This window comes from Hevea brasiliensis, chromosome 8 (genome assembly GCF_030052815.1).
Source record: "Hevea brasiliensis isolate MT/VB/25A 57/8 chromosome 8, ASM3005281v1, whole genome shotgun sequence".
Classification (NCBI taxonomy): Eukaryota; Viridiplantae; Streptophyta; class Magnoliopsida; order Malpighiales; family Euphorbiaceae; genus Hevea; species Hevea brasiliensis.
The window spans coordinates 20,093,833-20,238,011 of record NC_079500.1 but is presented as its reverse complement, the minus strand read 5'-3'; the positions used below and the strand labels follow the sequence as shown (position 1 = coordinate 20,238,011).

The window sequence follows — 144,179 nt, the reverse complement described above, 5'->3', positions numbered from 1 at the left end:
TATAATGATCACCCGTTCCCTATAAATACCTGCATGCAATACTGTAGAAGGAATGGGCAAAAAGGTGGTAGTGATTATAGTGGAAAGACTTTGAAATTTGATTCAGTCTTGCTACTTTGCCATTCTGAGCTTGTGAGAAACTTTAGAATTTTGTTTTTTTAAGTATCTTCATTGAAGGAGTTCTGGACCCTGAAATTCTTCGTTTTCAGTGTCTGTTTATTACACTGTGAGACCATTTTTCCTTTTTCGTCCATTTTCGTCTTCACCGCCCTAACATCAGTATATTACTCTCCAAGCTTAACTGTATTCTGATCCGGTTCCCGTCACTTCGACTAAACTGCATTCCGACCTGGTTCCTGTTACTCCGAATTAAGCATTAGTCTTTCAACCGACAGCTTTCAGCTTTGTAATACTTGAGGATTCTGGAGTCATTCCATCCGTCTCCTTAACTCCCCACAGGTTAGCATCTAAACTATCATTTTGTCGAATACCCTTGTTTATTTTCTCCAGCTTTCTTTTGAAATTTCTTCTATATCTAGTTGCATTAAAATCTCAAAATAGATTGTCCAGTCAAACAGTTATTTCCTGTGTCTTCGTTTATTTTTCATTTCCTTCAAGAGTAGACGTTCAATTCATAGGCAGCTTGTAAGTACTCAAAAGAACGTAAGCAGGAATGTTTCGATGTGAGAATTTTCAATCAAATAAAAAAATGACAAAAAGGATAGGTGTAACAATAGGTCGAATAGTAGGTCAAACAAATAAGTAATGAGGTCGGGCTACGAAACGAGCCCAGGAGATAACATAATAGAGCGGGAACCGAGATAGGATCGGGCCCCGGACTAGTAACTAAAAGAGATCGGATATTGCCAACCAAAGAGTTCTGATAAGGCGATCACATAGGAGATCGGTGAGAAGTTCGGTTTTGTATTCACCCTCTAGTTATAAGGCTCTGTGGGTTAGGAGAAGCTCTGCACCGGTTTCTTGTGCCCCCGCTCAGCCAGAATCTTTAGTTCAAAGTCCTTACGATATGCGATCCTAACGAATATTTTAAGAGATCGGGGGAGAGTTCTTACCTGATTCTCATTCCAAATTTAAATGTGTGGAGATCGGAGGAGAGTTCTTATCCGAGATCCTTCACTTAAAACTTCAAACCGAATACTTTAAGAGATCGGGGGAGAGTTCTTACCCGATTCTCAGTCAAAAATTTTAATAGGCGGAGATCGGAGGAGAGTTCTTATCCGAAATCTCCCACTTAAACTTTAAATCAAATACTCTAAGAGATCGGGGGAGAGTTCTTACCTGATTCTCAACCAAAATTTTTAACAAAATATGTGGAGATCGGAGGAGAGTTCTTATCCGAGATCCTTCGCTTAAATCATTAACAAACATACTTTAAGAGATCGGGGGAGAGTTCTTACCCGATTCTCAGCCAAATTTTAATAAAATGTGTAGAGATCGGGGGAGAGTTCTTACCTGATTCTCAACCAAAATTTTTAACAAAATATGTGGAGATCGGAGGAGAGTTTTTATCCGAGATCCTTCACTTAAATTTTTAACAAACATACTTTAAGAGATTGGGGGAGAGTTCTTACCCGATTCTCAGCCAAATTTTAATAAAATGTGTAGAGATCGGCAGAGAGTTCTTACCTGATTCTCAACCAAAATTTTAATAAAATATGTGGAGATCGGAGGAGAGTTCTTATCCAAAATCCTTCCCTTAAAAACTCTAAACGAAATACATTAAGAGATCAGGAGAAGGTCCTTACCCGAATTCTCTTAACTAAAGCCCAAATTAAGATATCATAATATACAAAGTAACCCTCAAACAAAGATCCGCTACCTGACGCCTACTCACTAGGGGTCATCTCATGCACTCATGTTCTTGGGTAGCCCTGAATAATGAAATATCAAACATTCCTTTTATCCATACAAAGGATTAACATTGTCATCCCAACCCCCTAATTATCAATTTTAATTTATAAATAGCATAATATTAAATTTGCTTACCCTCATTAAGGGACGAGGTGGGGTGCCTAACACCTTCCCCACCCGTATACAGACCTCGAACTTAGAATCTCTATTTTCGAAATGGTTTCCTTTTTAAATTTGTATTACAAATGGTTTTCTTTAATTTCCCTTAAAATTAAAGTGGCGACTCCTCACTTCCCACTTCGGTGAGTGTTCGTCCAGGCGACCGCAAAAACCCTTGCCACAGCTTGGCGACTCCACTGGGGACTGAACATTTTACCCTAACCCTAGTTTAGAGGTCCAAAAGCAAATTTAATTCTGTGCTCTTGTAAATTAAAATCGTGATTAGGGGGCTTAACGTACAAAATTTGAAAGTCTTCATATATTAATTGTTGTTATTCTAACCATTTTGCTTGTTTTGATTGTCTTATTTATCCCACAGTAATCTTCGTCCAAAAAAAACTCTCCCTCCCCATAAAGGGAAGAGGTAAATGTGTCCCTTCACACACTGAGTACTTACACAATGTCCTCACACACTTCAGCCCTATATCCGAGCTTTCTTACCCTTTTAGGAAATAGGAGGGAGTCATGTAGCGGTACCCATAGGTTTTACCCCATTAGTATCGGTGAAGGCTTTTGCTCAGATTGGAACTTGTTCCATTTACCGATACCCGTGGAATTCTCCAGTTAGTATCATGGTGGTGGAATGGGGCTCTACTGTTTTACAGTAGGGACGATTTGGGAACCTGTGGCTTTTAGAAAATTAGACCTTGAGCTAAACTATCACATTAGCTGAAAGCTGTAGCAAACTACCTCGTAAGATAGAACTATCCAATTAGATAGTACTTACCCGGTACTAGGACTCTCCCTATTTTAGGACAAAAGGGACATACTTACTTTTACCTTACTCTGTTTGTGTTTTTTTTTTTTTTTTTTAAACATAAGGGTAATTTTGAATCATACTGTAAGGATGATCTAAACATCTTCCTACTTTGATAGGTGTGTAGATATCACCATGCCAACAGTATAATCTAAAATTACCTGAATTTGTTATGCTGACAAATTTTCTCCACAGGCGTTAAAAATTAGGGTCTATAAGAGGATAAACAAAAACTTTAACATGGCATCCTCAAGTCAGTCAACAGAAGAAGTTCCTAGACAGGAACAGAACGCTAGACCATGGCCCAAACCACTTCATAGTTCAAAGTCCCCATAGAGTGATGCCACCGGGGCAGACACAGGCCTGTTACCTCTATTAGATCCAAGCAAGGTCGAAGTCAGAATGACCGGTCTAGAGGGTCTATCCAGCAGTTGGAAATTGCTTTCCAATCACGTCAAGGCAAAGTTCAAGGAAAAATATGGAAGGATTGCCAACTTGATATAGGTTAGAGTCCAAGTTCCGGCACTAAAAGCCATGCTGTCAATTTGGAATCCTAAGTATGGGGTGTTCTCCTTTAACGACGTTGATACAACCCCCACCATAGAGGAATATCAGGCGCTGCCAGAAATCCCTTATGAGGCACAAAATCGGATCTACTTACACCTCGAGCATAGGCAGACTTGGAAACGGTTCGCGCATATGTTGGGGGTCTCCATTGAGGAAGCAAAGGCAAGAGAAACTGTCAAAGGAAACACACATGGGTGGTATTGGACCTACCTCAAAAAGCAGTTGGATCTGTACATCCAAAACAGACAATGGGAACAAGCTTCGTTGGCATTGGCTCTGGGGATCTACCGCCTGATCTTATTCCCTGGACCTTTGGGAATTATAACTTGCAGTGTCACGGAAATGTTCTGGGCGGTAGAAAAGCAAAAGGTCAACCCAATACTGGCAATCCTTGTAGAGACCCTATTGACTCTTACTTATTGTCGACAACAAGGCAGGGGATCTATTAAGTGCTGTTCTAAATTGCTACACCTTTGGATCCTCAGTCACATGTGTCCTCTAGAGACTAAGGGGTTAACCTGGTATCCTGGCCAACCACTTATTGAGAAAATGGCTAGATTAACAATCAGTCCAAAGAACGAGCTGCAATGGCAAGAGCAGATTCTAAGCTTTAATAGTCACAACTACTGCGGGAGGAAATTATGGACGTTGGGTTAGCCTATTTTGTTCAATACAGGGAGTAATCATTCAGTATCTTTGATCGGAGTGACCGGATACACGAGTTACACTCCAGCTTTGGTAATGAGGCAGTTCAGTTCAACCCAATCCGCAATCAAGGCTGAAGAACTCCATCAAGCTCGTTTCTACCACCAGCCCGGCAGTGAAGAAGAATTGAAAGTATTCCGTAAATCCTGGGAGAGCGTCACTACAATTGAACGATAGCCTAAAGGGCTGAGCGCCATGGAAGATTACCTCAGATGGAGGGCCAGCAGGGATCAAGGATACCCAATTGCCGAACCAACAGAACCTGAAGGCAGCACCCCTTATCAGAAAATTCTTTCAGAAGAAGCTAATGCTCAATTGGTCAGCTCTCTGTAGAGATCGGATGCCGAGAACCAACGATTGCTAGAACGAATAAAGCAGTTGGAAGACCAACAATAAATCCTGAAAAAGGAGGTGAAAAGGCTCAGGGAAGAAGCGACGACAGAAAAAATAGAATTTGAGGAACAAAAGACCTCCTTCCAAGGTACAATAAGAGAGGCGAGAGTTCGGAATGGCAAGTTGCAAGAGAAAATGCAATACCAGGAGATACACATGGAAGAGTATAAACAAGAGGGCAAAAAGAAGAAGCTCGAACTAAAGGAGCAAGCACAGCTTATCAATGATATTCTGAAAGAGTGTGCTAAAGAAAGAAAAGAAAAAGAAAGGCAAGCAACCCTGCATCAAGAGCTGAGAGAAAATGTTGACCAGCTAGAAAGAATGATTGCGCAAGGAAAACAAGAGCTTCTGCCATTAATCTAACTTCTATTAGAATTCAGGCATGTGAATTGCACACTTAATAAAAGAGAGTTAATGTGAGTTTTTTAATAATAAAATAATGGTGTAGAGAGAAGGAGAAAAAAAAAATAAAGAGCTCAAACTTCTCAAAAATTCCAAGATTTTTGACATTCTGAAACGTGGGATTTTCAATTCTGATTCAGAATGGTGGAAGAGCCATAGAAAACTTGCTCAAGCTTTGTTTAACCATCGGCCGTTTAACCAGCTCTTGGTGAAGACTAGTAGAGACATGGTGGAGAAAGGGCTACTCCTTGACATGCAGCTGAACGAGGACTAGTTTTGGACATGCAAGATTTGTTCAAAGGTTCACATTTGATATAGCATGCATATTGGTTATAAATCCATATGGTAACATGCCATAGAAAACCACCTTGGACTTAATGCTGCACATGTAGTTCTGCAGGATGTTAAAAACCATTAACTTGAAGTATACAAAATTGAAGCTCTAAAGTTTCTCAGATTTATATTTCCTGTTATTTGAGTACTGCGTTTTGATGAACTATTTGGGGGAGACTCACCCCTCCAATCCTTAATTTGGATTCACTGCATCAACATTTTATTTGTCATCGATGGACAAATCATCTTAGCCAGCAATTTGCGCGTAAACGTGCATTGACATGGAAGAATATGTTCGTGGGCCATTTTCAGCTGCTCTGCAACTCTAATATTTAACTGTCTTGATCTATTTAGGAACAAATTATTGAAGATAATTAAATTAGTTATTTTGTTGAAAAAAAAAAACAACTATTTATACTGCTATTTTTAGCTTTTCATTTCCTTTTTCTTCCCGCCTCTGTTTTGCTCTGTTTTCTCCTACCATAACAAAGTGAGCTTGCAATTTTTTTTTTCTTTAACACTTGTCATGCCATGTAACTAATTTTCATCTAACTTATTGAGATAGAGAAGAATGCTCAAGTGATTGGTAAGCTCAACCTGCTGAAGCATCATGCTAAATATTCACGTAGAATAAGTGGTGGCGAAGTGGATAGTTTTAGCATCTGCAATAATTTGCTTGGCTTTGTCGCCCATGATTGCTCCAGGTATGCATTCTTCTCATTGTCAAGATAAAATGTCTCTGTTATCGCTTTAAATCCTACTAAATGCACTGTTATTCCAAATGTGAACCACTCTCATTGTGAAGGAAGGATTACTTAGAACACCTAATAAAGCCTCTTACTTTTGAGTAAACAAACTAATTTTTATAAAAATTAAAATTTAAATTACAAATATGAGTCCATTGGCTTCATAAAACTTATTTATATTTTCAATAAATTATAACAATTATCAATATATTATTTTATAAAATGATGATAAGAAAAATTAATATATTTATAATATTATAAAATACAATAATTAATATAAAAGAACTAAGTTTTAACCTAACCAAGTACGATAATGAGTTTGTAAATAAGTCAGCTCATGAGATGAGATGAGTGTTATTGAACATGGCTTTAACTTGTTTATTAAACAAGTTTAAAATTAGAATTAAACTCGACTTGTCAAGAAAAAAAGTCGAGTCGAGCCTCATGTAATTCATGAGCGATTGGCTTATTTACACCATAATATAGAATGTTTCTTTGAATAGCGACCGATTGAGTGAGATTCTCTAATTGTATATATATTAATCTAAAATTGATATATTATTATTATTATTATTATTATTATTATTATTATTTAACAATAAAATTAAATTTTAATAGTTCATCAAATAATAGTTATTATTAAGATAAGATATATTCTGAACAAATAAAAATAATAATATAATTAAATATCATTAAATTCATTAATACTTTTTTTTAATTGAATAATAAAATTCAATGAATTAAAAATAATTATATTTTTAATAAAATTTGCAACTTATAAAATAATCAATTAAAAATGATAAAGATGCAAATGCAAATAAAAATAAAATTTATTGATAAAATAAAAATCGAATTGAGAGACCACTTTATTGATAAAGATAAAATTTAAGTAAAGTAATTGTTTAAACTAAAAATAAAATTAAGATTATTTTGATTAGTTAATTTATAGTTGACAGTAATTCGAACTAAATTTAAATGGGAAGACCATTTTGTTGTTAAAATGAAATTTAAAAAATATAACTATCTTCAATTAAAATAGCATTGAATGATAATTTTTGACAAAAATAAAATTAATTTGTAATATATATATATATATATATATAATTTATCTCAATAAATACAATTATTGATGTTGTATAATATCAATGATTTTATGATAAAAAAAAATCATAATATAAAATAAATCTTTAAGTATGTTAGTATAATATCCTTTGCATATATATTTTGACATTATCTAAATTTTAAATTCTATTTTGATGTTGAATTTTTATTCCAGTGATTCCAATTCATCCTGAGCTTATGAATATCGACTGAGTTGAGTGATGTGATTCTCTTAGTAGGATTCGTTGTTTTCCGAGCACTTCTTGATACTCATAAATGACAATTGCGCAAAGTTGAGCTGCGGTCTAGAAAGGACAAAAAGTGGACCCAACCCACTACAGAGCCTGCGTGGCATTGAAGCTTCGTGTTAAAAAAAAATTATAATTTTAAATTTTATTGAAAAAATAACTTTAAAAAATAATTTGAAAAAAATTATTAAATTGCATTAGATTCAAGGATTTAAATTTAAAATATTAATGCAAGTCAAAAACAAAAAAAAAGGGAAAATAATAACAAGAGCACAAAGGATCATGTCATGGCTTGCGTCTTCAGTTATTGACTGACTCGTTTAGCTCCATTCTTTTCTACCTATCCCTATCGAAAATTCAATTATTTATTTTGATGGCCTATTGTGGTTTGATTTAATGAATTTTTCATATATAGATCAAATTTATTATAAATTTAATATATAAAATATTTATAAAATTTATTTATTAAATATATAAATTAAATAAATTTTATATATTTATATATTAATTTTATAATAAATTAAATTTAAAATAAAAATTTAAAATAACCTATTTCTTTGATGTTGGGTTTATTGGATTTATCTGAATTTCGTATGTTAACTACTGAATTGGATATATCTGAATCTGGTTTGTTAACTGAGGACTGTCATAGGCTTCTTCTGCAAGGAAATTCACTTTCCTTGAATTGGGTTCCAAGACAAGTTAACGCAGTGGCACATGGATAGACTAGCAAAGAGAAAAAAAACTGAAATAATTAAGGTAAACTGAGAAATAATTAAAGTTTCTTTAACTTGTTGGTTTTAAGAATAGGTTAAAAATTAATTTAGCTTTCTTTTATGTTGGGTTCAATATTAATTTAGTTTTCTTTAATGTTGATGCTAAAAATATTTTAATTTTACTGAGCTTATTCTTCAAGGGCCAATTAAATATTTTAAAAGAATAGATTCAATTTAGCTTTCTTTTATGTTGGGTTCAATATTAATTTAGTTTTCTTTAATGTTGATGCTAAAAATATTTTAATTTTACTGAGCTTATTTTTTAAGGGCCAATTAAATATTTTAAAAGAATAGATTCATGAAGGGATTAAAAAAATAATTTTGAGGAAGTCATTTAAACATAAAATAAATGTATATTGAGTAATTTTTCAAGACCACAAACGAGGTACCACCCTGATTTACAATTTTAAATAAAAACTCATAATTAAAATATCACAAATGAAGAACAATTCATTGAAACAGCATACCCATCATTGGGTCTCCGTAAAGACATTCTTTCCTTTAACAAAATTATATCATCAATATTTTTCAAATATTTCTTTTTATTTTTCCTTTCTCAATTCAAGTGTCGCAGGAAAGCTCAAAAATCATAATTCATATGCATATATTTTAATTCATACATAGAAAGCACTCTTTTATAAATTCTATATTCAATCACATTTGTTTCGAATTAAATTTTTTTCGTAATTAATTCACAACTTTTTTATTATTTTCAATTGGTAAAATTTTTAACAAAAAAATAAAATATTGTTTTTTAAAGGTTTTTAATAATAAATATTAATTTTCATATTTTTTGTCATGACCTAACCTATGGGCCAGACCGGCACTAGGACCTGGGCCACCTAAAGTCTGCGAGGCCCTTAGTACGCCTAACTATTATTCAACCCAACTCTAAGGCCCATTTGGGCCCAATTTCAAGAATTCAACCAGACAGAGTCCGACCATAAAATGCACCATTCAACAGGGAGTTTTTGACTCGACTGACCTGTAAACACAATATATAATAAAATTGGGGAGTTCAGCTCACTCTCTACATAATCAAAATGTCATAACTCAAATAGGAGCTCAGCTCCGTCATCTAATTCCATCATGCATATAGTTAATAATTTTACAGGTCTAACATAACTTTTATAATACAGGCCCAAAATAAAAATAAGTGCTTCTAACATATGCGGAGTCTAAAATTTAACTCAATTTTACAAAATATATTAAATACTATTAATAGACCTGCGAAGAAGAAGAACAGGTTAGCCACAACAAATAAGCTTCCTATAGCCTGAAAAAATAGATGAACAGAAGTGATCGTTCAACTCAGAGAGTAAAATACCAATTTTAATCATAATCTCTATAACTATCTAAAGCTAATGCACCATGTGGAGTGAAATGCAACATCGTCATAATTTTCATATCATAACAGCAAAAATACAATTTGGAGCACTCACACACCCAACACTGTCAAGCAATACATATATGGGAGCTGATCTCCTATACAGCCCTCTTAATTCAACCTCTGCCAGCGAGTGTCTCTCAAGCTGGACTTTCGCTTAATAAACTAAATGCGGGGGCCAGCGAGTGTCTCTCAAGCCGTGCCTATCCCAACTTATCCATAAAGGACCGGGTCCCAGCGAGTGTCTCTCAAGCCATGTCTACCCGTCCTATCAATATCCAATACCATACCACACGCACGCTACGCGCAGACACTGCTCCAAATTACCACAAACAACATTCATGGCACTTCAACAATTATGAATGTAATATAAAACGTGCCTAGTGTTTAACCACATAGATACATATTTATAAGTGATGCATGAGCATGTTTGAACATATAATAATATCGAAATTACAATTAAAATTAATATTTTACTCACAAACTTGAACCGAGGTCAATGCGGCGACTGGGCGGAGGGGGAAGGCTGTCCCGGCTCACCTAAAAATTTCATTGCAATTATTTAATATATTTGACTAAATACCAGTTTAGAAAAGACCAAAGACACCCTATGTTGTGCTAAAAATCCGGTAGAGTCTCCCCTATACCTATGACCTACCCAACCTGCAAAATAGTTCAAATAACACTTCTAAACTCAACTCATATCTCATCATCATTATATTTTAAGAGATTGAGAGAGAGTTCTTACTCGATTCTCATTCTAAATTTAAATGTGTGGAGATCGGAGGAGAGTTCTTATCCGAGATCCTTCACTTAAAACTTCAAACCGAATACTTTAAGAGATCGGGGGAGAATTCTTACCCGATTCTCAGTAAAAAATTTTCATAGGCGGAGATCGGAGGAGAGTTCTTATCCGAAATTTCCCACTTAAATTTTAAATCAAATACTCTAAGAGATCGGGGGAGAGTTCTTACCTGATTCTCAACCAAAATTTTTAACAAAATATGTGGAGATTGGAGGAGAGTTCTTATCCGAGATCCTTCGCTTAAATCATTAACAAACATACTTTAAGAGATCAGGAGAGAGTTCTTACCTGATTCTCAGGCAAATTTTAATAAAATGTGTAGAGATCGGGGGAGAGTTCTTACCTGATTCTCAACCAAAATTTTTAACAAAATATGTGGAGATCGGAGGAGAGTTCTTATCCGAGATCCTTCACTTAAATTTTTAACAAACATACTTTAAGAGATCGGGGGAGAGTTCTTACCCAATTCTCAACCAAAATTTAATAAAATGTGTAGAGATCGGGGAAGAGTTCTTACCTGATTCTCAACTAAAATTTTAATAAAATATGTGGAAATTGGAGGAGAGTTCTTATCCGAAATCATTCGCTTAAAAACTCTAAACGAAATACATTAAGAGATCGGGAGAAAGTCCTTACCCGAATTCTCTTAACTAAAGCCCAAATTAAGATATCATAATATACAAAGTAACCCTCAAACAAAGATCCGCTAACTGACGCCTACTCACTAAGGGTCATCTTATGCACTCATGTTCTTGGGCAGCCCTGAATAGTGAAATATCAAACATTCCTTTTATCCATACAAAGGATTAACATTGTCATCCCAACCCCCTAATTATCAATTTTAATTTATAAATAGCATAATATTAAATCTGCTTACCCTCATTAAGGGACGAGGTGGGGTGCCTAACACCTTCTCCACCCGTATACGGACCCCGAATTTAGAATATTTATTTTCGAAGTGGTTTCCTTTTAAAATTTTTATTACAAATGGTTTTCTTTAATTTCTCTCAAAATTAAAGTGGCGACTCTTCACTTTTCCCACTTCGGTGAGTGTTCGTGCAGGCGACTGCAAAAACCCTTGCCACAGCTTGGCGACTGCACTGGAGACTGAACATTTTACCCTAACCCCGATTTAGAGGTCCAAAAGCAGATTTAATTTTGTGTTCTTATAAATTAAAATCATGATTAGGGGGCTTAACGTACAAAATTCGAAAGTCTTCATATATTAATTGTTGCTATTCTAACCATTTTGCTTGTTTTGATTGTCTTATTTATCCCACAGCAATCTTTGTCTAAAAAAAAACTCTCCCCCCCATAAAAGGAAGAGGTAAATGTGTCCCTTCACACACTGAGTACTTACACAATGTCCTCACACACTTCAGCCCTATATCTGGGCTTTCTTACCCTTTTAGGAAATAGGAGGGAGTCATGTAGCGTTACCCGTGAGTTTTACCCTATTAGTATCTGTGAAGGCTTCTATTCAGATTGGAACTTGTTCCATTTACCGTGATACCCATGGAATTCTCCCTTTAGTATCATGGTGGTGGAATGGGGCTCTACTATTTATAGTAGGGACGATTTGGGAACCTGTGGCTTTTAGAAAATTAGACCTTGAGCTAAACTATCACATTAGCTGAAAGCTGTAGCAAACTACCTCGTAAGATAGAACTATCCAATTAGATAGTACTTACCCGGTACTAGGACTCTCCCTATTTTAGGACAAAAGGGACATACTTACTTTTACCTTACTCTATTTGTGTTTTTTTTTTTAATTTTTAAACATAAGGGTAATTTTGAATCATACTGTAAGGATGATCTAAACATCTTCCTACTTTGATAGGTGTATAGATATCACCATGCCAACAGTATAATCCAAAATTACCTGAATTTGTTCTGCTGACAAATTTTCTCTGCAGGCATTACAAATTAGGGTCTGTAAGAGGATAAACGGAAACTTTAACATGGCATCCTCGAGTCAGTCAATAAAAGAAGTTCCTAGACAGGAACAGAACGCTAGACCATAGACCAAATTGCTTCATAGTTCAGAGTCCCCACAGAGTGATGCCACCGGGGCAGACACGGGCCTGTTACCTCCGTTAGATCTAAGCAAGGTCAAAGTCAGAATGACCGGTCTGGAGGGTCTATCCAGCAGTTGGAAATTGCTTCCCGATCACGTCAAGGCAAAGTTCGAGGAAAAATATGGAAGGATTGCCACCTTGATACGGGTCAGAGTCCAAGTTCTGGCACTAAAAGCCATGCTGTCAATTTGGAATCCCAAGTACAGGGTGTTCTCCTTCAACGACGTTGATATGACCCCCACCATAGAGAAATATCAGGCGCTGCTAGAAATCCCTTATGAGGCACAGAATTGGATCTACTTATACCTCGAGCATAGGCAGACTTGTAAACAGTTCGCGCATATGTTGGGGGTCTCTACTGAGGAATCAAAGGCAAGAGAAACTGTCAAAGGAAACACACATGGGTAGTATTGGACCTACCTCAAAAAGCAGTTAGATCTGTACATCCAGAACAGACAATGGGAACAAGCTTTGTTGGCATTGGCTCTGGGGATCTACGGCCTGATCTTATTCCCCAGGCCTTTGGGAATTATAACTTGCAGTGTCACGGAAATGTTCTGGGCAGTAGAAAAGCAAAAGGTCAACCCAATACTGGCAATGCTTGCAGAGACCCTATTGACTCTTACTTATTGTCGACGATAAGGCAGGGGATCTATTAATTGCTGTTCTCCATTGCTACACCTTTGGATCCTCAGTCACATGTGTCCTCTGGAGACTAAGAGGTTTACCTGGTATCCTGACAAGCCGCTTATTGAGAAAATGGCTAGATTAACAATCAGTCCAAAGAACGAGCTGCAATGGCAAGAGCAGATTCTAAGCTTCAACTGTCATAACTACTGCTGTAGGAAATTATGGACGTTAGGTCAGCCTATTTTGTTCAGTACAGGGAGTAATCACTCAGTATCTTTGATCGGAGTGATTGGATACACGAGTTACACTCCAGCTTTGGTAATGAGGCAGTTCGGTTCAACCCAATCCGCGATCAAGGTTGAAGAACTCCACCAAGCTCGTTTCTACCACGAGCCCGGCAATGAAAAAGAATTGAAAGTATTTCGAAAATCCTGGGAGAGCGTCACTATAATTGAACGATCGCCTAAAGGGCTGAGCACCATGGAAGATTACCTCAGATGGAGGGCCAGTAGAGATCAGGGATACCCAATTGCCGAACCAACAGAACCTGAAGGCAGCACCCCTCATTAGAAAATTCTTTCAGAAGAAGCTAATGCTCAGTTGGTCAGCTCTCTACAGAGATCAGATGCCGAGAACCAACGATTGCTAGAATGGATAAGGCAGTTGGAAGACCAACAACAAATCCTGAAAAAGGAGGTGAAAAGGCTCAGGGAAGAAGCGACGATAGAAAAGGCAAAATTTGAGGAACAAAAAAAATGGTGGGAAAATAAAAAGACCTCGTTCCAAGGTACAATAAGAGAGGCGGGAGTTTGGAATGGCAAGTTGCAAGAGAAAATGGAATACCAGGAGATACTCATGGAAGAGTATAAATAAGAGGGCAAAAAGAAGAAGCTCGAACTAAAGGAGCAAGCACAGCTTATCAATGATATTCTGAAAGAGTGTGCTAAAGAAAGAAAAGAAAAAGAAAGGCAAGTAACCCCGCATCAAGAGTTGAGAGAAAATGTTGACCGGCTAGAAAGAATGATTGCGCAAGGAAAACAAGAGCTCCTGCCATTAATCTAACTTCTATTAGAATTCAGGCATGTGAATTGCACGCTTAATAAAAGAGAGTTAATGTGAGTTTTTTAATAATAAAATAATGGTGCAGAGAGAAGGAGACAAAAAAATAATGAGCTCAAACTTCTCAAAAATTCCAAGATTTTTGACATTCTGAAACGTGGGATTTTCAATTCTGATTCAGAATGGTGGAAGAGCCATAGAAAACTTGCTCAAGCATTGTTTAACCATCGGCCGTTTAACCAGCTCTTGGTGAAGACTAGTAGAGACATGGTGGAGAAAGGGCTACTCCTTGACATGCAGCTGAACGAGGACTAGTGCTGGACATGCAAGATTTATTCAAAGGTTCACATTTGATATAGCATGCACATTGGTTATAAAACCATATGGTAACATGCCATAGAAAACCACCTTGGACTTAATGCTGCACATGTAGTTCTGCAGGATGTTAAAAACCATTAACTTGAAGTATACAAAATTGAAGCTCTAAAGTTTCTCAAATTTATATTTCATGTTATTTGAGTGCTGCGTTTTGATGAACTATTTGGGGGAGACTCACCCCTCCAATCCTTAATTTGGATTCATTGCATCAACATTTTATTTGTCATCGATGGACAAATCATCTTAGTCAGCAATTTGCGAGTAAACGTGCATTGACATGGAAGAATATGTTCGTGGGCCATTTTCAGCTGCTCTACAACTCTAATATTTAACTGTCTTGATCTAATTAGGGACAAATTATTGAAGATAATTAAATTAGTTATTTTGTTGTGAAAAAAAAAATTATTTATACTCCTATTTTTAGCTTTTCATTTCCTTTTTCTTCTCGCCTCTGTTTTGCTCTGTTTTCTCCTACCATAACAAAGTGAGCTTGCAATTTTTTTTTTCTTTAACACTTGTCATGCCATGTAACTAATTTTCATCTAACTTATTGAGATAGAGAAGAATGCTCAAGTGATTGGTAAGCCCAACCTGCTGAAGTATGATGCTAAATATTCACGTAGAATAAGTGGTGGCGAAGTGGATAGTTTTAGCATCTGCAATAATTTGCTTGGCTTTGTCGCCCATGATTGCTCCAGGTATGCATTCTTCTCATTGTCAAGATAAAATGTCTCTGTTATCGCTTTAAATCCTACTAAATGCACTGTTATTCCAAATGTGAACCAATCTCATTGTGAAGGAAGGATTACTTAAAACACCTAATAAAACCTCTTACTTTTGAGTAAACAAACTAATTTTTATAAAAATTAAAATTTAAATTACAAATATGAGTCCATTGGCTTCATAAAACTTATTTATATTTTCAATAAATTATAACAATTATCAATATATTATTTTATAAAATGATGATAAGAAAAATTAATATATTTATAATATTATAAAATACAATAATTAATATAAAAGAACTAAGTTTTAACCTAACCAAGTACGATAATGAGTTTGTAAATAAGTCAGCTCATGAGATGAGATGAGTGTTATTGAACATGGCTTTAACTTGTTTATTAAACAAGTTTAAAATTAGAATTAAACTCGACTTGTCAAGAAAAAAAGTCGAGTCGAGCCTCATGTAATTCATGAGCGATTGGCTTATTTACACCATAATATAGAATGTTTCTTTGAATAGCGACAGATTGAGTGAGATTCTCTAATTGTATATATATTAATCTAAAATTGATATATTATTATTATTATTATTATTATTATTATTATTATTTAACAATAAAATTAAATTTTAATAGTTCATCAAATAATAGTTATTATTAAGATAAGATATATTCTGAACAAATAAAAATAATAATATAATTAAATATCATTAAATTCATTAATACTTTTTTTTAATTGAATAATAAAATTCAATGAATTAAAAATAATTATATTTTTAATAAAATTTGCAACTTATAAAATAATCAATTAAAAATGATAAAGATGCAAATGCAAATAAAAATAAAATTTATTGATAAAATAAAAATCGAATTGAGAGACCACTTTATTGATAAAGATAAAATTTAAGTAAAGTAATTGTTTAAACTAAAAATAAAATTAAGATTATTTTGATTAGTTAATTTATAGTTGACAGTAATTCGAACTAAATTTAAATGGGAAGACCATTTTGTTGTTAAAATGAAATTTAAAAAATATAACTATCTTCAATTAAAATAGCATTGAATGATAATTTTTGACAAAAATAAAATTAATTTGTAATATATATATATATATATATATATATATATATATATAATTTATCTCAATAAATACAATTATTGATGTTGTATAATATCAATGATTTTATGATAAAAAAAAATCATAATATAAAATAAATCTTTAAGTATGTTAGTATAATATCCTTTGCATATATATTTTGACATTATCTAAATTTTAAATTCTATTTTGATGTTGAATTTTTATTCCAGTGATTCCAATTCATCCTGAGCTTATGAATATCGACTGAGTTGAGTGATGTGATTCTCTTAGTAGGATTCGTTGTTTTCCGAGCACTTCTTGATACTCATAAATGACAATTGCGCAAAGTTGAGCTGCGGTCTAGAAAGGACAAAAAGTGGACCCAACCCACTACAGAGCCTGCGTGGCATTGAAGCTTCGTGTTAAAAAAAAATTATAATTTTAAATTTTATTGAAAAAATAACTTTAAAAAATAATTTGAAAAAAATTATTAAATTGCATTAGATTCAAGGATTTAAATTTAAAATATCAATGCAAGTCAAAAAAAAAAAAAAAAAAAAGACAAAAGGATTATGTCATGGCTTGCGTCTTCAATTATTGACTGACTCGTTTAGCTCCATTCTTTCCTACCTACGGAAGATTCAATTATTTATTTTGATGGTCTATTGTGATTTGATTTAATCGATTTTTTCTATATAGATCGAATTTATTATATATTTAATATATAAAATATTTATAAAATTTATTTATTAAATATATAAATTAAATAAATTTTATATATTTATATATTAATTTTATAATAAATTAAATTTAAAATAAAAATTTAAAATAACCTATTTCTTTGATGTTGGGTTTATTGGATTTATCTGAATTTCGTATGTTAACTACTGAATTGGATATATCTGAATCTGGTTTGTTAACTGAGGACTGTCATAGGCTTCTTCTGCAAGGAAATTCACTTTCCTTGAATTGGGTTCCAAGACAAGTTAACGCGGTGGCACATGGATTGACTAGCAAAGAGAAAAAAAACTGAAATAATTAAGGTAAACTGAGAAATAATTAAAGTTTCTTTAACTTGTTGGTTTTAAGGATAGGTTAAAAATTAATTTAGCTTTCTTTTATGTTGGGTTCAATATTAATTTAGTTTTCTTTAATGTTGATGCTAAAAATATTTTAATTTTACTGAGCTTATTCTTTAAGGGCCAATTAAATATTTTAAAAGAATAGATTCAATTTAGCTTTCTTTTATGTTGGGTTCAATATTAATTTAGTTTTCTTTAATGTTGATGCTAAAAATATTTTAATTTTACTAAGCTTATTTTTTAAGGACCAATTAAATATTTTAAAAGAATAGATGAACAGGAGTGATCGTTCAACTCAGAGAGTAAAATACCAATTTTAATCATAATCTCTATAATTATCTACAGCTAATGCACCCTGTGGAGTGAAATGTAACATCGTCATAATTTTCATATCATAACAGCAATCATAACAGCAAAAAGGCAATTTGGAGCACTCACACACCCAACACTGTCAAGCAATACATATATGAGAGCTGATCCCCTATACAGCCCTCTTAATTCAACCTCTGTCAGCGGGTGTCTCTCAAGCCAGATTTTCGCTTAATAAACCAAATGCGGGGGCTAGCGAGTGTCTCTCAAGCCGTGCCTACCCCAACTTATCCATAAAGGACCGGGTCCCAGCGAATGTCTCTCAAGCCATGTCTACCCGTCCTATCAATATCCAATACCATACCACACGCATGCCACGCACACACACTGTTCCAAATTACCACAAACAACATCCATGACACTTCAACAATTATGAATGCAATATAAAACGAGCCTAGTGTTTAACCACATAGATACATATTTATAAGTAACGCATGGGCATGCTTGAACATATAATAATATCAAAATTACAATTAAAATTAATATTTTACTCACAAACTTGAACCGAGGTCAATGCGGCGACTGGGCGGAGGAGGAAGGCTGTCCCGTCTCACCTGAAAATTTCATCGAAATTGTTTAATATATTTGACTCAATACAAGTTTAGAAAAGACCAAAGACACCATAAGTTGTGCTGAAAATCCGACAAAGTCTGCCCTATACCTATGACCTACCCAATCTACAAAATAGTTCAAATAATACTTCTAAACTCAACTCATATCTCATCATCATTATATGGCCTCCCCTGAGCCCTCCAAATCAAGCAATAATCACAATATCAAACAACTCAATTATAAGACTTTAAAACTAATATTTTCAAAAACTATCCAAACTAACTTTAAAAATTCTATAAACTTGTCCCACGGTCCTTAACAATATTATAAGGCTATTGCAATAGAAATTGTAATTTTCTTATCATCCACGAATATTTTATAAATTTTATTCTAACCCAGTACAAGGCAAAAATTGAGTAATGTAGAGTTCGAGTTTACTTATGCCAAATCTGACAACTGGAACGCATCCAGAACGTCTGAAAACGGTGGGGTAGCCTATAATCTTAATCCGGTTCTGAAATGGTTCCAGCAGCTTATCTGCTCAGCCTGAAATTACAGATCCGGGCGACGATTAAATTTCCATAAAATGAAAATACATACGCGAAGTCCACAATACCAGGGTTAGAATTTAATATATATATATATATATATATATATATATATATATATATATATATATATAAAATAATTATTTCAAAATTAGAAATGTTACATTCTTCCCCCCCTTATAGAAAATTCATTCTGGAATTTTACACAAGGCAGAACAATAACACATAATTACATATCAAACTTATGAGTACTTGCTGCGCATATCTCGCTTTAACTTCCAAGTGCATTCCTCCATAGATTGACTCCTCCACAGGACTAACCATAGGGATTTGCCTTGATCAAAGTTGTCTCATCTGATAGTCTACTATGGCTACTAGTTTCTCCTCAAATATCAAATTCTCATTTAACTCCATTGTGTCTGGTCGCAGCACGTGAGAAGGATCGGGAACTTACTTTCTAAGCATGAAAATGTGAAATACTGTGTGGACATGAGAAAGGTTTGGTGACAACTCTAACTGATAGGCAACTGCTCCCACTCTATCCATGATCTTAAAAGGTCCTATATAATGGAGTGCCAATTTACCTTTTCTTTCCGAATCTCATAACTCTTTCATAGGAGAAACCTTTACTTGTCATATGACCTCAATGGTCAATACCTATAAATCTTCTCACTCCCATGATACTTCAAATTTTCAATCTCTTCTGTGTCATTACTAAGGTCCTTAGACCAGCTCCTGTCCATCTTATGTAACTAGTTATGTAGAGCTCCATCCAAGTGTCAAGCGTACCCTACACCACTTATCAATATTGGAAAGTGAACTGGGTCTCTTCTCTTATAGGACAAATGTATTTGTATTCCTTGACAACTCAGTTAATGCAACTTTATCGTTTCCCACTCCTTCTCTGAAATGGAAATATCTAGACTTCTTCCTAAAGCTTCTTAGTATGTGGCCTACTTCTGACACATTGGCACTTAGATCGAGACTCTATTACTCTTTTAATCTATCATCTCATAATAACTTGTTTCAAATATCTCTTAGTGTGTTCCTAACATACCTATTCCTTCTTATCCTCATCATTATAACTAGCTCTACAGAGCTTTCTTCCTGTCCTTTGGATCTTATCCACTTTCTTTTCCTATTTCTGCTATCGTTGATATCTTTTCAACATGCTGTACTTATTCCTTAATCTTAGTCCTATCTCACCCTTACACCTTTTCCTTCAAGATGTCTATCCCATCATTAACTTTAACTTTTTTTTTTATTTTTTAGTCTTATCTTGATTACTAGTTCCATTACTTCGAGAATTCTAACTTTACGATTAACTCCTACCAGCACATTCTTCACATTATGTAATACTTATAATTAACCATAAAAAATTCTTTTTGTATCCCCTTTCTCAACTTACCTATCAGAACATTATCATTCCCTACCAGCCTTAGTAAGAAATTGCTCATCCTAGATGGATAGGAGCCTCAGAAATTATAAGTTTCATTTGAACTAACACGGCTGTGGGAAATATGTGCCATGCCTTAATTCTGAACAAGATACTTCACGTGTTCATTCTCCTTAATATAATCACATATACTGCCCATCGTTTTCCAAACTTCAGCCTCAACTTTTCCCATTAGCAATAATTTCATTCGCTGTAACTCATTAGCAAATAGCACTTCCTCCAGCTTATAGTTCAAAAGGGTTATAAGCCCTAGTAACTAGCTCGATTTTACTCTTGTCACCTCTCTTATCATTCTTTCATACTTAACATTAGGTACACCATTATCATCATTTTTGCCTCAATAGATTGGATATGTACTAACGCCATTAAATTTTCAATTAATTGGGTCACTTTGACACGACCTCTCTTCTTAACGTAATCTCCTAGAATCGAAACACGAGCCAATTTGAAAAAGAAAGAGAAATGTTCTCCCACCATTTATAGTATACCATTGTTTGATAAACAAGATTTAGCTTATACCCCTTAGTCTCCCTTTTTAGTTTCATTATTTCTTTGTAATTATTGTGCGTTATTATAAGATATCAGTTGTATCTACCATTTGTTATACTGTTGTTCTGCCTGACATATCATCTTAGAATTTACTATTTCCTTTTTACTCTCCATTTATCTTCCATATTTATAATTATTTGTCCGATGCTCCTTATACTTAGTTATATTCTAGAAGATAAAAGTACTCATAGATTCTTTCAGATCTACTCCAATCTTACCAACAATCACTCCTCTAATCCATGTACTTCTCAATATCTTATAATTACACCTATACCTATCTTGTCCTATTCTGACCGTTATTAGCGTTCTGCTACATATTATCATACTATTATTTATTTATTTATTTATTATTACTCTTTTTTTTTACATAATTATTCTATTAATCACACTAAAAATATATGTCTAACTCCAAATTTTGACTCTAGGTCTCACCACTCTAAATTTTAATATCAAGCCTCTGTGACATTATCCCTCATCTTGCATATTTATATCCCTTATGTTGACTTTTATCCAACTTACTACTACTGATCTTGCTTCTTTATCTGATAATAAAATTCAAGTTACCACAGCACGCTCAACAGTTACTACCTACTTTGATCGCACACCTCACCTAATTTCCATTATATTGTCAACAACCAAAAGGGTTCTTATGTCATTATCCCATTATCCTACCTTGGGGGTAGAAAATAGATAAGGTCTAATCCATATCCTGTAACTCTAAGCTCTAGGCTTAGGCTCCTAACACTATATCAATTATGACCTGCTCTAAGTCTTGTACTTCTGGGTTCTATAACTTAACAATGTTCTTCCTAATGCCATCCTTTTCTACACTCTCTATCCCTTTTTTTTTTTTTTTTTTATCTCGTTTACCCTTCCTAGAACCACATTCACCTCCTCAGTATTTTGGCTCTATTCTTCCTAATCTTATCCTAATTTGTTTTTCCACTTTATTCTTTAGCCAACTTTTTTTATCTTACCTAAATCCTAACTTTCACTCTTCCATCCTTTAGCTTTATTTTCTTTTTGAACCTGATTGTCATATCAGAAACTTATACCTTTCCACTATCCCTACCAAGTCATCTATACCTCAATGTTACTCTGAATTGATCCTCTAACTACCCTAGCTAGACTTCTACTAGCATTTAGGCTATCTCTCCTACTGCATTTGAACCGCATTCCATCTATATATATATACACATATTCTATGATTTATCGATGCTAACTTTTGTCCCTTTTTTTTTGACTTTATTTGGAGTATACTTTAGTCTTAAGCATTAAGAAGCTAAGGATGAACTTAGGGAATAGCAGTCATACTTCTCCTGCGTGATCTCTATTCTTACCCTTTTGGACTACATACTACCCCCTACTACCTTAGGGAGGGGATCTGTAGCAACTCTAATTTTTCATATCCATTTAATTAGCTAAAACTTAAAATACTAGGTATCTAAACACGTCATTCAATTTAAAGGCTTACATACATCTTGATCTTACATCTTATAATTCTTACATGGAACTTGTACCCTCTCCAGAACACCTGAGCTAACAACTCTCTATCTCACGCTATAATCCCATCTGGGACACTAATCCATAAGTCATCATTATCAGTAATAACCTTCGATCCCTTCTAAAAAGATAGGACTATACCCTAACTTACTGCAACAAAGGTATTACATTTACCACCTTGCCAAAACCATGTCAAATTAATGACTCTCTTATCATATCATAGCTCTGTAAATCATCAATTCATAATTCTGACCTTCTCTAAGTAGTAAGGTTGTACTTTACACCTTGTTGATACACACAAGGTATACTATTCTCATTAAGCTCTAAGCAAAACGTCTGTCGTACTGTAAAAACCATCCAAAATTCCATACCGAATACCAGATGGTCTCACTCCATAGATGTCACCTTTCCTTTGCAAATAATCTGCAACCTCTGCTCTGATGGCAACTCTTGATGTAACTCGAGCTCATGCTAGGGTAACTGAGTTACTGACTCTAGTTACCACCCAACTATGACCTTTCGATATTCTAGCTCTAGATCTATAACCAGAAGTTCCCAACTCCTCTGTAGATATAGAACTCTATTCTGGCATATTTGTATCAAAACAGAGGCCATCCGCAAACACCCTCATTATGGAGCACCACGGGGATGCACGCAGCTCTACATAATAATCTCATGTCTGCATCAGATGTCTGCGACAGAGCAGACATCGAGAACATTGTATAGTTACTACGATACGTCCTGACATACTAAGTCTCCTAATCTCTTATCTCTCTTGAATATACTATTATCATAAACTTACTCTGACTGGGTCATCCACTGACGACTGCCAGCAGTGGTATCCTCACCCTTATCTAGTGCAATTATACTATCAAAACTCACATTTATGTACTTGTGCCTAGCACCAGATATGCACAACACTTAGACCCATACTGATAGAAATATAGTATTTCTTGGAGAACGTATTTCCATGGCAGACCTCAACATGTCTGCTAACTCTATTTCACACTTTTATGTACTTCACAAAACTAAGGTGCTAAACTGAAGCACTCTTATATTAACTGAGAAATAACGCAGAATCTAAAAACGAAGAATTACAGAAAAAAAAAATGAAACAGAATCCTATACTCCGCATGTGACAACTCTAGGTACACACTTTCCCATGAATCTAAAGCCTAAACTCTAATACCACTTTTGTCACGACCCAACCTATGGGCCGGATCGGCACTAGGACCTAGGCTAGCTTAAAGCCCCCGAGGTCCGTAGTAAGCCTAACTATTCCTCAACCCAACTCTAAGGCCCATTTGGGCCCAATTTCAAGAATTCAACTGGACAGAGTCTGACCATAAAATGCACTATTCAACGGGGAGTTTTTGACTTGCCCGACCTATAAACACAATATATAATAAATTGGGGAGCTCAGCTCACCCTCCACATAATCAAAATGCCATAACTCAAATAGGAGCTCAGCTCCCTCATCCAATCCCATCATGCATACAGTTAATAATTTTACAAGTCCAATATAACTTTTATAAAATAGGCCCAAAATAAAAATAAGTGCTTCTAACACATGCGGAGTCTAAAATTTAACTCAATTATACAAAATACATTAAATACTATTAATGGACCTGCGAAGAAGAAAAGCAGGTTAGCCACAATAAATAATCCTTCTGTAGCCTAGAAAAATAGATGAACAGGAGTGAGCGTTCAACTCAGAGAGTAAAATACCAATTTTAATTATAATCTCTATAACTATCTAAAGCTAATGCACCATGTGGAGTGAAATGCAACATCTTCATAATTTTCATATCATAACAGAAAAAAGGCAATTTGATATATTTAACAACTTTAGATCATTAAAATTCATTAATATATTAATTATTTTAAATTAGGGGATTGTTGGAAAAGCCACATAGAAAATATATGAAATGAAAGGGTAAAATATATATAATTAGATTACAATATTAAATTAATTAATCATTTAATATGTAAAATAATTAAATTATTTATGTAAATTTATATTAAAATAAATTAATATTTAATTTATTCTGTACTCTTTCCAAATTTAACAATTAGTTAAAGATGTGTCGATCAAACTTATGTTGTTATCATAAACCATTTTATGCTTTTAATTCCTACATCATGCACTTGAAAATTTCTCATCTACGTCAAGGTATACAGAAACCTCACTAATAAAAAAATATATTTATATATTTTTAAATGTGTTCTACTGAATTAAAATTTATATCTAAATAGATATCATAAAGAAGTCTATGGGTATTATTTTTATTAATAATAATAATAATAATAATAATAATAATAATAATAATAATAATAATAATAATAATTTCAACCAAATTTTATTATTTTAGAGTAGTTTTTGTAGTAATGAAAAAAGCACAAGAAATATTGCTAAAACAGATCACTAATTTATTGTTATTATACTTTCATTGTAATGAGATAATATTTTTATATTTCATTAATAAAATATTGGTGTATAAAGTAAAATACATTTTATCCTAAAATACAGCCTTCTTAAAAGATAATTAATTAATTTAAAAATTAAAATATATAAATAGAAATTTAAAAATTCAATTAATAAAATAAGATAAAAGTATTTTTTTTAATTCAGAAAATCAACAAATTAAAAAGGAAAAAATATAATATATCATGTAAAGTTTAAAAAGTCTTCTTTTAATTATAAAATAAAACATTTTTAACTGTCTATTGAAAAAAAGGAATCATCCCATTAGTAAAATGATTATATATATATATATATATATATATAGAGAGAGAGAGAGAGAGAGAGAGAGAGAGAGAGAGAGAGAGAGAGAGAGTTTAAAATAAAATGGAAGAAGAAAAGAGGAAAAGAGAGAGAATAGTAGAAAGGACTGCAAAAGAATTAGTATATATATTGAAGCTCCTTATAAATATTTATTATTATTATTATTATTATTATCATTATTACGGCAAGAAGGCATATTCTTATGCATGTACGCAACGAATTGTAATATTAAAAAAAAAGAAACTTTTGCAGTCCCAATATGAAATGCCACTCTTTTTTTTTTCGAAAATTATTCCGAAAATATTTATAATTTTTTTATTTTATTCTAAAATATTTTCATTATAAAATTTTAATTAATAATACAAATTTTAAATTATTATTTTAATAATATTAAAATTTTTTTCAAAAATAATTTTAAATTATTATTTTTTTAAAATCAAACCACAATCACTATTATCAAGTATTTAAAATAACTCCAAAATAATAAGGACGTGTAGTTTAAGTTTTAGTTTTAGTTCATTTCTTTATAAGACTATAAAGTTGGGTGGCGGTCTATAAAAGACAAAAAATAGAATCGTCTAAAGAAATTGGAAACAATCCACTCTACACAATTCTGGTTAAAATTAAATTAAGAAATAAAATTAAAATAGTTTTTTTTTTTAAATTAAAATAATTTTTTAAATTAAAGGAAAATGGGTAATTTATACAATAAATTAAAAATCGATTTAATTGGATTAAAAATTATAATCCTTTCCCTTTCCTTTGTCTTTTCATCACTCGTCAACTCCTACCTTACCTTCGCTTCACTCCCTTTACTCATCCATAGCCAGCGCTCATTCCTCTCTCTGTTTTCTTTATTTCTCTGTTAATTCTCTGTTTCCTGTCTTCATTCGACTCTCAAACTCTTTTGCGACTGTTTTTTTTTTTTTTCCGTGCCATTTGATTTCAGCGGTCCTTTGTTGTTGTTTTGGTTGACTCTCATTTCTTGTTCTAGTTTGCTTTTGATCTGAGATTTCAGGTTGAAAAAGGAAAAATAGAAAAAAAAAATGGTTCTAAATATCTTTGTTTCCATGGTCACACAGCTAATTAAAGAACCCATCAATGAATATATTGTTGGTCCAATCATACGGCATATGAGTCATCCTTTCACCTGCAAGAGCAAGTTTGAGACACTTCATCATGAGGCTGAGCAGTTGAGGAACAAAAGACTCAAGTTGCAGCAATCCGCTGATGAGGCTAAAAGAAAAGGGGAAGAGATATACGAAAGTGTCGACAAGTGGCTGATCGAAGCGGGCAAAGCTATTGAAGAAGCTGATGAATTTATCCAAGGCGAAGAACAAGCGAAAAAGAGGTGTTTCGTTGGATTATGTCCTGATTTGAAGACGCGCTACCTTCTTAGCAAGAAAGCAGAGAAGAAAGCGTTGGCAATTGATAAGCTTGTGAATGAAGGCGACCATGATCCGATTTCCTTTCGTCCCCGTATACTGCAGATAGTTGCCTCATCAGTATATCATCGTGAGGCCTTGAATTCAAGAGTTTTGTTCTTGAAGCAAGTTATGGATGCTCTGAGAGATCCTAATCTTAACAAGATTGGAGTTCATGGAATGGGAGGTGTGGGGAAGACCACCCTAGCAAAAGAGGTCCACAGGCAAGCTATAGAAGAGAAGCTATTCGACGAGGTGGTTATGGTTGCAGTGAATCAAATACCAGAACTCCGAAGAATTCAATCGGAGGTAGCTGATGTCCTGGGCCTGACATTTGATGTGGAGGGAATACCTGGAAGAGCTAATCGACTATATGAGAGGTTGAAGAAAGAGAAGAAGGTACTTATAATTCTAGATGATATTTGGAAACAACTTGATTTAAAAGCAGTAGGAATTCCCATCGGGGATGACTGCAAAGGATGCAAAATACTGCTAACCTCAAGGGACAAACATGTACTGTCCCAGATGGGCACACAAGTTGTTTTCCACCTTGACGTTCTACAGGACGAAGAGGCGTGGAGTCTGTTTGAAATGACTCTGGCAGATGCTGAAGATTCAGAATTGCCTCCCATAGCCAGGGAAGTTGCTAAAAAATGTGCAGGATTGCCTCTTCTATTACTCACAGTGGCGACAGACTTGCGAAATAGAGAGTCATACGCATGGAATGATAAGCTGAAGCAGCTATCTGTGTTTGACAATGAAGAAATATATGCAAAAGTACACTCAGTTCTGGAGTCAAGCTACAATGATTTGCCTGGTAATGAAGTCAAGTCGTTTTTCTTACTTTGTGGTCTGTTAGGACTATCTAATATTCCAATCCGGTCCTTGCTGAAATACGTCATGGGTCTAAGTTTATTCAAGCACATTTCTACTGTTAAAGAAGCAAGAAACAAAGTTTATACTTTGATTGATACCCTCAAAGCAAAATGCTTATTGATAGACGCTGATAAGTATGGATTTGTGAAAATGCATGATGTTGTTCGAGACACTGCTTTATTGATTGCATCTAGAGAGCAACATGCGTTTATAGGTACAAGAAGCGGCAGTGAGTTGATGAAATGGCCAAACAAGGATTCCGCCAGAATTTCTCTGCCTTATTGTGATATTGAAGATCTCCCTGAAGGGTGGGAGTGCCCAAAAGCAGAGCTACTATTACTTTTCACTGAAGTTCTTTCTTTGGGAATCCCAGACCTATTTTTCAAGGGGATTAGAAACCTCGAAGTAGTGGATTTTACTGGGATGCGTTTTGTGTCCCTTCCTTCTTCACTTGCTTTCCTATCCAACCTTCATACCCTTTGCTTGCATCGATGCCAACTGGATGACATAGCTATCATCGGAGACTTGAAGCAACTACGAGTCCTTAGTTTTGCAAACTCCTACATTGTTGAGTTGCCCAGACAAATAGAGGAACTGACTCGACTAAAATTGTTAGATGTGAGCGATTGTTCCAAACTCAAAATGATTCCTGCAAGTGCCTTATCAAAGCTGTCCCTGCTAGAAGCACTGTATATGAGTAACAGCTTTGATCAGTGGGAGGCCGATGGGATTAGAAATCAAGGCAATGCAAGCCTTGCTGAGTTGGAATACTTGTCTCACTTGATGACTTTGGAAGTACAGATACTGGATGCCAAGATATTACCAAAACGCCTATTTTCTAATGGGTTGCAAAGCTATAGAATACTCATAGGGTATGGATGGGACTGGAATGGGAATTATAAAACCTCCAGAATGCTGAAACTTAAGCTCAAGACAAGCATTCATTCAGAGTATGGGGTCAAAGTGTTGTTGAGGGAGACTGAAGATTTATATTTAGATGAAGTGAGAGGGGCTGAGAATGTGTTGTATGATATTGATGGGGACGGCTTTCCGCAATTGAAGCGTCTCCATGTCCAGAACAATACTGTCATTCAACATATCATCAATTCGACAAAGTGCGCTGCATGTGATGCCTTTCCCATTCTAGAGTCCTTAATTTTGAAAAATTTAATGAATCTGGAGAAGATTTGTCATGGTCAACTCGCTGCAGGATCTTTTAATAAATTAGGAATTTTAGAAGTATGGAATTGCAACAGATTGACGAATCTCTTCTCATTATCTACTGCCAGATGTCTTTTGCAGCTACGAGTAATGGGAGTGCGGTCTTGTCCCAACATGGAAGCTATTGTTATAGATGAAGATCAAGACAGCAATGAAGAAGTGGTTGAGTTCAATCAGTTACGCTCCTTGAAGCTGGATGGTCTACCACATCTTAGAAGCTTTCGCAGCAACATGAAGAAGGTGCCTCCAGGAACTGAATCGAGACACAAGCAAATATTGACTGCAGATGAGACAGCATTTGAGGAATTTCTGTCAGAGGAATTATCACTTTTCAACAGAATGGTATGTCATGCACTAATCGTTTGACATTATCTGTATGCTTTTCTTATTATTTAATTTATTTTAATAGAAAATTATTAGAGCAGTGCTTGAAACAAAGGCTTTATCAGGTTTCTTTCCCCAACTTGGAGGATCTTCGACTAGACTCAGTTACTTGTGAAAAGATATGGCACGACCAACTTTCCGCAACTTATTCAAACTTAAAAAGCTTGACTGTGACGAGATGCGACAATTTGAAGTATTTATTTACAACTTCAATTGTTAAAAGTCTTTTGCATCTCAAAAGACTTCATATTGGTGAATGTCGTTCCATGAAAGAGATAATACTGACGGAGGAATCTATAGAAGAAGAAGATGAGAGGGTGAATAAGATAATCTTCCCTAAATTGGATGTGCTGAGGCTTCGGCATCTTCCAAACTTGATTAGATTCTGCAGTGGCTATCAAATTGAATTTCAATCTCTTAGAGACTTGAACATAGAGGGATGCGGTGCATTGATGTGTTTGGTCCCCAGTGTTCCACATACAGACATGATGGCAAAACAAGTTTACACAGAGAAGAACCACAATACTGAAATTCAATCTCTCTTCAATGAAATGGTGATTATTTTTACCACTCTCTCTCTCTCTCTCTCTCTCTCTCTCTACATAAATAAAAGTGTGAGTCTTCATTATTAAAGTTAACTGGTTATTGTACAGATAATTTATTATTTTATTTTAATAAAATAATTTAATATATATTTTTATATTTTATATTTTTGTAATCATATTATAAAATTTTCTTTATGAAAAAATTTTTAATTTATTATAATTTTATTTTAACTATTAGTAAATAAAATAAATTGATTAGTAAATAATTTTTTATTATTTTTTAAAATTAAATAACATATAAAAAAATATGAATAAACGTGACGCTTGTTGAAAAATTATTAATAAATTCTTAAATTTTAAATATATATATATATATATATATATATATATATAAGAAATATTTTAAAATTAAATTTGTAAATATTATAAATAATATTTTATTGAATAATTATTTATATATATATATATATTTATTAATATAATTTTCAAATAATAATTCATCCTTTTTAATATAACCTAAAATTTAATTAAAAATTTAATTTTTAGAGATACAAAATATGATGAGCAAAATTTCATAATATATAAAATTTTAAACTTAAGATAGATAATTATTATTTGTTTATGAAATAAGATTTTAATCATTAAAATTGAAAATATTTAAATAAGCTTTGTCATATAATAAATTTTTTAAGTAATATTATTAAATCATTTTTAAGACAGGTGTGTGTCTGCTCCAAAAACTCTTACATTTTCATATTTTATTTTCAAGTTTTCATTTCATCCTAATTAATTAATTTGTCATGAGGATAATTGTATAGGGATTTTGCAAATCCTTCCCTTTTGTCCATCTCTGTTACACAATTCATGTATAATCTTTTATCTAAATATTTTTGTCATTTATTTACGAAAATTTAATTTTAAATGTTATTTTTAATGAAGAGGAAGAGATTGAATAAATCAACTTTCAACAGGCCTCCACTCCACATCACCTGGATTGATTACATTTTTGTCTCACTTTTAATTAGCTTATGATTACGTTAAGTGTCTTTAATTTTGCATTTCAGGTTGCTTTCTCTAACTTGGAGAATTTGAATCTCCGGGAAATGAATGAAATGAAAAGTGTATGGCACAGCCAACTTGCGGCTAATTCCTTCTGTAAACTAAAATCATTGGGTATTTCTCATTGCTCGAAATTAAGGACTGTTTTCCCGTCAAATGTCTTAGAAAGATTCCAAAGATTAGAGGAGTTGAATGTACGATTTTGTAAGTCTTTGCAAGAGATATATCAACTTGAAGGGTTCAATGTTGTTGAAGCATTTGAGCTGAGAAAATTATATATACAGAGTCTGCCATCGTTGAAGCATGTGTGGAGGAAGGATCCACAAGGAGTTTTCACTTTTCAAAATTTGAAATCAGTTGAAGTTTCATATTGTGGTGTTCTAAAAAATCTCTTTCCAGCCTCCATAGCCGAGAGTCTTTTGCAACTTGAAAATCTTACAATAATTAAATGTGGGGTTGAGGAGATTGTTGCAAAGCCAGAAGATGTGGAACCAGCCCCTTATTACTGTTTTAAGTTCCCTCAATTAACCTCCCTTAAACTTATTGAACTATTAGAACTGAGGAGTTTCTATCCAGGGACACATATTTCTGAGTGGCAAAAATTGAAATGTTTGGAAGTTCGTAATTGTCGCAAAGCAAGGAAATTTGGTCTGGAAGAAGGACATGAAGAGGGCCAACACAGCATTCCAATTCAACAGCCCCTTCTATTGTTGGAAAAGGTAAGATCCTTTCCTCCTCTTTCTTTGTAACTCATTACTTGAATTTTTTCTTTTTCCCCTCAAAATTCTCTTTTTCATTTCTATAATATAAATTTCAGAAATTGCTCCTACTTTTTAATTACATTCACATTAGGAGAAATATTTTATTAATATTTAATAGGAAATTGCTCCGCATTAATATTTAATTTAAAAATCAAAATGAAATCTAACTAATAATATTTTATCAAAATGTTAATTTATTACCATTCTATTTTCATTTTTATTTAAATAATATGTTTATAAAAAGAGTTTTAATCAATCCTAATTTAATTTGACTTAAATTATATACTAATTTTATTTTAATATATATTTAAATTATGTGTTTATAAAATAGTTTTTATCTTAATTTATATCATTTATTATTATTATCTTTAAATAATCATTTATAATAGAAATGAAGATAAACCTACGAAATAATCAAAATATCTTTAATATTTTGATATTACTAAAAAAACATTAACTAATATAATCAATAAAATTATCATAAAAGTTTCGGAACTAAAGAGAGCTATAAATGACAATTAGTTATATGTTCATTATTTTTTAAAACCGAATTAGTTATTCCTTGATAATTTAATAATAGAGAACGCACTCCATTTTGTAGATGACACTTTTCTATATAGAAAAAACAAGAAAGGTATTTTGTTGTTCAAGTAGAAGAAAAAGACATTTTTTGCCTTCTTTCAAGTATGCATAAATTTTTAGAAGAAAATTTCTTGGAAAATTTTTATTCTGTGATAAATGCTTTTTTTTGGTTTACGAAAAAAAATTGAAATATTTTGTCTTGGAAAAAATTTGCTTGGTAAATAAATTTTGAATTTTTTTTTAAATTTCTTGTAAAAGGATTTTTTCTAGGAAAATATAATTATCTTAAATTTTTTTGTCAATGAAGGATACTTTTATCATTTCACATGTATTTAGACATTTCATCATTATTTTAATTATTGACTACTTAATTATTTTTTTTTTTATTAAGTTTCAATTAGAGTTGGAATTTAAGATTTATGGTTTTTAAAGCAACTCAAGTATATATCAGTAAACCAAAATTCATTGGTTTAACAATCTATTTCTTCTCCTCAGATGAGTCCCAACTTGGAGGAATTGACTTTGGAGCACAAGGACTTGATCGCGATACAGCATCGTCAATTGTCATTTCAGCACTTTTTTAAACTCAAAGTTCTTACTTTGAGCAACTTGCAGAATAGATCACAACTTTTTCTTATTGGTTTCCTTAAAACATTATATTATGTGGATACAATTGTTGTAGAATCTGGTAATTTAGAAGAGCTGTTCTTATGTGAAGGATTTACATTGGTGAAAAATTTAAAGCTATCCACTGTTGATAATTTGAAGCAGATATGGGACGTAGACTCCAGACTGAAACCAGTTCTTCAGCATCTTGAGACTCTGAGTGTAAACCATTGTAACAGTTTGATCAACACTGTACCATCGTCATCATCTTTCTTAAATCTAGCAACTCTTGAAGTGAGTTCCTGTGAAGGATTGGTAAACTTGATAACAGTGTCTACTGCCAAGACTATGGTGCAACTAACCAAAATGAGAGTAAGTTGTTGCAATAAGATGACAGAAATAGTGACAAGCGATGGAGATGATCATAGAGAGGATGAGATTATTTTCAGCAAATTGCAAATTTTGGAACTTACTCATCTATCTAGTCTTATCAGCTTTTGCTCAGGGAATCACGCCTTCAATTTCCCATCTTTAGAAAATGTTAAAGTTAATAAATGCTTACAGATGAAGATTTTCTCTTTTGGAGTTCTAAACACACCAAAGCTACGAGGAATACGACTGCAAAATCAACAGCACTGGGAGGGAAACCTTAATGCAAGCATAGCAGCCAACCAATTGGTACGAATATGAATATTTATTGTTCTACCTTTTTTTTTCCTGTAGATAAATTATATTCCTCGCATAACATGCTTGTATGTTTATTAGAAGTCAGTTCATTTGTTTTCCCCTTTGCCCTATTTACATTTCATGTTTGTGAATAATATTATCTTGTGGAATTAGAAGGTTCACCCATATTTTCAAGTATCTCAATTCCCTGCGCTCTGGCATGGTGGAATCCAAGGGAGACTCTTCCACAATGTACAATCGCTTACAGTGGATAAATGTGCAATTTCTGATATACCTGTACCAGCCAATCTACTACAGTTCTTAAACAAGTTGAAAAGCCTTCAAGTAGAATACTGTGATTCAGCAGAAATAGTATTTGATTTGGAAGGGCTATCTGTTGATGATGGGCACACTAAGCTACTTCCCCAACTAAGTATATTGCACTTAGCAAATCTGCCAATGTTGAGACATTTATGGAACAAGGATCCTCTGGGAATTTTAGAATTCCATAACCTAAGGTTGCTCCATGTTGAAAATTGTAACAGCTTGAAGAATATATTTACTTGGTCGACAGCGTTGTGCCTTATGCAACTTGAAGAGATTAAGTTAAGCAATTGTAACACAATTGAAGAAATTATAGAAAAGGAGGGACCAGAGGAAGCAACTTCTTCCGCTGATAAGATGATACTGCCTTCGTTGAAACTCGTAGACCTTGAATGTTTGCCTAAATTTTCAAGTTTCTATTCAGGATCGAGTAATTTGGAATGTCTATCATTGAAAAAGTTGAGCATATGTGAATGTCCAAGCATGAAGAATGTCTTTGGCACACTCCTGAGGTTACATAGACCCAAAACCAATGATGAAGGGAGAGAGCAAAGGCTAGACAATGAAGGGTTTGATACTCCCCTTACAACACCTTTTTATCATAAGGTTAGTTTTGCTTATTCATTTCTCAAATGTTACAAGGTTAAAAAAATGGTTTAATGTTCAATTTCATCCGGGTATTTATTGGGATTTTAATTGTTACCCATTTTAAATTATTTTTTGAAATTATTTAGAATTTTTAATTTAAACTCAATTTAATCTAAAAATTAAGAAAATCAAGAGCAACCTTCTTGATTTTTTTAGCTTAATCAAGAAATTTAGTCTAAAAATAAAGAAATTAAACTTTTTGATTTTTGGTCTAAATCAAAAAAATCTAACTTTTAAAGCTTAAAATTGTTAGGCTAAATTGAGTTTAAATTAAAACATCTAGATTAATTTTTACAAAAAGATAAAAATAGACTAAATTGAACATTTCCATAAGTATATAAATGGAATTAAATATTTATTTATTAAATAATTATCTAGCGTGTTTGAAAAGTTAAAAACACAATAATTCAATTTAATTTATTTTTATTTAATTATCTTTTACATTTAAAAAGTATATAACGTTAATTTTTCATTTCGATTTAAAGTAGGTTATTTTGAAAAAAAAAAAATTAAAACTTATTATTATAAAATATAGAAAAATTCATATATTAAGAATTTCATTTATTTACTAGATTTATTATTAAAAAATCAAAACACCCATAATTAAAATAAATTAATATCTTTCCCATAAAAAGTAAAATAAAAATTATATTTATTTAATTTTTAATTATTCTGCGATAATAAATTTTAGATAAATTTTATTGCATTCAAATTTAGTATACACACATGAATTTAATTGCATTTTATTAAATTAGTATTGTTGCAAATATATAAGAAACATTTTAATTAAGCATGTCACTCTTTTTTCACTTTTTCCATTTTTATTTTAACTTTTACACCAATTTGTAATTTTTTGGGTGTATAGTAATTCCTCCCTACTAAATTTCATCAATAATGTCCCCTTGAATTTACTAAAGGGTAAAGGCTTCGTTTTAAAAAAAAATAATAATTTGTAAAAAAAAATTTTAATTTAATCTTCACACAATTTTATTATTTTTAACATGATTTCTATATCTTTTAAAATAAATTTTTTAAGTCAAAAAATTTAAATTTTTTATTTATTAAATTTCTCACCATAATAATTGAAAAAAAAAACAAATATAAAATAAAAAAAGGATTTCAATTGATTTTTGAAATCTAATCTTGTCCCTGATTATTTCGATTTAACTTATTTACTATATTTCCCTTGAATTCTTTAAAAAAAAAAAAAAAGAAAAGGAAAACTGGCATTGGAGTTGGGAACTGCAATTCCCTTATTTTTCTTTCTTTTTTTTTCTTAAAAAAATTTAATTTAATAACAGCGATACAACATTATAGTAAAAAATAATTTAATAAAATTTAAAAATAATAAAAAAAATTATTCCCATGCTGCTAATAATACGCTAAGCCAATAATACTATTTCACATCATTCATATTCCAAAAAAAATTATAGAAAAATAACATGTTTATCCATAAATTGTATTAACATGATATAATATTATTGATTTACAAAGTAATAATTTTTTAAAAAAAGCCTAATCCAACTTGGTTTCGAATTTTTATTTATTGATGTGCAGATGTTTCCCATTTTGGAAGAGTTGTCATTAGACAAGAAGTCTGCCATAACCATACTGCAATCTCAATTTCCAACTGACTTCTTTTCCCAAGTGAAAGTTCTTCAATTGCGTTGCTTTCCAAACAAATCTCTTGTTCCTTTGTTTAGTTTACTTCCAGGATTTCCCAATCTGCAAAATCTTGTAGTCCTTGATTCTTCTCTCAAGCAGCTATTTCCATTTGAAGGATTCGTCGGTGACCAAGAAGATACCACTGCATTCCCACCGATAAGGGCTTTAAAGCTTAAAAATCTTGATGTTTTCCGAAGTCTGAAAACTCTGAAATTATGTAGATGCGACACATTGATAAATATTGTTACATCTCCTACATCCAAAAGTATGGTACAACTTGAGACATTGACTGTAAAATCCTGCAATATGTTGACCGAAATAGTAGGAGGCGATGAAGGGGTCGGAATTGGATCAACAGATGAGATTGTTTTCAGCAAAATGAAAACAATAGAACTTGAAGATTTACAGAGCCTCACAAGCTTCTGTTTGGGCAGTTACACTTTCAAATTCCCATCATTAGAACAATTAACTGTTCGTAAATGCCCCAAGTTGAGGATTTTCACTGCTGGAGTGTCAAGCACGCCAAAGTTACGCGGTGTATTGGCAGGCTGGTACGACGATCGAAAATGGCATTGCGAAGGCAATCTCAATGCCACCATTGAACAGCTTTACATGAAATATGTACGTATTTACCAAATCTTGCTTCTCTTCTTAATGAACTCACTGCTAATGTGTTTGGTTAAATGTACTTTTTTAAATATGCTTGTTTAGTGTTCTCCAATAATGGAATATTTTGATTTTGTAGGTTGGATTTGAATTTATACGTGAAGTGCAGCTCTCCAACTTTCCTATGCTGAAAGAAAAATGGCATGGCCAATTTCCATTCAAGAACTTGAAGCACTTACGAAAGTTAGTGGTGGACGATTGTGCTTTTTTCTCAAATGCCGTATCCTCAAATCTACTAAAGTACTTGTTCTTGTCAAAAATGAAAAATGAGCTGGTTGTAGAAAGATGCGATTCTGTAGAAGAGCTGTTTGATTTGGAAGGGCTAAATGCTGACGAAGGTGATGTTGGGTTATTGAAGTGTTTAAATGAATTGAGGTTAATTGATTTGCCTAGATTGAGGCATGTGTGGAACGATGATCCTCAAGGAATTTTGAGCTTTAAAAACCTAACGTTGTTGCAAGTTCAGAATTGTAGCAGCTTGACTAATATATTTACTCTGTCCATGGCTTCGGGTCTTGTAAATCTCCAACATATGGAATTAAAAAGATGTATTTTGGTGGAACATATAATCACAAAAGAAGCAGACGAGGAAGTAGTGAAAGATAAGATCATGTTTCCATCAATGAAGTCCATAAGTCTCGAGTGTTTGCCCAACTTGTCAAGTTTTTATTCTGCAAGGGATTTTCTGAAATGCCCATCCTTGAAAAGAATTGATATGGTTGGCTGTCCAAACATGGAATTATTAGCTTCAAAATTTTGTGAGGACCAAGATCTAAGCATGATTGCTGAGGGAAATGAAGAAGGAATTCACAATGGGGACTTTGTTTTTTCCATTGCAGCCTCTTCTGGCGGGAAGGTCAGTCTTTATTAATATCCTTGTTTATTGATCATCCTATATCCTTTTTTATTGATTATTATTTTTTTGAGTTATTAGGTTGCGATCCCAAGTTTAGAAGAATTGAGAGTGGAATATAACACCATGAAGGATATGTGGTCTCAAGCTGATTTCTTGTCTGGACTGAAAGGCATTGAGCTAACCTGTTTTTCCAATGACTCTACACTTTTGCCATCTTATTTCTTTCAAAGTTTACCCGATCTGGAGAAGCTTGTTCTGAGTGATGCTTCTTTCGAAGAAATCATTTTTCATGAAGAGATTATTAGCAAGGAAACGCGTGCTGGACTTGTAAAATTGAAAGAACTAAGGCTGTCTAAGCTGCCAAGGCTCAAGCATCTGATGGACGCTAAACTACTCACAGTTTTTCAATATCTGAAGACTTTAGAAGTACTGGAATGTGGCAGACTGGAAATTTTAGTGCCATCCTCAGTTTCTTTCCAAAATCTCAAAACACTGGAGGTATCAAATTGCCATGGTCTAGTAAATCTAATATCTTCCTCAACAGCGAGAAGTCTTGAACGACTTAGAAAAATGAAGATAGAGAAATGTGGACTGATCCAAGAAATTATAGTGACTGAAGCAGATAAAGATGAAGAAGAGAAGATTTGCTTCGGTCAACTAAAATGTTTGGAACTTCAACATCTACCAAGCCTCTCTAGCTTCTGCTCTGGTAATTCTACCTTCAGTTTCCCTTCTTTGGAAGAAGTGATCATTATAGAATGCCCCAATATGAAGATTTTTGCGCAAGAAGTCTTGAGCGCGCCAAAGCTATGGAGAGTTCAAACAGGAGAACCTAAATATAAATGGGAATGGGAATGGGATTGGGAACGGAAATACCACAACTTCTCAAAAAAAAAATATTTATGCGAATGGGAATGGGAAGGCAGCCTTAATAACACCATTCAATCATTATTTGTGGAAATGGTAAGCATTAATTGAAAAAAATATAATCAAATCACTTTATATATATTGTGTTCAAATCATTCAACCATTTTATGCATAGTTAATACTCATATTTTTTGTACCTAATGATTATAATATTGCTCATTCTTTCGCTGTCAAATTTCATTCCCAGAAAGCTAAAGAGACGGGGATAGGCCAGTGTTCGTATGCAAAAGCTTGAATAAGGCTGATGTTCTATGAGATTTGTGACACCGATTAACTAATATTTTTCCAGTTGAAGGTAGATGTCTGAATCTGTGCTTAACTTATTATACTCTCAATTTTGAATTTCTTGTATCATTATTCATGTTAGTTTGCTTTGTTTGAAGATTATACAATATATTAATGAACAAAAATTTCCATGGCAAATTGGCACTGTTGCTTGAACATTAGTTTCCGTGGCTATGGTCTCTGATTTAATCGTTACTGATACTCATTTAGCACACTCTGATCTCTTGGATTTTCTTTTAAAATTATTTCCTGCTTTAGGAAATTCCTTTTCCCTTTTGATTTTCTTGGGAAAATTAATCAACTGATTGACTCCATTGTGCTGCATATTCATTGTTTATAGTAGCTCAGGTAGAGGGAGAAATAGCCATTGCTATTTAGTGGGCAAAATTAATTCAAGTTAGAAGAGAGGGGGAAAGTGAACTGCGAAGGGATATCCTAAATCCTTTTCCTTTTTATCCATGACTATTTTGAGAAATTTCACAGTTACATGCTCAAATAGTAATTTGGTGACATTGCAAGAAATTTGAGTACTTTCAAGAATGTTACTAAATAAGAAGATAACTGGGGCACGCAAATGAGATTTTCAAAATTTTATCGTCTCTAATGAATCCTGTGATTGTAGCATGTATAATGATTGTTGTGCAGGTAGTACAATCAGAAACTCAAACAGCTGAGAGAACCACCACACAGCAATATTATGTAGAAGATACCCATCTAAGTCAAACTCATTTTCAGCTGGTAATACACCTACCTGCTGCTACAAAATTGAAGAAATTTTGACAAAAAATGCTTTGGCACTAGTGCTCAAGCCTTAAGGTAATGCAAAATTTCATTTTGGATTATGGCTCTTTAAATTTTTTTAGATGGGTTTATTTTTGCTTTCATTGGTCATTAGAATATCCAAGTAAAAGAGAATTCTGAAATTCAATTCGGTTTCAATGTGAATCATGGTTTGTATCTTTGTCATATTAACTTTGAATATTCATGAGTGTGTTTCTGATTGGATTTTCACCTAGGGGTTGTAACAAAATTGGAGGATGCTTATTTAGGACACGAGAGATGGATACCAGGTCCACCGAAAGTGGAGAAGCTTCAATCAGTGTATAATGCAGCAACTTTAGCAGGTATTGGTGAGAGATTACTGTATTAAATCAGCGCTCCAGTCTCCATTCTTAGACCTTAACTATTGCTATTGATTGTTCCAGATAAGAGAAGGTAGATTTCAACATTCGATCAATGCTTGGTCCGTGAATGTTGAATGTCCTTACAGGGAATATTCAAGCAGATCGCCACTGAATTTTTGTGAGGTATGCAACTACTTTATTCATTAGTCAATCGAACACTATCCTATGTTTTTATCACAATATTTTGTTTTTGTAATTCCTCAAGGTGTTTGTTAAGGATCGTGATCAATCTATGGGCTAGCAGGAAATGGATAAAACCTGGGTACAATGTGGGTTTATACTAAAAGAATTAGAAGAGCTGGTGGAAGGATGAAAGAAGATTACATAAACAGGATGGAAGGCTCTGGAGAAGGGACACTGGCAGCAGTAACAAAACAGGGGAAGAGCTGGAAATGGTTAGCATGTGTGTTACTCTGTTAGAGGGAATTAAGGAGGGAAGGCCACCTAGAGATGCTAACAGAAAAGGGGATCTAAATCCATCATATATAGGGACTGTTTCACTTTCAGCAGCTAAACGAGAGAAGATTTTTGTTATTTGGCAGCCGTCGGCTGGGGCTAACTTGGTTAGCAAGTGAATTAGTTCCTGAGGGATGCTTGACAACCATTTCTTTCTCTTTCGTTTCTTTATTTTTGAGTTGAATTGAAATAGCAGAAGTTTGTAATTGCTAAACTAGAACCATTCCTTCTTTTACCGAATAAATACAAGTTACATTAGTTTCATTACAATTTCCATCTATTGTTCAATATCTCTGTTCCTATCTCTATCAGTGTTTGTATATCTTTGGCCTGTTAAAATATCTTAAAATTATAGTTGATATGGTTGGCCTGGTAGAGTATTATCTTAGGCTAAATTAACATGAAATTGTGGCCAATACAAAATTAGTTGGAAAAAATACAATATTTGATCCACTTATGTATGATAAATGATAAAATATCCATTTTGTTGACGTCTGAATCTGTGTTTAACTTATTAATCTCACAACTTCAAATTTCTTTTATTACTTCTCCTAGCTTCAAGATTATACAATTACCGGTCATTTGCCTACACGTTGCGCAGGTTATTGAATTTTCTAAATTGTTATTGTACATTGTGGACAATCAGTTTATTACTTGATAATATTTTTAATTATTTATACTTATTGTTTCTAATTTTTTTTTTTTGTAATTATAATTAATAATGTGTATGTTTATTTTCATTAATTCAATATAAGCACAAAAGATGCATGTTATTTTCAATTCACTATGTAGAAAATTGATATGTAGAAGAACTGACCTGATAAATATTTTGCATAAGATATCCCCAAAATCCAGCTCTCAGCCTAATTGCCTCTTCTGCACAGTGGCTTTGCAGCTTTGATAGTTCCTTTCATTGCTTTTTCCTTGTAAGTTGTAGAGTTTGTAGTTCCGTTATCTTCCACATCTGTTCTAAAGAATCTACATTTTCATTGGGAATTGGCAATGATGACATCCAATACCCATATCCAGATCATGTGACAGTGGCAAACTGCATAAAGAAACAAATACATGTAAACTACTAAACTGCTTTATTAGGGAATTAAAATTGAAAAATGTGGTTTACATACTGCAAAATATACCATAACTAATGCAAATGTCCACCTGCAGATGAATCATTAAACCAAACTGAAAATTATAAGGCATCCAATTTTCAACTTAACTACAATTAGAAACACAATAAATTTCTGCTAATGTCTTCGATCACATGAACCCAGAATCAAGTTTAGGGACTGCAGTCTCACGGAATGCAGAAATTGAAGGCAAAAGCTCCGTCAATGGTCACAATCTCATGAAGCATCGAAGTCAAGCAAATAAAAGTGGAAACTCTATGGAAGAGAAGCCAAAGAGGATTAAGGCATGTGCTTCTAGTTTCCAAAAATCATTAGAGAACAATGGCTCTGTTGAGCCAGTGGTGATTAAATCGCACACAAGCACTTGCCATTGGACCCAAAGGCAATTTCTTCATCTTCTTTGAGATTAGACATCAAAGAGTGCTCAAGTGTACTGTGTTCTATGTTTTCCTTATTGGAGGAGGGGGAGTGGGGAACCATCACCAACCATGTCAAGTAGCTACGATGGTTCAGGTTGACTGTCAACTATTGGGTTTTGGTTAATTCATAATTTACTAATTTTTTCGTATCTGTTATAGTATTCTCATGTGCTTATCTATTAAGTTATCAATCTCTGTAAATTTGTCCCATTTTATAGGTTCCATAACTATAACAATGGAATTTATAAGTCCCTAATAATGAAAACATAATTTGTAACAGATGAAAGTTGAAAGGGTGGACTTTCAAGAAAGAGAACAGAAAGGTTCAAACTGCAGGAAAGCAAAGAGTAAAAGAGAACCATTATAAAACCGTAACAGATTTGTAACAGATGACAGTTGAAAGGTGGAAGACTTTATACTTAATTAAAGAACTGTTAAGAAAGAAGAGAAAAATTGAAGAAGGATAAAAAAAAAAAAAAAGAAAAGAGAATGATAATAAAAACAGCAGCAGATGAATGAGTCAAAATAGTTATGAAGAATCTGTTTTCTCCATATAAGATGCCATTTGGCCAAAAAATAGACTGCCAATTGGCAAAATAGTGTTAACCTTTTTTAAAGTTCAATTTTATAATATTTATATAGATAGATATAGATTACTTAATGTTGTGTTTAGAATCTCAGGATCATTTATCGCTTCTGCAGCTCTACTGGCTTTGAGGGCTTATCTTGGAGTTTCAAAAGCTCAAGTTTAGGGAGGGTTGTTGAAGAAATAAACTTGTTTTAATGAGTGTAGTTATGAGAGTTAGTAGTTAGGCTTTTGGAATTCTAAGTTAACACATGAGTTATTGTAAGTTAATGTATGCGAGAGTCATCATTCATGTATTTAAAGGAAGAATCTAAGGCCTTGTTTCGACAATATTGATTGTTATAATAGCCGTCAACTGTTTTAATAGTTATCAATTATTTTATTAGCTATTAGCCATTAACTATTAATTTTTAGTGGTTAGTTGTTTACTTAGTGATTTAAAGTAAAAGTATTCGATAAAAATATTTATTGAATTAGATTTAAAAATAGTGATATTATCTTGTTGATTTTAGTTAAGAATCTTCTTCAACCTCTAAAAGTTGGGAGGGTTAATTTTTCATGAATCACTCTCTTAATACTAGTATAAATGCTATGCCACGAACAATATAAATAAGAGATATAGTATTTTAATTAGGATCGAAATACTAAATGCTACTTTAAAAACTATTACTGAACAGACATAAGAGTTTAGTGAAAGTTCAAGGGTCAAGTTTGTACCTATGTATATACAAGATGACTAAAGCATTGGTGTGGGGTTTTGAAGTGAAGCTATTCAGATTATACAACATCAAGGAATTGGATCCAACAAGATTTTGCCTCATAATAGACTTAAATTGTTATTTTCATTTGATCCTATAAGCAGACCAAAGGTATCCTAAATAATATCTCTAACACTTAAGAAAGACAAACATTTTGATATACATTATGCTGATATTAATCATAGAATTGATTCTAGAATTATATAAATAATAAATATATATTCTATTAGACTCTTGAGCTACTCAAATAAAATATTATAATATGGCCCAACTTATAACTCAAGCTATTTAAATTTGAATTCAACCAAATTAAAGTACTTTGATATAGTTGAGTAATAAGTCAGAGTAAATTATTTACATTCAAATTAGCAAATAGCTTGTTTTCTTGAGTGCTTATATCATGAAAGTTTGTCTTCTTTCATAGAACTAGAAACATGGGAAATGACATGGATAAGCCCTTACAGAGCTAAGAAGAAGTTATAGGCGTTCTCAGCTAACTAGTAGGGTCTTACTCTCTCTCTCTCTCTCTCTTCTTTTAGAGAGAGAAACGTTCTCTCAAATTTTTTCCTTAGTTCTTTGAGGCCCGGCTTCCATTTTTGTTGATCTACAACTCCCTCTGCCCTTTGGGGTAGGGGTAGCTATCCTCCTATTCTGGAAGTGGATCACCTTCCTTGCCTCCGAGTGGGATGGTTGTGAATAATTAAGTGTTTGTTTGGCTCTTTTGACAATAGAACTATGGCCATCTATAAGAAGGCGATTTTGATCTGGTTAATGGAGCTTGGCTCTGAATGCTTCTGATTTGGTTCTGGTGGTGCATGGACTATCAAGAGACTCTTTTGTTTGATCGAAGTTCCAGTTGCATGCAGGGGAGGCTTTTAACCAATTTTAGTTTTTTTTCCTTTCTCTGATATGTTGAAGCTTTTGTTGGGGTGGATTGGTTCTGTTTAGCTATTTGGTATCTCTTGGGTATGCTACCGGTGCCATCTCCTTGGTACCCAGTCCCTCAGTGTTCAAAGGAGCAAAAGAGCTCTATCACACACCCATTTTCTCCTCTCCTCTATTGATTATGTTCCTTTCCAAGTATTGTTTATGTTCTTGCCTTTGTTATTTTTATGGGCTCTGCTAGGCCTTCAACTAGGGACATTATTTGGGGGTTCTTGCAGTTTTTAGGTGTTTGTCCTTTTGATCAAATCTCTGTGCGGTTTCATTAGTTTCCCTGCTTCCTTGGTTGGCTCATTTGTGTTGAAGATTTGGGACAGCAATGCAACTATTTCTTGGTTCTCGGATCCTCATCGTTTGGGTCAAGTTTGGAACCCTAGAGTTTTGATTTTGGCATCTGGTCAATTATATGGTGGAATTGGGGGCAATCTACTAGGGCCCATTTTTTATGCTGACTTAGTTGTGCTAGTTAAGCTTATTATATGATTTATTGGTTTTAGCTAGTAAGTCTTTGGGTTGAGCTCTTGTTTGTATTTCTTGGATCTTTACTTGATCCTTATGTATTAGCTTAGGCCTTTTATGGGAATGAAATCATATACCTTTGGAAAAAAAAGCTAAGAAGATGTTAAAAATCAGCCAAATTATTTATTACTTTTTGTACCTCTATATACCAAAATTACTTGAGTTAAAACCAGGTACATAGTCATGGTTTCTTAGCCTTTTGGTTTTAATTCCAAGGATGTTCTCTTATACACATCTGCAAGTGCACGGAATTGTACAAATAATATAGTGAAGAGTAACGTATCGTTTCCACAAGGATTGTCTTTAATTATCAAAATTTATGTTAATTTTACTAATATTTAGGCTATTACATTTGATAAAATTCAAGAAATTAAAATTAAGTTAAAAATAAAATTAACTAAAATTAGAAATTAAAATTAAGTTAAAAATAAAATTAACTAAAATTAGAAATTAATTAATAAAGCAATGAAAACTTTGTATTTAAATTCAAATAAAAGTGGCTAGAGATATTGATTTCACTTGACCCAATAATTAATCTCAATCAATTTTGTCTAATAATTAATTTTAACTATTCTTGTAAGATTTAATAATCAAAAGTATTTAATAATCCCTTCCGGGCATCATCAAACCTTCTAATTAAAGAATTAATATCTATTTCCTAAAAGAGAATTGCTCAATTAATTAGAGCATTAAGAAAAAGACTATTTCAACGATACCCATAGACTCAATCTTAGTTTTCGCTCTTAATTGAAATCTATTATAGTTATTATCTAATCAAACTCACAATCATGTTTTCCAACCATAGATTATAAATCTAACATCATTCAAGTATTTGGCTAAGATACTCAAAAGTATTAAACTCAAAACTAACAACTATTAGCAAAGTAGAGAAAATTAGATCAACATCTAGAGATTAAATCAAGTCAAGCAACATCAAATCCCTAGCTTAAGAATTTAGCCATTCATTTTCTAAGTATCAACTCAAAATCAATAAAAGTAAATCCAAACATCAAATTAACAAATGAGTTTCAAATAAAAGAAAAGAAAGGAAAAGAATAAACTCTAAGTGTGCTTGATGAAGAATCCTTGCTCTAGCCTCCAAATACTCCAAGAAAACCCTCTCCAATTTCTTGTTCTTTCTCAACAATGAAATTTTCTAGAGTGTTTGGCCAAAAGACCTCTAAAAATGTCCTCTCCTCTTCTCCAACTCAAATTTCTAACAACCCACTCTTTTGGATCCTTCTTTCACTTTTAATGATGTGTCAAAATTTTATTGGATGAAAAATAACCTTTCAAAGACCATCTCATGGCCAACTATGCGTGTAAGAGGCAATCTCATTGTTGGCCATGCATCCTATCATCATCCCACAAGAAGTCATGCTTGTTTCTTTGATCTTACAAGCAATCATGAGAATCTCATGACGGGCCATGAGATATTCTGCCAAAGGTAGACTTTCTCCAATTCTTCACTCTTCTTTATAATTTTTCCCTCAAAATAACAAACATCAATTAAAATGAAAGAAATTAACTTTTAGCTAAATAAAACTATAAAATGTAATTAAAATTAATTAAAAGACTAAATATTTACATGAATTAATACAATTAACTCTAAAGAAATACTACATATCAAATACCCTCAAACTTGAGTTTTTGCTTGTCCTCAAGCAAAAGAACCTATAAAGTACAAATGAGAAATTTGATAAAACTCAAAAATTTCAAACTTGGTTGCAAATTTGATAAATCAACTCAAAAAAGAATAATTCTACCCAAATGTTATAATTTAATCATCTCAATCACAACTTCAAAAATCAAATTCCACAGTTTAATCATTTCAACCTATTCATACTCAAGTGAAACTCTATACAATTAATAAGCATTTTACTTCCTTTAAATTTTTAATAAAACAATTAAACTCTGCACTCCAACTAGACATGCAATTTCATTAGTCTATTTTCATTAATGAGATAGTATTCCTAGGATATTCAAAAAGCATAAATAAAATAAAATAGAAATGAAAATCAATCAATCATCATGAATCAAAACATGCAAAAACCTTAATTTTCAATTTCCTCCTTATTTCTTTATTTATTTACAATTTTTTTTTTATAAACAGTATTTTGGTACTCTTCCTTATATCGTCATTTGCCTTTTTACGCGAATACCAACATTGATCATGAAAGCACTCAATTACTCAGCAATTGAGGGTGAGCAGATTTTGTTTAAGCTGAAAAATCAAATCGAACCAAGTCAATTCTATTCAATCAGTTCGGTTTATAAATTTTGATAATTTCGATTAATCGGTTCAGTTCGGTTATTTTTATAAAAAATAGAAAAAACCGAACCGAACCCAAATTATTATATATATATATATATATATATATATATATATATATATATATATATATATATATATATATATATATATATATATATATCAAGGAAATCCCATGATTTTTGAGTTTTGATTTCTAAGTTTTTTTTATATTTTTGTTATTAAAATTTAATGTTGAAAATATGAAATCTTATAAAATTCGGTATGATCGGTTTAAAACCGAACCGATATTTATCAGTTTGGTTAGGTTCAATTCCCTCTTAATGATCGGTTTGGTTCGGTTTTCAGTTTTATTGGTTTGGTTTAGTTAGGAACCAAACTGACTGTTTGCACACCCCTATCAGCAATCACAAATTCAAGGTGTTTTGCATACTCATAACCTAAGCTGCTGTTTGACTAAAAAATAGATAAGGGGTTCATGAATGTTTCTGATTACTTGTAAGTCGAACCAGCGAAGTAGATTGTGTAATTTTATTTTGTTGCTTTTTTTATATACAACTATATATATTAAAAGAAGAAATATCAATTAAGATCAAAGTATGCTCTACTCACAATAATTAATTAATTCTCACATTAATTTTTTTTTTTATTAAATCTCCTAGACACACTATCCACATTTCATTTCCATAGACAAATAAAATAAACATGCAAGGTTTGTGAAACAAAATTAATCATTAATTATATAGAATCTCATTTAAGTATATCACATATCTAAAATAACTAAACTATAGATTTAATTCTTAATCTCATATTGAAGTAATTAAAAACAACAATGGCCAAAATTATTTTCTTATGAATTTCTTAATCAAAAAGTGCAACCATTTTACAAAACAAAACAAAAGTTTTATGTACAAAAATAAAATAAAATAAAATATGTACCCCCAAACTTATCAAAGACATTGTCCTAAATGGCTAAACAAATAAACATGTGCCATGGAAATGAGAGTGAAACACACAAACTAAAATGGAGTAAAGTGAAAATGTGTACGAAAGAAGAAAGAAAAGTATGTGTTAGTCTTGAGGAGAGAAGAAAGTGTTACGAACTAATAGTGTGCAAAAGAAGACAAAATAGGATCACATGGCTTGAAGTGAAAAGAAGTTGACCAATGAAAACACATTAGAAAATAAAAAAAAAATTACAAAAGATAAAAATTTTGGAAACGCATGGCTAGAAATGAAACTCTTGGTTGGGTGCATAGCCAACCATGCATTTATAGGTAGATTCTCATGGCCAACCATAGCCTTTGCTACCCAAGATCACTCACAAGTCATGAGGGGACACGCATGGGAGGCCATGAACACTTACACAATTGGCCATGCATCGATCTTTGCATGGAATGACTTTCTCATGGCTAGCCATGAGCTTTGTTGCCATATAAACCTCTATTTAAGCATGAGAAGACACGCATGGAAGGCCATGTATCTTGGAGAAACTTACATGCTCAATCATGTAGTCTACTGCCCAAAGAACAACAAGTATGTATGCAAAGTAAATGGAAACCTAATGGTTTGGAAAAAAATTCTCATGGCCAAGCATGTGTGTAAGACTTAATCTCATAACAAGCCATGTGTTTTGCTGCCCCAAGATGCAAAAATGTGCATGTAATGAAAAAAAAATGCAAATCTCATGGCATGAAAATGAAATGATACATGGCTAGGCATGCTAGTAAGGCTCAATCTCATGCCAAACCATGAAGTTTACTACCTAATGAAAACAAAAAGGAAATTTTTAACTCCAATTGAACAGAAAAGCTCATGCCTAACCATGTGATTTCTTACAAACTCTTATTAAGCCATGACCTTTACTGCTTCTCATAAAAATTTTTTTTGGCAAATTAAATTCAACTTCTATTAGACAATGAATTACATGCCTTAACATGACTAAGTCCCACCTAGCCATGAAGTTTACTTCTTATAAAAAATTATTTCACTCCAATTCAATGCAAAATTGGGATCTAATCCAATATGACACTAAAACAAAACCACACATCAAAATTTGTATTTTCTTCATATTGCCTAATAAAATAGCACAATTTAACTTCACAAATATCCATCAAGCATTACATATGCATAAGGTTGCAACAATGTAACACCCCTATTTGTATAGCCTGGTATATTTCACTGTTCCAGTGACCGGTGTCGATCCGGACAATTAAGGGGATTAGAACCACACTTAAGATAACTAGATAAACTATAAACACAAATAATTAGTAATTTCCAATTAGTTAAGTATAAATAAGAAAAATAGAACATAAGAAGTTAAATGAGCTGAGAGTCACAGCGATGAGTGACCTTCTCGGGAAAGGACTGCGAAGTCGTTTTAAACTCAAATTTCGAACCGTAAAATGTGACGCTGCAGTCCTTAGGACTATTATAAACAGAGTGAAAAAGAGAAAATCACGAAAAAGAACTGTTAAGTCAGTCAAATAATTAGGTCAGGGAGCCGGAAGAAATATTGAATTATTTGCAAACCGGGATGAACCGGTGAGGGGGCAATTTGGTCAATTGACCAGGAGTGACTCTGACCTAATCACAAATAAAATCGGAGAAAAGAAAATTTCGGAATCGAGAATTAAATTAAAGAACTAATAGAAAAATAAATAGAAAAAAAAGAGAAAAAGAAAAGTAAAAAAGGTAGTGACATCATCAAGGTGACATCACATATGAAGTCATAAATAAATTTTTTATTTACTAGATAATTTGACCAAGTCAATTAGAGGATAAATATGCAATTAAATAAACAAAAATTCATTTTTTCTTCTTCCTTTTCAAGCTAGCCGAAGTCTTTCTCTCACTCTCCCTTACATCTTCATTTTTCAACCTCCATGGAAGCTTACTCTCAAGCTTCTTAAACCCCAAAACTAGCCATAAATTTCACAAATTCCTTCATTAAACTTTGTTTTTGAAGCTTGGTAAAACTATTAACAAAAAAAAAAAAAAAAGAGGAAAGAAAGGAGATTTGAAGACGGAGAAATTCAACAAAAAAAGGTTAGTGATTTAAGATACAAAATTAGTTTATTTGTTGTGTTTTTAGCTTGATTAACTTGTAAATAAACTTAAAATGAAATAAAAATTTGTTGAGGGACCAAACTGAAATTCGGCCAGCATGAAGGGGAGGGTGATTTGCATGGTTTGATTTATTTGAATGGGTATATGAACTTTAATTAGTTGTATGGTTATGATTAAAGGCTTTGAAAGTAGCTAAATGCAAGAGTTTGTGAATTAGGGTTTTGGACATTAGGGTTTAGAGACCAAAAATATAAGAAACTTGTAAATGATGTTTTGGACCTAATTTGAAGTGAGAAATGGTCATTTGTGACCTAATGAAGTATGTAGGAATGGTTGGAGTTAAGGCCAAATTCGGATTGAGTGTGGTCATGCTGCTGGCAGCATGACTAAGTCAACTTTGAAGGACCAAAAATGAAAATTTACAAGTACAATTGATATGAGACCAATTGGCAATGGAAATAGACACTAAATGACACAATTTTCATTTAGGAAGCATGCCCAAAAAGTGACCAAAACCTAGTGAACAAATTGACCAAACTTGAAAAATCACAGTCTGCCTCTGTACAAACTGACCAAATGAACATTTGTTCATTTGGCCATAACTCGAGCTAGGCAGGTCTAAATGACTTGAAATTTTACTAGTGGTTAGATGAGATATAGACCTAAAACTTTCATGAAGAACACAAACCCAAATTATGCCATTAACCCAATCAAATTAGTGAGCAAAGTTGACTCACTGAATCTGCAAAACTGCAGATTTATCACATGAACAGTAAAGTTTCAATGGCTATAACTCTCTCTAGAAAACTCCGATTTAAGCGATTCTTAAACCGATGGAAACCTAAGACATAGTAGAACATTTCATATGAAGAAAATTAGACTAAATTATGGACTTAACTTAGTCAAATTGCTGAACGAAGTTGGATTAATAAATCTGCTAGAATCAAAATCTGCAGCATGAACAGTAACCGTAATTTGGATATAACTTGAGCTACAAAACTCCGATTGGAATAATTCAAAAAGGAAAATAAACTTAAGACAATAGGGAACATTTTCTATGAAGAAAGTTTTATCAAATTCCAACAGAAAAGTGACAAATAGAACAGTGCATCCTAGACACCAAAAACTGAAAATTGACAATTTTGCCTAAAAGACTTAAGTGTTGAGAAAATGACCAAAACCAACAAGTTTAGTGACCAAAATGTAGTATGTGGGTGAAGTTGGAATTCGCATACCTATTAAGCCTTAGAAAGTCAATAATTTGACTTGAATAGTGTAGTGAATAGTAACCCGAAACACAAAATTTCAAGAACGTCGAATTTAGCACGTTAAAGCTAGGTAAAAGTGAAGTTAAATTTATTTTTGGATTTATGTTAAGTTATGGTACTGAAACACTGTAAAATTGTGTGTTTCAGTTGAAAAGAATACCGGAAAAGAACCCGAGGAACCGAGTCAAGGCCAAGGGGCGACTCGCTTGAGGTTTGTACACAACATCACTATGCTTTAAAATTCATTGATAAAGTGAATGAAATATGCATTTTACTTTTGCTTTGAATTGTTGAAAGTTTATTTTGACCTTATTTATGATGTTTTGATTTAAATTGTGAAAGATATTGTGTATATTTGAAATGACAATGTTTAGCAAATTGTTAAGATAAGTTTTGAAACCACAGTGTCATGACCATATATTTGAACACCTCACTAGCACAACTAGTGGGGGTAATTAGTTTCAAATTTTGATTCATTCTCTGGAGAAGTGTTGAGATGTGCCAGTAGAAGAGGATGTGAATGGATATCCATATATTTGAGCTAGCTAGCCTTGTGATATGATTTCTCTTTAGCCTCTGGCTATTGAGATTCTATTTGTTTCGAATGGCATGATCTAACTGTGGGTTTTATGAAATGTGATTTGACACTTCAAAATGAAATTGTTTGGGATTAAAATCTCATAAATTATGTTTTGTATTTAACTCGCATGCTCAGTTCAAATTTTGAATAAATGTGATTTTATTTCTGCATAAAGATTATTTTAGTATGTTGTGTACCACTGAGTCCTAGTACTCAGCGATAGCTTCTATTGCTGTCGCAGATTTAGAGACTAGAGGAGCAGCAGACTGAGCTGCTGAGGTTTGAGGAGCTATCAGCTTGAAGTCTTCGGGTATAATTTATACCCTGCCTGTAAATATTTATTTTGATGTATGTATTGCACATAAATGTATGGACATGTAAATCGGTCTTGAGCAGTTTGTACAAAGTTTGTATTAATAAAATTTAGTTTGAATTTTCATACTGTAGATTTTGGTATGATGTATATATATATATATATATATATATATATATATATATATATATATATATATATTTTGTTGTCTTTAATGAATGAAAATGTTTTATTTTAATTTGAATGAGATTGATAGATATTATTTTAATGATGATTGAATTTTAGAAATTGACAAATGTTGACTGTTGAATTTTGATATTTGAGAAATTGTTGAGATTGATTGTAAAATTGAAGTAGTGGTTGAGAAAATTTTTGAAAGTGCTTTTTTTCAGGTATTTGAATAACTGTTTTTCTCAAAATACAGACGGAACTTTGGCAAAATTTTTATAAAATTTGTGGAGAAATAAAATGGACCAAAAATATTAACTAGTTTTAATTTTAATTAAATATTTTAAATACCTATTAGAAAATGCTCACCACTTAACAAAAGTAAGAAAATTATTTTAAAATCCCTTGTAGGGTACTTAATGAGTTATCGGTAGGTGAAGTTCGGTAGTTCATTAGGTATTCTACGGGATCATGTTATGCCTTACAGAGGGGTAAAGTGTGACAAACAACATCCAAATTAAGTGTATCACATCAAAGGTAGAAATTAATTTTCATTGACCTAATCAAGCACACAATGAATTTTATCAAAGCAATAAGAGATTAGAATCACTCCTCTTTGATGCATGCCTTTTCCCTTTCTTCACCAAACTTAACCTTCTACTCATTTCTTATGAACCTCATGCATTCTTCTTTTCTTTTTCTTCTTCTATACCTATAACCAAAAGAAAACAATGCCAATCAAAATTTGGGGAAACACTTCAACTAAATTTAAACTAAATATGAAATGCAACTACATATGAACAAAACTTAAAGAAATAACAAACTCAAAGGATATTAAAATTTATTGCTTGGGTTGCCTCCTAAGAGCACTTGTTTTAGGTCTTTATCTTGACAATTTCTAACTCTTCATAGAGGCTTGAAGATGAATATGTCACTATTGCCAACAGGTGTTCCAATAACTTTGTGCTTTCATTTCCTTCCTACTATAGTGAAAACACTCGTAACTTTGTTTAGCAGTCCAATATCACTTCAAGATGCAAGTTTTTTAATTTTGACCTTGGGATTCGACCTAAACTTTGCCTTTTCTTCCTCTACATCAACATCATGCACTACTTCCTACTCACAATTTTCCTTAATGGAATTGTCATTAAAAATATCTTTCAAATTAATTTTAGGCTCAACAAAAACCTCTCTTCGACATTTATCCACCATATCAATTCTAAAGCATTCATCTTTATTTGAAGGAAATTTAGAATCATTGAAAATATTGAAAGTTACCTCCTATTGGCCAACCCTAAGAGTTAATTTACCTTCAGGTACACTAATCAATGCTTTTCTAATGACAAGGAATGGGTGACCTAATATAAGAGGCACCTCCTTATCTTATTTCATGTCAAGCATAAGGAAGTCTACTAGAAAAATGAACTTGTCAACCTTCATCAGCACATCTTCAACTATACCCTTCAGGTAAGTGAATGAGTGGTCTGCAAGTTGTAGTGCAACAGTTGTAGATTTAATTTCATTTAACCCCAATTTCCTACAAACAGAGAAAGGCATTAAATTAATACTTGCACCAAGATCACACAAAGTTTTAGTAAATTCTACATTGCCAATATTACAAGGAATAGTAAAACTCCCTAGTTCTTTAGATTTTGGTGGCATCTTGTTTTGAATGATTGAACTACATTCCTTTGTTAGCATGACCATCTCATAATCTTCCAATTTCCTTTTCTTAGATAGAATCTCCTTCAGAAACTTGACACAATTTGACAATTGTGCTAGTGCTTTAGCAAAAGGGATATTGATGTGCAACTTTTTAAATATGTCAAGAAATTTAAAAAAATCCTTATCTTGCTTGTTTTTCAATAGGCGCTGAGGAAATGGAATTGGAGGCATATATAGCTTGACTAACTCCTTTTTCTTCTCCTTTGCATCAATAGCTTCTTTTTCAACTTCTTTTCCCTTCTCTTTCTTTTGTGGTTCCCCCAATTACTTTCCACTCCTCAAGGTGATTGCATTGCGTTGCTCTCTTGGATTTGTCTCTGTCTTAGTTAGCTATACATCTTGTGGTCTATTTGCTATCATATTGGCTAGCTGCCCCATTTACACCTCTAAATTCTTAATAGTAGCTTGCTAATTTTGTAAAGTCACATTCTGATTCTGGAAATTTATCTTCATCTCATTAATGAAATTCTCAATTGTCTTAGCCAAATTAGCAACTATATCTTCCAAACTTGATTTCTTCTCTGGTTGTGAAAAATTAGGTGGCACTCTGCTTTGATAGTTAGCCTGCTAATGTTATTGTGGTTGTCCTCCCCATGAAAAATTTGGGTGATTCTTCCAAGCAAGGGTGTATGTATCAGAATATGGATTGTTTTGCTATTTTCCAGAATTGCTTACATATTGAGCTTGCTCTTACACTAGTTGGAAGAATGACTTATTAATGTAACAATCCCTTGTTGTATGTGGCCCAATACAATTCTCACAAATAGGTGCTCTAGTGCTAGTAGTAGCTGCATTCACTGATATCTTGTCCAGTCTTCTAGATATAAAATCCATTTTAGTATTCAGTGTAATAATGGAGTCAACCTCATGAACTCTAGCAGCTCTCGTTGTTGTGCTCCTCTCATTAGGCCATTGATAACAATTATCAACTAACTCTTCCAACAGCTCATAACCCTTATCAATTGACTTCCCCTAAAGTGATCCTTCCGCTGTATAATCTACATTGCTTTTAGTATAACCATTCAATCCATTGTAGAAACTCTGAATCAACAACCACTAAGGTAATCCATGTTATGGACACCTTCTCACCAAATCCTTGAATCTATCCTAAGCTTTATAAAGTGTTTCCATATCCATCTGAGTAAACATCTGGATTTCATTTCTTAGCTTCACAGTCTTGGCTAGGGGAAAGAACTTGGCCATAAACTTTTTTGCCAAATCCTCCCATGTAGTGATAGACCCAGTTAGTAAAGAATTCAGCCATGCTCTTACTCTATCCTTTAGTGAGAATGGAAAGAGTCTCAATCTAATAGCATCATCTGAAACTCCATTAAACTTCAGTGTATCACATATCATGAGAAAACTCTCCAAATGGACACTAGGATCCTTATTTATAGTCCCTCCAAACTAACATGCAGTCTAAACCTTCTAAATAAGAGTAAGCTTCAGCTCAAAATTGTTAGCTTGCACTGGAGGTCTTGTAACGCTCGATGTAGAACCAAACACTGTTGGACTAATGTAATCCCGCAAAACCCTCCTTTGTTGCCTTGGAACTTGTTGCTCTTACTCTTCATCTACCACTTCTTCAATCACAACTCTAGAATTCATGTCCTCCATTTCAATATTAGCCTCTTTTTTAGCCTTCTTCCTTTCTCTAACTTGTTTTCTATTCTCTCTACAAGTTCTCTCAATTTCAGGATCAAATTTCAATGAGCTTGAGTCAACCAATTTTCTCATAAACCACCTGAAAAATAACTAAAGCAAAAACACAAAATTAAATTCAACAAAATAAAAATGCCTAGATTACCAATAAAATCAACTATTTTGAAATTAAAGTTGTCAATCCCTAGCAATGATGTCAAAAACTTGATATACATTCGCAAGTGTACGGAATCGTATAAGTAATACGGTGAAGAGTAATGTATCATTCCCATAAGGATTGTCTTTAATTACTAAAATTTATGTTAATTTTACTAATATCTAGACTATCAAATTGGATAAAATTCAAGAAATTAAAATTAAGCTAAAAATGAAATTAACTAAAATTAGAAATTAATTAATAAAAGCAATGAAAACTTTGTGTTTAAATTCAAATAAAAATGGCTAGGGATATTGATTTCTCTTGACTCAATAATTAATCTCAATTAATTTTGTCTAATAATCAAATTTAACTACTCTTGCAAGGGTTAATAATCAAAAGCATTTAATAATCTCTTCCAGGTATCATCAAACCTTCTAATTAAAGAATTAATTTCTATTTCCTAATAGAGAATTACTCAATTAATTAGAGCATTAAGAAGAAGAATATTTCAATAAAACTCCATAGACCCAATCTTAGTTTCTACTCTTAATTGAAATCTATGATAGTTATTATCCAATCAAACTCATAATCATGTTTTCTAACCATAGATTATAAATCTAACATCATTCAAGTATTTGGTCAAGATACTCAAAAGCATTAAATTAAAAAAAAAAAAAACTATTAGCAAAGTAGAGAAAATTAGATCAAAATCTAGAGATTAAATTAAGTCAAGTAACATCAAATCCCTAGCTTAAGCATTTAGCCATTCATTTTCTCAAGTATCAACTCAAAATCAATAAAAGCAAATCCAAATATCAAATTAACAAATGAGTTTCAAATAAAAGAAAAGAAATGAAAAGAATAAAAATAATAAACTCTAAGTGTGCTTGATGAAGAATTCTTGCTTTAGCCTCCAAATGCTCTAAGAAAACCATCTCCAATTTCTTGCTCTTTCTCAACAATGAAATTTTCTGGAGCGTTTGGCCAAAAGACCTCCGAAAACATCCTCTCCTCTTCTCTAGCTCAAATTTCTAATAACCCACTCTTTTGGATCCTTCTCCTACTTTTGATGATGTGTCAAAAATTTATTGAATGAAAAATAATCTCTCAAAGACAATCTCATAGCCAGCCATGCATGTAAGAGGCAATCTCATGCTGGCCATGCGCCCTATTATCAACACACAAGAAGCCATACTTGTGTCTTCAATCTCACAAGCAACCATGAGAATCTCATAGCTGACCATGAGATTTTCTGCTAAAAGTAGACTTTTTTTAATTATTTACTCTTCTTTATAATTTTTCCCTAAAAATAACAAACATCAATTAAAATGAAAGAAATTAACGTTTAACTAAATAAAATTATAAAATGTAATTAAAATTAACTAAAAGACTAAATATTTACATAGATTAATATAATTAACTCTAAAAAAATACTATATATCATTCTCTTTTATAGGTTGTGGAAACACTATATATATCAATTAAAAGTCTAATGGACTGAGCAACAGTAGAATGTAACTCTTTCCTTTTTTCAATGCTCAAGTGAAATTTTTTTTATTTAATTCACCTTTCGCTCTCTATCTCATTTTCTCTCCCTGTTCTAAGCAATCAAACTTATTTGGTGTAGAATTTCTACTCTTTTGCTTGGAGAGAGAGAGAGAGAGAGAGTGGGGAGAGATAAATTAAATAAAAAAAATATCACATGACATATCATATAGCAATTCAAGTATAAAAGGTTAAAATTTTTAAATTAATTTTTGAATTTTGAATAAAAATTATTTAATTTTTTTAAATTATTTAAAATTAAAAATTTCAAATATAATCAGTAATTAATATAAAAGTTTAAATTTATTTGTACGACCTATTTTATTTTATACAAATTATATGTTATTTTGTTTGTCAAAATGTTTTCTTATTAAAAGAAAAATAATTTAATTATCGAGTGTTATTTTGTAGTATAAATAATATAAAAATTTAATAATTTTATTTTAGTTTAATATACTAGATTCCTAAAAATAAAAATATAAATATATTTTTTTTTCATGTAAAAAAATAGATAAAAAATAATTATCTTATTTTTATTTTTGATGAAGACCAGGTGGCTGCCAAAAGCGCTGCCATTATCCGTGTTGACTAATTTGGTGGGATCTAACGGGTGCATTAGGTACACAACCGAAATTTTCTACTTCCCTCAATTACCAAATTGCCACTGTAGTCTTCATCATATTATATATATATATATATATATATATATATAATCCTACTCGACCATTGATCCAACTTTTGATACTCAATAAATATAATATGTTGGGATTAATTTTATATATTTTAGTTTATTTATTTTAAATAATATGTTCAAATTTATTTTTATTTTTAATACAATTTATTTTTATACTAACTTCATTTACAGATTAAATTTAATATTTAATAATTTTAGCGATAGTTTTAAAAATATATTATAATAACTAAATAATATTCAAATGAATTTAAAAATATTCAAATTAAAAATATCATTGATTAGCTTATACACATTATAATATGATATATATTTTGTTATATTTATAATTAAGTCTAAAGTGTTTCAAGAGAAATTTAATTTTAATTAATAAGAAAAAAGTATAATTTTTATAAATTTATTTAAAATATTTAATATTTAATTTAATTTAATTTAATAATTAGAGATATATCAGGCTAACTTTATTTTCCTTCTTATAGCCTAAATTTTCTCAAATGCAAGTAATGATAATGTTGTTTTTATTATCTAGATTTGGAAGTTTCTTGTAATAAATGGATAATATGGTCCTTTTCAATATAATTTTTGGAGTGATGGAAAAAGAAAAAAAAAGTTCTTTATTTGTCACTTGGATTTGCATTTCCTTCGTCTCCAGACTGATAGCGAAAGTACAAACAAAGAGAGACGAGCACTTTTCACGCAGCTGAAAAGAAAAGAAACAGAAAGAACCAATGCCCACCTACGCATATGCCACGATCAATCGAACACGCATGATTTCTTCAACTCCCCAAGAAACCCCAATAAGAAAACCACCCCACATCTTGGATTCTGTTTCCCAAAACACCTAACAACAGAAATGGCCTCTAGAATTTTTTTTCTTTTTTTTTTTTTAATTATGCTTCCAAAACAACATTTTTATTTATTTAGCTCAATCGATTGATCCGCAAAAGCAAAGCCCATAAAATTTTTATTTTTATTTTAATATTTCTTTTGAAATTGTTTTGGGACGAGATGGAGCTCAGAAGACCAGGTTTTAGTCTCTTTCTAGGGTTTTTGTATGTGTATTTGATGGTTCCTAATTCTCTAGCGAGATTTGTGGTGGAGAACAACAGCTTGAGGGTGACATCGCCGGAAAAAATAAAGGGGACGCATGATAGTGCAATAGGGAATTTTGGGATACCACAATACGGGGGTAGTATGGCAGGGACTGTGGCTTACCCTAAAGATAACAGTAAGGGCTGTAAGGAGTTTGATGATTTTGGGATTTCTTTCAAGTCTAAGCCTGGAGCTTTACCGACTTTTGTTTTGCTCGATCGTGGAGGTACTCCCTTTCGTTTTTTAGTTAATTTGATTGTTGTTGTGCATTGACACATAAATTCTTGATTTGAGTATGAGTTACCTTCTCGTTTCAAGCCAATTCGATTGTTTTTATGAGTTGTCGTGGCGTATGTGGTTTGGTTTGGTTATTTGCGAGATTCCATTTTGCAAATTTGAATAAAATTGCTTGTTCTTAAGCTCTTTTTTTGTAATCCGTAGGCCTGACTCAGTAGAGTGTGTGTGTGTGTGTGTGTGTTTTTTTTTTTTTCTTTTAAGTTTTGATTGCCGTTTTGATGTTGAGTGTTTAATTTTTATTTATTTATTTATTTATTAGTTGAGCACTTTTATTTATATCGGTTCTTTTGACTCAATGAAATTGGTTAATTAGGATTGCCTTGCATACTTTTAGCTTCTTTCTGGGCAGTGCTTAGGATTTTTTATTTTTTTTTATTCAGATAAAATTGGTAAATTATGGCGCATATAAATTTGCCATGCTCAACTTTGCTTGACCAGTTTGTCATTTTGGGATTTAGGTTTAGTTTGCTTGGTCGTTTGACTATGAAGGTAGTTTATTTTATTAATCTGGATTGATTTGCATGTTTTATATCTGTTGTCATTTTCAATAGTACTCTTTTCAGGATTTTGATTGTCCTGTGCTTTTGTAAGTAATTTGCAGTTGATCCCTTTCCATATTATTTTGGGAGTTTGGGGATATGACCGTTGTAATGAATGATTGATGATTGAGGAGCTATCCATCATCTAATTTGGGGTGAAGTGCTTGTTATTATTGTCTTTTTGGTCATGAGGCACTGTTGATGGCTAATTTGTTTAGCTTCACAGAAGAGTTACTCTTTTTTTTTTTTCCTTTTTTTAAGTAATTTTCTTTGTTTTTGCCCTTTTCGCTGATCAGATGACACCTATATTGTCGTTTTGATCAATCTGATTCATGATATGTGTTCGCTTTTTTTCAATTTATAGGGCCATTGAGCCCCTTATCTGATTAGTGTTTATTATTGATGATCTTTTTAGAATTCAGATTGCAAGTGTTTTATTTGGTGAATATAGGAGATGATGAGGGGTTTGAAGTCTTAGAAGCCTTGGATTGATTAAGCAGTGTTTGTTAGCTAAATTAAATTCTTTGTCTATATCTTTATGTTTTTGTTATTATTCTTTATGATCATGGGTACTTATATGTTGACTTTAATTTGTAGGATTGATTTTCTTTGTTGCTGGTCAAGGTCCAACTTTCTTACAGTTTTGACTTTTGATCTATGAGCAATTTAGCTTTTGGAATAAAGGTTTTAGGTATGATATTTTTTAGGTTGATTTTGAGTTTCCTCGTTTGAAATTTGGTGCAGTTGACTTGATTTCTTGGTACAGTAGTTAATTTGGTGATTACTTATTTAGTTATATGATTATATCCTTCTGATACTTTTTTACTTTTTATTTGTTTGCTAAGTTACTAATATTTTAAAGGTTTCTCTTTTAAATTGTTCTTATGCTTAATTAGCTCACTTGTACTAAAATCTATTGTTTGAGGTGTGAGATTATTTGGTTGATTGAGCATTATCACTAATGTGTTCTGATTTTAAATTTGCTGTTGTCTTGCTACTGCTGCTTTAACATAGGAGTAAAATGTGAATTTATTTGTATGGGTTGTTCTAATATCCTTTTTTTGCGGCTTGCATGAGATACAAGCACTTGATCTGTATGATTGAGATTATTTTTTGTTATTGAATGCAATTTGAAACCATCCTTTTGAGCTTTTTCATCATGTTGATGAATGATGAGTGTGATGTCAGTTGACGTAGGCAATGTAGGATACTTAGGGCTTTCTTTGAACAAGCTATAGAGTTCCAATGGGATAAAAGCTTTTTTTTTCTCCTCTGGCATTTGAAAATTTTCTATTCTTTGCTGTCATTTATGCATAATAGTGGTCCTCTTACTTGAGGGCTTTATGTTGAATTGCTATGATAGAACTGTCGTTCCTTAAATTGCAGTTTGTGGTATCTACCTATGTCAAAGTAGGCAATGTGCTGAACTGTGATAATTAGTTTTTTTTTTTTTTAGTGGAGAATGAATTCATAGGTGAATGAGTTGTTAATATCTAACTCAAGGTTCAACTGCCATCTTGAGACCGTGAGAGATTAGATTTGGGAGCCTGAACCTTTCTCTGGTGGTTTATCTGCTTCTATAATCTGTGCATATCAGTGTTACAATTCCTACAATGCGTTTTGAACCTACTTCTGTGAACTTATATACATATATATTATCCAAACATAGCTGAATTGAGGGGATTTTTTTCTTGCATGACTCTTTACGAAATGAAATTAGTGTTGACTGTTGAGTTAAAAAATGCAGCCATTGTGCAAATTAGCTAATGAGTGATTTTGGTGCTTTTTAGACTGCTTCTTTGCTTTGAAAGTTTGGAATGCCCAAAAGGCAGGGGCTTCTGCAGTACTTGTTGCAGATGACATTGAGGAGCCATTGATAACGATGGATTCACCTGAAGAGGATGGTTCATCTGCAAAATATATTGAGAACATAACAATACCATCTGCACTTATTGAGAAAAGCTTTGGTGAAACATTAAAGAAAGCAATAGCCAGTGGGGAGATGGTAGATGTGAATCTTGATTGGAGAGAAGCTGTTCCACATCCTGATGATCGTGTAGAGTACGAGTTGTGGACCAACAGCAATGATGAATGTGGGGTAAAATGTGATATGCTGATGGAATTCGTAAAGGATTTTAGGGGTCCAGCACAGATACTTGAGAAAGGCGGTTACACCCAGTTCACACCTCATTATATAACCTGGTACTGTCCTCAGGCGTTCACCTTGAGCAGGCAGTGCAAGTCCCAGTGCATAAATCATGGAAGATACTGTGCTCCTGATCCTGAACAGGATTTCAGCACGGGTTATGAGGGTAAAGATGTTGTTCTTGAAAATCTAAGACAACTCTGTGTTTATAGAGTTGCAAATGGGAGCAAAAGACCTTGGATATGGTGGGATTATGTGACTGATTTCCAAATCAGATGTCCTATGAAGGAGAAAAAATACAACAAAGAATGTGCTGATGGTGTTATCAGAGCCCTTGGTAAATAATCCTCATTGCATCTTCTCATTAAAAGGATTGCCTAAAAATGGGGAGACAAAATGGTGGTCATGTTTATTGATTTCTTTTCATTTATGTAATATGTGAACAGGGCTTGATGTTAAAAAGGTTGGTAACTGTATGGGAGACCCAAATGCTGATTCTGAGAATTCTGTTTTGAAAGAAGAGCAAGATGCCCAGGTAATTGTCTTTTATATAGTATAGGTTTACATTACTAATTCTATTAATTTTATGTCTCAGTATGTTTGATCTCTTTTTGCCACTCTGCAAAACTTTGAAACTTCTGATATTAAGTTCAACCATGCATAGCTGCTTGACAAATTCCTTCATGCAGATTGGGAAAGGATCAAGGGGTGATGTAACGATATTGCCCACTCTTGTTGTCAACAATCGACAATATCGAGGTCTGTTACTTTGTGCTTCTGTTTCTCGGATGCAAAGCCTTTATTATTATTATTATTATTATTATTATTATTATTATTATTATTATTATTATTATTATTATTAAACAAATGCATTTACTTGCAGGAAAGTTGGAGAAAGGTGCTGTTCTGAAAGCTATCTGTGCTGGTTTTGAAGAAACCACTGAGCCAGGTGTTTGTTTGAGTGGTGGTAAGTTTTCTCATGCTGTTCAGTGGGAATTAACATCGCTATTTTGATGCAACTATAAGACTTGATTTTTGAAGCTCACATAATAGAGGTTCATTCTTGAGAGTGGTCAACAATAGCGTGTTTGGTTTTGCTATTTCCCATACCTACCAAATTTGCATGATAAGAATTTGAATTAGAGAGTGAATAGCTATTTGCAGAATTTTATCAATGCAATTCAATAGCTATTTGCCAAAGCTTCAAATATATGCTTTTTTCGAAATTGGCTTTTGGCATCTGAAAATCGCCCATTTTACCAAAGAGAATTCCTTCAAATATTTTGTCTAAAAGTTGCTATTAGCAACAAGAAGCCAAAACATGCTCTAAATGTAAATACATACGGTTGAGGTGAGGACATATATAGTCACAACTCCAGCACATTACTTCTGTGCAACTAAAGTTGCGTAGTTGCAGTCTTATGCGACTTGTTATTCTTTTGTTTTTGATTGTGGAAACTTTCTGAGGCAGATGTTGAGACCAATGACTGCTTGGACAATAATGGGGGTTGCTGGCAAGATAAAACAGCCAACATTACAGCTTGCAAGGTAAGGGTAAAAACTTGCTGCAGTGCAGCTATCTCTATGTGCTTGTTTCTGGCTGTTGGGTTCTGTGTTTGTCCATGTTACCTAATTGACAGTGGTGTTTATTTGCTCAGGATACATTTCGCGGGAGGGTTTGTGAATGCCCTTTGGTCGATGGAGTTCAGTTCAAAGGAGATGGTTATAGCCACTGTGAAGGTGATTTTAATGCTTCTTGTTTTGTCAGTACAATTTTATGATGCATGATTAGTAAGCATCTTTCCAATTGATTTAGCAAATTTTAGGGCTTCTTCTGTGACTACTTTGAATTATTGTCTGAATTTTTTTAGCGTACGTTAATGGAAAAGGACTTGACATGATTATTCTGTTTGTATTTGGTAATATTACAAGATAAAACTTAAAATTAAGGAAATTTTTCATGCATTATAATTGAAGATACATAATACACTACAGATAGTTTTTGGGTGGTCAGTAGTCCTGTTGAAATCCAAGTCAACCTGAACATTGAAATGCATTGCGGTTAGTTTTTCCTGGATCAGTGAAATCTGCTTTGGAACTTTTCGGCCTTGTTTGGTTATGGGAAACATTTTTTTCCCCTATTTTCCTGTTATCTTTTCTCAGTTTTTTAAATTTTCATTTTGGAGTGGAAAAATGGAGGTTTAGAAAATTGTTTAATCATGTCGTCCATTTTTCATTTGTAAAATATTTTATTGGACTTTTTTTTGGGTTAAATAAGCGCCAAGTGCTATTGCATTGAAAATGCTAGGGTGTTTAAATCTATATAATGCAAAGTTGAAATAAAGGCAAAAAATAGGAAAGGAAGAAAAAGAAAGTGTGAGTAATTGGTGAGGGAGGATTATGAAACCTCCCTAGACTCAATCAATAGATTTTATGTCACTAGCATTATGGAGTTTGCATGTGAGTTCATGTGTTATGGGTTGGTGGGTCCTGCTCCATTAAACTAGTGAGAAATGTTGAACTGTGTATTTTGAAGATTGATTCTTTGGGTCTGACTCTCTGATGATACAGATAAATGTATGTGCGTGCATCATATATAAAGTGGTTTATTTATTTATTTATTTTTAGCTGAATGTCTAGAATACTTTTGTTCCTGAACTTCATATATTAGTGTTATATCCAAATCAAGTACTTTGCACTTTACAGTGAGTGGACCAGGGAGGTGCAAGATAAATAATGGAGGCTGTTGGCATAAATCTCGAAATGGACACACCTTCTCTGCTTGTTTGGTTAGTGATCTTTTACTTTCGCTAATTTTTTATTGTCCAGTAAATAAATTCAGGTTCAGCTTCTAATTATCCTGGTAAACAGGATATTGATGGTGGTAAATGCCAGTGTCCTGCTGGGTTTAAAGGCGATGGTGTGAGAAGTTGCGAGGGTAAGAGATGCTTACATATTTACTTCTTCTACAATTATTTTTACCAGGATTCTTAAACAATAATTCATTGTACATGAGTATGGTGTCTGACTTTGAGGCATAAGGCTTGACAGAAAAAGAAGTCACTCTATGTTGTAATAGAGAATAAATTTCAGACATGCAGAAGGAATGTGTTTTTTGGTCTTATTCTTCAAGGGGATGCAATAAGAACCCGGTGTCTTCCCACAATTTTGGAACTTTTGTCTGGTGTCTATTTTACTTCCCAGTAAGAGGCTATTTTTGCCCTTATGGTAGTTCTTGGCTTAGGATGAGTTGTTGGCCTTGCAAAGTGGTCCTTTCTGACTTGCACAGGATCCTGCAGGCTTCAGCGATACTTGGCTCAAATTTACTGTTCAGTTGCAGTATAACTTCAGAAATATTTTGTTCCTGTTGCCGCAGTCAGCAGTAGTTTTATAGTAATAAAGCAAAATTTCAGTATAAGGCCATTGTTTCAGTTTGAAAAACCTAACTATTTTTGGACAATCGGGATGCTCCAATGCTTTGAATAGTGAGCTTGTGTTATGTCAAGACAATTTTGTTAACCTGGATTGCAGTTGAAGTCATGTCAAAGAGAAACTGCGAGTTGTCAACAATCTTGATTGATATTATTTTGTCACTTCTTATTGACCATGCAGATATTGATGAATGCAAAGAGAAGAAAGCCTGTCAGTGCCCTGAATGTAGCTGCAAAAATACGTGGGGTAGCTATGATTGCACTTGCAGTGGAGATCTTCTTTATATGAGAGACCATGATACCTGCATAAGTGTGTTCAAACCATAAACCTAGCTAGTCTGTGTAGAAACTTAAATACTACTTGCTTTGTTAACACTTCGATCAATGTCAGGTAAGAGAGGCACTGAAGTGAGGTCAGCATGGGCTGCTTTCTGGGTCATTTTGATAGGCTTAGGAATGGCTGCTGGTGGAGCATACCTCGTCTACAAATATAGATTGAGGGTAAGCGTAGTGGTTTTTTTTTTTTAAAATATTCATTTATTTTCTTTTTTAAATTTTTGGTGGGGTATTTTATCTCCTCGGCTGGACGTGTATTATTGTAAAAACTTTGAAATTATGGTGCTATCGCTAACTGTTGCCTTAATAATCGCCACTTATGATAATGAAGTCATGAGGTTTACTGCTATGGTATGTTTAGAAGCAGCATAAGGAAAGAGTAGGTTCTATTGGCCTGTGGAAACTGGAATTTTTGTTAGTCATACATGAAATTTCTGAAGTAAAAATCTGGAAACAGTAAGTTCTATTGGCCTCTGGAAACTGGAACGATTGTTAGTCATACATGAAATTTCTGAAGTAAAAATCTGGATAAAAGGCAATTTGTTGGTCATTGATGCACAAGTCATGGGTTTGCAATCAAGATGTTGCAGAGTCAAGGCCTAAGTGCAACCTCTTAATGCAGAAAAGTTGGATGACAAGACTGTCTCCAGAGTCCAGATTTCCCTTAGAAGACAATTTTTCATGTAACCTAACTATGTCATGGTATTCTTACTATTAGTAGTATTTTAGCATTTTCTTTCAATGCTGACACAGCTGGAAATTATTAGTTATGCATCTATAGTAGACTTATAATGAAGTTCCAAATAAGAAAGACCTTGTAATGAATGCTGGATAAATAGTTATGCCTGTAACCTGTTGTTAGAGCTGCATATGATTAGCGGTATTTGACAGTGATTCCAGTCAATAAGTTTGGCTTGGTCTGAAGTTTGTGGGTTCGGGTTTTAGTCTTGTATTTGAAAACCACTGCCAGGCCAAGTATATGAGACTAGGATAGGCCATATAAAGGAGTATCTGTACTGTTTACCGAAAAAGAAAAAAAGAGGAGTATCTGTGATGTAGTTTGTATCGTGATGTTTTCATGAAAATTTTGATGCCTATTTTCCAGTATTCCAGCATTGCATTTGACAAATATCTAGTTAGTTGACATTTCTCTGTTGGTTTTGCAGTCTTACATGGATTCTGAAATCAGAGCTATCATGGCACAATACATGCCACTGGACAGTCGAGCAGAAGTACCAAGCCATGTCAATGACAATCATGCCTGAAAATGACAAGCTCCATTATTGATCTTCAAGGATTTCAAGTAATGCTGGGTTGATGTGGTTCATGCCATACATTTTCTTTTTGGAGTAAAGGATTATGAGCCTGAATTTTATGCCTGTAATGTATATGGACAATACAAAAAAAAGTGCAGATTAGATGTCTTGTTTACTGGAACCATAACATGCTTAACGGTTGAAGTAGGGATTGGATTTAAGGCAGATTGATAGGGATGTGGCTGCAACGTTTTAGAATTTTCATTCTCATCCCTAAATCTAGCCACTTAATTTATATGGTGATTCTGTAATTCATTAACAATGACCCTTATTTTTTTGAGCCTGTGATAAAAAAAATGACCCTTATTTTTTTGAGCCTGTGATCATACCTACGTGTACGGATGATCAAAGATTGTGTTAAAAGTATACCTTTGCCTAGTCCAATATGCCTGCCATTGTCCATTCTACGTGGCTTGAAGTGCTGCAATACTCCGAAGATAGAAACTTGGGCAGCCGAAGCTTTATTGTCTAATGGAGTTTGTTGATGCAATTGCATATTTCTGTGTTATTATAGATAGCCCTCTATTTCTTGGATTCGGGTATTTACCTATGTAGAGATCAACAAAAATAACCTTATGCAAGTATTTAGATTAGATGGTTTAAGCTCAGTTGGCTAGGTTTTGGAAATGTAGATCGAGTTCTTCTGGTTAGATATCAGATGGATAGCATTAGCACCTGATCGGTTCATTTGTATGCATCTCCTCATGAAAAAGAAGTTAATTTATTCTAAAGAACAAACTCTGCTCCAATAATATTTACTAAACAAAAGTGACAACATGAATAATTTGATGAATTTTCTTGATGATTTCTCCTCTTGAATTTTTTGCTATAGGAGGAACGCTCTATGCTCGTGCACAATATACCCGTTCCAAAATGTCATTAAAGATTGAACTTTTTATTATATTATAGATATGTAACTTGATATATGTTATTATCAGAAATCCAAATCACCACTCTCTTTTTAATTTCAACCTTCATCTTGATGTGCTGAGCTTCAGATCAAGTCCAATGTCCATACCGTTATAAGCAATGGGGGCATACATCCAAAGATCATCAGAACTTAGCCGCTACAGAAATCAAAACAACAACAAAATTGAAAAGTTGTGTCAGAAAAACCATTTCCAGATAAATTTTCATATCAAAACGCTGAAAATGATTTTATTGATGCATTTTGTGGCCTTTCATGTAGAGAAGGATCCCTGTTTGTTCTTACCTTAATTTGAAGCTGCAAAAACTTAACATAATGAACTGCTTCTTCTAGCATTGTACTAATATCAACCTGCAATTTTAAAGATTCATTCTTGTAAATTTTTCAAAGAAGTTAAAAATTTCAAAATCAGTGACATTTTCTGATGGTCTAATGAAGTGTGTACTGCTTAATTACCTTTGTTCCATTAGGCACAAGGTTCTGTAGAATTCTCAGCCTCTCATTTATTCTTTCTCTTCTTTTCTGCAAGACACAAAGACCCATCAATTTCTGTTACATTAACTGGCCTAGATGCAGCACAAATTTCACCAAAATTTTGTTTGTTTAATACATAACAGTTCAGTATGCGAGTGCATGCAATGTGGGAGACTCATGGGCGCGGAGTCATTTCTGTTACTGAATCAACGAGGTGTAGCTTTAAGAGAGGTAGTTTACCCTTGCATAGAGGCTCTGGGGATCAGTCGCCGCCCCTCTACTGGCTCTCGTTTTGCCATTCAAGTTGAGGGCTGAAGTCCCTTTCGAGCTCAAACTTGAACTAGCTCCTCCATTGTGCGTATGGGATGAATTTGAGTCATCCTCCGAGCAGCAGCTACTTGAGGCTGGCCCATTAAGGCCTGCATTACTCTCTTCATCACTGTTGCTGCTCGAGATTAACTTCTGGCTCTTCTCAGGCCTTACATTCCTCTTGTTCTTTTGAGCCTGCATTATAAAAATCACCATTACAAGATGCTTTATAAACTAATTTCTACACATTCTACTTAAAAAACACAACACTAAATTCTGTTTCTTTACTCACATCTCCTGCACTCGGCGATCTTTTCTTAGAAATCTCAGATTGGATGTTGCTTTTATCTTCTGTCGTCGATGGTTCTGGCGCCAGCATCTCTTGTTCCTTCTTGGGCTGCAAACTGTTATCAGGCAGATCAGCAGCTGAAGGCTGCTGGTTTCCACCAGATTCTTCCACATTGCCATTGCTTATTTCCTGGTTCGAGCAGTACTCGTCGCCTTCAACAAGATACGAGTCAGTATTTGTCACATCTCCCATACAAAAATCCATAGACATGGAACTGTTATTGTTAACCAAAACTGGATGAGAATCACTCAAGTAGTAGCTCTCCTGACTTGAGGTGGGAAAAAGAAAACTGCTGCCTCCACTATAACTACTACTCCCTTGTGAAAATTTGTAGAAATTAGTATGAAATGAACCTTCATCGACTCCAGCCATGTTCATTTCTGATTTATGGTTAGACCAGAAAGAAGATAGAACTCCCAAGCTTGAACTTGAATCATTATTACCGAGCAATTGTGCCAAGAAATCAGCCTCCTTGCTGGTGTACACATCACTAAGAGAGCTCCACTCTCCCTCCAAAGTGACTCCAATAGGCTCCATTGATTTTCCTGTTAATTCCTGTTCTTGGCTAGCCTATTAGAGTGTTTATTTGATGTCAAGCAGTTTGCAGAAGCTTGAAAAACTCGATGCTTGAAAAGAAAACAGGACCAATGAGAGGTATTTATACCCAACAGGAACCAAGAATGTTTTGAAAGCATTGACTTAAGCTTCTGCAACAATATCTTAATTTCATTATTGGCAATTAATAGTATACAACAAGTTCTTAATTCTTTGTAACGGGGCCGAGTACAACTCATCAACAGGACTGAATTGAAGCAATTATGGAGCTAAAATATTACGCAAACTTCCATATCAGCAGGATTAAACACGTACCTTGTACTTGACTAAAAGACACATGATGAAAAGAATTGATGATTATAAGACTAAAGAGGAGGAATTAATTAAACTGTGTTTCATTGTGCATATAGTTAGGATCAGAACTGGTCAATTTTTTCAGGCAGGGGGGGCTGAGAGAGAGAAGTGAGATTTGGTGATGGAAGAGGAAAGAGAATCACACCTGGCAATAGAGAGACGTGGGGAGATTCTTGGTTGAACATTTGCTTAAAGAAATTGAGGTAAACGGGAATGGAGATGACATATCAAATATAGAGGACGGCTAATGATCGTGGAGAGAGATGAGATGAGACTACGTAATTGACATTCTCATAAACTGCCTGGAACCAGACAGTGTATCAGTTTACTGTATTCTTTTGTCGCCAGCTGCTTTCTTCTTCAAATCCCACCAAGCGTTCCTTGAAGTACTGTTGATACAATAATACGAAAATAAATGTCATAGGTCCCAAGGCTGTGCAACACTGCCACTTTCTTATGGCTATATTCGCCGCTTAGTATAATTTTGAGTAACAGGGTATCTGCGAATTCACAGTGCTACACAGGATTGCGAGAATTTCAAGAATGTTTTCTGCAGTAAAACAAATTTGAGAGAGATTTTTAGAGAAATTATGTTTTTAAAGGAAGATTTTCTCTGTTTATATAAGTAGTTGGTGGTGTCTATTCAAAGGGACACAAACACAGCGGTTATTTATGTATATCTCAACTGCTAAAAACTGACAAAATTCAAATTCAAACTGAATTTATCCGTTGTAATTTTATTTTGAAAATTATCCAGCAAGTACTCGATTAGAATCGATCCTCTAAGGACCTGTAATCTCTTTTTTTTTTTTTTTTTTTTTTTACTGAAAAAAAATAAGTTATATGATTTTTGTATTTAGGTGGTATTTTTGCTGCTAAATCTTTGAATTGTTAATTATGAATGGTCTTCTGTCTTCCCATCAAACTCTAGGAAGCATAAAGGAAAGTTGGGGGCTAAAATTAAATTATTCAATATTTATATGTTAATTATGTCCTTATAAAACAAGATGAACACTCATAATAAAACAATTTCAAAAATTATTATATTGTTTATAACATATTATAACAAATATTGTTGCTTTTTAATATATAAGATTAAAATAAAAATATGTGATTAATTTTAATATATTATAATAAATAGGACTCCAGCTTTCCAATTTTCGTTAGTTGATGGTGTTAAGCATAATTCTGATATTTTTATATGTTCGCAGACAAGTCATTAATCATCACCTTGATAATCATCCATAATTCTAATAAAACCCTAACGCGATTTCACACTGCATGAGCTGTAAGATAATGCTTTAAAAAAAAAAAAAAGTATTGGCAGCTAAACCCAAATTAAATCCCTATTTATTAAACTAAATAAAGTCAGACAACCCACCTTAAGTTATATATATATATATATATATATATATATATATAACTTGAATTAAACAGCTTATAATTTTGCAGAGGCGAAGCGCTCCTAATTTTTCTTTCACAGTGATCAAATGATCAACCTCACTTAAAGAAAAGTTATTATCTCTTTTATAGCTTACATTCAATGTAAAAATATCATATATATTCCAAGCTATAGGATCTAAATGTGTAATTTAACTTAGAGATTACAAGTAAAAAAAATATATTTTTGACTGCACGTTATTATAAGCTTGATTTTATATTAGAATGAGCATAATTATATAATTATTAGAATAATTATTTATGTATAAATTCATATATTCATTATATATTTTTAATTAATTTTACAAAAATTTTGAGACAAATAATTCATTTGATAATTATAAAATTAATTTTTATATAATATCGAGCATATATAAGATGCATCCTATCATTTTTATTACATCGAGAGAATACATGTGTTTATATCATTGGGAAACCCTAGATTATAACCCCGATCAAAGTTAAGTACCTAATTAATTAGTCATGATATAATTTACCTGCATAAGATAAAACCCTGCTGCAAATATGAAGATAACATTATATATAACAAAGATGAGGAACAAAACCCAAAAAGAAGAAGAACTTAAGTATATACAGTGACCACACGAATAACATAACCCTAAACTACAGAATACGGAAGATGAAGAAGAAGACGTAGCCAACTGAGATTCCGGCGAAGTTTGCGCGTAAAAAACAGCATTTTTGTTGTTGATCGACAGAAATGTTAGAGGCGCCGGCCATTGCACGATCTCTTGTAGGGTTGTATGTAATAAAAGTTTATCAAAAAATAAACAGAGAGATTATATATATATACAAAAGTAGAGGAGGAATAAAATCTTTGCATTGCAGCAGTATTGGAAAACTGTTGTAATCCGATTATGTTCCTTTCGTTGTTTAATTGATCAGAAGATGGGAATATTAATTGCAATTTGATCAGAATGAGAATGTCAAATTTTTTATTTGCTTTTTCTTGATTCTTTGGCCTGCCTGCACGACCTTGGTTATGGACATCTTGTGGAAAGCCTTTTTTTTTCTTTTTCTAGGTGAAAGCTGATGCACAACGCCCTCTCCCTGCCCATTAAAACAATTGCAAAGGACACTTCATCATTATGTGTATAATGAATTTATAATCTTGTTTTTTATTTTAATTAAGTTTTTCAAGAGGAAAGAATATCGTTATGTATTGAACTTTTAATTATTTTTTTTTTTATCAACCACTAGTATCTCCATCGCATATACACATGAGACTAATTTATACTCGAATTGAGAATGGTATTCAAGTAAAATCTATCTAATAAAAATAGCTCTAAAATTCAAACTCTTGACCTTATACGTATAATTTAGTTCCGGTCACTAATTCAAACACTTATTGATATATTAATTATTTTCTTTATATGTAAGAAAATAATGAATTTATTATTTGAATAACTGTATTGAGATTCCTTGATTTAAAAATTTTTAAAAAAAGAAAATACACCATTATTTAAATTAATGGAATCACTCAATTTAAAACAAATTTTTAATACAAAAATTAAATTTATACTTGATATAACTTGATCTAATAGCTAAAAATATATTACTCAACTAGCAGAATAAAGTTCGATTTTTCACTCTCTCAATTCCTCTACTAAAAAAAAAAGGTAAATTTATATTAGCTTCAACTCATAATTAAAATGTGCGTGTATATATATATCTCATCATTGCCGCTATGGGATTAACATTTTTTTTATAAGAAAAAATTTTTTATAAATTCAGAAAAAAATTTAGTTTGCAACATCAAACTAATCTAATTAATTCAGGATGATACAAACTAAATGAAAAAAACTGAAAAAAAAAAAAAAGAAAACAAAACGGTTCAAAACACAGAATACAGACGGACGTTAAGTTTATTACCCATGGTGAATATGTAGACTTACACATGGATCGTAGTTTAATCATCTAGTTCTTATTGTAGTTTTTCTAAGCAGAATAATCAAATAATAAATTTGCAGTATCCCAATTGCTCATGGAAAGTTGAGGGAAAATGCAAGCGCCTTCCGAATGATTTTAATGTTGATTGATTAATTGAAAGGCAGGACAATCCCAATGCACTCCACAAATTATATGCCAATGCCAAGAACTATGTGTGGCTCCTCACGCCAAGATTCATTTTATATTTTTGTATATTTCAAATTCAATTTAAAGCAACACTTTTTTAATTTAAAATTTAATCATCAATGAAATATATAATAAGAGGTAAATATATCCTTTCGCTACTCTCATTTTTTTTATTCAAAATAAAGTTATATAATAAAAAGTAATTATATTTTTTTATTATTTTTAATTTTATAGTTGATAAATAAGAAATTTAAACTCGAGATTTCATCACTCTTTATATCTTTAAAGATGAAAAAAATTAATTAGACTGCTTGATTTGAAAATCAAATTACTACATCATAACATAAAATACAAAAAAAATAAAGATATCAAAAAACTACTTAACCTAAAAACTTAAGTTTGTGGGTGAGTGCTCCAAGAATAGCTAATTTTATATTTCTAACAAACCTTGCACGCGAATGTCCTCCAGACTTGAAATATGAATAGGCACACATAGACCCACTTTACCTTAATTGAAATGACTAATTAATAAATGAGATCGTCAAAACTTCAAACCTCTCCATTGTGATATCATATCAAGAAACTACTATACTAAAAACTTGGAGCTTGTAGGTGATTCGAGCTTTAATTTTACTCCAGCAGATGATAGTTATGGCTACAATCCATATAGAATTTTAGGGATGCATAATTGATGGTTCTCCATGATACATGATCTAATTACTCCAATCCTGCAAAAGATCAGCAAAATCAATAAAATTTTGAAGGTGTTGGCATTGAGGATATAATGCGTGGTGTATATATATATAATTAGGGGTGTGCAGTTTTCGGTTTAAACCGAAAAACCGAACCGAACCGATTAATTCGGTTCAATCGGTTCGGTTTTAAAATTTAATCGGTTCGGTTCGGTTTATAATTTTGATAATTTCGGTTAATCGGTTCGGTTCGGTTATTTTCATAAAAAATCAAAAAAACAGAACCGAACCGAAATTATTAATATATATAGGAAATCAAAAAAAATCGAATCAAATTGAATCGAACCGAATCGAACCGAACCGAAATCAAAGAAAACCGAACCGAACCTTAAGATTTTTTAGTTTTGATTTCTAATTTTTTCTGTTTTTATGTTTTTATTATTTAGATTTAATGTTAAAAAAATGAAATTTTATAAATTTCGGTTTGATCGGTTTAAAACCGAACCGAACCGATATTTATCGGTTTGATCTGTTTAAAACCGAACCGAACCGATATTTATCGGTTCGATTCGGTTCGATTTTCTCTTATCAATCGGTTCGGTTCGGTTTTAAAAATTTTTTATTTTTGATTTTCAGTTTTATCGGTTCAGTTCGGTTCGGAACCGAACCGACCGATTGTACACCCCTATATATAATAATCATCAAATATGTGGAAATTATAATTAATTATATAACCAAATTTTATACGTACTTGCATATACATATGAGGAGGCAGGAAAAAAATGTAAAGCTTATAATAATATATCTTGCTAGCTTTAATTAGGTTTTGCGCGTATAAGAGCAATAAAAGTCAAGAATCCCAAACAATAAATTTTCATTATCGATTATATAATATATATATATATATTGGTGATGAACAGGAAAAACCATGCACACAGCCTCTCCCCCAACATTAAGTATTTCTGTTTTCTTAAAGACATGTCTCTTGTTTTTAATTGGTTAATATATGGGCACGTTTCTTGTTTAGAAATTAAAAGGTCCTTTCATTTACAAGCTATAACAATCATATATTTTAACAAAATATTTAAAGTTTACAATTTTTTATTTACTGAAAAATCATATAATTCAATTTGACAGAAAGAGAATTTCTTTTTTCTTCAAATTAATTGGGTTTGAAATTTTTGTAATTCGTTGATTAGCTATGATCTATTCCAATCTAACTCAAAGATTAATTGATCAAGACAATTTCAAGCGTAAAAGTTAGAAAAATTATCGTGTTTGTAAATCCAACTAATAGAAAATCATGAATATAATATTTATCTAAAGGAACTAGCATGATTTTTGTAATATATCATTTATTAATTGATTAAATATATACAATCAATTGTAAGAAAGACTTTAAAAATTAAAAAAAGCTTACCTTGTTAAAAATGCATGGTGTAGTGATATATATATATATATATATATATATATTAGTTAAATGTTTATGCTATGTATAAATTTAATAAAAATAGAGAATAGTAGAATTTGAAATATAAATAATGAAAAATAAAGCAAATCAAAGAACGAATTGAAACTATTAGATGGTAAAAGAAAGTTATTAATTCTTAAATAATACAAAATGTTAACTATTTATTGGTAATATGGTAAAAGAAAGTTTAGTAATTCTAAAAATCAATGGTGAACTGGACCTATTGGCACCAAGTGAAGTAAAAAGGACTTCACTGTGGTGATAATTTTTCACATTGACCAGTGGGGCCAATGGTAATTTTACACTAGAATCCAGTGGGGATCCTAGGCCTTTAGTCCTTCGCTTTTGAATTCTTACACTAGAATCCAATGGGGATCCTAAGCCTTCAAATTCCTGTTTTTGTAATTCAAGGTGATGATTTTGGTTAGAAGTGGATGGATCTGATGGACTAATTCTGGATGTAATGGATTTGTATAAAATTTGGTTTTGTAAAAACTCAATGAATGATTGAGCTACCATGATATGATCCTCATGATATTTAATTCTGCTAAGGAGGTCAGCCACATATTTATTAGCTTCCTCGAACTCAATACAAAGTGCATTGAGAGCTGTTACTCCCAACTTTTTGTTTTGTATTAAAGTCCAAAGATTGTCTAATAAACATTGGTGTCTCTCTGTGGGAACATATGCAGTTCTGGCTACATTAATTCTGAATTTTTGAGCAGGAGTTTTGGAGAGGACTATTGGTCCAAAGTGGACTAAATCACCATTATTGGATGATTCTGCCATCTGCAAAAACTCACAAGGGTTAATTTGTAATAAGCAGTAATCAAAAAATTGATTTTTGAAAACAAGCTTGTTTAATGAAATTTCTTTTTGTAAATGTCTTGTTTCCTGTTCCAAAACATTTATTTGATTATCAAAAATGGAATAAGCCTTTATGATATTCAAATTCTTTGTTTTGGGTTTTTCAACAAAAGGAAAAACAAGATTTTGGTTTTTTGTTTTAAAAGAAATACTATCATAGTTGACTTTGTAGGGAGTAATCAAATTGATAAAAGGCGTCCCTAAAATGACACTATGACTGATATCTTTTATTAAAACAAATGAAGTTTGTAGAAGAAGATTTGAATTAGCTATTGAAGCCTTTGTTTTGTAATTAATTTTGATTTTGGAATTGTTTGCAGTTGAAAGGTTTTCAGTAGTTTTTTCTTGGAATTTTTCTGGAACAATGCCTTTTTTAATACAATTTATATCTGCACCTGTATCAAATAAGGTAATTGTATCGATATTGAAATCTTTTGAAAAAACTATCGAAATTTTTATCAAATATTTTCTGGAAGAAATCTCATTAAGGATGAAGAGAAATTCTTTTGTAGGTTTTTCAAGATTTTGAATTTCTAAAGTATTTTCTTCGTCTTCTTCTTCGACTTCTTCATTGATTTGTTTTGAAAGTAATTTTTGAAGTGTTTCTGAGTCCTGTGCCTGTTTTTCCTTAAGCTCATTAAGCTCAATCTTAACAGCTTTTATTTCTTCCTGGAGGCTTTGGACTGAAACAGTTGGTTGTTTTGAAGTCTTCTTCCTACCCAACATGGCCGTAAGGTCATATGTGTTTTTTGTAATAGAGGGTAGAATAGAAGGTTTTTGTATTGGCGGTTCTTCAAAGGTTTTTAAAAGTTTTCCTAAAAATTCCTTTTGTAGTTGAGAATCTTCAACCTGTGTAAGGATTTCTAAGAGTAACTTCTGGTCTTTTGAAAGAACATTGATTTTCAATTTTGGTTTTGTAAACAGTTCATTTTCTGTTTCAGAATCTGAACTTGTGATTAATTCATCAATTTGTAATCCTTCTTCATTTTCTATGGGTTCAGAATTACTGGACTCACCTTCGGTTTCAACTAAAAGAGCAGTTATTTTATTAATAACTTCTTCTTCTAATTGCAACTCATGAAGTTTTTTGTTTAACTTGCAAAAATTTGCAGTGTGGCCTTTGTTACCACATTTGTAGCAAGTTAAATTTTTGATCTTTGATTTGGATTGAGGACTAGGTTTACTAGTCTTTTTTGAAAGTTTTTTGTAATAGGAATCTTTTTCTGGTTTTGAAGAGTTTTTGTATTTTTGGGATGATTTTTTGTAAGGTTTTCTGCTACAACTTCCTCCACAATCTGGAGTAGGGTTTTTGGTTCCTATTTCAAATTGTTTGCAGAAAGATCCTAACTCTTGGCGAGTTTTTCTCATTTCCCATTTTAAATGTTTTTGTAATTTCAAATCCTGACAAATCTTTAAACCTTCTTTTTGAGTGAGATTGACTAGTTCACCATAGGTTAATTTATCATACGGGATTTGATTTCCAAATGCTTCCTTGATTTTATTCCTAACTTTTTCTCCTAAAAGGATCGAAAGTCCAGCAAGGAATTTTTCTTTCCAAAAGGGCTGATTAGAATCTTTTCTAAGCATTACCCTAGTAAGAAAAGTGTTTTTGTAATACTGAAAATCACTCAGTTTTTTGCATCTAAGGTTTGAAAGGAGTTCGGCATTCTTATCCTTAAGATGAGATGGGTCACCTACGAAATGTAAGGAGATTATTACAATCAAAGTGGCTACTACATCTGGGATTGGTTGGCCTAACTCATCAAGAATTGGCACGCCATCTTCTTGAGTTTGTATGGATTCTAGAATTTCATATTTTTGTAGGTTCGTGAGATGATAATCCCACCATCCTTTGAGCTGTCCTGAGAATCCTGCAATGAGGAGTTCAGCAATAGCTCTATCTGGGGTTCCAGTTTGGGTTTTGTAAGCATTTGCTGCCATGGTCATTTGCTGGAGCAAATTCAAGATGTTGTATTCAGACATACCATCTATGTTCCATTCATAGACAGTAGAGGCATTGAATTTAGACTGACTTAGGATTTCAGATCTATTTTCTATGCCTAAGTCTGGAGCTGTTATTGGGAGAGGTGTTGCTACCCGCGGCCAATAAAGTCTATTGATTTGTAAAGGTTTGAAGACTGAATTTTTTCAGTTTGGATGGGCTGTTTTTCTTGGCTTTGGACATCTGAATCTGAATCTTCCTCAATTATATTGACACTCCTTTGGGAGGTTTGAGGTGTTTCAGGTGCTACTGGAGTAGAAGTTGAAGCTTCTAGCCTAGTCTTCATGTTTCTCAAAGCTTGGATGAATTCAGAATTGTTGTTGTTTTGTAAATCTTTTTGACTGTTTTTGGAAACTTGGAATGGTTTGAAAATTGGGTTTTTCAATTTTGTATCCGACTTAGTTTCAATTTGGGAAACTGTTGCCTGTTGGTTTTGTTCCATTTTTTGTAATTGCTTACCTATGGTATGCAAATGGGCATTTGTAAAGTTATTCTGTAGAACAATGTTCTTTATATTCACAGAATCATTTTCATTTGGAATTTTGTAAGGAGCTGCTTCTACTATTTGTTTCAAGTGGGGAATTTTTACTATCCTAAGAGGAGGATGTTCAGATTTTCTACCATCTGAAATTTCCCATTCAGGAACTTTGTTTCTAACAGTAACTTTGTTTCTAACAGTAACAGGGTTAACAGATAATTTTTCTTCTGCTTTCTTTAGAAGAGCTTTTAGAGCCGCAATGAACTCTGATTGATTATCTTCTAACTCCTGTTGTTTAGGTTTTGTAATTTGAGAAGGTTTTGAAATTGGATTTGATTTTTTGAAAGTTTTTGGAGTTTTGGAAAACGGATATGAAATGTTATACTGTTTAGCATACATCTCAAACCAATCAAAGAAAAGAATATGAACTTTGTGTTGGTGTATAAAGTCATAATATTCCTTTTGAATTTCTTTCCTTTGATCATTGAAATTTTTGAAAAATCACATTTGCTTTTTATGATTTTTAGGAGAATAAAAATCATTATGCAAATATTGTTTGTCTACTTCAAATTCTTTTTCAAGCACATTAAGTTCATGGTTTACATTTTCTGTAATGGCTGAAAAGGTAGGAGAAGTAGGTTTTGACTCTGTTTGGGTTTCATCCTGAACAGACTCGTTTTGTAAATTTGAATAAACTGGATGTGGAACATTTGTAGAGTAATTTACGTTTTGTAAAGTGGATCTAGGTATTTCTGAAGTAGAAAACCTAGAAGAACTAGGTAAGTCTGAGGTAGAATACCTAGGCTGAATATTTTGTATTCCAATTGGTTTTGTAATAGGCAAACTAATGACAGAAGGTATACAAGACACTCTTCCTATGTCAACAGTACTGGATATTGAGGAATCATCTGGAAACCTAAGGCTTCTGTTAAAGCTAAGGCTGACTCTTCCATCGTCATACTGGGTTATTTGCCTAAGTTGAACGTTTGGCTCAACTATTTTTGAAGATTCTGGTTCTACTGCACCTTCTAAGATCCATTCTTCTGGTAGGGTTATGTCCTTCCACTGGATAGATCTAGGGATTACAGTGTTGGATTTTGTAAGATCAGTTTGTAAAAGCAAAGTTTCTCCTCTTTTACTTTGAAACTTATGTTTTGTAGCAAAAGCAGAAACCATAGCTTTGTAATGAATTTTGTAAATCAGTGCAAAAGGAATAGATCCTTCAAACATTTTGTAATTGTGAGTTTTGATTTGTAAGACAAGGGATTTTGTAATATTACTGTCATTTAACGAAACAGTAAAATTTGGATAGCAATCAAAAGATATTGGTCCACTGCACAAACTAGACTCGACTGAACAAAACAAAGAGTCCTGGAAGTTTATGAACCTAGTATCTCTAAGAACTGCTAGGATTGAGGTGTTCAACCCTTCTTTTATAAGCGGTTTAATTCCAACTTGGACTAAACCTATATGGATGTATTTGTATTGTTTTTCACGGTGTTTTTATAAGGATTTTTGAGACAAAAGAGAAATCGTCTCAAAGGGTTTTGTAATCTGAAGATCTCTCTCTTCAGTTTTGATTGAGTATAACATGTGGCAAATAATATTTTTAAAAAAATAATTTTATAAAAAAATAATATAAATAATTTTTAAATATTACATTTAATCATAAAATGTCTTAATTTTAAAAAATTAAATTTTAAAGAAAATAATAATTTAAATAATAAATGTTAAGTAGTATTGTAAATAATAAAGATAAATAAAAGAGAAATAAAAAAATAAATAATAATTAGTATTTATAAAAAAAATAAATAATTTTTAAATATTGTATTTAATTATAAAATATTTTAATTTTTAAAAATAAATTTTAAAAAATAATAATTTAAATTATAAATGCTAAGGTTGTATTATAAATAATAATGATAATTAAAAAAATTAAATAATAATTAATATAAAAGAGAGTATTTATGATTGATTATGAGATTATAAATTAATGGCTAATTTTTTTAAACTAATGACCATCAATAATATTATTATTATTATTATTATTATTATAAAAGGTAATATGTCATAAATAATATTTTTACATAAATAAATTTATAAAAATAATAATATAAATAATTTTTAAATATTATATTTAATCATAAAATGTCTTAAAATTTTAAAGAAAATAATAATACAAAATATAAATATTAAGATAGTATTGTAAGTAATAATGATAATTAAAAGAAAAATAAAAAATTAAATAATAATTAATATTTACAAAATAATATAAATAATTTTTAAATATTGTATTTAATTATAAAATATTTTAATTTTTTAAAATTAAATTTAAAAAAAATAATTTAAATTATAAATATTAAGGTAATATTATAAATAATAAAAAAATAAAAAAATAATTAATAATTAATATAAAAGAGACTATTTATTAAAAATGATACGTAATAAAAAATTTTTTAAAAAAGTATCATATATTATTTTCTTGGGGTATATTCATACATATCATTTTTTAAATGCAAGTGAAGAATAATTCAAAATGTTAAGCAATTGGACATACTAGGATCACCACTTTCGCAACCGGGGCCAAGAACTGAAAGAAAGTTTTTTTTTTTTTTTTTTTCCTTAACATAAATTTAGGATAAAAATAAAAGTTATTGTATTTAAAAAAAAAGTTATGAATACATAGTATATTATGACAAGAATTAAAATAATTTATATATGAAAAAGATTTTTTATAAAAAATATTTTTTAAAAAATATTTTTTATAAAAATATTTTTTATTATTTAAAGGCTTAGTTGAGTTGAGTTGAGTTAAATTAATAATTATGTATTTTTATATCTTAATAAAATTATCAAAATTTAAAAAATAAAAGTATCTTTATTATTTAAAAGAGAACATTATTTTTTAAAAAATAAATTAATTTTATTGAAAATATTTTTTGTTAGTTCATTTTCTTGAAAACTCCAAATATTAAAAAATATGAAAAATATTTTCTATAAACAAATAAAACCCAAATCAAAATATTTTTTTATCATCTAAATCAAAATAATGTATATATGCTTACATTTTATTAATTAAGAAAAATAAAAATAGGTGCCAATTAAGATTAAAAAAAAATGAGGAAGAGTACCATAGTAAGGAAAATTGGCTTCGCCTAACATAACTTGATTTTTGTAGTTGAAATTTTATCACTTATTTTGTAGACTCATATTTAAATAATTACTTCTCAATTTCCCCTTAAAAAAAAAAAATCAGCTTGCTTAAGTTCAGATGCATTATCAGAGCAATTTTCAAGCTCATAATATAAATGTTTAACTTAATAATTTGTGCACTCCATGCTTCATCAATGATAATGCCATTAATTAATAATTAATTGTCAATAATATACATATAATATATTAATATATATTTATTATATTATATTTATATTATATATTTTTCTATTATTTATTAAATTATTTTTTAATTTATATTTCTATTTATTATTAATATAATTTTATATATATCACATTTAGTCATCGCAACTGGTAAGGTATCCGCGAAAATCATTCTATTCAAATTCGAATCCGATTAATATTTTTAAAATCTGAACTCATCCCCAACCCGATTAAAATTTATTATCAACTATTCAAATCGGCCTCAAATATAATTACTATTACTAAAAAATATCTGAACCTGTTTAATTTTATATATTTTAATTATCTACATAAAAATTTACTTTTTATTAATAATTTATATTTTAATAATTTAATAATTTTATAAATATTTAAATTCTATTTTATTTAAAATAGATATATAAATTTTATAAATATTATTATAAAAAAATATATATTTTATATTTAATTAAATATTTATATAAATATATTCAGGTAAAAGAATACCTAATATATAAAATTTGAATCTGTCATGAATACTATTTTTCAAACCTGAACCTATTCCAAATTTGATTATATACTACTCAAACCCATCCTATTAAAATTCTAACATATCAAATACCTATAAAAACTCGACCTATTATCATTTCTATAAACATTCATGTGTTAAATGCCATTATTAAATACCATTAAGTATAATGCAATTTTGCAAGTGGTATAAAATTAATTATTATTAATAAAAAGCATATATTTCTTAGGATATGCCCAGTAGGAATACTCACAAAACATAGTTAGCTAGGTAATATAAAATTATTCAACATTTATCTTTTTTTTTTCTTCTTTTTAACTCAATTTTATTATTATTATTATTTTTCAATTAGAGTGACAAAATGAAGTCAATTACTGAAGTAGGTTTTGATATTAGAACTTAATTATAATTAATTTGGCTTGTATTATTATTTTTAATACTTTTAATTTTATGTTGGATCATATTTATGAGTCTCTAATTAGATAAAAAATTATTCATAATTATTTTAAATTATTCTCTTAATTTCTCTATATCAATTATCATGGCTTAAAATATTAAATTGTTAACAAGATATGATATAGTATTTTATATAAGATAGATATCTAATTATTTAGTTGCTTACAACAAAATGCTGTACAATATTTTAAACACAACACACATTATTCATAAGTTAAATACCATTAACTGTAATGCAACTTTGCTAGACCTGATATTAAAATTAATTAATATTAATAACAGCATACAATTAATTAATTTAGCCTATAATTTTAATATTTAATAAGGAGCTTATAATAATAATAATAATAACACACAATTTTTTAATTAAATAATGTTGTAATCATTTTCTTAAAATTAATAAAGAAAGATATAATATAATTATGGTTCATTTAATTAGCTAGAAATCTTCTAAACCAAAAGGACACAATGAAGGGAATAAAGGTGACCTTTGCAGCATCTGAAGGAGGCAAGCCAAGGTGATGCATTCATTTCAAATATTATGACAAAATGGTCAATTTTAATTCTAAATTCTCTTTTAATTAATTTTACTTTATAAATCAACTACATGAGGTTTTTTGCCCAATCAAATCAAATGGCCTTGATCTCAATCACATGGCAAATTGTATAATTTTGATACATTATCAAGAAAGAAAATAAGATAAATTATTATTTAGTATCTATATTTTAATAAAATTAATTATTTTATTTTTATATTTTAATGAAATTAATTATTTAATTTTTATATTTTAAAAGATATATTATTTAGTTATCATATTTTACTTTTGTTAAGATATATAGTCCCTTCGTTAATTTTTTCATTAGTCAATATTGATCAAACTACTATTTAGTCATTTATTTTAGTAAAACTAATTAGTAAAAATATCTATATTTTGAAAAAATATATTAGTTAATTCTTATAATTTGACTTTATTAATTATTTAATTTCATAATTATTTTTTATATTTAAATTACCATAATCCTCTCTCTCTCATTTTGATACAAGCTGTCTATATCAAAAAGTTAATCAATTTCTTTAAATTTACAAGTAATCCAGAAAAATTATTTTTCGGTTGAAAAAATATAAAAATAATATCTAAAAAATTAAAAATTTAAAAAATATATAAATTTAAATTTAATTTTCATATAATAAAATTTATATTTTCATTCAATAATATAAATATTATATTTTTTAAAATATATAAATCAACTAATTAATTTCAATAAAATATAAAATTTAAAAATAATATTTTTTAAAAAATATTATTAAGCTTAAAAAGTAATTTAAATAATATAAATAATAAAAAATTTAATAAAATAATTTAATAAAAATAAAATATAAAAACTCAATAATATATTTTTTAAAATATAAAAATTAAATAATTAATTTTATTAAAATATAAAAATTAAATAATAATTCCTAAAAAAAATCTAAATTATTCTCACTCAACAATGCCCACTTGTCTTAAAAATATATATATATATATATATATATATATATATATGGCCCACTTGACCTGACCCATCCACCCCAACCTCCGCTTTCTAGCTCATCTCCCGCAACTTATGCCATCCCTTACTCACTCCTTGACATATACACACATACAGACAATTCCTCTCTCACATCCCACCAAGTGCCCTCATTTCAAGTTTCACCTCGCCACTTTCCGCTTGAGCCACCAGTCTATACTTTCCGGCGTGAATTACAGTGCCTTCACCACCTCTAGCTCAACACTATACCGGACCTCTTCTCCTCTATTACGGACAGCTGCTCAAATGCCACATAGCTCTCTTTCTCCTTCAATAAAACCTAGTTCTTAGCTCCTTCTCATAGACCTACACAGTAAAAACATCAGCTCTTGTTGACTTCCAGACCCATCGATCCTAACAATCTCCTTGTTACTATCAACATCAACACATGACACCAACATTCTCACCCCTCCATCAACGCTAACCCACGAAACCCAGCTTCCCTTTGCCCAACAACAACAATCTCCTCGTTATCAATCTCTTTTTTTTTTTTTGGTCAAGATGTGCTGATAATGCTGCTGCAAATGGAGGTGTTGTGTTTGGTTATGTGGGGTTTGAGGGTTTTGTTGGTTATGCAAGTTGTCAGCTGTAATTGCTGCAATTGCTGGGTATTTATTTGAATTTCTAGAGTATTTTGAAGTTTAAGAAGAAAAAGGGGGATTAGGGATTTGGGAAGCAATTGAGAGAAGTACAGAAAGAGGGAAATAGGGAAGAGAGCGAGCAACGAGAGATTGAACGAATTACAAGAGAAAATAAGGATATTTTGAGGCTCCCATAAGGGTATGACTCGCTAAGGGCTAAAGAGTTTAATTTGACAAAATAGGGATGTTTTAATTAAATTTAAAAAAATAAAAATAACTAATTAATTTATATTTATTAGATAAAAAATTAAATATTTTTATTAATTAATAATTATATTTAAGCATTTTAATTTTAAATTACATATCTGTTAAAGATTAGCTCTGGCTTCGTAGTTGCTGCGACCTACCCTTAGCTGGTTACCACTTTCCCGATTCGAGAAAGGCCTCCGGCAACTGAAATATTCGCCAGAAAATCGCAGGCGGGAAGTAGATGCAAGAATCGACTCTGTTCCCATTCTTTCAAGCCTGTCCAGCCAGCATCTGCCCCTAGTTCCCTCAAACCCAACGACGAATGCGGACCGGTATTTTCACCGGAAACCAAGCGAATACATGTAGGTATACCGATTTGAAATAATTGCAGTTACATTGTTATACGCGGTGGTATTTTATCCGTGTAGTGGCTTTCCATGATTTTCAACAAGTTTGTTTCTTTATGGAGATTTTTTTTTTTTTTTTAACTTGGGCTATGTCTTGTGGAGTCTGGATTGCCTATTTGCATCCTAGTGAACCGTTTCTTTACGGCTCCTGGCAGAAAAGACATTTTTTAATCAGGAACTATGCTTGTTTTTATAGTTTATCTTGTATTTTAATCTCTTTCTGAACATACTTTCATCATTATAGTGATCATTTCTATTGTCTAGGTGGTTGAGGGTAATTTCTTTTCGTTTTAAAAAATAAATATCCGCTGGATTTTGTGTGTAAATTCAGATGTGTTGCTGATCAAATTGAAAATTAACGATTTTGATATTGATGTTGATGATGGGTTGCAGAATGCATATGTATTTGCTATTTGAGATTTCCAGTGGATGACTTGAAATTCTATAGGATATCATGGATAACATTGTCATATCCTATGAAATTCTGTAGGATATCATGGATAACATTGTCATATCCTATGTGGATTCAGTATGTTTAGAATTATGCTTCTGGCTTTGATTTTATGACCGGATTCAAGTTGAGGGATGATGACGTTTATTTTGCCATCCCTGATATTGTCTTAAAGGAATTGGTGTGGTCTTCTCTCTCTCTCTCTCTCTCTATTTTTTTGTTTTTTGAAGAAATGTTTGCTTGTATTGATGGGTTCCATTCTTCTAAAAATCAATGGTGAACTGAACCTTTTGGCAAGTGGTGTTTAGTGTTTATTGTGATTTTGAAGTTCTTTACCATGGATCTTGCTCATTGTTGGTTCTTACCATTTCTTAAAAATTTGATGACCTATCACTATTGTATCACAGGTTTTCTGAATATTTAGGCCCTGAAAGTTTTAATTAGGCCTACCAATTGTATGCTATTTCATAACATCTACTTGCCAATGTTATTAACTGGGTGTTTTGTACACACACTCTCTCTCTCTCTCTCTCTCAGGGTTTATTCTGTCTAAAGCTAATTGGAAGCGTGCAATATGTGTATATGAATTCCATGTTCATGAATCACATAGAATACTCTAATACTATCCTTTTTAAACAAATTAGAAGGTTCAACGTCTAGGTTTTAGTTTAGGGTTTATTATGGGGTTTTGGTGATTTAAAAATAAATTACAAGTTGCCTGATGCTTGATTTGATGTAGTTTTGATTACTATATTTTCTAAATTATTTTTTCTTTTCCTTATTTCTGTGATCATTTTTTGCCACAATTTGATATTTAATTGTTTTCTTTCTAGTTTCTAGACATGTAATGTTTGTGTATATATTTCCTCTGCTCTAGGCATACGAATGCTGCTGCATATATTTCCTTTGTTCTTGTAGGCATATAAATGTTTCTGTATAATGCCTCTGTTAATAGGTTTTTGTTTCTAGGTTGCAAGGTGAGTCTTTCATTTGACCTAATGAAGTTGGAGAAATCTATGACTTTGAAAGCCCTCTTTGTAGTTTGGATGTTTGTAAATTTTGTGGGCAATAGTTCAACTTGTAGGAATCTTGATACATCTGAAATAGATCTCACTTTATTGTGTTAATAGCTAAGTTTGTATTGCTTGTGGTTAAAATTACAGATGAAGATGGGTCCTGCTCCTAAACAACCTTCATTTTGTCTGAAATGGCCATGGGATGTTGAACAACATCCTAAAAATCCTAATGTATGCACCTTTGAGGTTCCTTGGCTATTCAAATCTTTTCATACTCTTGGGTCCATTGCTTTCAATTCACTGAACTCAATTGCCAAATCTTCAAATTCTTGGTTACATACCTTTAATGCTGTCAAATTGGATGCTGGAACAAGCCAAAATAACAGTTTGAAGTTGCAAAGAAAGCACTTAACTCTTGAAGAGCAAGGAGAGGCAGAGCAAAGAGCATTTGCTTCCGCACTAGCAACTGGGAAAGAGGCTACTGTGCTGGAGTTCTACTCACCTAAATGTAGGTTGTGCAATTCTTTGCTTAATTTTGTCCTGGAGGTCGAGAGCAGGAATTCAAGTTGGCTTAATGTTGTAATGGCAGATGCAGAGAATGAGAAATGGCTGCCTGAGGTATTCTACTTACCTTTACATTTTATTTATTGAAGTTGTTGGAGGTTGAAAATTTTAGGGGTGAAACTGAGAATTAGTGATTGGTTCAATTTTAATTGTTTTTGTCTATTTGATTGCATTGAACATGAACATTAAGATTATGGGTACATATTTTCAATTGTGTTTCTTGTTTTTCTCTTGGGTTCATGACATGTTAGCAATTAGAAGTAAATGATTACTCATTGTGTTGTCAAGGAAATAATTAGGTTTGATTATGCATAATAATTGCTTCAATGCAATGTGGCATTTTGCAAGCTAATTCTTTCATCAATAACTTGTAGAATATTGAATTTCACTTTGTTGGCACGTTGAGTTTGCAACGTGGATGATTAAGTTTATGTAATGATATAATTAGGGAATAATGGTTGGTATATCTTAATAATTGAGATCTTAGAATGGATGCATTTTTTCTCTTTCAATCCATTTTGTTAGGATCCATTCTAGAGGTTGGCTATGCAATGGAAACCCCAAGACTGCCTTAGTTACCAACACTTAATAATTCATAAGAATAAAAAAAGGGGGGTGATTATTGCTCTATTAGATTGAGTTGTACTGTAGGCCAATAATACGAAAAGCTACAACTAATAATTATAATGATTAAAACACTCGCCTTACTATATTGAGCATACTATTTATGTTTTTAAGATATCATTCTTGGATGATTTGAAGACATGAAGTAGACATGGTTTTTGTATGAAGCCTTGGTTGACTTTTGATATCAACTTTCGCAGCTGCTCCATTATGACATAAGATATGTTCCTTGCTTTGTACTGTTGGACAAAAATGGGAGAGCATTGGCAAAGACGGGTGTTCCAAGTAGTCGACTACATGTCATTGCAGGTCTGTCGCATCTTCTGAAATTAAAGCGTCCTCAGAGTAATAATACAATAACTAAGTCTTAATCCCAAACTAGTAGTGGTCAGTTATATAGATCATTTTTTCGGCATTCGCCCTCAGGACTAAATTGTATTTTGATCATCATAAATTACCATCATTGTATAATAGTCTTTATCAAGTCATCTAGGAGCGAGTTTTCCTTTTTCACCTTTTGGTTTATGATATTTTGGTCTTCAAAATACTTTTATTATTTGCATCACTTTTAGGCATTTTTGGTTTTATTTTTTGCATTTTGCTTCATAGAAAGTACTTTTTCTTAATCTATATCTTGTTAGAAAATAAATGGAACAATATAAAACTATAACTTACCAGTATATGAATTTCACTGCACATGAGAAGATAGAAACACAATTACAACCCAAAAAAGAAAATTCATAAAATTTCACTTTCATTTTCAGAGCCAATGCCAACCTTTCTCAGCTTTCACTTGCTAATCAACTTCAACTTCTTCCAAAATTAGGAGTGAGCTAAAAAACTGAAAAGTTGAATCGAAATCGAAGAATTAAACTAAAAAAAATTAATGTAATTGAACCAATAAATGTTAATGGTTTTTGGTTCCATTTTTAGATTTTCAATTTTTAAATTTACCAGTTACCTTGACCAATGGATATGATAGTACTGCTCTGTTTGTTTCACGGAAAATAATTTGTATCTTTATTTTGAAAATGGAAAATAATTTGTATCTTTATTTTGAAAAAAATAACTTATATATGGAAAAATATTTTTTATGGAAAATGTTTTTTAAAAAATATTTTTTATAAAAATATTTTTCTGGTTGTGATATTAAAATAATGGTATATATTTATGTAATATATGTATAATTACTTTTACATTTAATTAAGATTATTAAAGTCTGAAAAATAAAAAATAACATTATTTTTTTTTAAATGACTTAATTTTCGTTTTAATGAGTAAAATAATTTTTGTTAATTCATTTTTTGAGAAACTCAAACGTGAGAATGCGAAAAATATATTCTATGAAATAAACGGAGCCCACATTGTTTGCTTGATTGTTGCAAGACACTTAACTAAACCATTTATGTAACATATATATTGTATGAACCTAACTAGTATGAAAGGTTAACTACTCATAATGGTTTGATTAGGGTTTGAAATTTCTCCAATTGATTTAAAAAAAAGAAAAAAAAAAGACAATGGTTTGGGTAATTGAACCATGCTCACCTAGGGGTGGCCATCAGATCGAAACCAGCGGCTTCAGTTAAAGGTTCAGGAGGATCAGGATTAGAATCCATCAGTTTTGGTTCAATTGTAATTTTAATAAAAAAAAATTGATTTTAAAACGAATCAGTTCTAGTTTGATTTTAATCAAATCAATTTGATCAATTTCAGTTACGTTTTAATTTCTAATTAGACTAATCCGATTTCAAACCGGACCATAGCCAAATCTATCTATGCTCATCCGTGTCCAAAATGGCTTTCTCAAATATTGCCACTTCCATAGACTTTGCAGTATGAGCTACCATCATTTTCATCGGCGTGGCTACTATTGCAGAGGTGACATTCTCAACCCTCGACTCTACAACCGGACGGGAAAGCCCTACTAGATAATTGGTGGTGGAAATCCTGCACCACCAACCCATCTTCTCACTATAAGTGATATGATATATATATATATATATATATATTTTTAAATACAAATTCATTAACAATATCAAAACTTTAACCATTATATATAAATAATTACTGGGACGAGAGCTCAATCCTATAGATCAAATAGATAATTTATTATCATAGACTAAAAAATTTATTAATTTTTTGATATAATAATATTGGATCTTTCTACTTAAAAATGATATTGACAAAAGATTTTTTTAAAACTTGATGCATATGACAGTATACAAATGAGATCAAACCACTATACATTAATGGAGGAATAGGCCACATTATTAGACTTTATTTAAGATCTAAAATCTCTTACCAAATGAAGCTGATGATAATACTTTTATTTATAATAATTAAAAATTAAACCTTTAGAATAAAAGGGAGAACTATAAAATTAAGAAAAATAAATTTAAGATTTATCCAAAATAATAAATATGAAAACAAATTCCCAGTAATTGAGTAGAATAATAGCCATTGAGCCTGTAGAATAATAGTTTAGTATCTGTTTTATAATACAGGATATTAAAATTAAAACACTAAATGGTCTCCATTCCATTTAAGAATTTCTAAAAGAACAAAAAAATGCAAGCCAAACTCTAAACAGCAAAGTGAAAGTTTTTTTGGAATAAGATGGCAACAGTAGGGTATTTTTAAGTATTCAATTTAATTAAATTTTAATAAAATAAATTCAAGTAATAAATAATCAAAATTTTGATAGGTTTAAATTTAAAAATAATACTTGTGTTACATTTAAATTTTATATATTAAAAACTCAGTTATTTAAATTTGTTTATATACATAATTAATTAAATATAAAACATATTTTTTATAATAATATTTATATTATTATATTTTAAATACATAAAATTTAAATATTATAGTATTATTAAATTATTAATAAAAATAATTTCTTTTTATATAAAATATTAATTAAAACATATAAAATTAAATAAATTAAAATAGAATTAATGGATAATAATCAAAATTGAGATAAATATGAGTAATTTAAAAAGAATTTTAATTAAATCTGAAACAAATCTAAAAATTTAAATTATTAATCAGGTTCAAGTCTAAAGTCGAATAGGTAATTTTCGCTGTCATCGATTCTTATTCTAGAAAGTAACCACGTATAAAAAAAAATTAAAAAATAAAATATAATTGAAATTAAAATTTTAAAAACTAAATGTATAATATTTTAAGAGAAGAAATTAGTGAAGTTAAAAAAAAATGATTTTTTATTTTATTTTAAAAATAAGAAGAGAAATATTACTTGGTGCAGGAAAGAATTGTCACCATATTACTCTATGACTCGTATGAAGGTTAGCGGCACCTCAACAATCTGAAAAGCCTATTCATCATGAAGTACTCATTGAAATGGCACTTTTAACAATTCAGTTAACTAGACTAACCAACTGCTAGACGATGAATGAAATATCTCGGGAAATTAATTGTTCAAAAGCACCATAAACATCCTTTCAAATAAATAAATAAACATGCCTAATCAAATTTCCCAGCTAACGGACTTGTATTGATTCAGATATCTTTTTGCAAAATGAGCCTAGATGGAATGACAAAGTCTTGAACTGCTCAACTTCTTTTTGCAAGATCTATAAACTGAACAGATAATTACAAAAATAAGCCTAGTTAAACAAAAACATCTTTCCCTAACCCTCCAATTTGATTCAAAATAGACAAATATATATATGTGTGTGTGTGTGTATGTGTGAAAACAGCCTAAGAGGAACATTGTCAAGATGGAATATGCAACGTTTTTCTACAACTGACATTATGAAATAACTATCTTACATCCCATTTTACATTTCATTCATAAACAAGCAATTGATGCAAAAATGGGAGGAGCCACACACAAAAAGCAGCAGTAAAATCACCATTAACCATCAGGCATGCATATACAGGTACAATAAATGATCATTAAAATTCTGTCACAACCTTGAGTAAGAATTACTACTGCTCATCATCTGGCTGCTCCTCCCCAAGACCCCGTTGGGCAATTCTGTAATAAAGTATACCCATAGTTGCCATGCAGGCCCTGCACATGATTACATCAGTATTAGTAAAAGAACTAGTGAAGACAGATAATATACATCGATGGATTCATAATTATGATTCTTGTCACAAGTTAACCAAGGCAAATTCCTATTATAGATTACCGAGTTCATGCAATTCAAACTTTTGAAAAATTCCTATTATTGATCCTCATGTATAGATTATATGGTTCTTGTTTCACAAAAAAAGTGCAGACATTACATGATTGCTATAAAAAGAAGGATTTTTCTTGGATCCATTCTTGATGGTCTGTGATGCCTCACACGAGCTTCCGAGACATCATCTGTGTTTGATGCATCCTTATGTGGAGGTGCAGTTACCGGTAAAGTTGGTAATGCACTTGACCAGAACGGAAGCAATGCTCTAAGGAACTTATGGCGGAATGGACCTGCAATTGTAAGAGTTGGAATTTGAAAGTTGGACAGGATATGAAGCAATCAGCATAAAAAATTTAATGAAAAGCCATCAGTCTTGTGATATTCTGTGAAAGAGTGAAAGATGAATGGCCTTGTTAATTGCATCAAAATCTCTGATCAACATGCTGTAAGAATAAACAAATTGGAATAAATACAGGGCATGAACAAATTATACCAGGTGGCAGAGTAACATTATAATATGCCCCTCCCCCCCCCCCCCGAAAAAAAAAAAAAAAAAATCATTTGCCATGCTCCTCATGCTTGCTACATCACATTTATTGTTATTGATATTCTACTTAATCCATATGCCTGTATGTATGGAGTTTTTAATACATGAGATTGTCTTACATCCATATGATATTTTGACGACCATAGTAGGCATGGTAAACAGAATCTAATCTTAAGCTGGTAAAGTTGCTCCTGTAAAAATCTCACAAGCTCCACTGTCATTTGAACTTGCCTAAATACATAAAGTTTCCACTCACCCCTTCGACTGTACTTTTTACGATTCCCATCTTCATCATCTGCATAGTATGAAATTTCCGAATTCTGCCTTTCAACATGGATGCCACCCTTTCGTGTTGTAGCACCAGGCTGGCTTGCATAGCAATATTGCAAAAGAAAAAAATATAAGAAAATGAAAACAAAACAAGACAAATTGTACAGATACATATATGAGGGTGAGTATCAGGGTGAAATAACTGGAAAGAGAGAGAGAGAGAGAGAGAGAGAGAGAGAGAACGAAAAAGAAGAAAAAGAAAATTCTTACACCAGCAGGACTTGAGTTTTTCAAATAATTCCCTGCTGAACTGGGGCTATCTGGTATTGAAATTGTAGGAGGCCCAGTTCCAGTTGCAGATAAGTAATCTTCATCTATCTTTATTTCATCTTTTGTCACTGAAGATGATGAAGAAATGGTAACCAATGGATCTGAGACAAACGCAGGAGGCGGTGCTGGTAAAGAAACAGGATGATTTCCAAATAAGTTCTTTTCCAAACCAGTCTGCATGATGAAGAACAAAACTGCTCAAAACTTTATCTTAACGATGAAGTTTGGCATATATCTGAACAATGATCAAAACTGCTCAAAACTTTGGAGTAATACATTACTTGAGCAAAGCATTAATAAAGAGAACTTCAAGCTATCATTATTGCAAGGCAAGCATTAGTTTAGTATAACATGAAAGTATGAACTTTACTTGCATGATAGCCTCCTTCAGCTTTGAATGAAGACGAGATCCTGAATCTTTGACACTCTTGGGAGGCCATATCTGCACCGTCAAAGCACCAGATGGAAATAAATTGTAGCATACAAAAAACATCAGTGCAGCCAACTTCTAAACAACATTCATGGAAACTATTTTATTATATTTCCTTTTTTCCCCTTCCCTCTCTGTGTGACCAAAATGTATTCAGATATAAAGAATATAATGTCAAGGAATGACAAACAGCTTTGAGCAGATAGCAGAGCACTAGACACAGAATAAAGAAAAAGTATAACTTCTTTTAACCATTGAGTAGTCACAAAATGGAACTTTATGGTTTAAAATTGTTATATGCAAGATGCTCCTGCTAACCCGAGAACTTTTACCTTATATCATTAAAGCCACCTTCAACAAGAAATGCTTGAAAAATTAAAAGGAAACAGCTAAATGCAAACAACAACAAAATGGCTTGAACTAACAAGAAAATGTTGCAACCTTTTATTCTCCTGAAATGCCACAGAAAAACGTGAATCTTTCATTAAACACTCTCTCAGTCTTGAATCTGAAGAAAGAGGCCACATGTGATCAATCTATGTCAGCTGACAAGACCTTACATACAACCTCATTTTGTAATAAAGCACATATAAGCTGAGTGCTCAATCATTGCAACTTCCCAGCACCCCAAATTTCTAAACAATGCATGATCTAATGTCAGTATATGTAGACCCATGGTTCATCCTTCCCAGTATACATCCAAATGTTCTTTAGTAAAAGGTCCTTTGCAAAACTAGCTGAGAAATTCAAATCGTTCAAACAGTGAGAAGATGCAGGAAAAAACTATTTGTATCTGTCTTCTGATTTTCTTTACTGGGCATAGTTTTTACTGCAAATCATTTTTCAGCAGAAGTTGTTATAACAATAAGACTATATGATGCCATGTGAACTGCACCAAAAACAGTGGGTGCTGCTACTGGAGACAATTTGAATAACCTGATTTACAGCTACAAAGATATCTAAAAGAAAATAGAAAACAAAGGAATAAAGAAATAAATAGACAACATATCATTAAACTGAGCTTCTCAAGGGATCACATACTATCAGGCATCACAGCTGAGTGAGGGTACATCACAGATCCCTAGGGTATGACATCCCACATTGCAAAAGAAATGCATTACAGGCTGAATTTTTCAACTGAATGCTAATTCAAGAGAATTCACAGCCCTATTTGATTAGAAATACTAAATGACAACATCCCAGTGATCCAGTATTGGAAGATTCAAAATCTATTTAGGAATTATATTCACTGTAGAATTAGGAAGTTAAGAATTTTATTATTTAGGAATTCTATTATTTGTTTATTGTTATTTTCCTAGCTTAAGTTTGTTTAGAACTATTAATTAGCATTGGCTTAGTATTTGTTTCTTTTAGGTTATTCACAGCCCTATTTGATTACAAATACTAAATGACAAAACATCCTCGTGATGCAGTATTTGAAGATTCAAAACCTATTTACGAATTATATTTCACTGTAGAATTAGGAAGTTAAGAATTTTATCATTTAGGAATTCTATTATTTGTTTATTATTATTTTCCTAGTTTAACTTTGAGTGTTGGTTTAGTATTTTATTGTTTTAGGGTTTCCAATTCTAATGTAATTAGAGTTGTAAAACTCAGTAAATAGGTCTTGGTTTTCTATTATTTAGTAGTTTTGATTATCATGATATTATTGACAATTAAATAAAGTTTTTGAGAATTAGCTCTTTGGAGAATTTGTTTCTCTCGATTCCTTTGTTCTTCTTGTCCTAAATCACCTAGACATAAGGAAAAAGATGGAAGGTTGGCAAGAAGGTGTTGACTAAACTGCTTGAAACATTTGCACCAGGATGTTGCCAAGCCTTATTTTGCACTTAGTTTCTATATGTGTAGTGGACAAACCGCGTCCCTCACAACATTTTATTTTACACCTCAGTAATTATCAAAAGTTTTCCAGATATGATCTCTTTGCAAGACTGTCTCTTTCAATTTCCGTTTTCTAGTTCTTTGAGGCCCCATTAATCACATCACTGGCAAATTTTTAAAGTACCACCCTAACAAAGCATCATAAAAACCAAAAAAATTATTGCAAAATAATTTACTTTAGCACCTAGAAACTACTAACCATCACTAGAAACACCAGTGTGTAGAAATAGGAGAAATATGTAAATGATAAATGTATATAAATACTACAAATGACTTTCAAGTGCTCTTAAGCCTTACCGATGTGGAACATGAAGGACATACATATCCAGCTGGTGCAGTGTGCGGAGGAAAGCTCTTGATTTGGGAAACCAAACAATTGGTGTGTATAACATCTGCAGTGAATCACAAAAATAAAAGCATGTAATCTTGTGCATTTCACAGAAAATTTTGCAAGAGCACAGCTATATTGCAATAAAACATACGCAGGCAACCCAATCGGGTGGTTTGAGAATTATTCCCCTCTTCAAGCACAGATTGGCAGAAGCAACATGTTGGAGGCCAATCATACTCTCCATCTATTACCCACTCAGAGTAAGTACGAACCTACAAGTGGTGACAAAACAAGCATAGAGTAAGCCTAAACAAGCCCCACAGAAATTTTTTCTTTCTTGGTTACATACATCGAAGCACAACAGAAGAATATAACACAAAAGAGACACGTATATATGTATGTATATTGTAATTTGTACCTAAATCTTTTTACAATTCTGCAAATTTTGGGCAAACCAAGCATTTATTTTATAAATTGCTCCATTGTGTAGTTTTTTATCAAGAAATTTAATGCCAAATGTTCTGGAAAACACCTTGAGCTTTTAAATTCATTCATAATTTTATGCCTGACCAACATGTTCCCTTTTTTTCTAGTCATTCCCTCCTGAGTCCCAAAACCCTTTCACCCCTGTTAACCTCACCTCTCCAATCTTTCATGTTATTATGACTTTCTCTTCTCTTGCCATTCACGCTAAATCTAATTGCTTCTTTTACTTATTAAATATTTTTCACTTGTTGTTCTCCACATGTCAACACATCATTGCAACAAATAGCTTTAAGATGATCTCTTTTCATCAAGTAAATGAAAAAAAAAAAAAATCAGAGTGTAAACTACAATGCAACAACTAAAGAGATATAGAGTTTGATATAAATACCACACATATTTGATGCTCTGTGAAGCAGATACATTCCCCACAAACAGGAACCTTATGAACGAAACAATATAGTTTTGTAGCCTGAAACAGCAAAATCCACACACATCAATCCTCATATTTGACAAAAACAATCATTGTTGTCTCCTAACTCTCAATCATGACACTTCATAGTTTGCTACATCTAGAACTAACCAACAGAAAAGGCTACGAATAACCATAAAAGTTCAAGCTCCATGGCAAACATAAACCAATAGATTAATCCATTTTAGCAATAAAATAATCAATTACAATTAAATCTTAAAATGTAATGTACATGTTAATTAAAATTTTAGCAATTAAACAGTGCTAAAAGTTAACCCTCGACTGGCAAACACAATGCAAGTGAACAATCAGCACTGGGCTAGATGACTGGCCCCCAACTCTAGCTTCATGCCAAAAAAAATTGACAGTACCACACTACAATAAAACTAGAAACCAACAAAATGGCGACTAACATCTTCAATTCAGAGCGGCATTCAACAAGAAATTTCGAATTGAATTGAATTGCAAGCAATCAAAAATTAAATAAACAAAAACCACAAAATCACAGATCGAATTAGATTTCAAATTTGCGTCAAATACGACGTAACCAAGTAAATCAGATCTAAAAAGTCATCTAACAATCCCTCGTTACAAATTCAATCGAATCACAAAAGAAAAATAGCCAGAGAGAGGTACCTTGCGGCATTTGCAGACCACCATTGCAGAGAGAAATCGAGTAGGTGGAGAATTAGGCTATTGTGTAGTCTATAGAGCTAGAAATGGAAATTCGTCTTAGGTTTTAAAGGATCGGAGAGAGATAGAGAGATGATGAGAGATCTGAATATGAGAGAGGAAAAAAAAATTAATGGTGACTTTGTGACTGTTGAAGAGTGTGTTGCTAATTTTTCTAAATTTTCAGTTAATTGCGTTAGTCGGAACTCAGGGGCGGCCACGGTTTGGTTTTGAATTAAAATCGAATTGGAATTGATTCGGTTAAAATTGAATTAAAATCGGTCAAAATTGGAATTGGCTTCGAGCCGAATCGAAATTGTCCTTCTGCGGTTTGGTTCAGGTTCATATTTTTTAAGAACCGTGAATCGACGGTTCTGAACCGGATTGAACCGATGATTTCGAACCAGATTAAATTGGCGATTTAAATATAAAAAAATTCAATAAATATGTTACGTCACTCTTAATTTATTTATATATATCATTAATTCTCTACACAATTATTCTCTGTATTTTCTTCAATTCTTAATATTTTTTCAATTTTTCTCAAATTCTCTAAATAATTATTTTTTATACTCATTTTAATTTCCAATACTCTCTTAATTTTCCTACTTTATTATTTTATATACTTACTGAAATTTTTAATATTATCTCAATTACGTTGTTATTACTTTAAATCTTCAATAAAATTTCCAATACCCTCTATTTTAATTTTTTTTTCTCTTTTATAATTTTTAATTATCAATTATTATATAATTTAAAAAAAAAGGCAAATAATAGAACTAGAAATTTTTATTCCTCTAAATCCTAGAGGGATATATAGGCAAAATTAAGTTCATACACTTTTTATTAATTTCTTTAAAAAAAATTAATTTCATCTCTAATTTTTTTAATCAGGATTAAGTCTTTTTTTATTAAATTTTTCTTAAAGATAAATTATTTTCTTTCTTTTTTTTTTCTTATTTTATTTTGATTGAAAGATTTCTAAGAAAAATTAAAATATTTTTATAAATATAACTCAAATTTTGAATCAATAAAATTTTTCTCTAATTTTTTTGTCTAAACTACCCTTAAACCATCCTTAAACCACTTCCAAACGGTCCTCCAAACTGTTTTGAACCGTTCTTTTTCGAACCGCTATTCAAACCGTTTTAAACCGGGGCTCAAACCGGAACCGGCAGTTCAGGAATCGTCTTCCAAACCGTCCCCTGGCGGTTTGGTTCAGGTTCATGATTTCATTGAACCTAAACCGTCGGTTCCTGAACCGTAGCCACCCCTAGCCGGAACATGAACATTCCATTTTTTTTAATGGAAAATAAATTTATTGTACCTGGGCCTGGGTTTGGCCCAATAATTTACTTACTGTTTGGACTTGGAGCATCGAATGCGTTTGAAAGCCCATTAAAGAGACCTAGCTGATTTTTGGTTCCTCGGTGTTCCTGATATTTTCTTTCGTTTGCCTTGTTTTTTTTTTTTAGTTTCCAATTTTGGAGTTGTAGTGTAACTCTTTGGATAGGGCTTTTGTTGGATCTCTTAGTGGCTGCGATGCACCGGAGATCTGGATTGATGGTTTCAATCTTCAAGTCTTTAGGCGTCTCCCTAAATGGTGTTGTTCAATCTATGATCACCGATTTCTAGGCTATAAAAGAATGAGATGCACAAGCTATACCAAAGCATTCTCAGTTCTCTAGCTATGGTTCTTTGCTCTTCCTTAACGGTAACTAGCTTTCCTTGCCTGCCATTATCTAGGGGTTGCTCATTCTTTCTTCAAGGAGTTTAAGTTTGGCTTTGGGTTGAATATTTTAATATTTTTTATCTTTTAAGTGTATGTTTGCCATCGAGTTTGGGAGGCCAAAATTATTTTTTAAAATAAAAGTATAATTTTAGATGTTAAAAAAAATAGTTTTAAAAAAGTTATTTTGTTATTTTAGTGTTTTCATTACTAAAATTTATCAAATTTAATTTTAAATTATTTTTGAATACTCTCTGACTAGTATATTTAAAAATAATTTTCTTAATAGCAATTTTAACAGTAATGCCAAATAAGTCCTAAGCTCCATAGCTTTATACTTTAGTAGAGTTTATGACCTCCCTCTAGCAATAGGTGGTGATACGTCTAGCAAAACTCGATTTATTATTGTTTTCTTTACTGTGATAATTGTGGCTTTACCACTTGTTTTTGCACCCCATTAGGCCTAGGGTTTCATTTAAGTGGTCTTGGACCTTCTTGTTTTTTATTGGGTTGTTAGAGTTTAGCTAGGTCTATTGTGTAGTTGGGTTTGAACCATATACTTAAGATTTCATCTATTAATCTTATTTTCAATAATTGGAAAAAAAAAATTATTCTATTCAAGAGCACAAAAACCATATTTTATAATTAAACGAGTCTTTTATTGGCATGTTTAGGAAGGGTGTAAAATGAGAGGAATGAAAAGATTCTATTTTTCTCTTGTTTGTAAAGAAAGAAAAAGAAAAACATAATAAAATTATCTTTTAGGTGGTATTACTTTTCTTCTAATTTTAGGAGGAAAGTGAGGTGGAAATGATTAAAATGATTTTTTCTTTGTAAAGTAATTTCTTATATAAAACATAATAAGAGATATTTGTATATTTTTTTTTTCAATGAATAATATTTTAAAATATTTATCCTTTCATTTTCCTTCTTCAATTAAAAAAAAACAAGGAATTATTTTTTTACCTCCTTTAATTTTCACCTTATTTTCTTTCCTTTCAATTTTAATCATTCCTTTTTTCACTCCCAAACATAATTTGTATTTTTAAGTGTTATTCTATGTTACTCGTTGGCTTTTCTTTTGGTTTAATATTATTTTGGTTATATATCTCCTAATTAAAAATAAAGTATGATCATTTTCTATTAATAAATTAATTTATCATTTCTATTCTTAAAAAAAAAAACCAACAATATGTAAAACTAAGCCTATATGGAAATGTTGATAGCAAACTTTTTCTCAAAAAGTCATCAACCATTCCCAATCAGATGAAGCCTTTAACTTTATTCTCTATCATTTTCTTACACTCCGTCTAGTGGATTCACTTGTCCAACTTTTGGATTGATCTAGGTGATTGACCAATTGTCTCGTTGCATTGGCAGGATAAACTCTCATAAGCCAAGTAAAGGGTGGCAATCTAACCATTCAAATTCTAGATATCATTAGCTTACTCTAGCTCTTATCCCTACAAATCTTAGATTTCATAAGCTTGCTTATATTCAATCTCTTTCAGTCTTCTCACTTTCTCCATCGAAAGTACTTTGCCATCAACCTTCTACTTGGTGAGGGAAAAAGTAACCTTGGCAGTCGAAAATTTATAATAAAAGTTTTGCAAGGTCTCCAAATTACTGAGGTAGTCTTGTATAATTTCTTTTCAAGCTCTCCACCTTAATTGTCACCTCAACATGGGCTTATTGTTAAGCCTGTGCTAACTCTTGTTTATGCTTCTCCTCAATCGCAACTAACATTATCCCAAGCTAAAAAGACTTCATCATTGACTGATGGCATAAAAAAAAAGGAGATAGCTAAAACAGACTTTATAAAGATAAAAACACTTGACATTCTTGAGATTTTGCATTTATCAATTAAGCTCCAGGCCCTTTTCACATCAAGCATTTTTCCTTTTGTAGTCCTTTAGCTTTGAGAGTAAGCTGCCATCACTTTGAAACATTTTTTTTTTTTGCACAATAGTTAATTTTTATTCCTTTAAGTTTTATTGTCATTAAAATAAAGTTGATTGGAGCTATATGGGGTCAACAATCTCCCTCCTTTTAATGATGATAAAGCTTGGAATATCAATGAAGTACATGTAGTATATCTCCATATCAAGCAAATTTTAAAATCATTATATATGCTCCCTTCAATATATGCTTTATAAAAAAAAATGCTTAAAACTTAATCATTTTCAATAAACATAAGGCAAGTCAATTTTAAAGCATATCCAACATACATGACATAAGGCATAAAGAAAATATTATATCATAAGTCAAATGTCATCTTTACAAAATCATAGATGTCATATTCAGCCCATACAAAAGTTTTACATAGTAAGCATAATTAGCATTAAGAGCTGTGCCAAAATAAAAGTCATGTCAAAATAAGCATTCTAAGGTATTATAAGATCAAAAGTATTACTCCTAGCATCATTTCCAAAATACTTCCCCTTTTTGTCATCAGCCAAAAAGAGTAGTATACTCACATAAAAATCAAAAGCTAAGTGTCAAAAGTTAAGGATGAAAACAACCCAAGTTAGGCAAGAAGGACTATGATGGCAAGAGAAGTCCAGAAAGCTAGAGGTTAAGGGACTAGGTTTGGCTTACGGGTCCTCCAAGTGGAGGAGTCTCAAATGCAGGCTGGTTTCTCATACTTCTCCTAAGAAAATTCTTTGCATATTTAGGACCAGTCATGTACCACATCTTAGTTTTATGTCCATGTACTAGCTCTAAAGAGTTGGAAGGCATCCCTTGAGATGGCATAAATGAAGGTTAATGATAGGATCTTTAGCTGCATCCCTTTAAAAACTAGCATGCCGCTTTATAGCTAAATCCTTTAAGAGCTTCAAATCTTTCTCCAAGTTATTGATTTTATCCGCATTCCTTTCTAGAGTAGCCTATTGAGATTTTGCAATAGAGGTACAAACATTTTGTATAAAGGCCTCAAGCATTTCTTTGTCCAATGAGGCTTGAGCCTTCTCTGTCTTCATGCCATTAAGAGTTTCTGTTGCATTGGCTCTTTCATCTTCTTAATTTTCACTTGCATTCAACATAACAAATTGTTTTCCTTTTGCACCTCTTTTAGCCTTCCTATCCTCTTGATCGTGCTCCTCACTTTCCTCATTTCTTTCAAAAAGTTTTGCTTAAGAATCCTGTCGCAATGGATTTTGCGGTCGCCTGGACGATCACTCACCGAAGTGGGAAAGAGTGAGGAGTCGCCACCTTAGTTTTGAGGGAAACTAAAGAAAACCATTTGAGAAGTTAAATTAAAAATGAAACCACTTCGAAACAGAGATTCTAAGTTCGGGGTCCGTAAACGGGTGGGGAAGGTGTTAGGCACCCCACCTCGTCCCTTAATAAAGGTAAGTAGATTTAATTCCGCGTCCTTTATAAATTAGTTAGGAAGGCTTAGACGGCAATGTTAATCCTTTTGGTAGAAGGAATATTTGATTTTTCACTAAATTTGGATCACCCAGATACATAAGTAAATGAGACAACCTTAGTGAACGGGTGTGAGAATCGGATAAGAACTCTCCTCCGATCTCTTTTAAGTTGTTTATTAAAATCTTGAGAGGAGACCGGATAAGAACCCTCCTCCGATCTCCTTTAGAGTTATTTATTAATGTTTTGAGTTGAGACCGGATAAGAACTCTCCTCTGATCCCTATTTAATGTTTTGAGTTGAGACCGGATAAGAACTCTCCTCCGATCCCTATTTAATGTTTATTAAAATTTTGAAGGGAGACCGGATAAGAACTCTCCTCCGATCTCTTTTTACGTTTATTAAAATTTTGGATTGAGACCGGACAAGAACTCTCTTCCGATCTCTTTCAGATTAACAGGAGCCTGGAAGGGATTTCTCCGATCTCCCGGATTTTTAATTTCAACTTCATGACATAAGAACCAAAAGCTAAGGATTCTGGCGTTCTAAGATGCTGGGGATAAGGCTTCCCGATACCTTTTGACTAGATAGGGAAAACTAGACTTGATTTACCGACCTTCCATGCGTTCATTTTACCAATATCTATTAATGACCGATCTACTCTGTTTCGTTTACTTTGGTCTTATTCCACTTTATGACATCTTTGTCGAATTGCTATTTACGTTGGCCTAATAGTTTGGCTATCTTCCTGACGTGTTATTCATGTTCTCTCTTTTAAAAGAGACCCCTAAGTTGCAGTTACCTACGTTTACCCAACCATTTACATATTACTAGGAGTTAGAAAACTTGCTTTCAGAAATGACGGAGATCAATAAAATGAACTGATCACTAAAAGATGATTTGAGAGTGACTTTCTTTGGGGATTGCTTGTGCAGAAGTGATCTTGAAGAAAATAGTAGACGTAAGAAGAACAAGGAAAATGCGGAAAATAAACGTAGATACTTAATAAAACAGTAGCATGAACTCTTACAATAACATTTTTCTTGGGTTCTCTTGTACAAAATAACCTTGAAGAAAGTTGCGGATGTATGAAGAACAAAGAAAGTGTGGAAAATAACGTAAACAGCAATATGGACTCTTACCTGTGAGGAACCGGATCTACTAAAATAGTTATGGGGTGGCAAACAGGGATAAGACCACCGATTAGCCTGAGGGCGGTGTTCTTCGTGAACTGGAGAGTACTTAGCTAAAATGCAATCAGATCAAAAGAAACGAGTGATATTGAGCTTGGACAGTGAAAACAGAGATAATAAAAGGCAGAAAGTGAGAGTATGACCAGATAATGAACAAACTGGAAATGTAGAATTCCAGTATTCAGAATCTCTTCAAGAAAACACTTCAGAAAACTAGTTTCAAAAGTCTTTTTGCTCGATACTTCTAAATAGCAGAGTAACAAACTAAATGAACTTTCAGAGTTCCTCTGCTATAATAACAACCTCTTGTCTATTTTTCCGTCCGTCCCTTGAACAATTTTTATGCAGGTATTTATAGGAATCGGGTTCTCTTCGTGAAGGGTCAGGATTGATTTTGAGGAAGATGGAGGGTCAAGATTTCGAAGGACATGATCGGAGGTTCAGGAATTAAAGAGAATCAAAATGAATGGTTGAGATCACTCTTCATAATATTTGTCCTTTTCTTCTTTCCATCCGACGGTCCCAAATTTCCTTGTTCGAACGATTCGAGGGCTAAGAGCGAAAGACGCCGTATTGTCGTCTTCTCTCTTGATCTAAGGGTTCCGGGTTTGTCCTTACAAGTAGGATCAACGGTGGAGATTGGAATGTACAAGACTGTCATGACATACCCTGGCACCTGTCAGTATTGCGGGCGATTCTTAGGCGTGCGGTGGAGATCTCGTCTGCAACGCCTTAACTACCTCGGCCCGATTACGACGGTTATTGGAATTTGTCTTATTCTTTTTGCCTATTGATCCCTCCTCTTCTCGATCTCTTTCACATGTTCTTTCCGACCTTTCATGCTGGTCTCCCACCTTCCGATCTATTATTCCGATCTCTCCTTTTCTGGTCCGTCTGGTCAAAGCATTAATTGTCCCTCGATTCCCGCCCGCCGTTTCGCTTAGCAATAAATGCTCATTTTCCCCTATATATACCCACGCGGAGACAATTTCTTCATCTGACTTTCCTCTCTTCCTTTCTTACTTACCCTGTTCTAGCTGCTCCGGTGGAAGTTCTGGCTATAACTGTGGCTTTGATCTTTTTCCGATGGACTCCTTTACTCACCGACTGAAAATTTACGATCCCGGTGATCGCATGACCTTAACTTACGATGGTGAGAAGCTGGATTTGACCGATCTGTATTGCGGACCTCGGTTGTACCGATCTCGAGTCGCTCAACCGAGTTCATTACGCTTCTCATCGCATTGGGTGTTCCGGCGTCTTTCCTCCACATTGGGTGTTCGACGGTAGTCGGTTTCGAGTGGTAACATCGGTGACGATGTCTCTCATCTTCATGGGAGTCATAGTCACCCCATCTGAGCTGTACATCTATCCGATGTCAATAGCCGGTCTCCTGGTCAAACACGTCTTCTGACTCAACCACGAGACTAGGCTTTGACATAGGCTTTTTAGATAGGATGTTCCACCGGTCTCTAGAGATCACCCAAATGATGTAATTAGACCTTTATCATAATCCGATCCCTAGAGATCGCCTAAAGGATGTAATTAGACCTTTATCATAATCCGATCCCTAGAGATCGCCCAAATGATGTAATCCGAACTTTTGGAAATAAAAATCTTGTTCCTCCAATTATTGCCTTATTTGATTATTTGCTGATCTCTGATATATTTGTCCGATTTGGATTCTAACAAAACGACTCTTAACTGATCTTTTATTCAAAATATTCAACTTATTATGCCGACCTCTACTTAACCGATCTCCTTGGGATGTTCGAGAGACGTGTCAGAACAGCTGGCAGCTCACGTTAACCGATGGACTGCATGGAACTTCGTGAGCATTTAATGCTCGGACTAGTATAAATAGGGGTAAGGGGCTAGCCGGTTCTCTCATTCCGTTTTCAGCTTCTTTGCTTTCAACTTCGAAGTTCTCTCATTTTCTCCAGTTCTTCTGACGCCGATCAGACTCCGGTAAGGGCTTTGATCTTCTTTTTAGTTTAAGTTCTTTGTTTCTTTTGAAAATGAGCGGTGCCGAAGGTCAGAGAGCGGCGAGCCCTCCTTCCATTCAGTTCTCATGGTCTTCCGATGAAGAAGAGGTAGTCGGGCCAAGCACGCAACCTAAACCCCCTAGGGTCTCTGCTCCAGGTCGGGGGCGGGTCATACCATCAAGGCTTGCACCTACTTCAAGGAGAGAGACCCTTCCTATAGACGAGCTTCCGTCGGTTCTTGAGAATCCGACCGCAATCGTTTGTTCAAGAATACAATATTTGTCCTGATTCATATGAGCTGATCAAGTGCCATGGCGATCTTCGTGTCGATCATTCTTTTGAAGAGGATGACATGGTTATGGTGTACGAGGAACAGTTAAAGGCCGGTCTGAGGTTCCCTCTAGACGATTTCTATAAGGAGGTCCTAAAACTTCACCGAGCATCCATTGTTCAAATTCACCCCAACTCGTGGCGGATCTTGGTAGCTTTCCGAGGTCTATGCCGAGCTAAGGGAATCAGACCTACGGCTAAGGTGTTCGCCGAGTGCCGCATGACTAACTCGCCGAAAGGATGACGAACACTGGTTCTTTCAGGCGAAGCCTCATTGCGGGCTCTTTTCCGATCTGCCCTCATCCCTTAAGAATTGGAAGAACCGGTTCTTCATTCTGAGGAGTAAAGATCCGAGCTGCTTTGAGGACTTTCCTCGTAGCTGGTGGTACCAGGGGCCCCTGCTTCCGAAGCACATTACCCTGAGTCAAGAGGAAAGCTTAATAGTGATGGATCTGAAGAGTCAGGCCGCCACTCTAAAATATTCCTGTCCAAATGCGGTGGCGCCAAATCGCACCATTGGACCATGCAGCTGATCACCGGCCAAGATCGCGAACTTCCGCTCTCTGACCTCGGCATTGGTATTTTCTATATCTCAGTTCTCAGGACCTTAGCGATCTCACTAACCTCTTTTCTGTGCAGGTATGGCGGGCGGTGAGGGTTCTAAGAAGCGGAAGAAGGACAAAGAGATCTCCCGGAAGATAAAGGAGATGAAGCGTTCGGAACGACTTCAAACGCCTTGGCCACGAACACGGGGAGATCTGAGAGACCCGCCTCAACCTTTGGATTTGCCGACCGCTGAAGCTGTCCGATCACCTCCTAGATCGGAAGAGCAGCCTCCACCTCACCCAATTGTTCCAAGTACAGAAAGGGGTCCTTCTCAATCTTCTGAGAGGACCTCTTCTCGTGGCGCTCAAATACTGATCGACTCCTTGAAGAATAACCGGACTGTTAGGGAGAACCCCGATTTTGCCAAAGTCACGGGTCTACCATCTTCTTCGGGAGGATCGGACAGCTATCCGGAATGGTCTCGATGATATCTTGACTCGATCCATGAGCTTGAATGTGGAGTGTCCGTGAACGGACCATGGTTCGGAAAAGATTCAGCGTCTGGGTAAGGAGATCGAGAAGAAAAATCAGGAATTGGCTTCCCTCCGATCCCAACTCTCATCCGCTCGGGATTATATATCTCAAGTTGAGGGACGGGCAAAGTACCATGAAGACAAGCTGGCCGAAAAGTTTCGTGACCTGGCTGAAAGGGAACGGGCTCTCAGAGAAATCCAGGCACTTCAGGCCAACGAAGCTGCTCAGGTCGCCCAACTCATCGAAGAGCTTAAGGAGAAAGACGAGGAGCTTAAGGCGAAGGATGTGGAGCTTAAGGAGAAAGACGAAGAGATGGTGACAGGGATAGCCGGAGCCTATGTGAATGCTCACAAGGACCTCTTGGCCGAACTCCAAAAGCGCTACCCTGAAGAGGACTTCTCCTGGATGGACGACCTGGCTCCCGAGGGCGACGGCGAAGATAGTGAGGAGGAAGCCGAACCAGAGGGAGAGAGAGTGAGCGAGCCAAATGTAGATCAGGCTGGGGGTGATCCCCCAGCCGAATAACTTGTACAAATTATGATATGAAATGAAATGCCTCTTTGTTCAATGAATGGTTGTGATCGGAAAATTTTAAACCATTGTTTGTCTGAGTATTTGATTGTATGAGCACAGCAAATCGAAAACTAAATGCGATTATTATTCTAAGTATAAGAGATCGGAAAGTACTTTAAGCATGAGATCGGTAGGGAAGAAATGCTGAACGGAACTTGATTGAAAATTTAACTCGAACACTTAAGCTTAAACTTTTGGAAAGGAGGTCGGTAATAAAACAGGTAGGAAAAGATCTATTGCCAGTTCATTTTATCAACAGAGATCAGGAATATACTCGACAGGTCCGGAAATTCGACAGCGGGTTTGAGAGTTCGGTAAATGTTTTGAGAGATCGGCGGAGCTTTGACGAATGTAAGGACTTAGCGTTGATTCAATTCCTTTTAAGGAGAGATCGGAATAATGACTACCTATCAAAGAAGGATCGGAAATGTAATTAACTGTCCAGAGGAGACTTAGTACCAGAGATCGGCTTCAAAGTTTTATTGATTTTGGGGATCGGCCAAAATATGGTGTCGACAGCTGCCCCTCTTTACATAATTTCTATTGAAGGAAAATTTCCGTATAGGAATTATGTAAAGATTCAGACTCATATTTTGGACGATTAGGTGTACCTAAGTTAACGACCTAGAAATTGGCAACGGAAGTTAGAATACTTAGAAAATTAAAATCAACTTGGATCAAGAAACCAGAGGTTGATAGCAGGAAAATTAAATTGCGGAAAAATAAAATTGCAAGAATTTAAAATCAACTTAGATCGAGGAACCAGAGGTTGATAGCAGAAATTTAAATTGCAGGAAATTAAAATCAACTTAGATCAAGGAACCAGAGGTTGATGACATAAAATGTAAATTGCATAAAATTAAAATCAACTTAGATCAAGGAACCAGAGGTTGATAGCAGAAATTTAAATTGCAGGAAATTAAAATCAACTTAGATCAAGGAACCAGAGGTTGATGGTGGAAATGTAAATTGCAAGAAATTAAAATCAACTTAGATCAAGGAACCAGAGGTTGATGACATAAAATGTAAATTGCATAAAATTAAAATCAACTTAGATCAAGGAACCAGAGGTTGATAGCAGAAATTTAAATTGCAGGAAATTAAAATCAACTTAGATCAAGGAACTAGAGGTTGATGGTGGAAATGTAAATTGCAAGAAATTAAAATCAACTTAGATCAAGGAACCAGAGGTTGACGACATAAAATGTAAATTGCATAAAATTAAAATCAACTTAGATCAAGGAACCAGAGGTTGATAGCAAGAAATTTAAATTGCAGGAAATTAAAATCAACTTAGATCAAGGAACCAGAGGTTGATGATGGAAATGTGAATTGCAAGAAATTAAAATCAACTTAGATCAAGGAACCAGAGGTTGATGACATAAAATGTAAATTGCATAAAATTAAAATCAACTTAGATCAAGGAACCAGAGGTTGATAGCAGAAATTTAAATTGCAGGAAATTAAAATCAACTTAGATCAAGGAACCAGAGGTTGATGGTGGAAATGTAAATTGCAAGAAATTAAAATCAACTTAGATCAAGGAACCAGAGGTTGACGACATAAAATGTAAATTGCATAAAATTAAAATCAACTTAGATCAAGGAACCAGAGGTTGATAGCAAGAAATTTAAATTGCAGGAAATTAAAATCAACTTAGATCAAGGAACCAGAGGTTGATGATGGAAATGTGAATTGCAAGAAATTAAAATCAACTTAGATCAAGGAACCAGAGGTTGATGACATAAAATGTAAATTGCAAGAAATTAAAATCAACTTAGATCAAGGAACCAGAGGTTGATAGCATAAAATGTAAATTGCATGAAATTAAAATCAACTTAGATCAAGGAACCAGAGGTTGATAACAGAAATTTAAATTGCAGGAAATTAAAATCAACTTAGATCAAGGAACCAGAGGTTGATAACAGGAAATTTAAATTGCTGGAAATTAAAATCAACTTAGATCAAGGAACCAGAGGTTGATGACAGGAATGTAAATTGCATGAAATTAAAATCAACTTAGATCAAGGAACCAGAGGTTGATAACAGAAATTTAAATTGCAGGAAATTAAAATCAACTTAGATCAAGGAACCAGAGGTTGATAACAGGAAATTTAAATTGCTGGAAATTAAAATCAACTTAGATCAAGGAACCAAAGGTTGATGACAGGAAATGTAAATTGCAAGAAATTAAAATCAACTTACAAAGCAAACCTAATCTCGACACAAGAAGTTCTTCCCCGATGAAGTGTACTTAACAGGATCCCGAAAACCGATGATTAATGGAGGACGAGTTACAAGACTTGGCCTACGACCTCATTTCTTCGGATGCCCCTTTTCTGTTCTTGACTTTCCTCAAAAAGCGCCCTTGCGGGTTTTCACTATCCTTTTGCCCTTTTGACTAGAAGCGCCCTTTCGGGTTTTCACCCCTAGTTTATTTTATTTTTTTTTTTTTTGATAGCTCACTTTTTCAGGATGCCCTTTCGGGTTTTCATCCTTCACTCATTTTGCGTAGCGCCCTCTCGAGTTTTCACCCTCTTTCACACATTTTACTAGGAGCGCCCTTTGGGTTTTCATTCCTACATTTTCTTCTTCTTCTTCTTCTTCTTCTTCTTCTTTTTGTTCTTGTCCAAACTTCCCATATCAATAGGTTGTGTGTTCACTGCTTAGTCATTCCCTATAATTCTCAATGCAATGTATATAAAGTTACCTGTGTTTAAATTCTTAACTCATAATAAAGCATTAACAAGTTAACAGCGCATGTTCCAAGGTAAATGGGCTGATGGAATATGAGAAAAATATGGTTTTTAATAACAAAGAATAAGGATATGAATTTGGAAGAAAGAGAAATCTCACGAATTCCTTTATTAACTTTTCTAGACCCTTTATTGCCCCAAATACTAATAGTCTGAGAAGAATCCTTGTGCCATGGTCACTTGCTACCTTTTGACTCCGTTTTACATTCTCAATAAGGCTTCATGTTGCTAGGCGCATCCTTTGAGGTTTTCAATCCCGATAACTCACTTTTTCAGGATGCTCTCTCGAGTTTTCATCCTTCACTCATTTTGCAGAAGGCGCCCTCTCGGGTTTTCACCCTCTTTCCCTCATTTTACTAGGAGCGCCCTTACAAATTTTCACCCTTTTTTTTTTTTTTTATTTTTTTTTTTTTGGTTCAAGTCCCACATTTTGTAGTATTTTCCTTCGATATAAGATCTCTTGGTTGGAGCTCCCGAGATTGTTCATTCTTATTCAAGCACCCTGGCCTTTCTTCTTTGGTATAACCGTCCATGGTAGATTTCGAATCTTATTTTGACCTATTCGATTTCATCTAGCTCTGTTCTCCATTAAGATTCACAGAGAAGGAATTTCCATCTTTATTGGCAAAACTGCTTCCATGCCATATACTAACGAATATGGAGTTGCTTTAATCAGTCATCTTTTCGATCATTCATTTGAGATTCTTGTTTACAGTTTCCATGGCGTTGTTCATTTGGGGCCGATAAGGTGATGAATTAAGATGAATCACCCCGGAGGCTTCCAATGACATCGATGCCCCGCATTGCAATCGATCATGGGACGTTTTTCCAGCCAACATATGTACAGCACTTGTGACATTTTCAAACATACTCAATACAGTTTTTCTTAGCCATCGTGTTCGTTAGCTTGCGTGGCATAGTTCCCCTTCATCAGAATCACTAGTATTCAGGGCAATTATTGGTCCTTCAAAGTTAACTTCATGAATATCATAGTTGATTGAATCATTATGTATTGGTTGGAAATGGGGCGGTTACAAGAGGAGAATTAAGTGGTTTTATTAGGCAAAGAAAAGGCTAAACAAAAGAAGCAATCGGATATGAAAGTTTGGAAAAATGCGCGATTAACTTACTAATACTTAATCATGAGAGAAGGTCCATTCACAATCCACTTAACACCATGGACAAAGTGGTCAAGTGTAGGTAACCAAATATTCATTACTCAGAGAAAAGTATAAGGATATCCTTTGCCCCCCAAGTATCAAGCTCTTGATTTCCTTTTATTTGCACAATCAGCATTTACGGTTCCAACGCATCTCCTATGCATTCTATTATGTGCACATTGCCTCTTTTACGTTCGTGGTTAGGCATTGGATTAATTTCAACATTAGGATTTGCACTTTCACTTTCCATCTCCAACCACCCATTTCTGATAAGGGACTGTACCTTACCTTTGAAAGCTCCACAATTGTATGTTGAGTGACCAATTGCCCCCCCCCCCTATAGTATTCACAATGAGCATTTGGATCACACCTCCTTGGCTCTAGGGATTGTAAAAGGTGGAGTGGTTTGGGGACTATCTGGTTTATTCTGAAAAGGTAACAATAAATCTCGCTAAGGGCATAGGCGGTGGTGGGTCGGGATTGGGAAGTGGGTGATTTAGATTATCTAATTTGTTTGAGTAGTCAGACGTGAAGTGTAAGCAATTGGTTATGGGACCTATTGTGGTTGGGATAAGAAGAAATTTTGGTGGAAAATTGGCTACCATTAGGTTTTGGGAAGAAAATCGAGAACGGTAGGTGTTTTGTGGGGGGGCATGGTTGATAGGCTTGTTACATCACATTGTGCACCTCCTTCCATTTTCTTCTCGGAATTTATCGTACTTTTCATTGAATTTTCTCTTACCACTTCCTGTAACCTCCCCTAGTCTCAAATTTGCCTCAATTCTCTCCCCAGTCTGTATAATGTTAGCAAAGTTGTTGGAGGTGTTCCCGATCATCAAATAGAAATAAGGAGCTTTCAAGGTCTCAATGAAGAGAGAGCAAAGCTCATTGTCAATAACTGGAGGGTATATTTCCGCTGCTTTCTCTCTCCATCTTTGGGCATATTCTTTGAAGCCTTCCCTGTCTCTCTGTACCAGGTTCTGGAGGTCCCTTCTTGTGGGGGCCACATCGCAGTTAAATTTGTACTGCTTTAAAAAGGCCTCGGCTAAATCCTTCCAGGCGCTTGATGCTGCTCTGTCTAATTGAACACACCACCTCAGAGCTGCTCCAGAGAGGCTCTCGTGAAAGAAGTGGATTAACAGTCTGTCATCATCTGTCATAGAGGACATATTGGCAATATAGGTGGCCAAATGAATTCGAGGGTCCGAATTCCCAATATACTTGTCAAAATCGGGGACCTTGAATTTGGGCGGCACCACCACATCGGGAACCAATCTTAGTGATGCCACGTCAACTGAGCCATACATATTCAGGCCCTCTATAGCTCTCAATCTCTCTTCCAGAGCGGACAGCTTCTCATTTTCTCTCATCTTACTTTCTCCTCCTGTTGTGTGAGGTGCTCCCCCAACTGGGAAATGAGGGGCAGAATGAATTGGAGGGCTCGGGACCGAAAGGGATGGTTCAGCATTCGGGATGGCTGGATAATAAGAGAAAGGAGGTTCATTAGTCATGACGACCGGATTGACAGTGACTGTCGGGTCCGGGATGGGGGATTGAAAGGTAAAAGAAGTTGAAGCTTGGTGAGGATCATTTGTTGGAGGTGGTGGAGGAGGTAATAGTAGGTTAAGGTCTGAAGCTGGCTTATTTTGGGACATCTCCCTCATCAGCTTCATAAGTTCTGAAACCTGGTCTTTTAGTTCAGAAACTTGCCCCTGTAGGTTCTGTACTTGTTCCTGATCTTCCATTAGTTTTCTTGTTCGAGATCTTATTAAGTACACTCGCTGGGGTTGAATCGCGTGCTTGATCAGACTTGCCTTGTTTGAAGTAATGTTTGATTTTCTGGGGGGAGTAAAAAGGAAAATTTTCAATGAATTTTGAATTAAAAATTAAAAGGGTCCTGGTGTGGACAAAGGATACGATGGCATTTGAGAGCCAAGACGAAATCTGTAGAGGGATAATTGCATCCCTTTTATCATGGCATCGTTCGATAGTCCGATGGTGAATGACTGGATTGAATGCGCATTTATGGTACTTGTCCATATGGCGCATTCAATTTTTTGCATAACCCTAGCGAGGGGGTTCCTACGGGAGTCATACTATTCATTCACAATTTTGCTAAACCATGGCCCGAACCGCCTCATAGGTTCAACAATGGTTTAGCATTCTATTCTGGTCTAAAAAACTTCCTCTGCCGACTGACTCGAGGATGCCATGTTAAAAATGATGCTTATCCTTTTACAGACCTTATTTTGGTGATGCCTGTGGGAAAAATTCGTTAGCAAGATAAATTGGGGTAATTTTGAATCATACTGTTGACAAGGTGACACATACACATTTATCAAAGTAGGAAAATGTGTAGGTGTTTCAGTAGTATTCAAGATTACCCTTATAAAATGAACAAATGGAAATCGGTAAGAGTAAACATGTCCCTTTTTGTCCTATAATAGGGAGACTCCTGATATCGGATAAGCGCTACCTATTTGGGATAGTTCTATCTTATAAGGTAGCTTACTACGGCTTTCAGCTATCGTGATAGTTAAGCTCAGGATCTAATTTTCTAATAGCCACAGGTTCCCAAATTGCCCCTACTGTAAACAGTAGAGCCCCATTCTATCCCCATGATATTATCGGGAAAATTCCACGGATATCACGGTAAATAGAACGAGTTTCAATTTGAGCAGAAGCCTTCACGGATACTAACGGGGTAAAACCCACGGGTACCGCTACATGACCCCCTCATACTTTCCTAAAAGGGTAAGAAAGCCCGGGTTAGGACCATAGTGTGTGAGGACATTGTGTAAGTGTTCAGTGTGTGAAGGGACACCTTTACCTCTTCCCAATTCGGGGGATTTTATTTTTTCATTTTTCCCCTTTTTTGAAACGAAGAGCACTGTGAGGATAGGACAGGTAAAACAAACAAAATAGTTAGTAGCAATAATAATTAACGCATACAACATCGCCAAATGAGCCTATCTAACTATAATTTGATCGGGCAAAATTTGATCGGACAAAATTAAATCTACTTTTGGACCACTAGACTTGGGATACATCCCCAGCGGAGTCGCCAAGCTGTCGCAATGGATTTTGCGGTCGCCTGGACGATCACTCACCGAAGTGGGAAAGAGTGAGGAGTCGCCACCTTAGTTTTGAGGGAAACTAAAGAAAACCATTTGAGAAGTTAAATTAAAAATGAAACCACTTCGAAACAGAGATTCTAAGTTCGGGGTCCGTAAACGGGTGGGGAAGGTGTTAGGCACCCCACCTCGTCCCTTAATAAAGATAAGTAGATTTAATTCTGCGTCCTTTATAAATTAGTTAGGAAGGCTTAGACGGCAATGTTAATCCTTTTGGTAGAAGGAATATTTGATTTTTCACTAAATTTGGATCACCCAGATACATAAGTAAATGAGACAACCTTAGTGAACGGGTGTGAGAATCGGATAAGAACTCTCCTCCGATCTCTTTTAAGTTGTTTATTAAAATCTTGAGAGGAGACCGGATAAGAACCCTCCTCCGATCTCCTTTAGAGTTATTTATTAATGTTTTGAGTTGAGATCGGATAAGAACTCTCCTCCGATCCCTATTTAATGTTTTGAGTTGAGACCGGATAAGAACTCTCCTCCGATCCCTATTTAATGTTTATTAAAATTTTGAAGGGAGACCGGATAAGAACTCTCCTCCGATCCCTATTTAATGTTTATTAAAATTTTGAAGGGAGACCGGATAAGAACTCTCCTCCGATCTCTTTTTACGTTTATTAAAATTTTGGATTGAGACCGGACAAGAACTCTCTTCCGATCTCTTTCAGATTAACAGGAGCCTGGAAGGGATTTCTCCGATCTCCCGGATTTTTAATTTCAACTACATGACATAAGAACCTAAAGCTAAGGATTCTGGCGTTCTAAGATGCTGGGGATAAGGCTTCTCGATACCTTTTGACTAGATAGGGAAAACTAGACTTGATTTACCGACCTTCCATGCGTTCATTTTACCAATATCTATTAATGACCGATCTACTCTGTTTCGTTTACTTTGGTCTTATTCCACTTTATGACATCTTTGTCGAATTGCTGTTTACGTCGGCCTAATAGTTTGGCTATCTTCCTGACGTGTTATTCATGTTCTCTCTTTTAAAAGAGACCCCTAAGTTGCAGTTACCTACGTTTACCCAACCATTTACATATTACTAGGAGTTAGAAAACTTGCTTTCAGAAATGACGGAGATCAATAAAATGAACTGATCACTAAAAGATGATTTGAGAGTGACTTTCTTTGGGGATTGCTTGTGCAGAAGTGATCTTGAAGAAAATAGTAGACGTAAGAAGAACAAGGAAAATGCGGAAAATAAACGTAGATACTTAATAAAACAGTAGCATGAACTCTTACAATAACATTTTTCTTGGGTTCTCTTGTACAAAATAACCTTGAAGAAAGTTGCGGATGTATGAAGAACAAAGAAAGTGTGGAAAATAACGTAAGCAGCAATATGGACTCTTACCGTGAGGAACAGGATCTACTAAAATAGTTATGGGGTGGCAAGCAGGATAAGACCACCGATTAGCTTTGAGGCGGTGTTCTTCGTGGCTGGAGAGTACTTAGCTAAAATGCAATCGGATCAAAAGAAGCAGTGATATTGAGCTTGGGCGGTGAAAGCAGAGATAATAAAAGCGAGAAAGTGAGAGTATGACGGATAATGAACAAACTGGAAATGTAGAATTCCAGTATTCAGAATCTCTTCAAGAAAACACTTCAGAAAACTAGTTTCAAAAGTCTTTTTGCTCGATACTTCTAAATAGCAGAGTAACAAACTAAATGAACTTTCAGAGTTCCTCTGCTATAATAACAACCTCTTGTCTATTTTTTCGTCCGTCCCTTGAACAATTTTTATGCAGGTATTTATAGGAATCGGGTTCTCTTCGTGAAGGGTCAGGATTGATTTTGAGGAAGATGGAGGGTCAAGATTTCGAAGGACATGATCGGAGGTTCAGGAATTAAAGAGAATCAAAATGAATGGTTGAGATCACTCTTCATAATATTTGTCCTTTTCTTCTTTCCATCCGACGGTCCCAAATTTCCTTGTCCGGAACGATCTGAGGGCTAAGAGCGAAAGACGCTGGTATTGTCGTCTTCTCTCTTGATCTAAGGGTTCCGGGTTTGTCCTTACAAGTAGGATCAACGGTGGAGATTGGAATGTACAAGACTGTCATGACATACCCTGGCACCTGTCAGTATTGCGGGCGATTCTTAGGCGTGCGGTGGAGATCTCGTCTGCAACGCCTTAACTACCTCGGCTCTGATTCTGACGACGGTTATTGGAATTTGTCTTATTCTATTTGCCTACCGATCCCTCCTCTTTCTGATCTCTTTCACATGTTCTTTCTGACCTTTCATGCTGGTCTCCCACCTTCCGATCTATTATTCCGATCTCTCCTTTTCTCTGGTTCGGTCTGGTCAAAGCATTAATTGTCCCTTGATTCCCGAAGCGTCCGCTTCGTTTTCTGCTTAGCAATAAATGCTCATTTTCCCCTATATATACCCCTGTCGACGGAGACATTTTCTTCATCTGACTTTCCTCTCTTCCTTTCTTACTTACCCTGTTCTAGCTGCTCCGGTGGAAGTTCTGGCTATAACTGTGGCTTTGATCTTTTTCCGATGGACTCCTTTACTCACCGACTGAAAATTTACGATCCCGGTGATCGCATGACCTTAACTTACGATGGTGAGAGAACTGGATTTGACCGATCTGTATTGCGGACCTCGGTTGTACCGATCTCGAGTCGCTCAACTGAGTTCATTCGGCTTCTCATCGCATTGGGTGTTCCGACAGCGTGGTCGGTTTCGAGTGGTAACATCGGTGACGATGTCTCTCATCTTCATGGGAGTCATAGTCACCCCATCTGAGCTGTACATCTATCCGATGTCAATAGCCGGTCTCCTGGTCAAACACGTCTTCTGACTCAGCCACGAGACTAGGCTTTGACATAGGCTTTTTAGATAGGATGTTCCACCGGTCTCTAGAGATCACCCAAATGATGTAATTAGACCTTTATCATAATCCGATCCCTAGAGATCGCCCAAAGGATGTAATTAGACCTTTATCATAATCCGATCCCTAGAGATCGCCCAAATGATGTAATCCGAACTTTTGGAAATAAAAATCTTGTTCCTCCAATTATTGCCTTATTTGATTATTTGCTGATCTCTGATATATTTGTCCGATTTGGATTCTAACAAAATGACTCTTAACTGATCTTTTATTCAAAATATTCAACTTATTATGCCGACCTCTACTTAACCGATCTCCTTGGGATGTTCGAGAGACGTGTCAGAACAGCTGGCAGCTCACGTTAACCGATGGACTGCATGGAACTTCGTGAGCATTTAATGCTCGGACTAGTATAAATAGGGGTAAGGGGCTAGCCGGTTCTCTCATTCCGTTTTCAGCTTCTTTGCTTTCAACTTCGAAGTTCTCTCATTTTCTCCAGTTCTTCTGACGCCGATCAGACTCCGGTAAGGGCTTTGATCTTCTTTTTAGTTTAAGTTCTTTGTTTCTTTTGAAAATGAGCGGTGCCGAAGGTCAGAGAGCGGCGAGCCCTCCTTCCATTCAGTTTCTCATGGTCTTCCGATGAAGAAGAGGTAGTCGGGCCAAGCACGCAACCTAAACCCCCTAGGGTCTCTGCTCCAGGTCGGGGGCGGGTCATACCATCAAGGCTTGCACCTACTTCAAGGAGAGAGACCCTTCCTATAGACGAGCTTCCGTCGGTTCTTCGAGAATCCGATCTGCAATCGTTTGTTCAAGAATACAATATTTGTCCTGATTCATATGAGCTGATCAAGTGCCATGGCGATCTTCGTGTCGATCATTCTTTTGAAGAGGATGACATGGTTATGGTGTACGAGCAGTTAAAGGCGGTCCGAGGTTCCTCTAGACGATTTCTATAAGGAGGTCCTAAAACTTCACCGAGCATCCATTGTTCAAATTCACCCCAACTCGTGGCGGATCTTGGTAGCTTTCCGAGGTCTATGCCGAGCTAAGGGAATCAGACCTACGGCTAAGGTGTTCGCCGAGCTGCACAGACTAACTCGCCGAAAGGATGACGAACACTGGTTCTTTCAGGCGAAGCCTCATTGCGGGCTCTTTTCCGATCTGCCCTCATCCCTTAAGAATTGGAAGAACCGGTTCTTCATTCTGAGGAGTAAAGATCCGAGTGCTTTGAGGACTTTCCTCGTATTTGGTGGTACCAGGGCCCGCTCAAGCACATTACCACGAGTCAAGAGGAAAGCTTAATAGTGATGGATCTCGAAGAGTCGGCCGCCACTCTAAAATATTCTGTCCAAATGCGGTGATCGCGAACTGCACCATTGGACCATGCAGCTAATCACCGGCCGAGATCGCGAACTTCCGCTCTCTGACCTCGGCATTGGTATTTTCTATATCTCAGTTCTCAGGACCTTAGCGATCTCACTAACCTCTTTTCTGTGCAGGTATGGCGGGCGGTGAGGGTTCTAAGAAGCGGAAGAAGGACAAAGAGATCTCCCGGAAGATAAAGGAGATGAAGCGTTCGGAACGACTTCAAACGCCCGGTCACGAACCTGGGGAGATACAGAGAGACCCGCCTCAACCTTTGGATTTGCCGACCGCTGAAGCTGTCCGATCACCTCCTAGATCGGAAGAGCAACCTCCACCTCACCCAATTGTTCCAGAAATGCGAAGGGTCCTTCTCAATCTTCTGAGAGGACCTCTTCTCGTGGCGCTCAAATACTGATCGACTCCTTGAAGAATAACCGGACTGTTAGGGAGAACCCCGATTTTGCCAAAGTCCTGGGGTCTACCATCTTCTTTCAGGAGGATCGGGACAGGCTATCCCGGAATGGTCTCGATGATATCTTGACTCGATCCATGAGCTTGAATGTGGAGTGTCTGGTGAACCAGACCATGGTTCGGGAAAAGATTCAGCGTCTGGGTAAGGAGATCGGGAAGAAAAATCAGGAATTGGCTTCCCTCCGATCCCAACTCTCATCCGCTCGGGATTATATATCTCAAGTTGAGGGACGGGCGAAGTACCATGAAGACAAGCTGGCCGAAAAGTCTCGTGACCTGGCTGAAAGGGAACGGGCTCTCAGAGAAGTACAGGCACTTCAGGCCAACGAAGCTGCTCAGGTCGCCCAACTCATCGAAGAGCTTAGGTAGAAAGACGAGGAGCTTAAGGCGAAGGATGTGGAGCTTAAGGAGAAAGACGAAGAGATGGTGACAGGGATAGCCGGAGCCTATGTGAATGCTCACAAGGACCTCTTGGCCGAACTCCAAAAGCGCTACCCTGAAGAGGACTTCTCCTGGATGGACGACCTGGCTCCCGAGGGCGACGGCGAAGATAGTGAGGAGGAAGCCGAACCAGAGGGAGAGAGAGTGAGCGAGCCAAATGTAGATCAGGCTGGGGGTGATCCCCCAGCCGAATAACTTGTACAAATTATGATATGAAATGAAATGCCTCTTTGTTCAATGAATGGTTGTGATCGGAAAATTTTAAACCATTGTTTGTCTGAGTATTTGATTGTATGAGCACAGCAAATCGAAAACTAAATGCAATTATTATTCTAAGTATAAGAGATCGGAAAGTACTTTAAGCATGAGATCGGTAGGGAAGAAATGCTGAACGGAACTTGATTGAAAATTTAACTCGAACACTTAAGCTTAAACTTTTGGAAAGGAGGTCGGTAATAAAACAGGTAGGAAAAGATCTATTGCCAGTTCATTTTATCAACAGAGATCGAGAATATACTCGGCAGTCAGGAAATTCGACAATGGTTTGAGAGTTCGGTAAATGTTTTGAGAGATCGGCGGAGCTTTGACGAATGTAAGGACTTAGCGTTGATTCAATTCCTTTTAAGGAGAGATCGGAATAATGACTACCTATCAAAGAAGGATCGGAAATGTAATTAACTGTCCAGAGGAGACTTAGTACCAGAGATCGGCTTCAAAGTTTTATTGATTTTGGGGATCGGCCAAAATATGGTGTCGACAAATCCCACCAACATCCTTCAATTCCTTGTAATGCTCTCTCACTAAATCCACCTTTTTTAGCCTCTCAAAAAACACAAATAACTGCATAGCATAAAGTGATCTTTTTGTGGAGGAATCCATCTTTAACTCCTCAAATAATATAGATAACTATATAACATGAGGTAATCCCCTTGTGGAGGTGTCCTTGATCATAGTGGAGAAAATAAGATAAGGCAAATGAAAAGGGACTTGGTTAGTAATGTGCCATAAGATGCGTTTGTCAAGTTTGTTTTGGTAGGTTTTACCTCCTATTATAGGGTTCATATAATGGTAATGAATTATGAAGGATTGTCAGTGCAGGGCTCAAAAGGGTTGATCTTTTATATTGGTAATAACAGGTAAAATAGACTTAGTAAAACCATTCTCATTGTAATCACTTAGTTTTTCCACATCCCTAAAGCAACTTGCTAAATTTCCCTCGTTAGGAATCTTAAAAATTTTGCTCAATTCCTCTATTAAAATCACATCGTCTTTTCTTGGCAAAGTGGCATAAAAAGAGTGTGAATCTCTAACCTCAAAAGTGCAATAAAAATCATGCACTAACACTTCGTACGCAATAACGTTTATACTCATGAAATTCAACCACTTTTAAGCCACAATCCACTCATATATCATCAAATTCAACCTTTTGTAAACATCCCAATAAATGGTTTTAGGGGAAATAATTATTTTCAGAACACACCATTGAGAAGCACTTCCTTTTTTTCTTTTTCGAATAAGACCCACCGATTTCTTTGCTCTTCCTTTTATGCATGTCAACTTTGGGTTTCCTTCCTTGCTTTTGTTCTTTGTGAGTCACCAAGATAAGATAAGGTATTTCCTTTACTCTGCCCATTGTGAGACTTTGAGAGAGAATGGATTTTAGGTAGTAATATTGGGTAAGAAAAGAAATCGAATGGTAGGTGAAGGCTGAAGTTTAACGAGTGGGGATTTTAAAGAGAATGAAATGGGTCTCTCTAATTTGAAAGAAAATTGCTGATTGGGGAAGAAATTCAAAGAGAAGATAAAAAAGAATGGTGACTCACCAAGGATGAAAGCAAGAAAAGAAACCCAAGCTAATATGCACAAAAGGAAGGGCAAAGAAATTGGTGGGTCTTCTTCGAAAAAGAAAAAAAGAAGTGCTCCTTAATAGCATGTTCAGCTTAGGTTGCCCTATCTTTAGTCGTCCCTCGCGCCAAGTGACCCAACACCCCTTCTAATTGGTCATTGCCTAGTAAAGCCTTAAGGAGGAGGAATTTGTCATTCATCAAACCAACAATTCCCTCTATGATGATGCTATGGGTGGCAAGAAGGACCAACTCACTAAGAGCTGTAGTAGTGGCAACTATTTTAGTCAACATAGAGTATTGTCTAGAGTTTTGTTTTTGAAGGTTTGATGCAGATTTGGATCTTATCTTGGTGAGGGTTCTATGATGATCTGCAAAGAGGAAGCTGGCCTTTATGGGTTTGGGTTGTTGTGCTTCCTAGTTTTCTTAGTTTCGGCTTCATGGGTATGGGTAGTTGTTGCATGTACTTGTGAAGCCTTTTAATGTCTAGTTTTGGGTCAAGATGGGTGCTCTGCATTGAAAGAAGGCTTATATTTGCTTAGGTTGTTTGGTATCCCTAGGATCTACTCCTACACTACAGCTGGGGAGGTCATCCTATTGGCCTTTGAAGGTCAGTGAGCTCTACAGCAGCAACCTTGCTTCGATGGTTAAAGGTATGCAGCATGATTGGTTAGAAATGGAAGGTTTGAGCTTGGGCATTGATATGTGATAGGCAATATGGTGCTCCTTGGACTACTGGCAAGGATAGCTAAGTTCACTCTCAGTTCAGCTTCTTTGGCTATGGTGAGAATAAGTGGTAGTAGCGACATCTACAAGGGTGACTTATGTTTTATTTTCCTAGGTTATCTATGGTGGACAGAGTTATTGTGGTGGGTTGGTTTTATTTAGTTAAGGGTGAGTTGGTTTTATTTGTTTGAGTCTGGTTGAGTCTTTGATAGTTAGGTGTGCTTGCTGTAGCCATTAGTTTGGGCATCGTTTTCTCTTTTGTATCTTGACTCAAATTGTACTTCTTGCATTTTAATGGGCTTTTAATGCAAATTAGCATGTTCAAAAAAAAAAATAACATAATTAGAACATTTTAAAAAATGTATTTATTATATTTTAATCATAATATATATATATATATATATATATATTACATTTTAATATGATTATTTAAATAGTATATATATTAACTGTTTAAATATAAAATTTAGATAAAAATATTATTCTATTAAAAAAATAATATCTTAAAAATTTAAATTATTTCATATTGTAAGTAATGGATATAAATATTTTAATAGTTTAATCCATACTTTTTTTTGTCAACTAGTTTAATCCATACTTAACAATAAATTAAACTAAATTTAAATAGAAAGATTAATTAATTAACAAAAAATTAAAAAAAAATTATTTGTGTAAAAGTAAAAAAATAAATTATGAATTTTAAGAAATTTGAAAATTAACTTATAATTTAACCACTCTGTGTTTGCAGGCTGCAGCGATCTCATCTCCGTTGTCCCTTTCATTTTAAATTTAAATTCAACATACCTCTGTGTACGTAAGCATTCATAAACCTTAGGCTTGGCGCCATATTATACATTCAAAATTTCAAATCTCCCTCTCTCGGCCTTGTCCGTCTCCCAAAGCCCTAGCCCGCACCACGGCACCACCACTCACCGCTCGCCTCTTCTCTAATCAGTCAGCGATGACGACTGTGCTTCTGCCACCGGGCTCCGGCCGCGAGCTCTCCAGTCCACCCTCCGATGGAATATCAAATCTCTGCTTCTCCAATCACAGCGACCGGCTCCTCGTCTCCTCCTAGCATAAGGTATAGCTTCTTCGCTCTCAACATTTTCTCGAGTGAAATCCATATCTTGTTTTAATTTCTCAATTTCAGTGTCGCTCAATATCAGATTTTTAGCTTCTTATTTTGGTCTATAGAGTGTGAGATTGTACGATGCAGGCGCTAATGCGTTGCGGGGAGAGTTTATGCACGGTGGTCCAGTGCTTGACTGCTGCTTCCATGATGACTCATCTGGGTTCAGTGCTAGCGCCGATAACACTGTGCGACGGTCAGTTCATTTTTTTATTTTGCCCTAGTTTTCTATTTGGTTTCTACTTGACTGTATCGAAGTATACTTCAATCTCCACAATAATTGCTGGATTTTAGCACAGTGCTTTTTTTTTATTTTTGAAGTATGCAACATCGTAAATATGTGGTTTAAGAATTTCTTCACACTATAGTATGTTGATCCTACATTATTAGCTCTCTAAATTATATAAAGAGCTAAAGATGGTTTTGAAGCTTTGACAGTAATGTACTGTCACTATTATGCTTGACCAGTTAAGCAAAAATGGGGCAAAAGAATTTGGAAGAACTGAGATCTGCCATGCACCTGGTGGTTCTAGACTCAGGAGTTGACGTAGCCTGAAGCTCAAATAGAAACACGCTCCACACACACAATGAAAATAGAGAGAAAATACTTTGCTAGAAATTATATTCATCAAAAACTAAAATAAAATACTCAGATTTTGGGTATTTATAAAGTTTTAGACTTTAAAAGTGCTGCCTCCGTTGGAACATGCCAAAATGCCACGCATTATATTCCCCCACTTGGAGACATGGAATCAAATAAAACGGCTGTTATTTACAGGTTTTAAAGGAGGCCGTTACCCCTTAGGCCGTCATTTATGAGCGTATTTTGATTTTCAAAATAACAGCCATTACCATTGTTAAATAATGGTAATGGCCTTTAAATAACGGTAACGACCGTTACCAATGTAGCAGAATTTATAGGCTGGTGGGGAGCAGAAATCACATAATTTTATCAGTCCAAAATAGTCTAAAAATCACCTAATTTCAGTCTAAAATAGCAAAGAATAATTTAAAGTAATAATTCAGTCCAAACTCACTTTTTTACTTTCAAATAATGCTCCATCCTCTAGTCTCCACCTTCATAACTCATTTTTTCTTATTTGGAAACAAAAGACAGCAGTGAGCAGCCCTCTATTGAGTGTTCTAAATTTATTCTTGCAAACAAAAGGCCTTAACATTCTCTTTTCTCTACTCTACTACAAGTTCTACAACCTTGCAAGTTGCAACGTCTTAAAAATGTGAGTGTTCTTTATTTTTTTGGTATTTATGTCAATTATTTACTGATTTTTTTTCTTTTTTTTTTTGCATATTTATTGTTGAAAATTGTTGCTAATGTTAGATTTATTGTTAAACTTATAGTTTATGTGTTTTTTCTAGTGTTGATTTATTTTTTAAAAAAACAAGTATATAATTGTTATTTGTTGCTTCTTGAAACAATTTTAGAATTAATTTTATTAAAATAATTATTAATTACAAAATAACATCAAATACAATTTTAATTTTTTAGATATTTCCTATTTGCTAAAACTAAGTATAAGTGTAGATGTTGAAAAAGTTTACATTACTTTTCATAAATTTAATTGTAAGTTAAAACTTTAAAGTTTAAATTTAAATTAAATACTTGTTTAAATTTAGTTTTAGTTACTTATTTGATTTTTCCAAAATTGTTTTTAATTTTAGATTTGTTGTTAAGTTTATAGTTTGAAGTATTAGTTTCCTCGATCTATATGTTTATGTGTATTTGTTTTAATGTTGATATATTTTTCTAAAAAATATGTTTAGAATTGTTGTTTGTTACTTCTTGAAAAAAATTTTAGAATTAATTTTATTAAAATAATCGTTAATTACAAAATAATATCATATAAAATTTTAATTTTCTTGATATTTGCTATTTGCTAAAACTAAGTATAAGTGTAGATATTGTAAAAGTTTACATTACTTTTCATAAATTTAATTGTAAGTTTAAACTTTAAGGTTTAAATTTAAATTGAATACTTGTTTAAATTTAGTTGTTGATATAATTTCCTCAACAGTGAAAATGCCTCGAGGAAGTAGCGGTACTGGTAAACCAAGCGACGACATTGGATGGAGGTTTGCTACTCTCAACTCAACTCAACTCAACTAAGCATTTATCCCAAAAATTTGGGATTGGCTATATGGATTCGCTTTCTCCACTCAAAACGATTTTGGGTTAAATCCTCAGAAATATGTAATGCTTCTAAGTCATGTTGTACTACTCTCCTCCAAGTCAATTTAGGTCTACCCATTTTTTTCTTTCTATCCTCTAACCTAATGTGCTCTACTTGTCTAACTGGAGCCTCCGTATATCTACGCTTCACATGACCAAACCACCTCAATCTCCCTTCTCTCAATTTATCCTCAATTAGCACCACTCCTTCCTTTTCTCTAATACTCTCATTACGAACTTTATCTAGTCTAGTATGGCTACTCATCTACCTTAACATTCTCATCACTGTAACTCTTATCTTAAACGCATACGACTCCTTCAGTACCCAACACTCACTACCATATAACATAGCCGGTCGTATAGTTGTACGGTAAAATTTTCCTTTCAACTTATTGGGAATCTTGCGATCACATAAAACTCCCGTGGCACGTCTCCACTTTAACCATCCGGCTTTAATCTTATGACTAACATCCTCGTCACATCCCCCATCTACTTGAAAGGAGAAATGATTTGCAATTTTTGTGAAAAAAAAATAATGGGAGGAATAACTAGATTGCAGTTACACTTGCCTAATATACTTGATCAAGTTGCTGGTTGTAAGAAAGTGTCATCAAAAGCAAGGAAAAACATGCATACTATGTTGAAGGATTTTGAAGTTGCTAAAAGGGATAAAGAAAATAGAGAAAGAGAATTAGAAGAAGAAATACTGAATATGAACCGGGTGGATGATGATGATGATGAGGAAGAAGATATAGAATTAGAAATGAATTACATTTTTGAAGAAGATGGCCTGTTAAATCCATGGTTAGAGGAAGGGAATCTCCTGTGCTTGATGGTCAAGAAAATCCTTGATTGGATGAGGAAGATATTGCTCCAACTCAAGTAGAAGGAAGTGGTGCTTCTAGAGGCAGTGTTAGACCTGAACATTGTTTTGCATTGTCAAGTTTAAGTAATGATGATGATGGAGATGACGATAGTGGTGGTGGTGAAGTTGGATGAGGATCAATGGGTGGACTTGGTGTAGGTGCTACTTCACAATTACAAGAAGGTGGTAGAGGCGGTGGTGAAGGTGGTGGAGTGTCTGGTGGCGAAGCTCCATGTCCATAATGGCCACAGACATATTGACATCGTAGATCACAGGTTTCTGGTGGTGCTGAATTATCGTTATCAAAGGGCAAAGGTGTTCAACACGGAGAGTGTTCTTTTGATTCTGAATCTAGTTATGGGTATGGTCATGGTGAAAATATAATACATGGAGGCTAATCATCTACATCTACTAGTGATTACGGATATTGAGATGGACAAGCACACTCAAATCTATATCCATATAATTATCCCCCTCCTATGTATTCAGAGCAATCATACATTCCACAACCCGCTAATCCAGTTGATTCCTTATTCAGTTTCAATCCATCATAGTATTATTAATTGAGTCAATATCAACAAAGTGAAGATCAAAGCTCTCAAAGTCAGCACCAAAGTCAAGACTATCAAGAACCTCCTAGATATTCATTTTGATGGTAATAAGGTTAGTTATTTACAATTTATATAATTATTTCAGGTCTAAATTAGTTAATGTTAATTATGTCCAAATATGATAGATGATAATGTCTTTATTTGACATATAAATGCTTAGTATATAGTTGTATATCTTAATTTTATTTATTTCTACCAATATCTACTCATTTTATGAATTTTGCAAATTTTTCAAAAAAATTTGTGTAGCGCTAGGCCATTACCGTTACCGTTACGTTACGGCCGTTACAGGCTCGTTTCCGTTGCTTGTGACCGCGATTGCAACCGCGATCGTGATTTAAAACCATGGGCATGACACACCTGTTCGTTGTATCGAGTATTCTTATGCGGCAGGTGTGTTAAACTAGGATTGACTTCTCTTTTTGTTTAATTTCTTATAATTGTATATTCTGGTGTAAAATGATTTTGATAAAATAATTTGATAAGCAGCCACTAAATTTTTTCTACATCAATTTGTGGAAAGATTATGATATGATGGCATTGATTAACATGAATGCAGATCAGATTAAGTCTACAACACAGATGAAATAAATGTTTAATTGTTTTATACATTTTTATATGTATACCAGTGCAACGGATTTTAGATAAAATGCACTTGCCAAAATATCAAAGTTTTAGGTATAGCATTTCAACATCACAAATGTCTATATGGCATTTCCTAAGGGAGTGAAAATTGGTTGAATTTAAATATCCGAGTAAAAGCAAGTATGGCATGTTTTGTCTATTTCAACTGCTGATACTTGACAATAGCAACCAAATTAGGGATATAGTTTGGTTTTACTCATAAGTTGGAACAGACAAAAGAGACATACTGACACTTGCATTCTTCAAATATTAACTTACATGATGCTTTTAATAGTATTATGGTCCTGCTACCCACTGCTTTTTGGAAGTGCATATGCAATGTCTGATATTTCTTTATCACTTCATGAAGTTGCATTACTATTTTATACAGAATTACAGATGCAAAAGTTGAAATTATCATATTGTTGGAAGTTTGTATTATGCAGCACATAGTTTGTTACAAAAAATGGAAATCTTACAGGGCATTGTCTTTTGGGGTATGGCAGCCAATTTTGTAGTTAGCATATGATTGAAAGACTTGTTGGGCTTGTCAACCTAGTGAGGAGTCAGTTATGATACCTACATGCTTTAACTTGTCTAGAGCCTCTTCATCAACTTGATGTGGCATTGCTATCATATGGATAATCCTTACATGTTTCCTGTTATAGGGCCAGAATGCAATAATTCTTGTCCCCTGCATAAACTCAGGCTGCTTGTTTTAATTTCATCTCTAATTCCCACAAGTTAAGCTCAAATCTGTTTATATTTTTTATCTTATAAGCTGTAGTAGGTTAGGCAGTTGAAAAGCTTTTCTTGTCTCAGTATTTTTTTTGAATAAGGTAAATGCGTTGATTATTTGGTAATTGGTGATAATATAGATGAAAGCATTTGTTAATAATTGGAATGACTAATTTGCCTTGCGGTGTGTGTGATTGAGACACTGAACCAACTGACTAAGAATTAAGGGAGGAAAATGGTACTGTTTTTTCTCAGTATATTTAGCAAGGCCCTGCATGCCAGGTACAAAAATATGCAATAGAGCCCATGAGAAGAGAAACTTGATGAGAAATATTAAAATAAAAAAAGTGTTACAACAAGCATATCCAAAGAGAAAAAAAATTATCTGAAGATGTAGGTTCAGTGATCCATTCAAAGGAATGCTTAAATGGTAACTATAGGCTCGGTGGATGACCAGATGTTGGAAGTATGAAAGAAAATTATGCATAAATTTGCTTATGATAGTTCCCTCCTATTTATTTAATTTCTATGTAAAAGAAGTTTCTTTTAGTTGGTCTATTTCTTGACAGCATATCGTTTATGCTCTTTTTTCATCACAATGATTTAGCCATGCTATAAATTATAAGAACGTATAGAAAGAATATAAGGTAGCAACCTTTTTTAGCGTCTGTCAATCATAGGGCAGGTCATCACTGGTCGCTGGGACAAAACACTGAAATGTTGGGATCCCAGAGGAGCGAGTGGACAGGAGCGCACTCTTGTTGGCACATGTTCACAACCTGAGCGTGTTTACTCTTTATCTCTTGCTGGAAATCGTTTAGTAGTAGCTGCTGCAGGAAGACATGTAAATATTTATGATTTTCGGAATATGTGTCAACCTGAGCAACGAAGGGAATCTTCACTGAAATATCAAACTCGATGTGTGCGCTGTTATCCCAATGCTGCAGGTATTGACCCTAACTGCCAAAGTGACAGGATATTCTCTTCTACTCTTTTCCGAATGAAGACCGATGCTTCACTTTCTTTCTTGTGCTTTATTTTAGGTTTCTAGTCATTTGTCGGAGTAAATTTATTTTTTGATACTCATCATCTAGACAACCATATGCAGGATATGCTCTTAGTTCAGTTGAAGGGAGGGTTGCAATGGAGTTTTTTAATCTTTCAGAGGCTAGTCAAGCAAAAAAGTATGCGTTATATCTCTGCATGATAAAGAAGCATGATATGAAGTTGATCTTGCATTTCTCCTTGATTATGTTAATAGTCCTATCAACTATAGTTTTTTGATAATTTTTGCTAGATATCTAAATTTGATGCTTCCAGAGATTCTTGTGACGAATGCTTTTTTTTTTTTGCTCTTTATTTTTTTATAGTATTTCTATGTGTATCAAGGTTTGTTCATACATGTTCCTCTTTGGAAGTAATAGTGCATGATTTTGGTGTTCTCTTCTATTTTCTCGTAAAATGCTAGGATTTCTCGTCATCCATTTTGTTTTGGCTCTTTAAGGCAGATGTTCACTCCTGATTTTTGTGTTAGAAAGTAGTCAATAAATGGTCCTTCTTCCATCAGGGTATAATTATGTAATAGGGCAGTATGGCATTAGTACTGTGGCAGAATATCTTGTCATTCATTTCACCGTCTTGATGGACTTTAGGCTTTTTGCGGATATGCATTCAAGTGTCATCGAAAATCAGAAGCTGGAAGGGACATTGTCTATCCAGTAAATGCTATTGCATTTCACCCTGTGTAAGTTTCTCAAGATTCTTTATGGAATGAGTTCATGAACTGTTTGATTGAATAGTGCCAAGGAATCATTTTTGGTAATCTGATTATTTGTTTGGCCTGGTCACACAAATGATAGCTTATACAAGATAATAAAGGTCCTTTTGTATTTATTATGGCCTAGCAAAAGGTTACTGAAATTTTCTGACTAAATTGACTGGAAACTCAAGCCAGTATATGTTTCATCTTTTTCCCAATAAAAACTGCAGAGTACTTGTGTTGAGAAATAAATGTTATTTCTTTATTGAAAATGAATTCTCCTTTAGCTTGTTTTGATTTAAGATTCATTCATATAAGGTTTTGAAGTGCACCCGAACTTAAGTCATTTGAAGGCATAAAATCAACATTCTTTCAAGCTCTATCTGGATTTTTTGTGCCTGAATTGATGTTGACTATAAATTCTATATTTATTGTTTAAGATTGGTAACGATAGCGACTCTTTTGTGTTATAGTCTTTTTCTCATTGTTCGATGCCTGCAAATTGAACCTGCAGCTATGATACATTTGCGGCTGGAGGTTGTGATGGATTTGTTAATGTTTGGGATGGGAACAATAAAAAGAGGCTTTATCAGGTAAATGGTTGCCGTAAATCCAATATTCTTGATTTATTTCTGGGAAGTTTATGGCCCATTTATATAATCTTGCTCTTTTTTTACAGTACTCAAAAGTATCTATCAAGCATTGCTGCACTCTCATTTAGCAGGGATGGCCTTCTGTTGGCTGTGGCATCAAGCTACACATTTGAAGAGGAAGACAAACCGTAAGAATGATTATGTTCTCTCCCTCCATGCCTCTCCTTCTCTCGTCAGTCCTAATAGCTACTTATTCAGTTTTCAGGCGTAAGCCAGCTGCTATGCTTGTGCGCAGCGTAAATGATATAGAAGTCAAGCCAAAACCAAAAGTGTTTCCTAATCCTCCAACATAACTGAACCTGCAAAAGCTCCTGTTCTGTGGTACTCTCAATATACGTGGCAATTAGTGATGTTCAATGGGCTTCATTCTCCCTTATGAAGCTATCTGAACTTGACGCTTGATGCGAGAACCGATTCTAAATTAACCCAGAATCCTTTTCTTCATTTATTTATTTATTTATTTTCATTTCCTCTTTAGTCATTATTTCAAGCAATCACTATAGGTTTATGCTAAAAGCTGAAATTTGTTGGATTCTGTATACACTGGCTCTCTATTCTTTCAATATATGCAATTGTAGCAATGGAAAGTCTCATTATTTTGTAAGATAAACGGCGAACAAATTTTGTTGCTTGGAGGAAACACAAACAGTTCATTGAAAGCGTCAAGTTTAATGGAGGAAATACAAATTCTGCATAAAAGCTATCCGTTAATGGAGTGATTAAGCTTATTAGAAGCCACCCTTTAAGTAAAATGAGAACCGATGTTTGAATAGAATTATTTGTAAACCGGAAAGTTCGGTTTGATTTAACATTATATATCCAAACCTCTGAAATTAATAAACCAAAAATTTTGAATCTGGGCAATGCAGAAAGAAAAAAAAAAACTTAACTAGCAAAATTATATTATCGTTAAAGCAACAGGAAGAACAAGCATTGAGTTGTTTGTATTACAGTATTAAGAAAGACCCTTTGTTTCACATGTAGATTTTACACAGCCCTTTGCCCAAGCTGTACACATTGGATACAGCATTTAGGAACAAGAGCATTGACCAAGGTCTGCCTCGTCATAGTAACTGGCTTCACTCCGCCATCAACTGCATAAAACTTCCTTGATAATTTTCTCCCCATCTTGATGTTATGCTATTTTGTGATTACCTAAATCCTGAAGGAGCTGCTCTCGGACCAGCAGCTGCGGCCCTCATGGCTTTTGATTGAGCAAGCAATGCATCATAATCCTGAATATTAAAAAACAAAAAAAAAAAATTACTGAAGTGCATACTGGTGCATCCAATTTAATAGAAAACATAACGGACATGTAATGAAAACAGTACCCGTTTCTCAAATGCATCATCGCTCGAGTCAACTATCTTATCTGCAAGGCCATAGTCTATAGCTTCTTGTGCTTTGAAATATTTAGGTCGCTGGATGTCTTTATTAATTTCTTCCTTTGTCTTCCCAGTTCCCTTTGCTAGTAGATCAATGTAATACTCCGTGTTTGCATCAAGTTCCTTGGCCTGATAAAGAAGTTCATACAAGAAAGAGAAAATGTTTGTTAAAGAATAAGTAAACACACAACACACACACAAAGATAGATAGCCAGAGAGAAGAGTGAGAGAGAGAGAGAGAAAGCACCTTAATCCACATATCTATCACAGCCCCACTTGATTTGTTAACTTTTGGCAGATACAACTTGGCTGAATTTCAAAATGACATTGTTAGAAGACATGGCACAAAGGGTATGATATCAACTTGTATTTTCTGAATTCTATTCCAAATTCATCACCGCAACAAGCAATTTATCATCTCAGAAGATTAATCAATTTTGTGCTCAGCACCAAAAGCAATAATAATTTAACATTAAAAAAAAAAATTAAAAGCAAAATCACAGAGAGAATTTGGTAGTGTTTTGGGAGGGGACAGCTAGCAAGAAGGAAATAAACTAACAGGCAGAGAAAACACAAAAATCATAGTTAAGTCTTATTTAAAGGTTGTAAGACTTAACATCAGTCTGTCCAGTTGTTTCCACACATACTTTCCTCAAGATTATATTTGAGAGGTCATCTTATCCATAAAATTAGAACTTTACAAGATAAGGTTTGAAGAGTGTGAAGGGAGTGATTTTAAAACCATAATCCAGTAAAAGGCTCCCTCACTATTAATTTGTTAAACAGTAAAAGAAAAATGAGAAAAATCACATTACTGCTCCCTAATAGGTTCCAGATTGCAAACTACGTCCACCAAAAGATGCCATGCTAATATTTTAAACTTCAAGGAAAAGTAAGATCATACTGGATGAGTTTGGCTGTAAAGCACGGTAACCCTTGGCGCCTAGAGAAAGAAGCATTGCTGCTTGACCATATGCCATGCCACAATTCACAGTATAGACAGTTGATTTGCAATACTTTAAAAAAAAAAAAAAAAAGAGAGAGAGAGAGAGAAAGAAAGACAGGGCACAGTTAGTTTCAAACACATTAAATGGTTGATTAAAAAGGATGATAAACTAATTGAAAACCACATATATAATTGCACCACGCACGCATACAAAAGACCATCCATTTACATAGTATAAACAGAAAGGACCTTTCCACGAGATTTTAGAACTTATGATCAGATATGCCAAGGCCTAGTGTCATTAGAGAACAAAGTTCTTGAGGTCCATTTTTATCTTGGATACTAATGTTATTCATCTACAGAAAACTAATATCAAAAGTAGATGACAATACTTACAGCCATGGCATCAGCAATGGCATATGCCTCTGTTTCAGAACCAACAGTTTCCATCTTCTCATTCTAAGCCAAATTAACAAAGACAAGTAAATATATTTTAGAAAGTAAATGAGATTAAGGAATCTTCAGAATGCTAGTCAGCATCTCATCTAGAGATCAAAAGCAATGTTTCACTAGAACGGGGAGAAAAAGAATGTCCTTACCTGTGTCCCAGATGAGTTTATGTACAGATATATAGGCTTTGAAGAGTCATCATAATCCAAATACATAAACTGAGCTACAAGAAGCTCGGTGACTGCAGGTACAATCTGCAGGAATCAGACCCAATATCAAGATGGTACAAGCAATGAAAAATTTTAAGCCATTAGCAAGAATAGCGATGAAATGAAGTGCAGTAGCTCACAGGCATTCCCAGATAGCATATTCGAGCATCTAAGAGCAAAGAAGGCAAATCCGGAGGAGCACTCCTAGGTCTCCCATATCCTCTTCCTCCTCCACGGTACATGCTTACACTCATACTATATTTTGAAGGACCCCTATCCATCATGCCTGATACACTGTACATTCCCCCATGCTCCAAATAATTCTTTCTAGAAGAGATACTTTCCTGTAAAGAGTTGTCAAAAACCAAGAATTTATAAGGATGGTTGATTTACCATAAGATTTAGGTTATAGATTAGAAATCAATCTCCAACAAGCACTAAAGAATGGTTAATAATGCACAATTGTTATTAATACATCAACTCCAACCCAAATAGATGATTTCATTGAGTAATTAAAAAGAGAAAAACCTCTGTAACACTTTCTGACTGTCGACGGACTGGATTATCTTCAGTCATGAACATGTCCAGTTGTGAAGGAGTAAGGCCATAAAGATGTCGTGGAACATTCTTGTAATTATCCATCACTGTAGATGTTCATAGAGAAAGGGAAGTTAGAATTTGAATTCTCTCTTGTTTTGCAATGAAAAAGGAAAATTCAGAGCTCTTGGGAAATTCACAAGTCACAATATAATAATAGGGGCTCTCAAAAATTATGTGACTTTGCATGTTTATAAAGAAAGAAAGGAAAATAACACAACCAAACTTGTCCAAGAAAACAAGGAAAGATGTGTGTGTGTGTGTGTGTGTGTGTGTAAGCACAGAAAAATTGCAGTTGCACAGTATGGATTGAGAAGAACCCCCTCAAAAGAAAGGGACTCAATTTGAATTATTTGCAGGTAAGACAAGCAAAATAGGTTAGCCTTGGCACTGGCAGCACTGCCTTAAAGTTAAAACCATTAATATCTTTCTGCACATACAACAAGTGAGTTTTTTAACCCATCAACCAATTAGTGATTTTGTTAAGCAATAAAATTATATTTGAATATTGCTTCTCATGTTAATGTCATATTCCAAGGAACATTTGAACAGGAAAGCTATTTGAATCCATCTAACTGTACAACCTACATCGTAACAATCATTAATTGATTGCACGAGAAAATTCCCACACTTGTCCTAACAGATCAGTGCAGCAAAGTCCCTCGTCTCCCATCTCATGCATTACCAGGCTAAAGGCCCCATTAGTTTTGCAGGGAGTGAGCTAAGGAAGTCCAACTCCTGGGAAGTACAATATTTAGATGCTTTCCTAAAATCAATTTCTATTGATAATATAGTAATAAAACACTTCCTAGAGGAAGTTTGCAAATGAACTAAAAAAGAAAAAAAAAGGTTGCTGCAGTTCCAAGGAAAATATTTGTAAACCGAACACTTAAAAATACTACTTCCTAGAAAATAACTTTTTTGTAAACGTCACTTCCCAGTTTCTGGCAAGTAATTTCCAAGAAGTAGAAATGTATGAACCACAACAACAACTAAGCCTTAATCCCAAACTAGCTAGGATTGGCTACATGGAACCCTTTTCACCATTCAACTCTATTAGACACCAAGTCCACATAAATATCCAAAACTTATAAATCATTTAATACCAGTAATCTTAGGTCTTCCCCTTTCTCTTCTTAATCCTTTCCTTACTAACTTATCACACTTTCATACCGAAACATTTAATGCTCAATGTTAGACATGGCCAAACCATCTTAATCAACCCTCCCTCATTTTATCTAATGTATGCTATGTACATTTTCTGATGGATGCAATCAGTCTTAATCGTATCCACTATCATGGTATTAAATATCCATCTTAACTTCTGCATTTCTACCACACTCATCTAGTGGATATGTTGTACTTTAGATGCCCAATATTTACTCTTACACAACATATTTGGTCTGACGACAATCATATAAAACTTACCTTTCACTTTGTTAGGGATCTTATGGTCAGATAGTACACCTGTCGCACTCTTTCATTTCATCCATCTTGTACTGATCCTATTGGCTTGTACATGTCACACTTTGAAAGTACTGATCCTATGAACCACACGTGGCCAATTGACATGACACTCATAAGGACTTAACATGCTAATTATGCTAATAGGGTGCAAGTACTATCTTAATAAGATCTTTTACAATTTCTCAACCAAACTCCCAAAAATTAAATTGAATTCATTTTTTTACCTCAAAAAATATTTGCAGGAACATATTGGAAATACAAAAAAAAAAAAAAAAAAAAAAAACTTGGTGCTGGTGCCAGAGATGAATAGTAAGTAGAGTGTATATATATATCCCAATAGAAGGCTGCCAAGATAAATGAGTTCCAATGCCATAGCTGCCAATTATATTCTTACAACAAACATGGAACCTATCCCCCATTCAAGACCTTATAGTTATTGGTAGTTTATCATTTCATTGCAATTCAAATGGCAGATACTTTCAACTTACACTATATCTTTCAGCACATAATTACAGAACAAGCACTGTGTAATCCTACAAATGGATGACTAAGCACACGTTTCCTTTAATTCTGAGAAACCCATATTAAAAACACATAAAAACTATCAGGCTTGATTATCCATTGGCTAAGACATAATAGCAAAGCTAGAAACAGACCCAGTTAAGTAAAATTACAAAAAAATTGAATGCCCAAAATTCTTCTCTTTTCCATTGGTAACTAATAATAGCCCAAAAACCCACAAACTACCTGTGATTGGGGAAACTAAAATCACTCTCATAACCAAAAACCAAAGAAATAAACAATAAAATAATTAAAAAAATAGAGAAAATGGCGAGAGAGAGAGAGACTAACATCCATCCTTGAGATTTTCTTGTCTGAACTGCTTGGGTATGTGGTCGAAAGACTTCCCAGATGCAGAAGGGGGCTTGTAGCATCTCTGTTGAACTAATCTCTGTTTTCTTGTATTGGTCAAGAAGACGAGCTTGGTGGTAGAGAGGAAAGAGGAATTTGGAAGGCCAGAAGATGGAGTCGCCAGTTCTGGAGTTGGGGCTGAGAGCTGAGACAGGAAAGAGGTTGCCATGCTCCTGAGAGACTGAGTGAGTGATTTCTCTAAAAGCTGCTCTCAATTCGAACTGCCGGTAGGGGAAAGCTTGAGCAGGCTTTTGTGATTTGGGAATTTTAAGTTCTGATTTTGTCTTCTTCTATTTATTTAATTTGTTTCCTAAAAAAAATGGAAGAATTCAAATTTGTTTTTAATTAACAAAAATTATATATATATATATATATATATATATATATATATATATATATATATATATATATATATTTAATAGAAATTACAAAATATTTAAAAATCTCAAATTTAAAGTTTAATTAATATATATAATTATTCACTTTTTTGTCAATAATGATTTATTTTATTTTATTTTATTTCTATTTTTATGAAATTATTTTTCCTAATTGAAAATTTATTATGTATCATCTTATAAAAAGTCTGAATATGCTATTTTATTATTTGAATAGACATAAACATTTCCTTTAATAAGATATTAAAATTTGAAGGTTATCGGATTGAATTCATAGAATAATTATATAATCAAACAATGATTATTAATTGCCATTAAACAAAATATATTTATCATCAAGCAATCAAATTAAATATCCTATTAACACAATCAAATTTTTTAAATTAAAATAATAATAATAATTTTTTTTTTACAAATGATTCATGTTAAATTTATTGATGCAAAAATGTAATAAAACAATAATTTAATTAAAAAATAATAATTTTTACTTTAAATTTATATTATATTTCCAATCAATTTCAATTCCAATTTCAAAGGTCAATTAAATTGTACATAATAAAATGATATTCAAAATTCTAATTTCTAAAGCTAATAAAATGATATTCAAAATTCTAATTTCTAAAGCTTAGTTAAATTTATATTATAATTAAAAGAATTACTAACTTAATAATTTATTTTTCTAGTAGTGCTATTGCCTAAGAGAAAAAGGGTTTAAAATTTAAACACAAGTAATAAGGCAGGCACTCAGTATTTTCTGCAATATAAAAAAATTAATTTAATACTTAAAATATAATTATAAATAATTGAGACTAATTTATTGGGATGAGCCCAACCATATTTACTTTAAATGTAACACCCCGTTTGCATAGCCTGGTATATTTCACTGTTCCGGTGACCGGTGTCGGTCCGGACAATTAAGGGGATTAAAACCATACTTAAGACAACTAGATAAGCCATAAACACAAATAATTAGTAATGTCCAATTAGTTAAGTATAAATAAGAAAAACAGAACATAAAAAGTTAAACTAGCGGAGAGTCATAGCGATGGACGACTTTTTCGGGAACGACTGCGAAGTCTTTTTAAACTCAAATTTCGAATCTTAAAATGTGACGCCACGGTCCTTAGGACCCTTATAAACACAGTGGAAAAGAGAAAATCACGAAAAAGAATTGTTAAGTCAGTCAAATAATTAGGTCAGAGAGCCGAAAGAAATATTAGATTATTTGCAAACCGGATGAACCGGCGAGGGGCAATTTGGTCAATTGACCCCGAGAGCTGACTCCTGACCTAACTGTCAAATAAAATCGGAGAAAAGAAAATTTCGAAATCGAGAATTAAATTAAAGAACTAATAGAAAAATAAAAAAAAATAATAAAAAAAAAGAAGAAAATGGAAAAGTCAAAAGGTGATGACATCATGCATGATGCCATAAAGAATATAATTAATTTATTTTTTTATTTAGATTTTTGGTCTTCCTAAAGAGATAAAAAGACAAAAGAAAAGAAAAAAAAAATCCATTTGGTCATCTTTTCCCTTGAAGCCGCCCACCTCTCTCCCTTAGCTCTTTCTCTCAAACTCCATTAGAGCTCTTAAATCAAGCTTCATAAACCTTCAATTCCACCATAAAAACCTTACTCTCCAATATTAAATCTTGTAGTTAGACCTACATAAGGAGCTTGACAACAAAAAGAAAAAGAAAGGAAGAAGTTTTGAAGAAAAAAGAAATTCTACATAAAAGGTTAGTAATCAAATTTGATAATTTGAGTTTGATTCTTACATTTCTAACTTATTGAGCTTGTAAATAAACTTAAAATGGAAAGAAAATTTATTGAGGGATTATATAGAATTTTGGACAGCTAGGGTTTAGTTGGACAAAGTATAAATTTGTTTGAGCTAAACATGTTAGGAAGCTTAATTGAGTTAAGGGAGCATGTTTATAAGTGTTTAATTAGCTAAATGCAACAAATGACATGAATTAGGGTTTTGAACATTAGGGTTTAGAGACAAAAAATGTGAGAAACTTGTAAATGGTGTCTTTGACCTAATGTGAAGTGAGAAATGGTCATTTGTGACCTAATTAAGTGTGTTAGAAGTGTTGGAATTAAAGTCAAATTCGGAGGGAGTGTGGTCATGTTGCTGGCAGCATGACCAAATCAACTTTGAGGGATCAAAAATGAAATTTTACAAGTCCAATTGGTATGAGACCAATTGGGAATGAAAATAAACACTAAATGACACAATTTTTGTTTAGGAAGCATGCTCAAAAAGTGACTAAAATCTAGTGAACAAATTGACCAAAGTTAGAAAATTGCAGGCTGCCTTATACAAACTGACCAAATGAACAGTGTTTGTTCATTTAGTCATAACTTGATCTAGGCAGATCAAAATGACCTGAAATTTTACTGGTGGTTAGATGAGATATAGACCTAAAACTTTCATGAAGAACATAAACCCAAATTCTGTCATTAACCAAGTCATTTGGCCACCCCAAATTGGTGACCCAAATCTACCAGCACCAAAAATTGCCCAAAATTCTGGGTTGAATCTAATCCGGCAGTCATAGTTCAAATGGCTATAACTTGAGCTACAAAACTCCAATTGGAGTGATTCAAAAATGAGAATAAACTTAAGACAATGGGGAACATTTTCTATGATGAAAGTTTTATCAAATTCCAACAGTAAAGTGACCAATGGAACAGTGCAACCTTAGACACCAAAATTAAAAATTATCGAATTTACTTAAAAGACTTAGAATTTGAATAAATAACCAAAACCAATAAATTTAGTGATCAAAATGTGGTATGTGGGTGAAGTTGGAATTCCCATACATATTAAGCCTTAGAAAGTCAACAATTTGACTTGAATAGTGTAGTGAATAGTAACACCGAAACACAAAAATTATAGAATGTCGAGTTTAGCACATTAGAGCTAGGTAAAAGTGAAATTAAATTTATTTTTGGATTTATGCTAAGTTATGGTACTGAAACACTGTAAAATTATGTGTTTCAGTTGAAAAGAATACCGGGAAAGAACCCGAGGAACCGAATTAAGGCCAAGAGGCGACTCGCTTGAGGTTTGTGCACAACATCACTATGCTTTAAAATTCATTGATAAAGTGAATGAAATATGTATTTTACTTTTGCTTTAAATTGTTGAAAGTTTATTTGTGACATTATTTATGATGTTTTGATTTAAATTATGAAAGTTATTGTATATATTTGAAATAGCAATGTTTAGCAAATTGTTAAGATAAGTTTTAAAACCACAGTGTCATGACCATATATTTGAACACCTCACTAGCATGACTAGTGGGGGTAATTAGTTTCGAATTTTGATTCCTTCTCTGGAGAAGTGTTGAGGTGTGCCAGTAGAAGAGAATGTGAATGGATATCCATATATTTGAGCTAGCTAGCCTTGTGATGTGATTTCTCTTTAGCCTCTGGCTATTGAGATTCTATTTATTTCGAATGGCATGATCTAACTTTGGGTTTTATGAAATGTGATTTGATACTTCAAAATGAAATTGTTTGGGATTAAAATCTCATAAATTGTGTTTTGTGTTTAACTCGCATGCTCAGTTCAAATTTTGAATAAATGTGATTTTATTTCTGTATAAAGATTATTTTAGCATGTTGTGCACCACTGAGTCCTAGTACTCGACGATAGCTTCTATTGCTGTCGCAGATACAGAGACTAGAGGAGCAGCAGACTGAGCTGCTAAGGATTAAAGATCATTCAGCTTGAAGTTATCGGGTATAATTTTTACCCTAATTGTAAATATTTCTTTTGATGTATGTATTGCATATAAATGTATGGACATGTAAATTGGTCTTGAGCAGTTTGTATAAAATTTGTATAAAGTTTGTAATAAAGTTTAGTTTGTATTTCTTTTGATGTAAATTTAGTAGGGATTTATAGAAATTGTTTTGTCTGTAATAAAATATGAGTGAAACTATTTTATTTAATTTGAATAAAATGTGTTGCTAGTATTTTGAGAATTATTGAATTTTGAACTTGAGAAATTGATTGAAATTTGTGGAGTTGTTGAAATGGATTGAGTTTGATTATGAAATTGAAGTAGTTGTTGAGAAAACATTTTTAGAAGTGCTTTTTACAGGTATTTAAAGAATTGTTTTCTCAAAATAAAGACAGAACTCTGCCAAAATTTTTATAAAATTTGCGAAAAAATAAAATGGATAAAAAATAGTAACTAGTTTTAATTTCAAGTAAATGTTTTAAATACCTATTAGAAAATGCTCACTACTTAACAAAAGTAAGATAATTGTTTTAAAATCCCTTGTAAGGTACTTAATGAGTTATCGGTAGGTGAAGTGCGGTAATTCATTACGTATTCTACGGAATCATGTTATGCCTTACAGAGGTGTAAGGTGTGATATTAAATTATTTTTAAAAATTTAATTAAATTTTATAATTATATATTTGAGTTTCAATTTTAAAAATTAAAATTTAATTTCATTAAATTAGTCATAATTAAAATAAATTTTTATTAATTTTTATGAAACTTATATAAATAAATTATTTTGACTATATTTTATTCTCATCCATTTACCTTTTTATTTTTTTTTTCCTATCGTTTTGCTTTATACATATATATATATATAATTGATTCATAAGTTCATTAATTATGATAAATTTATATTACATCAAAGATGTTTTAATAAAAAAGAAATTATAATTTTTATTTTATTATTATGGTATTTTAGTAAGCCAAATAAGAATTCATATGAATTTTAATTATGAAATTATATAATTATATATGAAATTTAATTAAAGTTTATATTTTAAATTATGTTATATGATTATATCAAAATAATAAATTTCATTTTTAAATAAATTTTATTTAAATTATTTTAAATGAATTATAAATTGGTATAATTTTAGCACTTGCAATTATGAATTTATCTTCCTTCAACTTCTAAATTTTACTACCTAAATTTGGATATACCCAATTCAGTGTCTCATTCATATCATTCGATAATCAAGATAATCAAATTCACGTGTGATTTTCACATATTATAAATTATATTTTTAAATTTAATTTTAAACTTGTGAAGGCTAAATTGAAATAATTATTTTTAGTTTTAAGTAATAAAATTTATGTTTTATAAATAATTTGAAAATATGAATATTTAATTGTAAAAAAATAAAAAAATTTAGGTATAAAAATGATATAATTTGAAAATTTTATAAAATTTTAATTATAAATTCAATATTATCATAAAATTTTAATTTAGATATCACTCTTTTAGAGCTAGACTAATGATTGTTTGGTACTTACACCATTAGATTGTGCACTAAAAATTTAATTTTTTGGTTTGAAGTTTATTTATTCTATTGTAAGTTTAATTTTATTAACCATCTCTTAATTTTAAAGGTAATTTTATAATCCTTTAGCTTTGATTTAATGCATCAAAAGTATCTGATCAGATTCTGTTGAATATACTCTAGTTATAAACTAATCTAGATATGCCTATATATTTTTCTTTATTTTTAAATAAATCAAAATTTAAATTATTTTTTTATTGTGTTTAATTCCCATGGCCACATGTCCAAATATGGGCATATAAACTTTTTGGTGGTTTTAATTTAAATTTGAGTATTTTTA

General features: G+C 33.3%; 6 protein-coding genes, 1 non-coding gene and 1 pseudogene across 14 annotated transcripts; 5 read left to right on the top strand and 3 right to left on the bottom strand.

Annotated features, from left to right (window-relative positions):
- The first annotated feature begins 25,881 nt into the window (after positions 1-25,881).
- LOC110649893 (uncharacterized) lies at positions 25,882-40,499 on the top strand. Of its 6 annotated transcripts, none has more exons than XM_058151419.1 (13): positions 25,882-28,963; positions 29,068-29,559; positions 30,615-31,328; positions 32,448-33,236; positions 33,399-34,154; positions 35,754-36,482; positions 36,607-37,383; positions 37,462-38,092; positions 38,498-38,605; positions 39,241-39,411; positions 39,612-39,719; positions 39,801-39,902; positions 39,985-40,499. In XM_058151419.1, the coding sequence occupies exons 1-9, from the start codon at positions 26,147-26,149 to the stop codon at positions 38,503-38,505; spliced, it is 7,713 nt and encodes a 2,570-aa protein (XP_058007402.1). In that variant the 5' UTR covers positions 25,882-26,146; the 3' UTR covers positions 38,506-38,605; positions 39,241-39,411; positions 39,612-39,719; positions 39,801-39,902; positions 39,985-40,499. The 6 variants fall into 6 exon arrangements, with proteins under 6 accessions (XP_058007402.1, XP_058007400.1, XP_058007397.1 ...); XM_058151417.1 differs by having other exon boundaries at positions 25,883-28,963; positions 33,402-34,154; positions 37,462-38,346; XM_058151414.1 differs by having other exon boundaries at positions 25,883-28,963; positions 37,462-38,346; positions 40,024-40,499.
- A 14,548-nt stretch (positions 40,500-55,047) lies between these two features.
- LOC131182595 (small nucleolar RNA R71) lies at positions 55,048-55,154 on the top strand. The gene has a single exon (XR_009150859.1). It is a non-coding gene; the product is annotated as a small nucleolar RNA R71 (small nucleolar RNA).
- Positions 55,155-58,656: 3,502 nt separating this feature from the next.
- On the top strand, positions 58,657-67,458 carry LOC110661422 (vacuolar-sorting receptor 1). The gene is made up of 12 exons (XM_021820049.2): positions 58,657-59,339; positions 61,740-62,432; positions 62,542-62,630; positions 62,785-62,854; positions 62,979-63,062; positions 63,567-63,643; positions 63,754-63,835; positions 64,802-64,884; positions 64,967-65,033; positions 65,708-65,836; positions 65,918-66,027; positions 67,029-67,458. The coding sequence occupies exons 1-12, from the start codon at positions 59,030-59,032 to the stop codon at positions 67,125-67,127; spliced, it is 1,893 nt and encodes a 630-aa protein (XP_021675741.2). The 5' UTR covers positions 58,657-59,029; the 3' UTR covers positions 67,128-67,458.
- A 469-nt stretch (positions 67,459-67,927) lies between these two features.
- On the bottom strand, positions 67,928-70,649 carry LOC110661423 (transcription factor bHLH84). The gene is made up of 5 exons (XM_021820051.2): positions 69,182-70,649; positions 68,821-69,084; positions 68,563-68,628; positions 68,392-68,457; positions 67,928-68,245 (listed from the first exon to the last, which is right to left on the bottom strand). Exons 1-5 carry the CDS (start codon positions 69,773-69,775, stop codon positions 68,153-68,155), a joined length of 1,083 nt encoding a protein of 360 aa, XP_021675743.2. The 5' UTR covers positions 69,776-70,649; the 3' UTR covers positions 67,928-68,152.
- A 14,539-nt stretch (positions 70,650-85,188) lies between these two features.
- On the top strand, positions 85,189-89,580 carry LOC110663978 (uncharacterized). Of its 2 annotated transcripts, none has more exons than XM_021823484.2 (3): positions 85,189-86,319; positions 87,975-88,445; positions 89,216-89,580. In XM_021823484.2, the coding sequence occupies exons 2-3, from the start codon at positions 87,975-87,977 to the stop codon at positions 89,384-89,386; spliced, it is 642 nt and encodes a 213-aa protein (XP_021679176.2). In that variant the 5' UTR covers positions 85,189-86,319; the 3' UTR covers positions 89,387-89,580. The 2 variants fall into 2 exon arrangements, with proteins under 2 accessions (XP_021679176.2, XP_021679174.2); XM_021823482.2 differs by having other exon boundaries at positions 85,190-86,315.
- Positions 89,581-92,759: 3,179 nt separating this feature from the next.
- On the bottom strand, positions 92,760-98,807 carry LOC110663979 (uncharacterized). Of its 2 annotated transcripts, none has more exons than XR_009150626.1 (9): positions 98,574-98,796; positions 97,857-97,937; positions 97,134-97,254; positions 96,949-97,043; positions 94,687-94,758; positions 94,257-94,490; positions 93,836-94,081; positions 93,273-93,459; positions 92,760-93,054 (listed from the first exon to the last, which is right to left on the bottom strand). XR_009150626.1 is itself a non-coding variant. In XM_021823485.2 (9 exons), the coding sequence occupies exons 1-9, from the start codon at positions 98,595-98,597 to the stop codon at positions 92,970-92,972; spliced, it is 1,008 nt and encodes a 335-aa protein (XP_021679177.2). In that variant the 5' UTR covers positions 98,598-98,807; the 3' UTR covers positions 92,760-92,969. The 2 variants fall into 2 exon arrangements, 1 of the variants encoding a protein (XP_021679177.2); XM_021823485.2 differs by having other exon boundaries at positions 93,973-94,081; positions 98,574-98,807.
- A 25,678-nt stretch (positions 98,808-124,485) lies between these two features.
- LOC110663058 (mitotic checkpoint protein BUB3.2-like) lies at positions 124,486-132,520 on the top strand (annotated as a pseudogene).
- A 543-nt stretch (positions 132,521-133,063) lies between these two features.
- Positions 133,064-138,429, bottom strand: LOC110663052 (ATP-dependent Clp protease proteolytic subunit-related protein 1, chloroplastic). The gene is made up of 9 exons (XM_021822262.2): positions 138,097-138,429; positions 135,709-135,824; positions 135,321-135,524; positions 135,121-135,225; positions 134,918-134,980; positions 134,480-134,591; positions 133,823-133,884; positions 133,522-133,704; positions 133,064-133,425 (listed from the first exon to the last, which is right to left on the bottom strand). Exons 1-9 carry the CDS (start codon positions 138,323-138,325, stop codon positions 133,342-133,344), a joined length of 1,158 nt encoding a protein of 385 aa, XP_021677954.1. The 5' UTR covers positions 138,326-138,429; the 3' UTR covers positions 133,064-133,341.
- Between the last annotated feature and the right edge of the window lie 5,750 nt (positions 138,430-144,179).

Bases quoted from the DNA above. Each gene is read 5' to 3' on its own strand.
- LOC110661423 (XM_021820051.2), bottom strand. From the start codon at position 69,775: ATGGAGCCTATTGGAGTCACTTTGGAGGGAGAGTGGAGCTCTCTTAGT. The intron at 69,085-69,181 runs GTGAGTAAAGAA...TTTATAATGCAG, and splicing joins GATCGCCGAGTGCAGGAGAT to GCTCAAAAGAACAAGAGGAA. The intron at 68,629-68,820 runs GTAAACTACCTC...TGTGTCTTGCAG, and splicing joins CCCAGAGCCTCTATGCAAGG to AAAAGAAGAGAAAGAATAAA.
- LOC110661422 (XM_021820049.2), top strand. From the start codon at position 59,030: ATGGAGCTCAGAAGACCAGGTTTTAGTCTCTTTCTAGGGTTTTTGTAT. The intron at 63,644-63,753 runs GTAAGGGTAAAA...TTATTTGCTCAG, and splicing joins CCAACATTACAGCTTGCAAG to GATACATTTCGCGGGAGGGT. The intron at 64,885-64,966 runs GTTAGTGATCTT...CCTGGTAAACAG, and splicing joins ACACCTTCTCTGCTTGTTTG to GATATTGATGGTGGTAAATG.
- LOC110649893 (XM_058151414.1), top strand. From the start codon at position 26,147: ATGGTTCTAAATATCTTTGTTTCCATGGTCACACAGCTAATTAAAGAA. The intron at 33,237-33,398 runs GTACGAATATGA...TTGTGGAATTAG, and splicing joins GCATAGCAGCCAACCAATTG to AAGGTTCACCCATATTTTCA. The intron at 34,155-35,753 runs GTTAGTTTTGCT...ATTGATGTGCAG, and splicing joins CAACACCTTTTTATCATAAG to ATGTTTCCCATTTTGGAAGA.
- LOC110663979 (XM_021823485.2), bottom strand. From the start codon at position 98,597: ATGGTGGTCTGCAAATGCCGCAAG. The intron at 97,938-98,573 runs GTACCTCTCTCT...TTGCTGTTTCAG, and splicing joins TGGTCTGCAAATGCCGCAAG to GCTACAAAACTATATTGTTT. The intron at 94,759-96,948 runs GTAAGGCTTAAG...TTGACGGTGCAG, and splicing joins GTCCTTCATGTTCCACATCG to ATATGGCCTCCCAAGAGTGT.
- LOC110663978 (XM_021823484.2), top strand. From the start codon at position 87,975: ATGAAGATGGGTCCTGCTCCTAAACAACCTTCATTTTGTCTGAAATGG. The intron at 88,446-89,215 runs GTATTCTACTTA...CAACTTTCGCAG, and splicing joins ATGAGAAATGGCTGCCTGAG to CTGCTCCATTATGACATAAG.
- LOC110663052 (XM_021822262.2), bottom strand. From the start codon at position 138,325: ATGGCAACCTCTTTCCTGTCTCAGCTCTCAGCCCCAACTCCAGAACTG. The intron at 135,525-135,708 runs GTTTTTCTCTTT...AACTCTTTACAG, and splicing joins AGTCAGAAAGTGTTACAGAG to GAAAGTATCTCTTCTAGAAA. The intron at 135,226-135,320 runs GTGAGCTACTGC...TGATTCCTGCAG, and splicing joins TATGCTATCTGGGAATGCCT to ATTGTACCTGCAGTCACCGA.